This window comes from Natator depressus, chromosome 1 (genome assembly GCF_965152275.1).
Source record: "Natator depressus isolate rNatDep1 chromosome 1, rNatDep2.hap1, whole genome shotgun sequence".
NCBI lineage: Eukaryota > Metazoa > Chordata > Testudines > Cheloniidae > Natator > Natator depressus.
This window is the reverse complement of record NC_134234.1, coordinates 213,152,806-213,282,779: the sequence shown is the minus strand read 5'-3', so window position 1 is coordinate 213,282,779 and position 129,974 is coordinate 213,152,806. Positions and strand designations below refer to the sequence as shown.

Genomic DNA, 129,974 nt, shown 5'->3' with positions numbered 1-129,974 from the left:
TTCTGACCATCATACAACACAATTCTCATAACTTCAAATGCATTAATGATATGCATATTTAGATGGAACAGTGGCTTTGAGCAGATCATAATCTTTCCCACGATACCTCATATGGCATGCTCAGCATAAAATATCACAATTTATATACAAATGATGAATATGGGGGTTACAGGGCATTTCCCTGGTGTGTAGAGTGTCACACACACATCCTCTCCCCCGCCCCTTCTAATTACAACCCTGTGTGGATACAATTTTATACCTGCAGATGCGGATATACACAAATATAAATCAGTATCCACAGAACCCGCAGGGCTCTTCTGAGAACTGCAGTGGCGAAAGGAGCAAAACATGGAGCCGCTACTCTCAGGAGCCAGTGCCCCACACCGGCAGCTCCTCCAGTGCCACTGTACTGCCCCCAGCCCTGTCCTCTGGTGGGGCTGTACAGACCCCAGACAGGAGATGCAGTCATGCAGACAGCTGCATGGAAGGGACAGGGGTGGGGCTGGGGGCAGTACAGCCATGCCGGAGGTAGTAGTTGCCCTAGACGTGCAGAATCTGAGGTCAATGCCAATCCCTGCCAACCAAACCACCCACATGTTAGGGAAAACATGGTTGAGGGACCCTGAAATCACTATGGGTGGTGGATCACATGCTCTATTGTTTGCAGTACGAGCACTTGTAATGAAAACTTCCCCCATTTCCCCTAGGTGACCCTATGTGATATCAGTCTCCTGAGGGTAACAGGGGTGGCAAGGGAGTGGATGCTGTAAGCGTCTGGGTACAGACCTGGTCCTTATGCTGCTATGCTGTGTACCACAATGATACCAGGAGAGTTAATACTGGAGTGGCATGGGAAAGTGTCCTACCGTGGTGGAAGAAATAAGGCAGCCCTCCTCAGAAACCTTCTGGAAAGGATTGCAGAGTGCCTCCATGAAAGTTTCCTAGAAGTCTCCATGGAGGATTCCTGGGCATCCCTGTGCACATAAACAGTCTTTTCCAGGGGGCCACCCTCTGCGTAGCTGGAGCAGCCATTGGAAAGCAGATACTCACTACACTTCACTTTTTCTTTACATTAAACATAAAATATAAGAGCATGTAACCCCTACAGTTTGATTGGAATTGCATACTTATCAGAGGTGCCTTCCCCAGCATCATGCTCAGCCACCATGCTGTCCTGCAAACAGCTGGACTCTGGGATTAAAAATAGCTCCTGGCTCTTGGGGAGAATGGACCCACAGCTCGCTTGTCTGCCATTCTCCTCCTCTTCCTCGTCTAGAATGTTCTCCTCATTGTTGCCTGAGGTAGCCCGAGACTCAGACTCCTGGGATGTATCCATGCTGTGTTTGGGGGTAGTGGTGGGGTCGCCGCCAAGAATCACATGCAGCTCATTGTAGAGCAGCATGTTTGTGATGCAGAACCAGAATGACTGTTTGCCTTCCTTGTCTTCTGGTATGCCTGTCGAAGTTCTTTGATTTTCACGTGGCACTGCTGCGTATCCCTGCTGTAGCCCTTCTCTCCCATGCCCCATGTGATCTTTTCATAAATGTCTAGTTTATTGTGCTGCATTGGAGCTGTGCCTGCACAGACTCTTCTCCTCACAGACCAATAAGTCCCACCATCTCCTGTGTACTACAGACTGGAGCACATTTGAGGCGTTGAGTCACCATGATCACCTGGGCTGGCGAGCTCTCCATGCTGATCAAATAGGAAAAGGGAATTCAAAGTTTCTGGGGCTTTAACAGGGGAGGGGCTGTTTCCTGGGTACCTGGATTCTGTGCAGTGGAGTTGATAATGATGTCCAGAGAAGTCACAGTGGAGCATTGTGGGACACCTCCTGGAGGCCAATTCAGTCAACTTACATAAGACTGCATCTTCACTGCCTCTCTGTCAACTCATCAACACTGAATTAAGTCTCTCGCAGGGGCAGAGTAATTAAGTCAACATTACAGGCGAGTTAGGTCAGTGGAAGGGACCTGGTAGTGTAGACACATAAATTATTAGGTCAATGTAAGGTGGCTTTGTGATGTTACTCACATAACCTGTAACCGTATAGATCACTGTTGCAACCACTGTTATATATTTGCAGCAAATATTGTACAAAAGTTGTCATGTAAAGTGTCTGTGGAAAGGTTATGATGTGCTGATTATGATTATGCTATCTGTATAGGTGTATCATTTTTGTAGTTGAAGTTATGAATATTGGCTATGTACTTGTATATCAATGTGTTTTTATTCTAAGTAGCCTCACTGAAGCATTTGGTCAGCTTCTTGAGAAGGGACTATTCTCAGTAAGTGCCCAGTCAAGAAACACTTAACTGACAATGAACTTTGGTAGACGCCAATCCACATCTGAGCTTTCCTGGGAACATTCAAACTAACATGTAAACAATAGCGTCGGCCTGCAAAGAACTGAGTCATGCATGGACATGTGACTTGCCCATGTGACTCCAAACTCCATCTTGCCGCTGGGATTTTCCACAGTAAGAACAAAGGGGGGTCCTTCCACAGGGCAAAGAATATAAAAGGCCCTGGAAACCCCTCCAATCCTGCTTCTTACTTCTGGAGGAACTTTGCTACAAACTGAAGCTCTGAACAAAGGACTGAATGACCCATCTCAGCTGTGGATGTACTCCAGAGACTTGATTTGAGCCTGCAGTTTATTCCATCACTGCTACAAGCCTGAACCAAGAACTTTGCCATTACTGTATGTAACTGATTCCATTTAATCAATTTTAACTCTCATCTGTATTTCTTTCTTTTATGAATAAACCTTTAGATTTTAGATTCTAAAGGATTGGCAACAGTGTGATTTGTGGGTAAGATCTAACTTGTACATTGACCTGGGTCTGGGGCTCGGTCCTTTGGGATTGAGAAAACCTTTTTTCTTTTACAGGGGCATTAGTTTTCATAACCATTCGTCCCATAAGAAGTGGCTGCTGGTGGTGATACTGGGGAACTGGAGTGTCTGAGGGAATTGCTTGTGTGACTTGTAGTTAGCCAGTGGGGTAAAACCAAAGTCCTCCCTGTCTGGCTGCTTTGGTTTGCCTTAGAAGTGGAGAAACCCCAGCCTTGGGCTGTAACTGCCCTGCTCTAAGCAATTTGTCCAGAATTGACACTCTCAGTCGTGTCCCGCCGGAGGCAGCATCGTTACAGTGTGTGATGTTTGCTTTGCAGCTGGCAGTGGCTGAACATGCAGAATTGCTGATGGCAGTACTACTAAATCCTGGGGTACATGCAGGGATGCCAAATTCCGGGGTAACGGTCCAACCTGTTCCTAAAAACCTGCAATGACAGAGATTCCATCTCCCTTAATAACCTATTCCAGTACTTTATTATCCTTATAGTTAGAAAGTTTCCCCTAAGGTCTAACCTCAATCTCACTTGCTGCAGATTGTGCCCATTGCTTCTTGTCCTACCTTCAGTGGACATGGAGAAAAATTGATCACCATACTCTTTATAACAAGGGTGGGCAAACTATGGCCCGCAGGCCGCATCCAGCCCATCAGACCTTTTAATCCAGCCCTCAAGCTCCATTGCCCTGCTCCAGCGCTCCAGCTGGGGAGCGGGGCAGGGGCTTGCCCTGCTCTGCCCACCCGGCACTCCTGCATGTTCAGGACCTGCATGACAGGCGTGAGGGCCTGCATATTACTCCAGCTGCACAACCCAAATGCGCCTCACATGCCATCAGAGCCTGGAACGTGCAAGCCCATGTGCCTGCTACTTGTTGTCTTAGGTGACTATGATGTTTTAGTTGTGTTAATTTTCCGTTGTTAATTTTGTGAGCGTTCATGGCCTCCCATACAATTTCCATACCCAGATGTGGCCCTCAGGCCAAAAAGTTTGCCCACCCCTGCTTTCTAACAGCCCTTAACATATTTGAAGATGGTTATCAGGTCTCCCCTCAACCTTTTTTTCCTCAAGAATAAACATGCCCAGTTTCTTTAACCTTTCCTCACAGGTCAGGTTTTCTAAACCTTTTATCATTTTTTGTTGCTCTCCTCTGGAACCTCTCCAAATTGTCCACATGTTTCTTAAAACGTGGCACCCAAAACGGGACACAGCGCTTCAGCTATGGCCTCACCTGTGGCAAGTAGGGCAGAACTGTTAGCTTCCATGCCTTACCACACATGACACTCCAGGATGGTATTAGCCTTTTTTTCCAACTTCACCACATTGTTGACTCATATTTCAATTCAGCAGTACTACCATCTAGCCAATTATTCCCTATTTAGTACCTGTGTATTTAAATTTTCCTTACTAAGTGTAGGACTGTGCACTTGTCTTAGTTGAATTTCATCTTGTTGACTTCAGACCACTACTCCAATTTATCAAGGTCATTTTGAATTCTAACACTGTTCTCCAAAGTGCTTGCAACCCCTCCTAGCTTGGTGTCATCTGCAAATTTTATAAGCATACTCTCCACTCCATATCCAATTCATTAATGAAAATGACAAACTTTTATAGTACCCCGCTAGATACACCCTCCCAGTTTAACAGCAAACCATTGATAACTACACTTTGTGTATGGTCTTTCAATCTGTTGTGTACCCTTTGTGACAAAGTGGAGATTTTCTGTACTATTTTTATGAATCCTAGGCATGCCTCAGTTTCCTTCTGTTCATGTCATTGCTAGCCAGAGGGTAAAAAGGGTTATCACTCCTCCTGGAACAGTGCAATAGACAGGAGGTTTGGGTGTTTCACCTTACTGGGGGGAATGAATACAGTCACTGAAGAACTGGCTCAAACTAGTCCAAATCAACAGAGAGTCCAGCAAGACAAAGAGATGCTCCAACAACTGAACAATCAACACCTAACAGCAGAAAACTCCAGCAGCTAGGATTTGGGAACTGAGCTGGAGAAGGTGTCAGGTGACTGGAAGAAAGGGACTCAGGAGCCAGACCTGGGGAGACAAAAGGGTAAACAGAGAGAGACAGAGATGGAGTTCATCACAGCGTGGCTGGCCCATCAGGGCACTAGTTGGACCAAGGTGGACTATGGATTAACTTTGGCTTCTCTGTGTTAATCGAAGGTCTTTAAAATTCTGTGTGCTAGATGACTAATAAATGATTACCTTGTTTTGAAAAGGCTGCCTGCGTCGCTGTAAATACTCACTGAGAGCACTGAACACTCTGAAGGGGCACAGTACAAGCCTTCCAGAGGAGTTTGGCTTGGCTGGATTCACTGCAGGGACCCACAGAGGCAGGGAACACTGGTGCTGAAGGCCCAGTCTTGGAGGCCAGGGGCCTGCCCTGTGGAACTGTGTGGTTCCTAAAGTGGTCACTCCCAGGAGCCTGGTGACAGGCTGGGGCATAGACCAGACCCTGTAACTCCGTGACACCGTCTTCATTGTAATTTCATCTTGACCATATTTCATTAGTTTGCTAACATTGTGGTTGGTTTCACACGATTTGTTCTTGACAAATCCATGTCGGCTATTACTTATCACCATATTGTCCTCTAGGTGCTTACAAATTGGTTGTTTAATAATTTGTTTCACCATCTTTCCAGGTATTGAAATTAGGCTGACTGGTCTGTAATTCCCTGGATCTTCTTTGTTCCCCTTTATAAAGTTAGGTACTATGTTTGCCCTTCTCCACTTCTCTGTGACCTCATGCATCCTCCATGAGTTCTTGAAGATAATTGCTAATGGTTCCAAGATTGCTTCAACTAGTTCCTTAAGTACCCTAAGGTGAATTTGTCAAGCTTTGCTGACTTGAATACATCTAAATATTCTGTTCTTTCCTTCTTCTGGTGTGTGTTCCTTTCCCCTTTTTGTTAATATTAATTGTGCTAAGCACCAGGCCACAATTAACTTCTTCAGTGAAGACTGAAGCAAAAATGGACATTAAATACTTCAGCCTTCTTGGTGTCATCCATTAATATCTCTCCTTTGTGGAGCTACACTTCCCCTTGTCTTTCTCTTGCTCCTAATGTATTAATGAAACCTCTTTTATTGCCCTTTTGTCCCTTACTAGGTGTAACTCATTTTTGCCTTAGCCTTTATGATTTTTTCCCTACATGCTTGTGGTTATTTGTTTTTTGTTGGGTTTTTTTTATTCACCTTTAGCAATTGTGATAAACTCAGGACAGACAGCTGCAAGGAGGGGGTAGAAAACAGTCCCAGAAGGTTAAAAGGCCCTCCCCCCATCAACTGGGATCAGCTGATTCCAACTAAGGGCTGCCTGAGACCTTTTTAAACCCTCCCCTGTTGAGAGAGAGAGAGAGAGAGAGAGAGAGGGAGTGGGAGTGGGAGTGGGAGTGGGAGTGGGAGTGGGAGTGGGAGTCAAGCTGCCAGTAGGTTAGCAGCAGCAAGACAGTGAGCCTCACCAGGAGGGGAGGCTGCATTCCTGCCCATAAGGGAGAAAAACAAGCCCAAAAGACTAGCGGAGAGAAGGAATGGACTGACCCTGTGCAGCCAAGAGGGACTGTTTTACCCAAGCCGTCTCGCCAAGGCTAAAAACAGCTGAGGCTGGTGAGACCAAGAAGGTGCCTTGCCACACAATGTGTTCATGTTTCCACTTTTTGTAGGATTCCTTTTTGATTTTCAGGTCATTAAAGAGCTTTTGATGCAGCCATCTTGGCCTCTTTTTCATTGGGATAGTTTGCAGTTTTGCCGTTGGTATTGTCTGTTTAAAAAACTTTCAGATCTCCTCAACTCCTTTTTTCCCTTACATTTTCTTCTCAGGGGGCCTTATCTACCTGATCACTGAATCTGTTTTTTGAAGCCCATTGACTGCTGCTCTCACTCCTTCTGTTCCTTAGAATCATGAAAGTTATCATTTAATAATCACTTTCACCCATGTTGCACCCCCCTTCACATTGGCAATCAATTCCTCTCTGTAAATCAGAATCAAGTGTAAAATGGCCACCTATCTTCCAAGTTAATTTCTCCACATTCCAAAACAAGAAGTTATCCCCAACAGATTGCAAGAACTTATTAGACATTGTGTTTTTTCTGTATTACTTTTCCAACGCATGTCTGCGTAGCTAAAGTCTCCCATTAGTACCAAGTCTTGTGTTTTGGATATTTTTTCCATTTTTCTCTAGAAATGCCTCCTCCTGATTTGGTGGTCTGTAGAGCCCTACTTGTTAAAAAAAAATAAAATAATATGCACTTAAATATGTGTTATCTATGGTATTCTGAAAAGAAGAATAAAAATATATACAGACAGATCAGTTTTCAACTTCGCATATGGCAGCTCACTGGTGCAACATTTATTCACAGAAAATCAATAGAAAAAAAATCTAAGTCAATAAATATATAAATAAACTAATAATGCTAAAAATCACAAGAATAACAATAAACATGCAAACTTTAGGAAAAATACTGGTTAAATAATACTAATTGCTAATTACTTTAAAATCAGAGAGTGTACTGTATTATATTTTAAAATTAGCCATTTGCACACACAAAAGAAATGAAACCACACACACACACTATTTAAAGCAAAATAAACAACTGACCAAATCTAAGTAAGTACCCCTTTTTTCCCTAGTCGATCAAGCCCGTATTTGCATTCCAGTCAAATCAAAACCCAATAAAATACATACAATCTGAAAATTCAAAGTATTTTTAAAGCTGTTTTTTGGGGAAAAAGACCACAAACAAATCCCAGTGTTTATATTCCACAATTCACTATTCAAATGAACAGATCTGACCTGAGAGCAGGAGAGACATATTGGTGTGGTGCAGGCTGCATGTGACACAGGTGCTGCTGCTCTGCTCAAGGGGTGAGCATTGGAGGAGCTCCCGTCACCCCCATCTCTGCTGGAACTCAGTAGTCACCCTACAAGACAGTAATGTCAGGGCGGGGGAGGGAAGGAGGAGAAAGGGAGGGTTAGAAGTAAAGTTCTTGAGAGAAGACAAACTGAGCTCCCTCTCACCCATGTCCAGCAGGTTCCCAGCACTGCCATAGTGTCATAAATATAAAGGGAAGGGTAAACCCCTTTAAAATCCCTCCTGGCCAGAGGAAAAATCCTCTCACCTGTAAAGGGTTAAGAAGCTAAAGGTAACCTCGCTGGCACCTGACCAAAATGACCAATGAGGAGACAAGATACTTTCAAAAGCTGGGAGGAGGGAGAGAAACAAAGGGTCTGTGTCTGTCTGTATGCTGCTTTTGCCGGGGATAGAACAGGAATGGAGTCTTAGAACTTAGTAAGTAATCTAGCTAGGTATGTGTTAGATTATGATTTCTTTAAATGGCTGAGAAAAGAACTGTGCTGAATAGAATGACTATCCCTGTCTGTGTGTCTTTTTTGTAACTTAAGGTTTTGCCTAGAGGGATTCTCTATGTTTTGAATCTAATTACCCTGTAAGGTATCTACCATCCTGATTTTACAGAGGTGATTCCTTTACTTCTATTAAAAGTCTTCTTGTAAGAAAACTGAATGCTTTTTCATTGTTCTAAGATCCAAGGGTTTGGGTCTGTGGTCGCCTATGCAAATTGGTGAGGATTTTTACCAAACCTTCCCCAGGAAGTGGGGTGCAAAGGTTGGGAGGATTTTGGGGGGAAAGATGTGTCCAAACTACGTTTCCCAGTAAACCCAGTTAGAGTTTGGTGGTGGCAGTGGAGATCCAGGGTCAAAGGACAAAATTAATTTGAACCTTGGGGAAGTTTTAACCTAAGCTGGTGAAAGTAAGTTTAGGAGGTTTTCATGCAGGTCCCCACATCTGTACCCTAGAGTTCAGAGTGGGGGAGGAACCTTGACAGGGTGGCAGAGTGGTGGGATTAACCTGAAATCATTTTGAGATCAATTTGAGATTTTTTGAACTAGAAATACAGATTTTAAAAAGGAACTTTTTTTTCTTTGGGGCTGCTGGAAAGGAGGTCCAACTGAAAGCAGCTAGTTTTTTCTCTGCTTTGGGGCCAGAGCAGAGAGAAAAGGGGATTATCTTTGTGAATTGCAGGTTTTCTTTGCCTGGAGGCAGGGTACTTAACTACTGCAGGGAAATTCACAGTCTTGGTAAACCAGAAGTTTTTTTTTTTTCCCCTAAAAGTAAACGGGGGTGGGGGTGTTCTACCCATTTGCCTGGAGACAAAAGTGGCAGGGGTTTTTTGGTTTTTTTTAGGATTTTGATTTTTTTTACAAGGAGCACAGGTATGAAAGGAATTTTTTTTTTCCTTTGGGCTGCTGGTAAGCAGGTTTCCAAGTAGTTGGAGGTTTTTTGCTTTGATTTGGGGCCAGAGCAGAGACAAAGGGAATTGTCTTTTTTCTGTAGACTGACAATCACTATCAGAGAATAGGTATCCGATTCCAGCACAGAAAATTTTACAGCCAAGTTTTGTTTGTTTATTTCTAAACCTCGGGTGTAAAGTTAGTTAAAAACAGAGAGGTTAGGATGACAGAATCCACAGCTCAACAAAAGCTGGAATTAGCCAGATTTCAGGCTGAGGAAAAACAAAAGGAACATGAAAGACAGATAGAACTCATGCGGCTGGAGAAGGAGGTACAGGAGGCTGCCCACAGGAAGGAAATGGAGGCAAGGGCCAAAGAACTGGAGGAGAAGGAAAAAGAGAGGAAGCATGTGGAGGAGATGGAGAAGATAAAAGCTCAGCAGAATATACCAACAAACCCTAGCAATCCTTCTCCAGGTACCACTTCCCATCCCAGAAAGTTCCCCACCTACAAGGCAGGCGATGATACTGAGGCCTTCTTAGAAAACTTCGAAAGGGCCTGCCTTGGGTACAGCATCTCTACCAACCAATACATGGTAGAGCTGAGGCCGCAGCTCAGTAGACCCTTAGCTGAGGTGGCGGCTGAAATGCCTAAAGAACACATGAACCAGTATGAACTGTTTAAATCCAAGGCGAGAGTCAGAATGGGGATAACACCTGAGCATTCTCGTCGGAGGTTCAGAGCCCTAAGGTGGAAGCCAGATGTGTCATTTACCCGACATGCCTACCACATTGTGAAACACTGGGATGCCCCCTGGATATCAGGAGCAAGTGTTGAATCTCCAGTAAATTTGCCCTTCCTAATGCAAATGGAACAATTCTTAGAGGGTGTTCCTGAGGAAATAGAAAGATACATCCTAGATGGGAAGCCCAAAACTGTAATCGAGGCAGGAGAGATTGGAGCCAGATGGGTAGAGGTGGCAGAGAAGAAGAAAACTGGTCGCAGGTGGAGCAGAGACCAGAAGGGACAACCCCAGACCACACCCTATTACCGGGGGCCGCCCAAGGCCCCACCTACCTCCCAAAGAACCCTCCAGACACCTTATCGTCCCACCATCCCGTTCTCCAGCAACCCGCCTTGCCCCAGTGACCCGTCAGCTGGACAATATTTTAAATGTAACGAGCTGGGGTATGTAAAGGCCAACTGCCCCAAGAACCCCAACAGATTACAGTTCTTTGCACTGGAATCACACCAGGGATCCACAGGCCCAGATACCTCCCAGATACCCTTGGAGCGGAGGGAAATTGTGAGTGTGGGCGGGAAGAAGGTCACCATGTGGAGGGACACCGGAGCACAAGTGTCAGCTATCCATGCTTCCTTAGTGGACCCCAATTTAATCAACCCAGAGATCCAAGTGACGATTCAACCCTTCAAGTTCAACTCTTTCAATTTGCCTACAGCCAAGTTGCCTGTCCAGTACCAGGGCTGGTCAGGAACGTGGACTTTTGCAGTCTATGATGATTATCCCATCCCCATGCTGTTGGGGGAAGACTTGGCCAATCATGTGAAGCAGGCCAAGAGGGTGGGAATGGTCACCCACAGCCAGGCTAAACAAGCCGTGAGGCCTAGCTCTGTTCCGGAAACTTCTATCAGGACCCGGTCAGAGGTGATGCACCCGGACCCCAGGCCAATGTCTGCAACAACAGTAGTGGATCCAGTCCCAGAGACCCAGACGGAACCAGTCCCAGAACCAGCGGAACAACCAACATCAGACCCATTGCCAGCACTGAATCTAGTACTTGCAACCTCAACACCAGAGGGCCCCACCAAACCTGAACCGGCAACAGCCCATAATCCAACAGAAGAGGCTCAGCCAGAGCTTGAACCCCAACACAGTGTCCTAGCACTGCCATGGTGTCATAAATATAAAGGGAAGGGTAAACCCCTTTAAAATCCCTCCTGGCCAGAGGAAAAATCTTCTCACCTGTAAAGGGTTAAGAAGCTAAAGGTAAACTCGCTGGCACCTGACCAAAATGACCAATGAGGAGACAAGATACTTTCAAAAGCTGGGAGGAGGGAGAAAAACAAAGGGTCTGTGTCTGTCTGTGTGATGCTTTTGCCGGAGACAGAAGAGGAATGGAGTCTTAGAACTTTTAATAAGTAATCTAGGTAGGTATATGTTAGATTATGATTTCTTTAAATGGCTGAGAAAAGAACTGTGCTGAATAGAATGACTATTCCTGTCTGTGTGTCTTTTTTGTAACTTAAGGTTTTGCCTAGAGGGATTCTCTGTTTTGACTCTTATTACCCTGTAAGGTATCTACCATCCTGATTTTACAGAGGTGATTCCTTTACTTCTATTAAAAGTCTTCTTGTAAGAAAACTGAATGCTTTTTCATTGTTCTAAGATCCGAGGGTTTGGGTCTGTGGTCACCTATGCAAATTGGTGAGGATTTTTACCAAACCTTCCCCAGGAAGTGGGGTGCAAGGGTTGGGAGGATTTTGGGGGGAAAGATGTGTCCAAACTACGTTTTTTCAGGAACCCCGATAAAGTTTGGTGGTGGCAGTGGAAGTCCAAGGGCAAAGGGTAAAATAGTTTGTACCTTGGGGAAGTTTTAACCTAAGCTGGTAAAAGTAAGCTTCGGAGGTTTTCATGCAGGTCCCCACATCTGTACTCTAGAGTTCAGAGTGGGGAAGGAATCTTGACATGAGTATTGGCTATGTACTTGCATCTCAATGTGTTTGATTATAAGTAGCACTAGTGAAGCATTTGGTCAGTTTCTTGAGAAAGGAATTTTCAGATTAAGTGCCCAATCAAGAATCACTTAACTCACAGTGGACCTTGGGAGACTCCAATCCACGTATGAGAAGCCTTCCTGGGAACGTTCAAGGTAGAATGTGAGCAATGGCTGCTCTACCTGTAAAGTATTGAGTCATGTATGGACATGTGACTTGCCCATGTGATTCCAAACTCCACCTTGCTGCTGTGATTTTCCACAGTAAGAACAAAGGGGTCCTTCCACACAGCAGAAGATATAAAAGGCCCTGGAAAGCCCTCCATTTTGTCTTCAATCCTGCTTCTTACCTCTGGAGGAACTTTCTTACAAACTGAAGCTCTGAACAATGGCCTGAATGACCCATCCAAATCTGTGGATGGACTCCAGAGACTTGATTTGTGCCTGCAGTTTATTCCGTCACTACTACAAGCCTGAACCAACAACTTTGCCTTTGCTGTATGTAATTGATTCCTTTAGCAATTTTCACTCTCATCTATATTTCTTTCTTTTTATGAATAAACCTTTAGATTTTAGATGCTAAAGGATTGGCAACAGCATGATTTGTGGGTAAGATCTGACTTGTCTATTGACCTGGATCTGGAGCTTGGTCCTTTGGTGTCCTTTGAGAGAACCTTTTTTCTTTTACTGGGTATTGCTTTTCATAACCATTCATCCCCATAAGGAGTGGTGCTGGTGGTGATACAAGGGGACTGGAATATCTGAGAGAATTGCTTGTATGACTTCTGATTAGCCAGTGGGGTAAAACCAAAGTCCTCTCTGTATGGCTGGTTTGGTGTGCTTTAATAGTAAAGGACATCCAGCCTTGGGCTGTGACTGCACTTCTCCAGGCAATTTGTCTTGAATTGATACTCTCAGTAGTGTCCCGCCAGAGGCCACATCATTACAGGGGTGCTCCGGGATTACAGCTGGGAAGTCTCTGAAGCTCAGGATGCGCTTCCTCAGTGAGGGGAAGTATGTAACCCACACACTTTCTGCTGCCTCAGTTCTGGGGACATGTTCTCTTTCTCCCCCGGCACCTTCCAACGGAGGGAAGAAAGGGACACGTGAGATGGAGTCTCTCCCTGGCTTACAGATAACCCATCCTGCAGTAACACAAGTGTGGACTCAGGGGAATGCTGTGCTGCAGTGTATGTGCCCAGCAAGATATCACTCGTGAAGGGAAGCAACACTGCTCTTGGCAGCGGAATCTGGGCAATAAGGAAGAGGAGTTGGAAATTCTCCATGGGGAGGGGAAATGGGGAAACCAGGTGGGACGATGCGTATGACTGGAATGTTAGTGTCGCTGGTTACAACTCATTGAGGTAGGGGAGAGAGGGTAAAAAAAAGTGGTGGGCAGGGTGGCACTTTACATTAGACCAGCGGTTCTCAAACTGTGGGTCAGGACGCCAAAGTGGGTTGCAACCCCATTCTAATGGGGTCATCAGGGCTGGCTTAGACTTGCTGGGGCCTGGGGCCAAAGCTGAAACCCGAGCTCTACTGCCTGAGGCCGAAGTCCAAGCCTGGGGGCTTCAGCCCTGGGCAGTCAGGCTCAGGTTGCAGGCCCCTTGTCTGGGGCTGAAGCCCTTGGGCTTCGATTTTGGCCTCCCCACGCAGGGTGGCAGGACTCGGGCTTTGCCTTTCCCCTCGCATCCGGAGCGGTGGGGTTCGGGAGGGCTCAGGCTTCAGTCCCCCGTCCTGGGGTCGTCTAGTAATTTTTGTTGTCAGAAGGGGGTCGGAGTGCAATGAAGTTTGAGAACCCCTGCATTAGAAACATCATTACCTGTTTTAAGTTCTTGGTTCGAGAATCCCAGGACCTCGAATGGATAGGGATCAATCTGCTAACTAACACAGTCCAGCAGATGAACCAGTGCGGGGCTGGCACAGTTCACTGAATCCAAACCAGAGAGCAGGAAATGTTTCTCCTTTTGCACCTGTCTGTGACTTGTGGGAAGAAACTAGGTTAGCACGGGGGACTTCCTATTGGGAGGCAGACGGGGGAGGTCTCACATAGCCAGGAGTAAATCATCCTTGGAGATTTTGAAAAATTATAGATACTTTTCTAATACAAAGTTTTGTACCCGACTCTATTGTGGGCCTGATCACTGGACTGGATGTCCGTGGTGCTCTGGGGCCAGTAATCATGACTTGACTGTATTCAGTAAGGACCAGTCAGGAGGTTTTGGAACAGATTGATAAATTAAACAGTAATAAGTCACCAGAACCAGATGGTATTCACCCAAGAGTTCCGAAGAAACTCAAATGTGAAATTGCAGGACCACTAAATAACTGTGGTATGTAACCTATGCTTTAAATCAGCTTCTAGACCAGATGATTGGAGGATAGCTAATATGACACCAATGTTTAAAAAAAGGCTCCAGAGATGCTCCCGGCAATTATAGGGCACTAAGGCTAGCTTCAGAACTAGGCAAATTGGGTGAAATTATAGACACATAGATAAACACAATTTGTTGGGGAAGAGTGAACGTGGTCCTCTCTGGATAGATCCTCTCTGGGATAGATAACTGGTTCAAAGGCAAGAAAGAAAGGGTCTGACTAAGTGGTCAATTTTCAGGATGGTGAGAGGTAAATAGTGGTGTCCCCCTGGGGTCTGTACTGAGATCCGTACTGTTCAACGTAGTCCTAAGTGATCCGGAAAAGGGGGTAAACAGTGAGGTGGCAACATTTGCAGATGATACAAACCAACTCAAGTTAGTTAAGTCCAAAAGAGAGTGCAAAGTGTGACAAAGGGATCTCACCAAATTGAGTGACTGGGCAACAAAATGGCAGATGAAATTCAATGTTGATAAATGCAAAGTAATGCACATTGAAAAACATGATCCCAACTCTACATCTGAAATGATGGGGTCTAAATTAGCTATTACAGCTTAAGAAAGAGATCTTGGAGTCATTGTGGATAGGTCTCTGAAAACATCCACTCAATGTGCAGCGGCAGTCAAAAAAGCAAACAAAATGTTGGGAAATCATTAGGAAAGGGAGAGATAATAAGATAGAAATGTAATATTGCCTCTCTAGAAATCCATGGTGTGCCCACATCTTGAATACTGGAGCTGGTCTCGCCATCTCAAAAAGATATATTGGAATTGGAAAAGGTACAGAAAAGGGCAACCAAAACGATTAGGAGTATGGAACAGCTTCTGTATGAGGTGAGATTAATAAGACAGGGGGGCGTTTTCAGCTTGCAAAAGAGATGACTAAGAAGGGATCGGAGAGAGGTCTATAAAATGATGACACGTATGGAGAAAGTAAATAAGGAAGTGTTATTTACTCCTTCTCCTAACACAAGAACTAGGGGTGACCAAAAGAAATGAATAGGCAGCAGTTTTAAAACAAACAAAAGGAAGCATTTCTTCACACAACAACAGAGTCAACCTGGGGAAACTCTTTGCCAGAGGATGTAGTGAAGGCCAAGATTATAACATGGTTCAACAAAGAACTAGATAACTTCATGGAGGATAGGTCCATCATTGGCTATTGGCCACGATGGGCAGGAATACAAAACCATGCTCTTGAAGTGTCCCTAGCCTCTGTTTGCCAGAAGCTAGGAACATTTAGGTGTGTGGTTTACATACTTCCTCTCGCTGAGGAAGCGCATCCTGAGCTTCAGAGACTTCCCAGTTGTAATCCCGGGCCACTGAGGCAGCATGGGATTGCTGGCATTGCAGCATGCTCTCCAGGAACCCTCAAGCCTTCTGTCAGGGTTCCCTCCCCACTCTGAACTCTAGGGTACAGATGTGGGGACCCGCATGAAAGCCCCCTAAGCTTATTTCTACCAGCTTAGGTTAAAAACTTCCCCAAGGCACAAATCCTTTGTCCTTAGATGGTACGCTGCCACCATCAAGTGATTTAACAAAGAATCAGGGAAAGGACCACTTGGAGTTCCTCTTCCCCCAAAATATCCCCCCAAGCCCTTACACCCGCTTTCCTGGGGAGGCTTGAGAATAATATCCTAACCAATTGGTTACAAAGTGATCACAGACCCAAACCCCTGGGTCTTAGGACAATGGAAAAATCAGTCAGGTTCTTAAAAGAAGGATTTTATTTAAAAAGAAAAAAGTAAAAATCACCTCTGTAAAATCAGGATGGAAAATAACTTTACCGGGTAGCAAAAGATTCAAAAACACAGCAGAACTTCCTCTAGGCTTACTTTCAATGTTATAAAAAACAGTAATAAACCTCCCTCCAGCAAAGGAAGAATTCACAAGCAAAAACAAAAGATAATCTAATATGCCTTGCCTGACTTTTACTTACAATTCTTGTAATAAGAGAGACTTTTAAGATGGTTTACAGGAGAAGGAGTTTCTGACCTGATGCTTCTCTGCTTTCCAAGAGAACACACACAGTCTTCCTCCTCCCTGCCAAGATTTGAAAGTATCTTCTTTCCCCATTGGTCCTTTTCATCAGATGCCAACCAGGTTATTTGAGCTTCTTAACCCCTTACAGGTAAGGATGAATTCTAGGCTACCCTTAGCTGTATGGTTATGACACCTTCCCTATCAGCTCTGCAGCATAAGAACAGAAGAGTCTGGTTTGGAGCAAGGGAAAGGCCCGTTTTCCACAGAATCCTTCCCTCAGGCCTGGAGCATTTACAGCAGAAATCCCTGTGGGAATTAATGTTGCTCTAAAGAGAGTTGCCAAGGAGTATGCAGCTTCTTGACAACACCACGCAAAGTGATCTGTTTGTCGAGATGCATAAAGCCCTGCACCGATATCTCTGAAAGGATTCCCCCGAGCACTTAGGGGAGGCAGGACCTTATTCCTTACCTCTGGTGACAGGGTTGTGTGAGAGCTTGTAGAGAGCCAGAGGCAGCTTTCTAGAGGGTTAATTCAGAAATTCCCTATGGGACCTAGGGGCTGCAGCGTACGGCAGGGAAGAGCCAGGTGGTTGTTGGAGTGACTCTAGGAGGAATGCAACGGGATGGCTCTCTGATCACCTCTTCACTCTGCTTCTTCCCACCCCACCTTTGGGGTAAGTCCATCACTTCCTCCTTAGCGCATGTGGGCTGGAAACCAGATATTGCAGTAGAGAGGTTGCCCACTGAGCCCATGCACAGACAGATCCATTGCGGCTCACATCCTCCTGCTTGTCACAGCCCAGAGGAAAGCATGACACTGAGCCTGGACTCTGTGACTGCATTAGTCACCAACAGGTGAGGTTGGCAGGAGAGGGCACATATCAGGTCTACAAATAACTTTTCCTGGACTGCTGAGGTCGGGGGAGAGAGGCCAGATTCCATCTGGCTCTTTAGGACTCCAAGGAAGCTCTGGGATCTGGAGAGAGGTCTCTGGAGCCTCAGGATGTGCAGGTTTGGAGACATGTGGCTCCTACCTAGTCCAAAGTAACCTGCCATTCTCCCCCACAAGAGCCATATTAACAGACAACACTGCAAGTGACCCCCATGCCTCTCTATTTCCTTGGCCATGTGTATCATTCCCTTTTTCTGGTGCCTAGTCCAGAAAAAAGACAAGAGCTTACTACTGCTACCACCTGGGTTGAGATCAGCTGGTAGAAGCAGGCAATAGCTACAGAATCTGGGACTTCAAGCCCCTAGAGTGACCTCTTACCTTTATAGACCTGGCCTTTCATCATACACAGCTATTTTAAAGTTTAGTGTGATAGTAAAGAGACCCATTTTCAACCCTTCACCACACAAGACAAAGCCGAAGTATTTGTCATTAACTATTTATTTCTACTCTCCTGGCTCCCAAACTGCTTCTCCTCCCTACTGCCGCCAGCCACCTTCGAGTTCTTCCTCTTCTTTCCCCGCCTCTGCTCACTTGATTTCAGCAGCTCAGCGGATGGTCCAGCTTTGCTCTTTCACTTCCATTCTTCTTCATTTCTTTGGGTGCCTGCATTTGCCATTGAGCAGCCTGATGGAAATACCTGAGTCCTCTGTCTAGACATGCAGGCACAGCAGCTAAAGCCAAAGCCCCAGTGGGAGATTAGCCTGGAGTGTCTGGAGTGGAGGCTTGGCCCATGGGGACCTAGACACTGCAGCTGCTGCCACCTACATGTTGAATCCTTGAACCCATCGCCAAAGGGCTCTTCCACATTCTGCAAATTGGCCTCAATGGCTGACTCTCGAGGAGAACAAAAACGCTTTGTTCGAACAGGAGACTCTCTTCAATGCAGCATTCTTTCCACGGCTCGCACAGGGCCACAGTGAAACACCTGTGAGTCTTGAGGAGGCTCTCAAGGAATTCCTTGCTCAGTCACTTGGCACCCACTAGCAATGGTCTCTGACAGTGGCATTGCAAAGGGGAGCTCAGCAGATGGTCCCTTCTATGGCTTCCTGACTGGGAGGGAGGTTGGTCTTGTCATCTAAGGCCTAGCTGTCAGTCAGGGCTCCTGGGTTCTCTGGCTTTGGAAGTGGGTGGAGTCTAATGGTTGGAGCTGGACTGGTATCAGTACCACACTTCCTTCCTGCCTCTGTCAGTGACATTGTGTGTGACCTTGCAGCCAGTTGCTTTCTATCCCTGTGCCCCAGCTAACAGGAATAATACTGATCCACCTCAGAGAGGCTGGCAGGGGTCACCACTGTCATGACTCAAGTTGGAGTGAGTTGTGCTCTTGGTAGTGAAGGGCCCAGATTCAGTCCCCATGGATGCCCAGGGTGTCTGTATGTGGCCATGGTTTGACTCACCTAGCATTACAGGCTGTTTAGCCGGTCCTGGCCATGTGTGGTGTGTCTGCTCCTGGCTCTTTCTAGAACACAGCTCCATCACGCACAAGAACATGGCCCACCAAGGACAATCTATCAGCTCCCATCTGGTGTTCAGCTCCAAGATGGATGGTGAGCCCTAGTCAGATCATAGAAAGAGAGGATGGTGTTCTTTGGTGGAAACTGCTGGAGCTTCAGCCTCTGCTCCCACCCCCAAACACACACTAAGGGCTTCAAAAGTGGTCCCTGACCCCAGGCAAACAAAGTAGCTGAGCTGAGACCAGGGTGGGTGGAATTACTGCTGGGATTGATCCTAAGAGAAGAGCAGATTCCTCCTCTGCTCTCGGGAGATTCCCATCGGAAAAGTAGTGGGGGTGGGGGCAATACAAGCACTACACCTCAGCCCTTGAATAGCAGTCAAATAGGACTTTGGGAGCCAAGGTACTGGTGTGTCTTGCTGGAGAGCAGAAAAGGGCATTGGGGAAATTGTACAAAAGTCAACGTCACGGCTGGGTCAAGGGCATCCACACCTACTGGTCAAAGCCAGAGTCCACACTCACTTGACAGGAGTCGTGAGTCCGCTGGGTCAGGATACTGGAAGATCAGAAGCAAAAGACAAACTTGCGATCACAACCACAAATCAGATGCCAAGAAATCAAGCCAGGGGAGAGACAGCAGAAACAGGCAGCACACGGTCCAGAACAGGGAGCAGCTCTGGTGTTCAGACAGCTTCCTGTTCCTGCTGCTGTCTTAAGCAGGGCCAGAGGGCCAATTAGCTGCTCTCTGACTCCTCCAATAGGACCTCAGGAGTGGAGCCTCAAACTGAGGCGGAACTTCGTGGGTCCTAGGTAAGCAATTTTCAGCAGGCTTCCAGGTGGAGGGTTGGAGTGTGGCTGCTTCCGTGAACCCTGCAGACCCGCGTTGAAGACCTGTGGGTCGTGACAGTGGGTGATCTCTGCCTGCTCAAACCTCCTGCAGAAAACAGTTTCCAGGATTCAGGACACATCCTCTGAGAATAACATGAGGATATCATGATGAGAAATAAGTCCCTGTACCAGGGCTGGGATCCGGGGACAGGGAAAGCTCCCAATCACGATATGTAGCAGGAGCCCCCCATTTGTTGCAAGAGCCCCCAGTGGCAGGACAAGTGAGCGGTTCTTACCTCCAGGAGATGCATAGAATCTTCCATCTGAGCCTCAATGAGACCCATCTTGCTTGGTTTGACAGGATGAGGTGACCTGTCCCCACTGCTCCCTGAGCTGGGCTGGCTGCAGGATATATCTGTGTGCGAGGCTAGGACAGAGCCTGAAAGACAGATGTGACAATCAGGGTTCTGTCACCCCAGGGGGAGAACAGAGGGTCTGAACCCCAGAGAATAAGCAATTGAATCAACCGATTCAATGCAGAATTATTGCGCCGTACAGGTACACCATAAGGTCCTCTCATGGATTGGTAACTGGTTAAACACTGCTCTGCACTGACTGCCCTGACCACGGCTGGCCCAATGGCTCTCAGGTAGCAGGACACAATGGAAACTTGGATCATCCAGTCTCTCATTTCCAGGCCTCCCCGGAGCTAAGGTAAAATTCCTGCTGCCCTTGCCCATTCTGCTCATCTCCAGGATGTGCTGGAGTTTGTCTGTGCTGGGGGTTGCTCTCAGCAAGCTCTTCAGCATGGCATCCATGTCTCTGGGCAGACCTTCTTCAGAGCCTGTCAGTGGAGGGAGACCATGGATCAGGGTGATGGAACCTAGGGCTACACCTGCCAGGATGACAGCTGGCTCTGCAGTCCTTGCCCAGAGCAGCTCTCTATAGAGGGCCTGGTGTACAGCAGGCTAGGGAACAGCCAAGCTGCTAGGGATGGGAGCTGGGCTTCCTGGCAGAGTCCAGGAACCAAAGCACAGCATCTGCAAGGAAGGGATTCCCCACAGAGGGGTACCATCATCTCCCATGGAGGGGGAATCTCACCCTGACACTTGATTAATCCTATGGCCTGTTCCTATCTCTGCCCACTGCACCCCCAACTTAGCAGCTCCAGCTACTGAAGAGAGCAAGAACCAGCGGCCTTCCCGCTCCTGGGACAGAGGAGTAGGTTGATGATCTTCCTGGATGTGAGTGTTGGCCTTCCCCGTGCCCATGGTCTATACTCCATTCAGGGCAGCGCGCGGGAACTGTGATTCCTGTGCTGGATCTAGGGACGACTTCCGTTTGCTGGCAGGAGACTGTATATGAGACCTTGCAGTGGCGGGGCAACCCAGGCACTAACATGGGCATGGAAGTTTGAGGAACAGGGTAGAGGCCTGTGTGGGGCAAGGAGGGCAGAGATTGGGGAAACAAGAGCAGAGGATCAAACATGTTCTTAAGGTGGGTCAGGATGATCCCCATTTCAAAGATAGAGAAAGTGAGGCACCAGGTGGGAGAGTGACCTGGCCAGGATCATGTTACCACTCAGTGGCAGGGCTGTGCTGCAACCTGTTCCCTGGTCTCATCACTGGACCCTGCTGCCCCTTCTGTATGATTACTCCAGCCATCCTCTCCCATAGGCCATCCCCACCACTCTCCAATACTAGGCTGCTTCCATAATGGAAATCTCCAGGCTCCACCTAGTGGCTCCAGGAGGCAGCCACCCCCACTCCCATGCCCTGGCAGAGTGTCCTTACCTCCCCCACCCTGGCCGTGTTCTTGTAGCCCAGGAGCCTGCTGTCCTGGTGCCAGTCCCAGACCCACAGGTCTTCGGCCTCATGGATGGTCAGGCCTGGGAAAGAGAGAGAGACACACACACATTTGTCATTCTGGTTGCAGTGCTTGTGTCCTTCCAATCCCATTGGTGGCTGCACAGTGGGCAGAGTCCTCGCTGTGTGCCTGGCCCAACACAATTGCAGGGGGTGGTGTAGAACACTGAAAGAGGTAGAGAGAGACTCATCCTCCAGCCGGGGTCAGTCTGAGAGAAATTGGCTGGGGTCCCAGTCTCACTCTTCTATCGGGTGCCATTTCCCAGCTGAGTTCCTTACCCCTCTGGTGTAGCAGCAGCTGGTAGAGCCAGTAAACCCCCGCCCTGGCCTGCCGGCTGATGTCCATGGATGGCTCACCGGTGAACAGAGCCCAGCTGAGCCCCATGGTGACCCATCCTGGGGAATTCAGCTGAGTTCTAATGGAAGGGAGAGGAAGAGGGGATTCCATCAGCATTTTCCTGTCAGCTCCGAGTCCCCCTGGGCCAGGACTCTCCTTCCTTTTGGCCCCTCTGAAGGAGATGCTAGAGCATAGGAGCTAGAGCTAGACCCTTATTTTTCTCTCTCTCCAAGGGAGCCTGGAGCAGAGGGATGTGAGCAGGGCCCTCCATGAGGATTTGCTTCTCCGACTGCTCCAGGATGACAGGAAGGCATGAATCTGGAGCAGGGTCTCCTTAAAAGCCCAGAGTCATCACTTAACCAGGACAAGAACTTGACTCAAGCCAAGCTCATTTCCTGCTCATCATACCTGCTCCAGGCCACCTACACCTGGAGCCAGGAACCTGGGGTCAGAGGCCACTTACGTCGAACTCAGGGATGGTGATGGTGGATCTGAGCAGGGCCATGCTGCTCCTAATGGCCCTGGCTCTCTCTTGCGACACCCTGGACACGATCCAGTAGTTAATGTTCTGTGGGGAAAGGAGGAAGCTCAGGATCAATGAGCAGCTGCATGGGTTGTGCTAATGAGCCCTTCCCCATCACCAGGGGCCGAAGACATTGTGTGTGGGGTGGAATATCTAATTAATTGATTGCAGAGCTTTAGAAGGGAATTGTTGCCCCAGGACAATGCTTGTATCCTGCAGGTCACAACTTGTCACTGTCTCTCTACATTGGGACAATGCTCGGTGTTGATTCTGGTCCCATCCTCCCTGAACTCCTGATTCCTGAACAGCTCACCAGGAAAGAGACAGACCCCTCACCCCTCCCTGGCTCTCAAGTCCTTGGTTGGGTAAAGGGACTGAGTGTGAGCACAATCCCCCCAGGAATCTCAGGGCCCGTCGGACACAAGGGCTGACTCTCTGGGGTCCCCCGGTTTCTCTAGGAACGAGCCTGTGACTCTTGTCTGAGGACCGTCTTCTGGATCTCACAGGAAGGGTTCAGACTCTCACTCCCCAAGCCAGCCAGGGGCCCTGTGATTAGTGCTCAACAGAACCAGGCAAAGCTCTGGCTTGAAGTCCCAGCTCCTTCCTCTGTCCTTCCAGGAGAAAGGGCCTGACACTGCATTGCACTGACTGCCCTGACCAAGGACGCCCCAGCTAGGAGGACAGACTGGAAAATGGATCTCAGTGTTTAGGTAAAATTGCCCCCACCCCTCTCATCAGACTCACCTCCAAGATGTAGTGGAGCCTGTTGGTGCCTGGGGACTCTGCCAGCAGATTCCCCAGCATGGCATCCACGATGTCTGGCAAGACCCTATGCAGATCCTGCAAAGCAAGGGAGAGTCAGGGGTCAGAGTTAGGGAAACTGGGGCTACACCTGCCACAGGATAGGAAAAGGGGTCTCTGGGAAGCAGTGGTGAGACCCCCAAACACATATCCTGGCATCTCTCATTCACCTGCCACTGCAGGCAATTAGCAAGGAGTCGTGGCAGGATGACAACTAGCTCTTCAAGCCATGACTGTAGCATGATCTACCTGGACTTGGGTGGCGTCCTTCTCCGTGCCCAGGGTGAACACAGCATGAAGGGTAGCTTGAAGGAGGTAGGTCTCCAGCTCTGGCTCCAGGGCAGGTGTCATGGTGCTGGCAAGAGAGAGAGGAGCCGATATTAGACTGTGCAGTGCAGGGGTGGGACTGGCACGAACACGGACGTGAAACTGCAGGGAAAAAGGCAGAGGCTGGTGAGAATGGAAACTGAGGCACCGAGGCAGGGAATGATAAGGCCAAGGTTTCCCAGACAGACAGTGGCAGGGCAGGAATAGCGCCTGGACCCTGGACCCTGCTGCCCCTCCTGTATCTGATCCTGGGAGTCAGCCTCTTCCCAAAGCCATTGCACTGTTACTGGAGTGAAAGGAACAGCACAGCAAGGAGAGAGTGAACCTTCCCACCACTTCTGCCAGAGGAGTCACCCTTGGGAGGTGACCTGGGAATGGGAGTGGCAGTGACTCCCAGCCCTGGGCTTGAGCAGCGCTGGGGTTAGGGGAACCGGGCAAGAGGGTCTCGGTACCTGAGGTTGCCCACAGCAATCAGGGAGTTGGCCAGGATGGCGCTGGGTGGAGAGTCATCAGGAAGCTCCTCAGTGAGCTTCTGTGAAACCCAAAGGAGACAAAGGAGTGTGTGAGATTTGGGCCTCATTGACAATTCCCAATGAGGAGATTACACAGCCAGCACCCCACACAGCCAGCAGGATCCTCCCACCTGCCTCCTGCTCCTCCGATTCCTGCCCACTATTTCTCCCGTCTCTTCTCCCCAATCTTCAGCCCCAGCAATCCCTGCCCTCAGCTGCCCCTCCAGCACCAGGCATCCCCCAACCATCAACCCAGAGAGACCCCTGCCGCTCCCATGTCTCTGTCCACCCTCCAGCTGCCGGGTACAGTGTCTCACTCACCACAATCCTCTCCACCACAGCTGCCTTGCAGCAGTGTGGCTCCAGTGTGTCCTGCCCTCTCTGCTGTGCAGCGAGACAAGCGGGGTGGATGGCGTGCAGGAATGTGAGCTGCTGGGCCTCATCCTGCACCCACCAGGAGTGGGGTTAGGGGAGAGAGAGCCAGTTAGTCAGGGACCTCCCTGCCCCAGCCACACCAGCTGCAGGACTTAGGCCTGCATGGGGGATAGTGGGGACCTGCCCATTGTCCAAATCGCCCATGACTCTTACATAAGCAGGGTCAGGAACTGGGACAGTGTCTGTGGTGGGAGGAGACCCCGGCTGGTGTGTGACAAACACCCCCATCTTGGGGGTCCCAGATCATGGAGGAGAAAGGTCCCTATTGGGGTGGTGGCTCATGAGGGCCAAGACCCTCTGCAGGGGGTTGGGATGCTGGGAAGGAGCAGGTCAATCTTGGTTCCAGCACAGCTGGGGAACATTTGTACCTTTTCTCGGCCCCGGAGCTGCTCTCGAATGCTTTTGAGAGCAGCCTCCTCTATGACCACATCCACCCATTCCTCCTCCTCCTCCTCGTCCTCCTCGTCCTCTGAGACCCTGGCGGTCCCTGCACCAGGGAGAGAAGGGGACAGGGTCACTCCTGCTGCCACTCAGGGGAAGGACAGGGGCATGCTGGGGCAATGTGCCCCCTTCCCACCTCAGGGACCTAAGGCAGATCGGGCCCCACACTCCCCCCTCTCAATGATGCCTTCAGCCCCCAACTCAGTCAGGAGTCTGTAGCAAAAAGACTCCCCCACACACTGTCCTGGGCTCCCTAGGAGGTGCCTCCCACTACCCCCGTCTGCCCAATGGAGCACAAAGGACCAGAGTGGCAGCATCTTGTGTCAGTGGGGTTCATGTGGCTCAGGCCAGACACCTGGGCTGGGGACCTGCCCCCCATAGCAATGGTCGAGGGCCTGGGCCCAGAGTGTTCACAGCCCCCTCTTCACCCCTCCCTGAGCCCAGCCTGGCTCCTCACCTGGAACAAAGCAGAAGAGTCCATCTGCCTGGCTGCTGCTCGAGTCCCAGGTGCTGCTGCTGTCCTATGGGGAGTGGGCCGAGCTGCTGGTGCTGGGACAGGGATCTTCCACCTCCTGTCCTGGGAAGGCTGGAAGGTCCTCAGTGACCGGGCAGGGCAATGCCTCATGCTGGAACTCAGGGCTGGGCTCCTGGGGCCGCTGCTGCCCACACAACAAGCCCCAGAGCCACCCTGCCTGGTTCCACTCCTGGGCTGGGTCCTGCCTGCCCAGCTGCATCCTGGCACAGCTCCATTTTGGCCTGGCCACAGCCTCTCCCACCTCAGTGCCTGCACCGGAAGCAGGTTTCCTCTGCCAGAAGGCTGGGCACTTCCACCTCCTGGCCTGGCAGGGAGCTCCTTCCCTGCCAGCGGGGATGGAGGGGCCGCTCTGCTCCTGGGGAAGATGGCAGCTGTTTCCCTCTGGCTCTGGGGACACCTGCAGAGCCTTCTTCCTGAACATCCTCAGGAGCTTGGCCATCCTGGAACTGAGCGGGAAGTAGGCGTGAGTCTGGGGTCAAGGCAGCCTCTCACTAATCAGCCTTTTTGGTCCCTCCCCATCCCTGCCCCAGCCAGAGCAGCTCCCCCCCCACCCCCACAGGAGAGCAGGGAGTACAAGCTACACACACTGACAGGAGTTCATTGCATGATCTGCTCCCAACTTTCCCCCTTGTGATCCCTGGTGCTGCAATAACCAGGGAATCTCCTCCTCTCAAGCACTGGGATCAGTCACAAAGACCTTCGGTCACTTTGGACAAGCAGTTCCCTCCTGCCATCACAGGCCACACGCCCCTCTTCCCCCCGCCAGCCCCCACCCAGGCTGGAGAAGGAACTGAACCCAGGAGTCCAGACTTCTCCTGGGAAACCATTCCCCACTTCAAAGTCCCTAGGCATAGCAAGGTGAGGGCCCCCTCGTTTCCCATTGATTTCCATGCTCAGCAGCTCACAGGGTCTGGCCCAGCTCAGAGACTCTCAGCCTGGGGAACAGTCTCCCACAAGGGAAGGGCTGGGAGCCCCATTGCTGGGACCTTTCCAAACACACCAGAGACGGCTCTGGAGAAGCCCCTCCCTGGTCTGAGAGCCAGGGGCTCCTGGGGGCTGTTTGCAAATCCAATTTCCTTTGGATGAGGTTCTCTCCCCCTCTTTCTGCCTCTCCCCAGACAGACAGGGAATGCCACAGAGGAACCCTAATGCCACTCATTTGCTCTAGATGATGAAGAGATGGATGGAGGATGTTCAGTGTCGTCCCTCGCCCTTCTCCTCAATCACCAAGCCCAAGCCAGGCTGGAGAGGGTGGTGGTGACCTGAGGAGTTACCCTGCCCAGGCAGCAGGCAGGGGGCTGACACTGGGCTATCGACTGGCTGTGAAAACAAGTGTGTCTTATTGCCAAGGGACAGAGAAACTCAGCCTGCAGCAGGGGATGCAGAACATCGCGCTAGTGCGGGGCTGACAGCGCCTCCAGGATCCTGACATCCCAGCACTTTACACACCTTCCTGGAGCCACCCAGCCCCCCTGGGCTGTAGGGACTGCGACCCCAACCCGACTGTTGAGGAACAGGCCTGGGGAGGGGAAGCTACTGGCTCAGGGTCACCCCAAGTGTCAGAGCCATGGATAGGACCCAGCAGTCTTTATTTCCAGGCCCCTTCGCTAACCACTTCTGCACACTGCCTCCCGCAGCTGTCAATTACAACCAGGCCCTCATGTATGCTCCCCCTGCCTTTGAGGGAGTGTGCTCTGCTGTAATGACTGGACCAGGGGATTGGGAGTTAGGACTCCTGAGTTCCATTGCTGGGTGTTTTCCTTTTCCTGTGGGACTTTGGGCAAGTTGCTCCCCCCTCTATGGCTCTGTCCCCAGCAGTCAAATGGGGATTTAATACTTTCCACTCTTGGAAAGTGCTGGGAGAATCCCCCAGCAAAAGCTGCTCTGACAGGGCTTAGCAGCATCTGACCATTAAAGGTCGGAGCACACTGCCTGGGGGAGGAGTGTTTGGCTCTGGGGTTTCACTTCAGCCCAGTCTATAGAGAGTGGCCCAGCCATGGAGTTTGGCCCAAGAAGACCAATTCTCCAATTTGCTAAGGGCTTTTTGAATTCCAGTCCTGTCTTCCAAATTGCTTGGTGTCATTTGCAAATTTTAGAAGCATACTCTCCACTCCATTTTCCAAATCATTAATGAAAATATTGAATAGTACCGGACCCTGGACTGATCCCTGCTGGACCCACTAGGTACACCCTCTCCATTGGACAGCCAAACATGGAGAAGGGCTCTTGGAGTATATGCTTTCAACCAGCTCTGCACCCACATTACACTAATTGCATCTAGACCAGTGGTTCTCAAAGCCGGTTCGCCGCTTGTTCAGGGAAAGCCCCTGGTGGGCCGGACCGGTTGGTTTACCTGCCATGTCCACAGGTTCGGCCGATCGCGGCTCCCACTAGCCGCAGTTTGCCGCTCCAGGCCAATGGGGGCTGAAGGAAGGGTGGCCAGCATGTCCCTTGGCCCGCGCCAATTCCCGCAGCTCCCATTGGCCTGGAGCGGCGAACCGCGGCCAGTGGGAGCCGCGATCGGCCGAACCTGCGGACGCAAAAGGTAAACAAACAGGTCTGGCCTGCCAGGGGCTTTCCCTGAACAAGGGGCAGACCGGCTTTGAGAACCACTGTTCTAGACCACATTTCCCTAGTTTGCTTGTGAGAATTTTCTATGGGACTGTGTCAAAAGCCTTAGTAAAACCAAGATAGATCACATCTACTGTTTACCCACCTCCACTAGGCCCATCACCCTGCTAAAGAAGGAAATAGGATTGGTCTGGAATGATTTGTTCTTGACAAATACATGCTCACTAGTCCTAAGAACCAAATTATCCAGTAGGTGCTGACAAACTGATTGTTTAATAATGTATTCCAGGATCTTTCCAGCTATGGAAGTGAGGCTAGCTAGTCTGTAAGTCCCAAGGTTCTCTTTGTTCCCCGTTTAAAGATAGGTCCTGTCTTGTTCATGGATGGGAAGATGTTCTTTTTCAGGGATCTTAGATGAGAACTGGGGCACAGCACCTGGTTTGTTAAGGCCACAAAACTGGAGGCAGGAACCTCTTCTTTCCTGCTGGCAAAGAATCCCAGGTGCCTAAAAGACAGGGACTCACATCCCTGAATGGGCTTTAAAAAAGGCAATGGTTAAAAAAATTGGCCCCAACCATTTCTTGTTTCCGCAGACTAGACATTTTAGCAAACTTTAGAATTCCTTGGTGCTAAACATCGTGAAAATCCCCTTTCTCCTTCACAGAGGGCTTTAACGCCCCTTATCTCCCTCTGGCTCACGACTGCCCAGAGTTCGAGAATTGTCCCTGTTATCATTGGACAGATGGGGAGGAGCTTGAGGTACAGGAAAGGGAATTGACCTACCCAAGAGCCTACACAGCAAGGTGGTTTCAGAGCCAGAAAGAGAAGCCACCAGTCCTGACTCCTGTTCTAATGGACAACAAACCCCCCAGAGTCAGGGATAGAGCCCAGGAATCAAGATGGTGGGGAAATTTCATTGAAACCATTTCTGTCAAAAAATCCCATTCAGACTAAACCAGTTTGTTTCTTCAAATCATAACAAGTGGGATGAGAGTTCTTCGCAAAAATATTTTGTTGAAAACAAAAGCATCTCCTCTTTGTCACCGTGTGTTAAATTGTCTCGTCACACACAAAGAGGAGACACTTAGATCTCAAAAATTAGAGAAGAAATTACAAATAAAATAGACTATTTCAGCTATTCTATTAGGTCATAATCTGATCTGAGTAAACGTGATAAGACACCTCATATTCTGCACTACTCCTAGTGACACTCTCCAATGGAGGCCCATCCTCCACCCACCGTGAGGTAGGTAGGAGTGGACTGTTATTATCCCTACTTGAAAGAGGGAGAAGCTAAGACTGAGAAAGGAGAATTGACTTGTCTTAGGTCACACAGCCAGTTAGTGGCAGAGTTGGGAATAGGACCCAAGAGCCCTGATTTTCAAACTAACCATCGGATCTTGAATTTCATACATTGAATGACACGAATAAAGTGCTTTCAAATGAGCTCCAGACCAACAATAGTGCACAGTAATTATTCAGCAAGTATTTGAGGAGAACTGGAATGTTAGAGAGAATCATGAACTGCTCAGAGACAATGAGTGCAGAGAAGCAGCAAAATTCATCAAACATATGACTGGTTATTACTTACTTACTTGGTCTTAAAAGAGAACAACAAGGACCTGAGTCTCCTCCCTGTCAATAACCCCCTGCTCAGCCAATCAGGGTAGAGGCTGAGGATGGGAGGCTGAGGGTTTTTACCAGAGAGCCCAAAGGAGGGCCCAGGTCACTGGTGGAGATCACTGCCAGAGCACTATTTCAGCCCCCCATTTTTGGGTGGACCTCCCAGGATGGGAACTGCAGAGCACTCCCCCACCACACACACACAGACACACACACACACATGAAAAGACAAAAGAAGCAAGAGAAGAAGAGAAAGGAGGAAGGGATGGAGGAAAAGGTGAAAGAAAAAGGACAAACTCTAATGTCCCCAGTGATTCTAAGGGACAAAATTCTAGGTGCGGAATAAAATTCTGCCTCCTTAAGCTTGTGTTTTCCATGCCTAGAATTCAACTGTCACCAGATGGATCAGACTGAAGAGGTTTCAACCCTGAGGAGTCTCTTACCTTCTAAATAGGGACGTCTGTTTTCTAGTAAAATCAATAAAAGGAAAGGAGAAAACTCAAAAGAGGTTCCTCCTTGCGCTCACGTACGTGAACCCTAATACTCTCTCAGTCCTCAAAGAGAGACCTCGAGAAGGAGACTTGCTGAAGCAAAGCCACAGGGGTCTCCAAGGTTTCCCTGGCCCCTCGCCCCTGTCCTGCCTGGCTGATGTCAGCATCTCTCTGTGAGGTCATCACTGCCCCACCACATTTGACCAATAGGCTGGGGTCCTGCAAAAGGCCTGTGTGATGTCACTGTCACACCCCTCCCTTGCCGTGCTAATGTCCTGCCCCTGACCAGACGCTTTGGAAGTTTGAGCTACACCCTGTGGATCACCCCACTCGGGTGTTCATTCTAAGAACAGGGCCAGATTAACTTTTTGTGGGCCTGGCGCCAAACATATTTGTGGGCCCCCCTGGGGAATGAACAGGCCAGGGGCAAGAGCACAGTGGGCAGGGTGGATTTGATTTAAATCACGAGTCAGGAAGACTCAATTTAATCATGGTTTTCCACATAGAAGTGCATTCTTATTGTTTGTTATAACCTTAATACATATTCTTCATAACTCAGAGATAGATGTAGGTTTCATTTTTTGAAGGTAAACACTATACATTTTTAAACCGTGATTTATTTTGAAAACTTTTCAGATTAATTTTACACCTATATTAGAAAATGAATGAGTGTTTGGTTATTTCATTTACGAAAGGTAACTGAAGCAGATATTTGTGAAGTTATTGGGAGGTGAACTATCTCCAATTCAACAGGTGAATCATTAATATTTGGAGGATTTTCTTGCCAGGCTGTATTAGGAGGAGAACATCACGAGACAGATATTTAAATTGTTTTATTTAACTAAAACAACAACATTAAGTAAGTATTCTGGATATTTTTCTTCAACAAGAAACAGAATAGTTTAACAAAAAAGCATATGTCCCTCACTTCTCACCTTTATTTCCAGACTTCTTTTCCTTGTCCAGATGTATTCCATCCTCAACAATCTTCTATTCATTGAACTTTTTGAAACTTTGCACTTTTAGAGAGAGGTTAGGGATTGACTCTGTGTACACAAATTTGCAGAGGGACAATAGGGTTGAGGTCTGTTATTTCTCATCTCTATTTATTACTTATTTATTTAACACATTTTTGCTGTTAACAAGCATATTACCTCTGGAGACACAAATCCACAGTTTGAGAAGTGCAAAACTCAGCATCTCTGATGGTATCTTCTAGACTGAGCACTGAGTCCCATTGCGTAGACAGAAAAATTAACCTAAATAATCTATTCAGAAACCTGTGGAACCCCATAAAATTGGGTCCCTAATCCATGAACTATTAGAACTCATTTACAAAACTTTTCTTAAACATTACATGAATATATTGTCTCATACAATAGAATTAAAATTTATAATCCCAAGTCCATGATGAAATATAATGTACTGTAATTAAAACTATCTTTAGATATCTTTTCCTCAAAAATCCAATTAAAATAAAAAAAATATGATTATTTGATTTTTTTTAAAAGAAGTCATTGATTTTTATCCACCCTGACAGTTGGGCTGTGTGGGGGGAGGATTGGTCTCCAGCTGGAGGGAGGCAGGGGCCGGGGCAAGATGAGCACAGCGGGGCATGGCGGGAGGATTAGTCCCTGTTGACTGGACCAAGGCAGGGTCTGAGGACAAAAGCACTGCAGGGCGGGAGCTAGGATTGGTCCTTGGAGCAAGAGAGGGGCTGGGGGTAAACTGCAAGGGCATCAGGGCAAACAGGATCCCCCCAACCCCTGCCCACATAGAGTGGGTACCTACCTTTGGCCCTGGTTCTAGCCCATTCTCTTTGTCTCGCTCTGCACCAAGCTGAGGGTGGGGGTGCACTGAGCAAAGGGCTGGGTGTGAAGGAGCAGGCTGGGGGTTGGGGTGCAGGGTCTGAACAGGAGCTAGAATGAGGGAGGGGGCTCAGGATTGGGTCAGGAGGTTGGGGTGTGGAGCGCTTACCTGGGGCAGCTCCCATTTGGTGGGAGGGGTGCAGGTGGGTATGTGGGGGGAGGATGCAGGAGCTCCCGTTTGGTGCTCAGGGTGGGGGTGGAGATGTGTGGGGGGTGCAGGAGTCAGGACTGGGGACTGGGTGTGTGTGAGGGGAGTGCAGGAGTCAGGACATGGGGTGTGTGAGGCGGGTGCAGGAGTCAGGGCAGGGGGTTGGGTGTGTGTGAGGGGGTACAGGAGTCAGGGCAGGGAGCTGGGGGGGGTGGGCTGGGGTCATGGGGGTGCTCCTAGCCCCCTGCCCTGAGCAGCTCATGGCTCCGATTCCACCCCCTTCCCCAAGGCCCCGCCTGTGCCTCTTCTCTGCTTCCTCCCTGGCTCTGGCAAAGAGCTGATCGGCGGCAGGGAGAGGGACGGAAGTAGCAAGCTGGGGGAAGAGGCTGGGGAGTGGGGAGCTTGGTTGCTGGCAGAGCCTGCCATGCAGGAGAGAGCAGGGGGCGGAGAAGAGCGGCTGGCCGGGGCCCCTTCGGAGCATGGGCCCGGTGCCCTGGCACCAGTGGTGCCATTGCTAAATTCGCTACTGAACTGAGCGATCTAGGTACTCGTATGGCCCCGTCATTGTAATATTTCAGCCTCTCCCAGACATTCATCAATTTACCTCACATCATCCCTGTGAGTTACATAAGTGTCATTGTCCCCAGTGTACAGGTGGCGAGCTGAGGCACAGAGAGGTTAATAATTTAGCCACAGATGATGCTTTGGGATAACCCAGGCCAGTAAGGGGTTCAGACAACATCTGCCTTGCAACGCTGGCTGCCTTAAATGCGATGTTGCTGTGGCTTACTACTGGCTGAGACCATTAATGCCTTGCTATGGAAGAGCACAGAGCCGTCCTCACTCAAATGATCCGTTGTTAGGCCCATGCCCAAGAAGCCATGACGTGAAGCTCTCATTGCCCTGCTTTTACTCTCCATGTTCTGGGTAATTTCATTGAGCAAATTGTGGAGAAGCTACTCTGATGTCACCTGAGGTCTCCTGCTGTACCTGAGTTATTTTAGTCAGGAGAAATCCTGGGCATGGGATGGAAACTGCTCTGATTTCATGAGTTGATGGTCTCCTAACCGTGCTGGCTCTCTTAGCTCTGCCGTCAACTTCTGACATTCTTGACTCTGGTTTTGTGGCTTTACCTGCATGTCATGGCTGGGGTGCAGGGTACTGACCTAAAATGACTCCATTCCTTCCTTCCTCAGAGATCCCTGAGGGTCAAGGAAGACAGCGCGAGGAGAAACGTTAAAGTTTTCAATTTTGTTATTTTTGTCAAAAATTTGAATTGCAACATAACAAAAAGGGGGGGAAATGTCCAACAAAGGTTCATCACACTCTGCCCCTGTTCTTCTCCCAGCTCTGGTGCTGGGTAACTGCACATCGACCCTGCAGGAGATCTTTTGTGCCCTTCTGCTAGGCTCTGTTCTGTAACCGCTCATGTCCAGAGTCTGTTCGGCCTCTGGGGAATAGCATGATGCAGGAGATGTCTTGGACCGTGGCACTATCAGGATGTTTCTTTTCCATCTCACATGAATGCCGCAGTCCCATACTCTAGCATTTGTTGTGGTCTTAGCTGAGAGCCAGCTGGCTGAAAATGGTGATACTGGTAGCTCAGGGAAATGCCTGAAAAATGTGAGGTGATGCTGTTATCTCCCATCATTGAAGTGGTTTCCCAATCTGTCAGTGAGGTTTTCAATGTGTGTGACTTCTAAGTCCCCAACTGCTCCTCAACCCCAGCTAGCGTCAGTGCCCAGTGCCCGATGCCCGGTTCCTTTTGTGTTTTGATACACGAGTTGAATGATTTGTCAGTGAAATGGACTCATTACAGGTATCCGTGGCTGTGTGATCTTCTCACTGCATGACCTCCATGTGCTTTACATTGGCATACTGCAGCCCTTCTTTTCACTCACTTAATTCTCTTGGTCAGAGGCAGTAGACCCCACCAGGTCTCTGTTGTTTGTTTTGGCTTCTTCTTTACAGCAGTGTGCAATTCCAGGCCTTACCCTATGATCCCCTCTGTTGTCTGGGTCCTGGATAAATACAGGACTCTCCCTCTCTCCCTTTGTGACTGCTGAGATGCTCCTGCCACACATCTCCCAATAACCGGATCATAAATACTACAAGCTACACAAGATCCTGAGAGGAGGTACGCTAAGGGCTGCATTAGGGAGGCTGTGTTGGTGAGTATCTGAGTGTCTGTTGTGGGGACAGTTTGACAGTTTGACCGTGTGCTTGACTGGTGGTTTGAAAAGTGTGAATTGGGAGTGCTTTGTTCCAGGTGAGCTTTGAGTGGGCCTGACTGTTATAAAAAGCCAGTCAGCTGCGAACCAGCTGAGCAGCAAACAGCAGAGAGGCTAACAGAGGGAGTTTGCCCGGGATCTGCCTGAGAGGAGGGCCCACTGAGGCGTACATCTTGCCGGCTTCTCTGAATAGTCACTACAACTCCTGAGGAAGCTCGCAGAAGGAAGGTAATATGGATGGGGAGTGTTCAGCTGTTGTGACCTGCACTGGATCTGCCATGTTTGTCTTTCTTCCACAGGACAGAAGTGACTTTTGTCTGTACAAAGTGCAAGCTGGTCTCCATACTGGAAGAGAAGGTTCAAGGTCTGGAGAAACAAGTATCGACCCTGCGTTGCATAAGAGAAACTGAAGATTTCCTGGACAGACGTCAGGATATGCTTCTACGGACACAATGTTCTGGAGATTCAGAACAGGCTGCGCAGCGGGGACAGGAGGACGGTGAAGAAATTTGGCAGCAGGCGACTTCCAGAAGAAGAAAGGGGAGCTTCCATGTACCAGCAACGAAGATACAGGTAAGCAACCCTTTTCATGTTCTCTCCACAGTTACTAATGCGGAGAATGGACTAGATGATACATCTGAGGGAAGGGAACAGAAGGAGACTATGACGTTTGAAAGGAATGAGATGCACTGTCCTAGGGATGGGGGTTCCACGACCTCTGCTCCCAAGAGAAGGAGGCGGGTGGTGGTGGTCGGGGACTCTCTCCTCAGGGAGACTGAGTCATCTATCTGCCGCCCTGACCGGGAAAACCGAGAAGTCTGCTGCTTGCCAGGAGCTAGGATTCACGATGTGACTGAGGGATTGCCGAGACTCATCAAGCCCTCAGATTGCTACCCCTTCCTGCTTCTCCATGTGGGCATCAATGATACTGCCAAGAATGACCTTGACTGGAACACTGCAGACTACGTGGCTCTGGGAAGAAGGATAAAGGAGTTTGAGGCGCAAGTGGTGTTCTTGTCCATCCTCCCCGTGGAAGGAAAAGGCCTGGGTAGACACCGTCGAATTGTGGAACTTAACGAATGGCTACACAGGTGGTGTCGGAGAGAAGGCTTTGGATTCTTTGACCATGGGATGGTGTTCCAAGAAGGAGGAGTGCTAGGCAGAGACGGGCTCCACCTAACTAAGAGAGGGAAGAGCATCTTCGCAAGCAGGCTGGCTAACCTAGTGAGGAGGGCTTTAAACTAGGTTCACCGGGGGAAGGAGACCAAAGCCCTGAGGTAGTGGGGAAGTGGGATACCGGGAGGAAGCACAAGCAGGAGAGTGTGAGAGGGGAGGGCTCCTGCCTTATACTAAGAAAGCAGGACAAACAGCAAGTTATCTCAAGTGCCTATACACAAATGTAAGAAGCCTGGGAAAGAAGCAGGGAGAACTGGAAGTCCTGGCACAGTCAAGGAATTATGATGTGACTGGAATAACAGAGACTTGGTGGGATAACTCACATGACTGGAGTACTGTCATGGATGGATATAAACTATTCAGGAAGGACAGGCAGGGCAGAAAAGGTGGGGGAGTTGCACTGTATGTAAGAGAGCAGTATGACTGCTCAGAGCTCTGGTATGAAACTGCAGAAAAACCTGTGTGTCTCTGGATTAAGTTTAGAAGTGTGAGCAACAAGGGTGATGTCGTGGTGGGAGTCTGCTATAGACCACAGGACCAGAGGGATGAGGTGGACGAGGCTTTCTTCCGGCAACTAACTTACTAGATCCCAGGCCCTGGTTCTCATGGGAGACTTCAATCACCCTGATATCTGCTGGGAGAGCAATACAGCGGTGCACAGACAATCCAGGAAGTTTTTGGAAAGTGTAGGGGACAATTTCCTGGTGCAAGTGCTGGAGGAACCAACGAGGGGCAGAACTCTTCTTGACCTGCTGTTCACAAACCGGGAAGAATTAGTAGGGGAAGCAAAAGTGGATGGGAACCTGGGAGGCAGTGACCATGAGACGGTCGAGTTCAGGATCCTGACACAGGGAAGAAAGGAGAGCAGCAGAATACGGACCCTGGACTTCAGAAAAGCAGACTTTGACTCCCTCAGGGAACTGATGGGCAGGATCCCCTGGGAGAATAACATGAGGGGGAAAGGAGTCCAGGAGAGCTGGCTGTATTTTAAAGAAACATTATTGAGATTACAGGGACAAACCATCCCGATGTGTAGAAAGAATAGTAAATATGGCAGGCAACCAGCTTGGCTTAAGAGTGAAATCCTTGCTGATCTTAAACACAAAAAAGAAGCTTACAAGAAGTGGAAGATTGGACAAATGACCAGGGAAAAGTATAAAAATATTGCTTGGGCATGCAGGAGTGAAATCAGGAAGACCAAATCACACTTGCAGTTGCAGCTAGCAAGAGATGTTAAGAGTAACAAGAAGGGTTTCTTCAGGTATGTTAGCAACAAGAAGAAAGTCAAGGAAAGTGTGGGCCTCTTACTGACTGAGGGAGGCAACCTAGTGACAGAGGATGTGGAAGAAGCTAATGTACTCAATGCTTTTTTTGCCTGTGTCTTCACGAACAAGGTCAGCTCCCAGACTACTGCACTGGGCATCACAGCATGGGGAGGAGGAGACCAGCCCTCTGTGGAGAAAGAAGTGGTTCAGGACTATTTAGAAAAGCTGGATGAGCACAAGTCCATGGGGCCAGATGCGCTGCATCTGAGTGTGTGAAACGAGTTGGCGGATGTGATTGCAGACCTATTCGCCATTATCTTTGAAAACTCATGGCGATCGGGGGAGGTCCTGGATGACTGGAAGAAGACTAATGTAGTGCCCATCTTTAAAAAAAGGAAGAAGGAGGATCCTGAGAACTACAGGCCAGTCAGCCTCACCTCAGTCCCTGGAAAAATCATGGAGCAGGTCCTCAAAGAATCAATTCTGAAGCACTTAGAGGAGAGGAAAGTGATCAGGAACAGTCAGCATGGATTCACCAAGGGCAAGTCATGCCTGAATAATCTAATTGCCTTCTATGACGAGATAACTGGCTCTGTGGATGAGGGGAAAGCAGTGGACGTGTTGTTCCTTGACTTTAGCAAAGCTTTTGACACGGTCTCCCACAGTATTCTTGCCAGCAAGTTAAAGAAGTATGGGCTGGATAAATGGACTGTAAGGTGGATAGAAAGTTGGCTAGACTGTCGGGCTCAATGGGTAGTGAACAATGGCTCCATGTCTAGTTTGAAGCCGGTATTAAGTGGAGTGCCCCAAGGGTCAGTCCTTGGGCCGGTTTTGTTCAATATCTTCATTGATGATCTGGAGGATGGTGTGGATTGCACCCTCAGCAAGTTTGCAGATGACACTAAACTGGGAGGAGAGGTAGATACGCTGGAGGATAGGGATAGGATACAGAGGGACCTAGACAAATTAGAGGATTGGGCCAAAAGAAATCTGATGAGGTTCAACAAGGAGAAGTGCAGAGTCCTGCACTTAGGAAGGAAGAATCCCATGCACCGCTACAGACTAGGGACCAAATGGCTCGGCAGCAGTTCTGCAGAAAAGGACCTAGGGGTTACAGTGGACGAGAAGCTGGATATGAGTCAACAGTGTGCCCTTGTTGCCAAGAAGGCCAATGGCATTTTGGGATGTATAAATAGGGGTATTGTCAGCAGATCGAGGGACGTGATCATTCCCCTCTATTCGACATCTGTGAGGTCTCATCTGGAGAGGGGAGGGATAGCTCAGTGGTTTGAGCATTAGCCTGCTAAACCCAGGGTTGTGAGTTCAGTCCTTGAGAAGGCCATTCAGGGATCTGGGGCAAAAATCGGGGATTGGTGCTGCTTTGAGCAGCGGGTTGGACTAGATGACCGCCTGAGGTCCCTTCCAACCCTGATATTCTGTGAACTGTGTCCAGTTTTGGGCCCCACACTACAAGAAGGATGTGGAAAAATTGGAAAAAGTCCAGCGGAGGGCAACAAAAATGATTAGGGGACTGGAACACATGACTTATGAGGAGAGGCTGAGGGAACTGGGGATGTTTAGTCTACGGAAGAGAAGAATGAGGGGGGATTTGATAGCTGCTTTCAACTACCTGAAAGGGGGTTCCAAAGAGGTTGGATCTAGACTGTTCTCAGTGGTAGCAGATGACAGAACAAGGAGTAATGGTCTCAAGTTGCAGTGGGGGAGGTTTAGGTTGGATATTAGGAAAACCTTTTTCACTAGGAGGGTGGTGAAACACTGGAATGCGTTACCTAGGGAGGTGGTGGCATCTCCTTCCATAGTTTTTAAGGTCAGGCTTGAGAAAGCCCTGGCTGGGATGATTTTAGTTGGGGATTGGTCCTGCTTTGAGCAGGGGATTGGACTAGATGACCTCCTGAGGTCCCTTCCAACCCTGATATTCTATGACACCTGTTCTGAAGGGGACGGCCTTGGAGCACCTGTCACAGAGCTGCCAGCTCTGGCAAAATGCCCCTGGTGATGGGATTTTGATGAGGTGAGGCCCAGTCTCCAGATAACATGAAAAGCTCCAAACACCTAGTGAATTTGAGCCTTTGATTGACAGTCTGCCCCACTTATCCACCTCCTGGGGCAGAAAAAACAATCAGAGCTGTTGCAAGGAGAGCTCACCCCCTCTCCCATTAATGTTGCCAGCACCTTCTTCCATTATCAGTCAGTTCTTCAACTCTCTGACCTATGTTCTGTTTTTTCAGGGTCAGTGGCTGCACTGTGCTGTACTGGCCCTTGCACGGTGAGCCGCTGACAAGGATTGAAGTTAAGGCAGAGCTGGTGTAGCTACCGCATGGTTCCTGGTCTTTGCCTCTCTCTGGACAGATGAGAGAGAACTTCCTGTGCTGAGTCAGAGTTCTCGCCGCTCACCAAGATGGCTTCTGGCTGGGGAAACACCTTGTTGTTCATTGCCAAGGAGCTCACACTGTGGCAGTTTGGTCTTCATGAGGTAGGGGCCGCAAAGTGCCAGAGATGTCTGCATTTGAGCTGTTTTCTACAAGGCCACCTTTCTGTTTGGTACCACAATTGCTGCAATGGGCTGATTTCAAATTCCATTATAAATGGCTCTGTTAGGCCTGTTCTAACACACACCTGCACATGGCTCCTTCAGGCTGGATTTTACCTTTGATTGCTCTCCCGCCCCCAGCTGCTTTTCCACTGAATGTCGGCTATGTTGTTTTCCTGGTTAACTTGCTGTCGTCTCCTGGAAAGCTTGTGTTCTACGGCCAATGTGCTGCTCTTCGCTGTAGAGAAGAGACGGGTTTCAGCTGCACGGACTATAAAGGAGATTCTGTATTCAGACAGATGGAAATGGCCAGGACCCTGCGATTCTCTCTGCTCCCAGACTGATTCATGCAGCCTGTGCTGACTAGAGTTACCACACAGGGCAGTCCTAGCACTGGCCTGGGCAGAGAGTCCTGGAGTGGGTTGCTACCTACACTACGGTATGCGAGATGGTCACTCAGAACCTAGTCAGTCAGTGTTAAGAACAAGCTCTAACACGGTGAACAGGAAGCCCTCTGAGACTCTGCTGCCACTGATGGTCACCTCTGAAGAAGGAAGCTCCATGACACACTCCTCCCATTAATATACCACTGCCATTCAGGAAGCCCTGAGCAGTCTGGATTCCACAAAGGGAGCAGGGGTTGGTCCCTTCTCCTTTGGATACAGCTGACCCCAGTGGTAACATCCCAGCTCTGTGGTTTTAGTGGCCTAGCTACAATTGGACACACACAGATCTGTGGGGTTCAATTTTAGAGGTTTCTTTTTTTCCACATTTGTTTTCATAATTATTTTGTCAAATGAGCAGCATTCTAGGCTCTAGAGTTATTTAACTAATCAGACAGAATCATTTTTCACACAGTTCTGCCCTGCACCAAGGAGGGACGTTACATGATGATCCGAGACTGAAGGAAAGATGACATCAGAAGCGGACTCGTCACTCATATATGGTAACAGCTGGAGTTTTAGAATTGTATTGGATGTTTTAGCTGCATAAAAATTTAGATAAACTCTCTGATAATGTCTAAAAAGGTGAATATTGTTTCTATTGGTTCCTTCTGGCAGCTGATGCCAGCATCTGAATCTACATATTTCCCTGCCACTGCTTTGTTGTCACTTGTCAGACACAGAGGAGCCCTGGCAGAGTGTTTCCGTGCTGGCTGTGCAGTGTCAGGAGGGGACGGCAGGTCTGTCTGGCAATGAAGGGACATCTCTCCGCTCAGCTGTTTTGGCTTCTCCTCTTTCTTCAGGACACCATGGGTAAGTGCCTGCTTTATTTCACTGGATGAGCTGGGCAGAGGAGAAGTAGGAAGAAAGTTGTAATCCACTAGAAACAGTGTTTTATTCCAGAAGTCAGTGAAGCAAATGGAAAGCAGGCAGTTGGGGTTAAAGTAAATTTGTGTTTCTGATTATCTCCCATTGGTTATTCTGAGAGAGGAGGTTTATATATTTGCAATAATCATAGATTTGACCCTGTCACAATCTGTGTGCTTTATAAAATACCTCAGTCTTGTATCACTGTGAGCCCAGAGTTGCTTTTAGTGAACTAATGACTTCAGTGCTTAGAAATTCCTGTCAATTAATCAGAAGAAAAGCAGAGTGGACTTCTATATTATGACCTCCAGCCTCATCGCCCGTCCAGCTCTGTGCCTGTGTATGGAACCTGTGAATAATTCCAGATATACACTCCATGCCATTTAAAATAACACTGCTGTCCTGTGTTTGTCAAATGTGCCAGGCCAACTTCAGCAGGGTTTGAATGATGCACTTGTCAGGACACTGAACTGTTCAGTAGCAGCCTGTTTCTGTGAGTTGCTGCAGTCTGAGACGCTGCTGTTCTGTAGCTGCAGTGTGAACAGGTGAAGCTGAAGATGAAAGTCAGATTTTAGAAACCTCAAATATTTAGCTAGAGACAAACTGCGGTACCACAGCTGCTATGTAGAGATCACAGATAGCTCTGCAACCTCTCTGTGCCTTGGAGGGTAGGTGCTGAGGATTCCAGAGCAAGGACATTTTCTGAAGTGCGGGTTTGTAGCTGAATTTCCCAAGAAAGTTACACAGAAGTAGCTGGAGTTTGATCTCATGATAAAACTGACCTTTACCAGAGTGAAAACGCAGAGAATTCCACTGGGATTCAAAAAACAAAAAAAACAAAAAAAATTGCAGCCGAAGAGAAATGGTTTTGTGAAATTGTTGCCCCATGACTAACAGCCTTTGCTGGTTTGGGGCCACAAAGAGCAAGAGGCAGGTGTAACATGATGGTGGCTGCTGAAACCAGAGAGCAAACGTGCTGCAGTGGATATGCCCTACTGGGAACGGCCCTTAGAGGAAATCATAACAATAAACCCTCAGTCACATCTGTGGCGAGGACACCATGGAATACATGAGTGCACAGCCTGTGCCCCCTGTGTAACTTACGGATGGTTCTATGGTGAAAACCCTGCACTGGGAATCCGGCGATTAGGGTCTGTTCTTGTCTCTGCCACAGATTGAGTGTGTGACCTTGGGGCATCTCATTTCATTTCTCACTGCCTCAGGTTCCCTTTCTGTAAAATGGGAACAATACCTACCTGTGTGATTGAGGGTGGAGAGAGAACGTGGAGATAAAATTCACCAGACAGCAAAAACCTTTAAATAAATTAAAATTATCAAAGTCAACTCTTTTGTTCCAAGCCGAACACATGGGTTCCTACAGAGCGGGGAAGGGTCAGAAGAGACACCAGGTTTCTTAATCTGACTCAGTGTTGCAGAATGAATCCCTTCAACAAGGGGTCACCAGTACACAAATTTGAGAACCACTGAACAAGAGGGATGTGGAGGTGGGTCCAGAGCTCCTGGACTTCCCATAATAGTCACTGTGCTCTGGGGAAGGGGTTTGTTTTCACCATGAGATTGTATGGAACAGTGCCCCCCTCCCCACAGCTCCCCATCAATATACAGCTGTAATTGCAGCTAGCGGGAGCTCTCTGCTCTGAGGGTTCTGATGTCCCCTGCCCCCCCAGGACGGAGTTACAGCCCCTGTTACTGGAGAGGGAATGTGCTTTATAAAAACTGGATATAAAATAGTCATCACAGATGAATCTGCACTTATACTTTGTAACCAGCAGGTAAATGCAGATGGGGAAAAACATTTTCTCTAATTCCTTCTGAGAAAACATTTAAAAATTTGAAGCAGATAGAATGGGAGAGGTCTGGGAGGAACAGTGACTCAGACAGAGGAGGAAGGCAAGTAGCATTTAGTGGCAGGTGGGTTACAAAAGGACGAAAAGCTGGATATGAGTCAACAGTGTGCCGTTGTTGCCAAGAAGGCCAATGGCATTTTGGGATGTATATGTAGGGGCATTGCCAGCAGATCGAGGGACATGATCGTTCCCCTCTATTCGACATTGGTGAGGCCTCATCTGGAGTACTGTGTCCAGTTTTGGGCCCCACACTACAAGAAGGATGTGGAAAAATTGGAAAGAGTCCAGCGGGGGGCAACAAAAATGATTAGGGGACTGGAACACATGACTTATGAGGAGAGGCTGAGGGAACTGGGCTTGTTTAGTCTGCGGAAGTGAAGAATGAGGGGGGATTTGATAGCTGCTTTCAGCTACCTGAAAGGGGGTTCCAAAGAGGATGGATCTAGACTGTTCTCAGTGGTAGCAGATGACAGAACAAGGAGTAATGGTCTAAAGTTGCAGTGGGGGAGGTTTAGGTTGGATATTAGGAAAAAGTTTTTCACTAGGAGGGTGGTGAAACACTGAAATGCGTTACCAAAGGAGGTGGTGGAATCTCCTTCCTTAGATATTTTTAAGGTCAGGCTTGACAAAAGCCCTGTCTGGGATGATTTAGTTGGGGATTGGTCCTGCTTTGAGCAGGGGGTTGGACTAGATGACCTCCTGAGGTCCCTTCCAACCCTGATATTCTATGATTCTATGAACCCTCACACACAAGAACCCCAAAACAGAGAGAGACAAAGCAGGGTGCTCCACAAGGCAGAGAGGTACAACTTACCCCACCTTGGTTTAGGTAGGCTCTCTGGAGTCTGACTGCTGAAGGCCCAGATTGCCACTTCCTTACAAAGCGCTCCATCCCTAGCCTGCAAACAGGACTAGGAAGTCCCTTCCTCTTAAAGTGGCAGCAGGTTGTCATTTTAACAGTTTTCAATACACCACACTCCTTTCCAGGCAGGAGAGTTTGTTGGAGATGGTTGAAGGAGCTGGTGTCAGGGAGAGGCTGGGTGGGGGAACATGTTTTCAAGTGAGTGGTGGGGGAGAAGGGTCGAAGGAATGAGGAGATTGGGTGGTGAGGGAGGGTGGTGAATCACACAGCAGTGACGGTGCTCAGCATTCACCAGCCCAGAGAGCTCAGAGAGGAGGAGATACCTCATGCTGCCTCCCCAGTGACAAGCCTGACTGGGGGATCAGGAAGTAAAGCCCAGGACCCTTGTGTGATAATCTCCAAGCCAGAGGGGATGGGCTCTGTGCTGTCTGCAACTCTGCTCTGTGTCTCTTTGAAGGTGCTGATGAGCTGAGGCTGGTGAATGGAAGCAGCCCCTGTGCCGGGAGAGTGGAGGTTAAACACCAGGATCAGTGGGGGACGGTGTGTGATAATGACTGGGACATGGAAGATGCTGAGGTGGTTTGTAAGCAGTTGGGATGTGGATCTGCTGTCAGTGCCCTTGGTAATGCTCATTTTGGAGAAGGATCTGGACCAACTTGGCTGATTCTAGCTGATTGTGATGGTGACGAGTCAGCTCTCTGGGACTGCAGTCATAGAGGATGGGGTGCATTCCAGTGCCGTCATTCTTTTGATTCTGGAGTGATCTGCTCAGGTAAGAACTCTGCCAACCTGCCCCTGTAGGAAACTCCCTATGAGGGAGAAGGGACTGGACCCAAAGTGTGTGACATTCCTGGAGACTCAGAGATGGAGGGTGCCCTGAACTGAGGTCTGTGTGGAGCTGACCAGTCTCTCCCTGAGCTCCCCTTGGTAGACTGGGGATGAGCAGGCTGTGCCATCCTCTGGGCAGGTCAGGCAGCTGTCATGGAGTAAGGGTGGGGTGGGGTGAAGCCCCATTAGCAGGTCTGTGCCGGTAGGTGCCTGTGTATAGAAGCCCAGTGTCTCCCCAGAGGAGCAGCAGATGTGACCCTGCCTGTGGCTGCGGGAGCTGGGATGGGATCTGGTGGGGCGAGTGCTGTAGAGTTTTCCCCAGAGTTCCCTGAGGCAGCAGGAGAGGAGCCCTGAGCCTGACCATGGCAAGTGGGAGGGGCCAAACCAGCTGGGGGAAGGTGCAGGGGGCAAAAACTGACTCCACTGCTCCACACAGCTCCCTCCTTCCCCGAATCCCCCCAGGGTCAGGCAGGGAACTCCCACATGACGTGTAGCTCTTTGTTCTGCAGCCCACCTGGCTGCCTTCCCATGCAGGGTGAGCTAGAATTACCCCCAGGATAATGTCGTGGAGACGGCATCTGGATCCCTCTGCACTTGGCAAATAAATGTGTATGTATAACCTGGCTTCATCAAAGCTTGTGCTGTTAAAATGGCTGTGTTTGCACACAGGTCTAAAGAGAGTGACTGTTAAAAACAGCCCTGACACGTGTAATACTAAGCCCTGGTCTACACTACAGAGTTAGGTTGATGTAAGACAGTTTACATTGACCTAATTCCATAAGCGTTTACACTAAAATGTAGCTCCTGCCAATGTAACTTGCCCACTACCCCGACATAACTCCAGCTCCATGAGAGGTGTAGCACTTAGGTCGATGTAGCTAGGTCTACGCACTGTCAGTGTGGACACTGCATTGCTTATATTGACTGTTGCTGCCTTTCTGAAGCCATCCCACAATGCTCCACACTGATAGTTAAACTGATGCAAGCATGGGCGGGGGGTATGGCAGGCCACGGGAGGCTGAACCTCCCCAAACAGCCAGGCATGGCTCCACCCACGCTCCACCCTGAACCCCCTCCTGCTTCCTGCCGCTTCCCAATGTCCTCAGCCAGGGAGATTGCTCCTCTTCCCCGAGGGGCCTGGGGCTAGCGTGTACCAGCCTGGGGCTCAGGACTCCGGCCAGTTGGGGCCCCCGGTGCTCTGGGGCTGGGGCCCTTGGGAGGGTTGGTCAGGGCGGCCCGGGGCTGGAGCAGGGGGGCCAGCAACCACGGTCAGGGGCTCAAGGTTCCCGCAGAGGAGGGGGGGCAGAAGGGGTGGAGGAGGGGTGGGGCTTCAGGCAGAAGGGGCAGGGCCAGGGGCTAGGCTCCCTGAACGGGCGGCTCAAACGCCGCCCATGGGTGGAAGCACTCCTGGTGAGGATGCGCACCACCAACACAAGGAGTGTAGTGTGGACACACAAAAGCGATTTAGTTACTGTGGCGGCTATATATTCACATAACTTTGGTCAACTACATTTTGTACTGTAGACTTGCCCTCAGTGTAGGACATTGGTCGCTGCAGCTGGCTGAACAGCGACAACACCTCTTTGTTCTGATTAGCTCAGTTTGCATCTCTCTGCAAATCCCTGATCACTGCTAATGGTGAGGTCACGTCTGATCACTGGGGTCAGTGCTTTGTGTGTCTCCCCCTCACACCCTGCCACTCACTTACCATCCTGAATTCCACTCAGTGCATCCGATGAAGTGAGCTGTAGTGCACGAAAGCTTATGCTCAAATACATTTGTTAGTCTCTAAGGTGCCACAAGTCCTCCTTTTCTTTTTACCATCCTCAGTGACAGGATCCCCAGAAACTGTGGGGGAGGTCACCCCTCCCCTGTGCCCTCTTGGCCCTGTGTCAGAACACAGGGGCCACAGTCACCATAAGCCTCCCCCACCCACCTTCCCTCAGAAATACGCCGGGCACAGTGGGGGCCTCCTCAACAGGGCCTAAAGTGGAGTAACCCTCAGCACATGGAGATGCACTGGCTCCCCTCTCAGTCTCTGTGCCAGGCTCAGCACAGGTGCATGGATCTACTGGGGCTGAGGTGAAGGGTCTCTCTCTGGGTTTCATTCTGGGTTTCCCGTGTGCAGTGAGCTCTGCAGCTGCAGTGTTTCAGCTGAGGTGTAACTGCCTGAGCTGCACCATCCTAATTTCCACTGTTTCTATACCAGAAATGCACAAGTGCAGAGAGGAGCTCCTTTGCATAATGGCAGGAGCCAAAAGTGGGAGCCTGGCAGCCACACCCCCATTCCCTGCTGGGCCTGTTCTTGTCTCTGCAGCCGCAGCTCTGGGCTTGTAAACCCTGAGCTTCTGGGCCTATTGGTGCTGCTTGGAGGATTTGGGGAGGATCCAGAGGGTACAAAGGAACTCGACCGGCTATCAGGGAATTAGGCACCAGCATTTACAAGGGAGATGCTGAACAAACATGAAATGGAAACCGACTTGTCTGAGAAATCCTCATTCTATCCCTCCTGCTCCAGTGTACCTCCTGTAACTCATCTTGGTACGGAAGCGACCAATGAGACACATGAACTGAGTGTCCCTTCAGTTATTATTGACAATTATTTACCTCAGGAATTATTATTGACAATTATTTACCTGAGGTTACAGAAATAGACATTGACACTAAAGGAAAAGATTCCTTGGCATTTTAAGTTCCCTGCATGAATGCTCAGTGTGTGTCCTTCATTTTGGGTCTGTATCACACATTGGCACCACATCTGGCCCTTGGTAGATTGAGAGCTCTGCTCCCCAGACACAACTGCTGTAAAGTTGTCCTGAGTCTGTGCTAGGGCAATGCTCACATGTACTGGCCTGCACAGTGACCCTCCCCACCCCTGACAAACACTGGCTGGATGTTGGTAGACCCCACTTTACCAGTCAGTAATCAGCTCAGGTGCTCTGCTACTTCCCTCTCTCCCACTTTTCCTGTCTGCACAGCCCCTCCGTGGCTTTCACACCCTGCATCCACACAAAACCTATCTGGCCAATTTTCTGTATTGCACCAAGGGAAATGCATCACAATTCCCTTCATCTACACACCAGGCAGCAACCCTGTACACACCAGGAGTACAGGAGGCAAGCAGAGAGGCCAACACACAGCATGGCATTGTTAGATATTGTTATTGAATGGGATCCCTTGTCCACCAGCTTTGCACTTCTCTTTAGAGCAGCCTCGTGGCTTCTCCAGTTTACACCATCCATTTACATCCAGGCTCTCATCTGGAAATAAGCACAGTATGGATTTTGCTAACAGCTCCCTTTTGGAGCATGCCTCTCGTCTCACAGAGCCAGCTGGTCTAGCTTCAACTACACCTAGTTTTCACAGGCAACAATCAGCTTAGAGGCGGCAAGTGGATGCAGTTGACTAGTGGTGATGTGTAAGGCCCACTTTACACCACTGTTATACCAGTGCAGCTTCCTACACAAAGCACTATGGAGGACAGAGACCTCTGTGTGCACATAGCCCTGCAGTCACTGCTAGAGTTGAACATTTCTCACACTATTTATTGTCACTGGTGCTCTCAGGGACAGGAGGCTGTTGTTCATTCATTGCAATGAAGGCCAGACTCTCCTTACTGCCTGTGGACAGACAGCTTTGCATGTCAGTGACTGTGGAATTAAATTAAAATTCACTAACAAAAATCCTCATTAATGCACCTGGTGGGAGATGAAGGCAGTCTGTGTTTTTAATGATGGGTTTACTTAGGTTCATGGGACTCTGTATGCTACTACCTCAGGGAGAGGCACTGTTTCTGGGAGTCAGGGGGCAGACTCAGTGTGTGTAAGGCAACCAAGAGGGAGAGCGGAGAGACACTATTTAGAGTGATAGGTGCCGTGTCAGGTCGGGGAGGATAGCAGTTGTGTCTGGGTGGCCACCAGCTCCCTGCTAGGAGGGGGGGCCATGTCTGAGCGAAAGGAATGGGGCAGAATCAAGTGACTGACAAGAGAAAGCCTGGGAACAGGAGTGAGTCTGACCAACAGGAAGTGCGATGCCCAGCACTGGAGAGAGGAGAAGCCAATTTGGAGCAGTCTGGAACCAGCTATGGAAAGGTCAGGACTGGCTGTGTGGTGAGGCCCAGGTCTTCATGCAGGGTCCCCCTGAGAACTGGCCCCTGGGCAGCAACATCCCTCAGCTTGGGCCTTTCCCTCTTCAAGGTCACTCCCTGGTTAAAGAGTTTTGTTGGGAATATTCCCCACCAAGCCAGGCTGAATTAGTGCTTCAGCTACCTAGGGAAAATCCACCACCACCTGGCAAACTTTGCTCTGACTGAGAGTCCACGCTGCCTGCCTACTGCGAGTTTGTCTGAGCACTAGGGTAGGAGACTCAAGTTAGGATTTTTAGTAATGTTATTGCAATGTGCACCTTGAGCCCTGCACCCCTTTGTGATGAGGGGAAATCCCGGGAGCAGAAGCAGCCTGACTCCTGCATGAAGAGGATGCCTGAGAGCAGCGATCATCAGCCCCCGTGCAGTGACTGAGGAGTTTAGATTCATGGGAAGCTAATGGGTACTATCAGCATGGGCACCAGTGACCCTGAGAGCAGTGTTTTACCGTGTTGTGCTATATTTACTTCCTGTTTAGTATAACTACTGTGTTGAATATACTATATGTGTCTGCTTTATTTCTTGAGAGTAACTATCTGGCAAGTAAGTGGGGGTTACCCTCTGGTTAGAATTTTCCTTCCAACTGCCCTGGGACCCTGCTAGGAAGGAGCGAAGAGAGTGGATGCACTGCCAAATAAATTCATATGGGAAGAAAATAAGGAAGTTGCATCCTGCTGAGCTGGAGACGAGATTCAAAAGAACCCAGGCCTGTCCATCAAATCCTGTGAGGAGATTGATGCTAAAGAAGGTAATTGGATGGATAAGGGGTGCTACATAAGGGTGAATGGGTTGTAAAAGGATTTTCACAGGGTAGCTGGTCCCTGTGGGTAGGCTAAGTCAGCAACCCTGGACCAGAGTAGGTGAGTCCAATCTGGCAATTTAAAGAGGGTCGGGCTACACCTGGGGCTGTAAAGGGCTGCTCGTGGTCAGTTTGGGAAGATGGACAGAGACAGGCTGCGTCCTGGGCAGGGGAAGGCACACCAGAGTGGAGTTAGCTCCTGTGGTGTATCCCTGCAACAAGGGGCCAGGGGCTTAGGTAAGCAGCTGGGGCCAAGAAGGGAGCAGAGCTGACCGAAACTGGGAAACTGCCAGGAGCAGCAGTGCCAGAGACCCCTGGATGGGGGTGTCCCTGAGACCAAGGAATGAGAAAAAAAGTTTGGTTTTTTTTCCTGTTGATTTGCTAATTTCTCTTAAGAAAATAAACCTTCTTGCAAAAGACTGGGTGTGGCAGTGCATTCTTTGAAGTTGGGGGAGAAGCATGACTGGGTGACAAGGCTGTAAAGGGATTGTCAAATTTAGCAGGTGTGTGGTTCTTTCTGGGGAATACACTGAGTATTTGAGTGTCGGACAGCTGTAGGGTTGTGAGTATAGGCTGTTCAGTACAGTTCACCTAAAAACAAGTTGTATCTTAACAGAGAGAAGGCATTTGACTCAGTGCTACTCTTGTCATGTGCCCTATTCTCTGAGTGATATTTTCAAAGGCAAAGTGTGCATGTTTGTGCTATGGCTGTGTTGGATCACAGCTCAAAGAGGGCAGAGTTAATGTTGCATGGGTGTGCACCTTAACTTTGTGTTTTCAGAGGTTTGAGTTTCCTCAACTCAGCATTCTGGAAGAGCACAAGATACCTCTGGGCAACCTTACCCCTGCACAAATGAAGGTTTCTATCAGTGAATTTTCTAGTTTTTTTGAACAAAAAGAGAAGTGTTTGTTGTCAGAGTTAGTAGTCATTTAGACAGTTGTAGTTCTCACCTATGTTTGCAGTTGATAGAAACTGTAACTAGGTAATTGTAAAAAGACCTAACTTTTATATAGCCCTTTTCATCAGTAGATCACAAACAGCTTTATCTCAGTATCCCCATTATACAGCTGGGGAAACTGAAACAGAGAAGTGAAGTGAAGTGATTTGGTCAAGGACACTTAGAAGTCCAGAGGCAGAGCTAGGAATAGTCGCAGTCCAGGGGTCTCTATACTAGGCCATATGGTTGCTTGGTGATTCCTCAGAGCTCCTACCAGCCTTTGTACCTTTTGTCACAATGGAATGGGAATAATAGTTGTGCTTTGAAAAGTTTGTAATGGGTATTTGCTAAGAGGGTCAGTCAGAAAAATTCCATCCATCTGTCCCAAAATCTTGACAGTCTTGTATTACATGGTTGTTACAGTAACTTTAAGTGTGTGAGAGGAGACTGATATTTTTCTCTCCTTCTCCACCCCCTGTCCGACCAGTTTCTGTAAAATTAACCCTCCTCAACATTTCTAGCTCCCCCTCCCCTTCCTACCCCAGTAAGCCATTAGCTGGCACTCAAGAAGCCATTAATATGGAAGAAGTTGTTCCTTGCTGTCTCCGGCCCTGTGCTTCTGCATAAACATATCACAGCAGCAGATCACTGGAGGGCAGCACCCTACCATGGTTATGGCACCTGAGCTGCACACTGATCTGGGGCCCGTCATTCCCCTGACCCACCCCACCTGGGACTCCTTCCCCAGCTAGGCTCCAGGCCAATCTAGTCCACCCCCATCCAAACTGCCTCCCGCTGCACCCACCTAATGGTGACCTGTACCTTTACTAACCATTTCCTAAATTTTAGAGGAGGAAAATTTAAAGTGGAACAGTTTCAACAGGAGACATTGAAAGCATTCCAGCCTGGAATAGTTCACGGCCTGGTGATTACCACGCTCACCTGTGTATCAGGGATAGAATTCCTGAATTTAAGCCCCTGCTCCTGAGTAGGGTTTCAAACCAATGTCTCCCATATCCCAGACAAGTGCCCTAATCACTGGACTAAAGGTTATAATGGAGAGCACACACAATTTCTGTATGACCCACAATGGGCTCTTCTGATTTTCTGACAAGTTCCAAACAGTTTCAAGGCTGAATCAAATATTTTTTCTGATTTTTTTGGTTTGCTGTCTGAACCAAGACAACAATTACTGACCTGGCTGTAGCTTGGACTGGTGACATCAGAGGGATGGAGGCTGTGGTGAGGATCGGTGTGGAGGTGGAGAGGCTGAGTGGGTGTGACACTCATAGCGTTCCAATTCCAGGAGGCAAGGGCCTCTCTGGTATCAGGTAATGAGTTTCAGATGGCCTGGCCAGTTCAGTGTCCCCCAATTTACTGAGGTCATAATCTGTGTCTGAGAGGTGGCATGTACAATATTGGAAAACTAATAAGTCACTGATCATTGATATTCTTACACATTGTATGTATGAAGTGTGTTCAAGTGTTGTGAGTACAGGCTGGAATAATGACTAAAGTGTGTTTAAACCAGGCATGTCACAGGGAGTTGGCAAACAGGTCTGCCAAAGGAATGTGTTTGCTTCTCTGACTAGCCTGGTCATCAGGTAGAGATGAAAAAGGTCTACTTGCATATTAGGAAAACAAAACTATCAAGCTCCAAGTTGGGGAGGAGACATCATGTCATCTACATGCAGGGGGCGAGAGAAGCTTGATCTGAGTTTTACTTAAAGAGTACACTGCAACTGTTTACTGGGCTATAAAAACAGGGGAGCTGAACCTCAAGCAATAAGCAATTGAATCAACTGATTGTATACAATATTATGTACAATATTACTATATTATGAAAGTGTATTGAGTAAGATCTTCCGTGAAAGCCTATGCCACACATAATATCATCATGGAACCTATGTATTATAACTATATTAAGAATTATGGCTTCTCATTGATATTGTGGTTTAAAGTGTGTGTCCAACTAAAGGGTTTCTCCCAGGCAGGAGGGAAGGCAACTATCTACCTGTCCCCACTGAAATTAAGCAAAGGGTCCCCCAAAACAAGAGAAGCTCTATTTGCATAGAAATCAGGAGGGGGATAGGAAGTCCAGAGAAAAGGAAGAACAGTGTAAGGTCATCCTGCCTCTTGAAACAAGATCATTGAACTGTGGAAGATATATGCAAGAACAGAAACCATCTTTGCCATCCATCACTAGGCAAGCACAAGACAACAGTTGCAATTTGACCCAGGTAAAAACTGAATAATGGTTAGTCTGCTGAGAGCACAATCTGTCATGCTGACCATGTAGTCCCCTGTCAGTATCCCTCCGTTGTTTTTTGTCTTCTACCTAGATTGTAAGTTCTTTGGGGCAGAGACTGGCTTTCTCTTCTGTGTTTGTACAGCACCTAGCACAATGGAGTCCTGGACCATGAGTAGGGCTCCCAGGTGCTATGATACTACTACTAATGTGCCTGGTGTGATAAGTGCCTGTTGGATTTTACACAACATCTGTGAGACCCAGGTTGAAATCCTGGAGGATGGAAGGGGTAGGAACTAGATAAATCTTCTCAAAATTATGGGCAGCCAGAGAGGGGTCCCCTGCAAAATGGTCCAAGTGGTTAAGGGAAGAGAGTGGGGGTGCCTTGTGCTTCTGCTAGGATGCCACAGGAAGTTGTGGCTAATGAACACTCTGTGAGAAAGCAAGGGAGTTTTGCTTTGATTACATTCTGAATTAATAGCATGGGGTGGGAGGTACTATGCCATTTATGGGCTGAGATTGACCGGATTAAGTTTTTCAGACAAAATGGTAGCCAACAGAGGAGAGCAGCACAAATGATTAACTGTCGAGAAAACATCAACTATGAGGAAAGATGGGGAAAAAATGGGTTGGTTTAGTCTGGAGAAGAGAAGGCTGATGGAGGGACATCCTATGATTCTTCGAGTACATAAAAGGCTGCTATAAATAGGAGGGCACTAAATTGTTCTCCTTAACCACTGAGGACAGGACTAGAAGTAAAAGGATTAAATTGCAACAAGAAAGATTTAAATTAGACATTGGGGAAAACTTCCTAACCGTCAGACTTGTTAAGCAGCGGAACCGATTGCCTACGGAGGTAGTGGAATCTCTGTCATTGGACGTTTTTAAGAAAGGGTCAGACAAACATCTGTCAGGGTGGTCTAGATAATACTTATGCAAGGTCTACACTGCAGACCTTACAGCGGCACAGCTGTAAGGTATCCTGTATAGCCGCTCTATGCTGATGGGAGAGGTCTCTCCTGCCGGCATAATTAAAGAGCCCTAATGAGCAGCAGTAGCTGTATCAGTGGGAGAGCGTCTCTCGCCAACACAGCTCTGTCCGTACCGGCGCTTTTGTCAGTGAAACTTTTGTCAGTTGGGGGGGTGGGGGTTTTTCCTACACCCCTGTCTGACAGAAGTTTCACTGACAAAAATGCCAATAAAGACATAGGTTTAGTCCTGCCTTGGTGCAGGGGACTGGATTAGATGACCTATCAAGGTCCATTCCAGTCCTACACTTCTATCATTCTATGGAAATGAATTTATTGAGTTTATCAAAAAAAGGAACTGTCTCTCTTAGGGGCGTGAATTTTTCACAGCCATGACCCATGTAGCTAGGGTGACCTACGTTTTAGGAGTAGACCAGGCCACAGGAATGTGATGCAAACTGCAAACCTTGCGTATTGAGGGAGAGCCCCACCAAGGAGTATTCACCCCTGACAGTGATGCATCAGAAAGCATTTTCCATCTCCTGTTGGGTTGAATGCAGTGGGAAGGAACTGTGCTAAGGTTGTTTGGAATTGTGCTCCCAGTATGGTGCATTCTCCACAGTTTGCAGGACATTGGAGTGTTGGGGCAGAGTGCTTGGCTTTTGCAGCAAAAGGTGCTTTATCATGGTTGTTTGCCTTTGCATTGTCTGCATTGTGTCCCCCCCCCCCCGCCAAGGGCTGTATGCTCCATTCTGATCTTGTGCACGCTCCAGGAAACCTTTCCAGCTGCTTTCAAGGCCCTCTATTGGGATTAACTGTATGCTCCATGGAACAGATCATCTACAGCTTTTTCTTATGTTTCCTGAGATTTGACAGCTTCTCTGCACACAACAACTCCCCTCTTCACACAGTTACACGTGCACAGGGAAATAAGAAAAAGCAGTCATTTATGGTCCCATTCTTCATAGTCTCCATGCCAACAATGATAAAATATGCTTGTTCCCATAAGATGGGAATAGCATTCCAACCTTCTCTTCCAGCTCCATGGTTTCCTTTGAGATGGTAAGATATTTCCCCGTTTATTTCCCATTCTACAGACCTTTTGTACTTTGAGTGGTGCACCCACGTGTGTGGGAGGAGGGGACAGGCTTTGTGTAGGGGAGTTTTTAAAATTTGTATGGTTTTGAGCAGTTGGGGGCTGGATGGATGACTCTTTGCTTTTCTAGGGTGGGTAGAGGAGTGGTAGGAGCAGGTTAGTGACTGCATGTGCCCTTCTACAGGCTTTACTGACTACAGCTGAGAAAATCATTGATTTTTCAGTTTAGTGGCCAAACCAAAAAAGTCTGAAAGAAGAACTGATTCATTTATAGCCCTAACTGAATGGTTGTTTTTTTCTTGCAGAAACAAAACAAAAAATATTCTTTCTGGTCTAATGAAAGATTTGAAATATGATTTTGAAAAGACATTAAAAAAGGAACAAGTGTTGGGTGGGAAGGGGAGAAATTTCAGTTATTCATTCAGCTGTACTCAGGACGGCTTGCAGAGATGCAGGTGCATTTACTAACCTGCTGGAGCTCGTTCGCTGACTCGGTACCAGATTCAGAGCCACCTCACTTTCATTTTCTCTGACAGTGCCCTGTAGACGTCTGCATTCTGGTGACTCTTATCCAGAGGGAACTGGACATGCTTGTGTCCAGACTGGCCAATCAAGTCCTGGGCCTCTACATGGGTCCGTGTGGAAGCAGGGGGGCCCTGGTTGCTATGAGAATGTGAACTCACCTAGTAACGAAAAGAGGCGCTCCTGGCTGCCTGCCAGCATTTAACCAGAGAGGGTACATCTGGTCAAGATGACCCCAGAGCTGTGGAGCACAAACAGGCACAAAGCAGGTTGATGCAGGTATGGAGCAATGCAGCATGGGGCACTAGCTGGAGGACTGTCATTAGCATTAGGAATTATTTCACAGGAATCTTACAATGAACAAACTGATTGTGAAGTGGAGCTATTCCTTCTCCAACAAGAGATTAGTTACGGCAACCTAAGATGCCAAATAAATTGCTCTGAGAACAGGGTTCATGTGGACACAAGGTATTTAAGGTGAACGAATTACAGCTAATGTGAGGTAACATCCCCTGTAGACAAGCCATAAGGGTAATTGAGAAGGGCTTCACACTGGAACCGGTGTTCCAGGTGTCAGGCTCTGTTGGCGTGAGGCCGACACACAAGATCCTAATTCCAAGCACTTGGAACATCTCCGCTTTTTGGCATCTTGCACAACATTCACCTGCTTCCTTCCCACTAGTATTGTATCTAGTCTATTCTAGACCATCACTTCTCCTTTGTGTCTATCCCACTCTCTGCTCCTTCTGCTGCTGGGGAATTATTTCTCCTCTCTGCCCTTTGCTTTTCCCTTCTGAACTCTCAGCCACTATTTTTGTATTTTCAGATCATATGAATGGTGAAGCTCCTCCTTTCCTTGTTCTCACCCCTGTGAAGACACTTGCTATTCCTTGCTCCTTATTCTCCTTTACTCCCCAGTCTCACAGATTGAGCCTCTTTGAAGCCTCCAGGCTTTCTTTCTTTGAACTTTTGCCAGTTTTTCAATATCCTTCCTGTCATGAAGGAACAGAAAGTACATCCTCAGCTGGAATATTGTATAAGACCATGTAAACACTCATCAGTCCCATCCAGTCCCACCTGGAGAGACAGTCACACACTCTGCTTTGTGTCATTCTGTTCACACCTGAGAATTATATTGTTGGCTACCTCTTGGCTTTGACCTCTTATTCAAACTCTCTCTCCTCACTGGAGCACAGGAACTGGCATATGGAGTAAAGGGCTCCCACTTATTTAACAATGTCTTTGCTGTTGAGAGAAGAAGGTTCCCTTCATTTCATCCCCAGGAAGGCCTGGGGAAGGTTATGGGATGTCAAAATAACCAACACTGATTGATGGATGCATTGACTCTCTAGGTCTCATCGAGGTCCGTCTGATTGGAGGGGACACTGCCTGCTCAGGACGTGTTGAAGTCAAACATGGAAAAATGTGGGAGACAGTCTGTGATTCACACTTGGATTTCAACACCGCTTCTGTTATCTGCAATGAATTAGGGTGTGGACAGGCTGTAGCCACCTTGGGAGCAGCTCACTTCGGAGAAGGACATGATCTGATCTGGAAGGAAGAGTTTCAGTGTGTGGGGAATGAGTCTCTCCTTCAGAAATGTCCCAGGATGTACCATCCTAACGACACATGCTCCCACACTGATGCTGTCAGCATATTGTGTTCAGGTAAGAATTCAGACTGTTGACTTTAACATACAACTAACATGGGCCCTACAGCTGGGCTACTAGAGCTCTTTTCTCTCACATCCATATATTCCTCCTGTGAAGCCACATCCCAGAAAACTTTACACGTTTCCAAGTTGCTCCAAAGGATTCTTGTCTGCTACAAAGGGTGGCTTCACTGTCCCACCACCCAGGGGGAGCCAAGAAGAGATGGTGGGAAATCCCATCCTCTCTCATAGTCCTCACTCTATTTCAAGTGTCTCCACTAAATGGGGACAGTTCTATTTACCTTTCTCCTGCTATAAGGATAGGGTCCCAGCAGAGCTCTGATTTCCCTTATCCTCCACTAGGGATGCATGTTCTCTACTGCTGAGCACTCTCCTCCCTACTCAGATACATCTGTAAGGGGAAGGGGCAGGGTCTAGTGGTCAGAGCACAGAACCAGAACCCAGGAGACATGGGTTTTCTTTCCAGTTCTGTATTCAGTAATACCTTGTACCTCAGTTTCCCCATTTGTGAAACAAGTGTTAATTTCCTACTTCAGATTGTGTCTGTGAGGCTTAACTTCATTTGTGTTTGTAAAGGCTTTCAGGCACTTGAATACATAGTGCTATGTAGGGCGTAGGTGTTATTTTAAAACTTTCTTGATGGAATTGGACCAGTTGTGGCCACTTTTAGGTTATTGCCCTGCGATGGGGATTGGCTTTGTGCCACCCATTCATACAGATATGATTATTAGAGACTAGCTGAAAGCCCGTGCTATTGCTTGGGTGAAACTTGTAAAGTCTTGTGAAGCAATAGTGACTGCTGCAAGAAAATATTAAGCAAAAAACAGAAATATTGTAGCAAGGCAGGGCACTCACCGGTGCAGCACTTCCTGCTGGTCTGTCCAGGAATTAGCTCCTTCAGCTCAGGAGTGCCCTCTTTGGGCCGGTGTCTTGCCCTCTGTTACCTGCCCTGTTGTCTCCACCACCTCTGACCCCCTGTCCCTCACAGACCCTGGTACCCCTTACCTTGGGGTGCTGCCACACTCTGGGTCTCCCCTCCTATACCCACCTGTCAAGGTTCCCTCCCCACTCTGAACTCTAGGATACAGTATGGGGACCCACATGAAAGACCCCCCCTAAGCTTATCTCTACCAGCCTAGGTTAAAAAATTCCCCAAGGCACAAATTCATCCTTGTCCTTAGAACTGTATCTCTGCCACCACCAAGCGAGTTAGACAAAGATTTAGGAAAAGGACCACTTGGAGTTCCTGTTTCCCCAAAATAGCCCCCCAAGCCCTTTCACCGCCTTTTCTGGGGAGGCTTGAGAGTAAACAAGGTGAGCTAAAACCACTGTTTTTTAGGACACTAAAAACCAATCAGGTTCTTAAAAGCAGAACTTTACAATAAAGAAAAAGTAAAAGAAGCAGCTCTGTAAAATCAGGATAGAAGGTAATTTTACAGAGTAATCAGATTCAAAACACAGGATTCCCCTCTAAGCAAAACTTTAAAATGACAAAAAAACCTAAACAAACCAGGAATAAACCTCCCTCTTAACCGAGGGAAAATTCACAAGCTAAAACAAAAGATCATCAAATGCATTTCCTTCCTATTACTTACAATTTGTAATCTTAGATACTTAGTTCAGGTATGGCTTTAGGAGATGTATTTTCCCTACCCTGGTTCCTCTCTGTCCCGGAGAGAAAAAAAAACAAGAACAAGAAGAAACACTTCCCCCACAGATTTGAAAGTATCTTCTCCCCTTATTGGTCCTTTTGGTCAGGTGCCAACCAGGTTATCTGAGCTTCTAAACCTTTACAGGTAAAGGAGGGAATTTTATGCTACCCTTAGCTGTATGTTTATGACACCACCTTCTCTCAGTGGCTACTGCCAGTCATCATCTAGCCCCTTCTCTCAGGGGCAAACTGCAGTCTGTTATGCCACTCATCACTGGCAAGGGTTGGACCTGCTGCCTTTCTAGCCCCACCTGCCTCCTTGCAGCCCTAGTACCTCCCCTGGCTTTTAGCAAGGCCTCAGCCTGGGGACTCACCAGGCCAGAGCTCCTCAGCTCTGCCTGCCTTTCCCCAGCCCTGTTCTGCCTCAGATACCCTGCTTATTCTCCCAGGCAGCCTGGTCTTTTGCTCCTAAGCTGGCACAAGAGTCTCTCTCCTACTCGCTCAGCCTGCCCTTTTATCAGGGCCAGCTGTGCCCTAATTGGGTGCAACCCACACCTGTGGCTGACTACCCAACCAGCCTCTATTGGCTGCTTTTAACCCCTTTCTGACCAGAGCCTGGTGATGGCCCCGCTACAAATATGAATGCAAAACATGTACATTGTCAAATTGCAATGTATGCACATGTGACAGCTTTGGCTCATATCATCTATCTCAGATATACCCACCTCCCTCCCTCTTCTTTTTTAAATAACTTAGGACAGTTAATGTTTTCACAGAATTTTGAATCACACATTTCATTAATGTTGAAAGCATGCAGCCATTTTCATTCTGAGGCAGACACTAATTGAAAGACAAATTCTCAACAATTTTGAGTGCCTGACAGCTCTCTCTGATTTGAAAATGAAACTAACATATGACCAAGGTGTCTTTCACCAAGCTGAGTCTATCACTGTACCAATACTGTATTTATTGCTAAAGTAAGTTTTCACCCTGGTCTGTCTTTGGGCTTTTTAATTGCCCTTGATTCCCCTGCCAATGTGTGTGTGATAATTTCAGGTTGAAAAGTCAACCTTGTAATGCACACACAAAACACCCCTCTCCCTGGCTGCTCAGCTGGAGACTGCACTTGCCCTCCTCTCACCCCTGAGTCGGGGAACTGCCCTTCATTCCCTCTTCACCCATAGCAACATTTTCCTGCCTCCTGCTGCCCTGGGGCTTGGGGGACCTCTGCGATTTACGAAATTGGCATCCCGTCTCGCTCCTCAGCACGGACTACAAGGTCGTAGCGAAAGCCATCTCGCTGCGGCTAGGATCCGTGCTGGCGGACGTGATCCACCCAGACCAGATATACACCGTCCCGGGCTGCACCATCTTCGACAACCTGTATCTGGTTCGGGACCTCTTGGAACTCGGGTGTAGGGACGGTCTGTCGTTCGCCCTCCTGTCCCTGGATCAGGAGAAGGTGTTCGACAGGGTGAATCATGGGTATCTCCTGAGCACTCTGCGAGCGTTTGGCTTCGGACTCCAGTTTGTGGGTTTTCTCCAGGTGCTGTACGCCTCTGCAGAGTGTCTGGTCAGGCTCAACTGGACCCTGACCGAACCGGGAGTACGGCAGGGGTGCCCCCTCTCGGGCCAGCTGTATGCTCTGGCGATCGAGCCCTTCCTCTGTCTCCTCCGCAGGAGGTTGATGGGGTTGGCGCTGTGGGAGCCGGAGCTGCGGCTGGTCCTGTCGCCATACGCCGACGATATGCTCCTCGTGGTCCAGGACCCAGGCGACTTGGCGCGGGTGGAGGCTTGCCAAGCCGTTTACTCGGCAGCCTCCTCAGCCCGGGTCAACTGGGTCAAGAGCTCTGGCTTGGTGGTAGGGGATTGGCGGCAGGTGAGCTCCCTCCCACCCGCGCTTCAGGCCATACAGTGGAGCGCGGGTCCGCTGCTCTATCTGGGCGTTTACCTTTCCGCCACGCATCCGTCTCTGCCAGAGAACTGGCACGGTTTAGAGGGCAGGGTGGTAAAGCGGCTCCGGAGATGGACAGGACTACTCCGGTGTCTCTCCCTTCAAGGGAGGGCATTGGTGCTTAATCAACTAGTCCTGTCCATGCTCTGGTACCAGCTCAACACCCTCGTCCTGGCCCCGGATTTCCTGGCCAACCTCTGGACATTGATTCTGGAGTTCTTCTGGTCAGGACTGCACTGGATCTCTGCAGGGGTTCTCCCTCTACCCCTGGAGGAGGGAGGGCAGGGCCTGAAGTGTCTGCGCACTCAGGTCCATGTCTTCCACCTCCAGATCCTGCAGAGGCTCCCTTATGGTGCAGGTAGTCCGGCGTGGAGCGTACTGGTGCACGCCTTCCTGCGCCGCTTCCGAGGGCTCTGATATGACCGGCAGCTCCTTTATATCCATCCGAGAGATCTTCCGTGAGACATCTCTGGGCTGCCGGTCTTCTACCTGTTTACAGTGACCAGGTCCATGGCGGCCTCCATGGGGGAAGATCTCCTCGCGGAGCCCCTGCTACACAACCCCCAGCTCCGTGTGCAGGTGGTGGAGTCCCCCTCGGTGCGCCAGAGCTTGATCCTGGCAGAAGTTACCAGAGTCGGAGACCTCCTGGACTATGACCGGGGAGACTGGCTGGATCCCCTGACGCTTGCTCAGCGCATGGGGCTCTCCAGACCTCGTACTCCCCTGTGCGTACTTCAGGAGGTGAAGGCCGCTTTGCCGCCTGCTGCTCGGGTCTACCTCGACCGGGTCCTAAGGGAGGGCGTGCCCCACCCACCCTCCACCCCAGGTCCTCCGGACCTTTTCATCGGGCCCCTGCCCCATGGACCCAACCGACCCCCCCCCCACCCCTTCACCGTGCACTGGCTACACGAGCTGCAGCCGGTCCGTTTCCAGACCGCGCCAAGGAAACATCTATACACCCTCGTGCTCCATACCCTTCACATCCTCACCCTTGCGTCCCGCCCTGACACAAAGTGGCGGGACCTCCTGCCACCTCTAGAGGGTGAGGAGCCCCGGTGGGCCGCTCTATATTCCACCTTGGTCCTGAGGCCCGCCGGGGATATTAGTTGGCGGCTCCTTCACGGGGCCATGAGCACAGGCATGTACTTGGTGCGGTTCACCCCAATCCCGGACACCTGCCCCTTTTGCGGTGTGAGGGAAACCCTGGCGCACGTCTACCTGGAGTGCGCCAGGCTGCAGCCCCTATTCCAGCTCCTCATGAATATTTTGTTGAGATTTTGGTTGCACTTTTCCCCTCACCTCCTTATCTATGCACTCCCTGTCCATGGCCCCACTAAGCCGTGGGACCTCCTGGTCAGCCTCCTCCTGGCCCTGGCTAAAGTGGCCATCTATAAAACCAGGGTGAGGACGTTGGTCGATGGAGTCTCCTGTGACTGTGGGGCCTATTTACGATCCTCCGTCCGTTCACACCTCCGGGCAGAGTTCCTCTGGGTGGCGTCCACTGACTTCCTTGATGCCTTTGAGGAGCAGTGGGCACTGTCCGGGGTTCTCTGCTCGGAGTCCCCGTCCGGTTCCCTTTGTTTGACCCTTTGACCGCACTCCTGTCCCTGTTGTTCATTAGTTGTCCCCGGTAATTATTTGGTTTTCCAGGTCCTGTGGACCCCTCTCCCCCTGCTTAGGCTGGGGGGGATCATTTAGCAGTGGGTGGGGGAAATATGGCTGCCTTGGGGCTTCACCAACTGGGACCCAGCTACATCACTTCCCTGACTCCCCACTCCCCTGCCTACTGGGGCAAGTGGGCTTGTCTTCCTCCTGGTTCCCAGCAGGAACAGTTTCCCAACTTTGCCCTCCCCTGCCTCTTGCTGCCCCGGGACCCTCTTTCTGCTCTAGGGACATACATGAAGGCAGGGCTCAGTGGAAGGGCAGGTCTGTGTCCTCAGCCCTGAAGCTCTCGCACAGAGCTTGGTCCAGCCCAGAAAACTGGAGTATTAGAGGAGCTTCTTGTGTCATCACAGCAGCTCCTCTGATGCTTTTGTAGGCAGCAAAATCCCATTACTCCCAATCAGCTTGTGAGATCTGGAAACACGGCAAGACTGCCTTCCCCTGGCTGCTTGGAGGGGACTCCCCACCTCCACCACCAACCCGAGGCTGGGGATCTGCCACCTAATCCCCTTCATCTCTCACTCCCATTGCTGTCTTCTGCAGCCCCCTCAGCTTCCCTGCACTTCACATCCCCCTATGTCCCTTTCAACCTCCCTTCCACCTCCAGCTGCCCTCTGCCCCCCACATCCCTCTCCCCGCAGCCTTCCTCCTGCCCCACATCCTTCTCCGTGCCATTCCGTTGAAACCCCTAAATCTGCCTCCTGCCCCCACCCCCAGGTGTCCTGCTCCCTGCACTCTCCCCACCCTCCTTTCACAGAGTCTCTGTTGCCCCTGGGCCCTGTCCATTTCTCTAAGCCACAGAAGAGCAGCCATGTTTCCTGTGGGCTTCAGTCTAATTGAAAACAGTGGTAGGTGGTAGCCAACTTTACTCAGGGCAGCCTCACTCCTACGTGCCAACAGACTGTAGGCAGATGGCAGCATCTCACTGGCTTCAGCCCCACTGTCAGCGACAGGAGATGGCGCCATATGGAATAAGGGAAACTCCGAGACTTGGAAGTGGCTTAAAACTTAAAAGTTGGATGGTAAGTGACCGTGAATCCCAGTGATGACTGAACCTGGTGATATTCTGAACGAGTGGAGCTCTCGGCCATGCCAGTAGCTGGCCCCAGCATTTCATGCTGACTCAGCACACATCCTGGGCTTGAGAGGGACTCACAGACAGAGTGACATTCCTGGGATCTTCTTATATGGGTAACAAAGGTCGCCTTCTTGTCAGGGCCAGGGTCTTGTCAGGACACAAACCTAAATGGACGAGCTAAAAGAAGGGCGGGGCCACCAGCGAGGTGCCTTGCCCAACATCACCGCTAACGGCAGAGCCTGGACAGGATCTGCACTGCCCACTAGCCTGCCTGTGGAACACACCACTGGCCGAAAGCCCAGTCCACGGCAGCCAGCTGGATAGCCTGTCACTGTGTCAATGAGGACCCCTGGCTGGCTGGCCATAATCATGCTGCGAGGTTGGGTATTGGGGTGGGCTGGGGGAAATGGAAAACAGAGAGGTCTTTTTCCTGAAAGTTGAAGTCCTGGAGACAGTAAGCCAGGATTGGAGAGGGGCTGCCTTTCTGTATAGGGTGGGGTTGCTACCGCCAAGGCACAGAAAAACTGGCCCATCTGTGGGCAGGCCCAGATTCCAGGGGAGGTGTCACTGGTCTGTGAACAGGGTGAGGTCCCAGAAGAGGAGAGGCTGGTCTGTGATCAGAGCCAAGCCCCAAGGCTGGGGGCAAACATGGGAAGGGGCTTAGTGCTCAGAAAGTTATGGGAGGTTTGGTGGGATTTGGGGTTGGGAGTGCGGCACTGCTCTCCCATTGACTGGCGTCTGCCTTGGCACACTGCACACATGCAGATCAGGATGAGTGTGCCAGCCAGGAGGCCATTGTGTGTTTCCAGCTCTGACACGCTTAGCTGGAGTTCTGAGATCGCTGCATGCCCAAGTGCATTTGTGCACAGCTTAGAAATTCTGGCAACACCAACCCCTCCCCTGCCCCCAGCCAATAACACCTTTGGACCAGCAACTGGCAAGGCCATGGGAAAACTAGCCAGGTGACTCAAAAACCAGCCAGATAGTATAAGGATGGTGGCGGGGAGAGAGGGAGACCTCAGCCCTACGGTGCTCATTCCTACACATTTCTTTGTGTGAGTTTCTAGTGATAATAAAGCTTTCATCGCCCCATGCCCCTTCCCTCTTTTATCTCTTCAATGGTGTGTTTGATTCACTTTGGGTCTTATCCAGCAGTGGCAGCTAAGGGTGCTCAGCCTCTCACAGAATTCACTCATCGCCTTGTGGGATTGTGCCCTGTACTTGGGGGACCCTCCCCTGCTGAACTCAACATTCTGAAGGCACCCAGGGTATCATTGGGCAACCTTAACTCTGCATTAATGATGTTTTTTTACCATTTAATTCTACTCAAAGTCTGCTCTGAATCCTGAATTCTACCCACAATCTCAGAACAGCTCTACAACTTGGGGCAGGGAGATAGTCACCAGTGTTTGCTTTTTAACTGTCACCAGAAAGCCCCAGATTGAGCACTGTTGAGTTGACTGAGGCAGTTCCCAACTCTTAAAGTTCCTGTTTCAGCGCCACCAGTGGAAGCCCCAAGCAGCTCTTCACCAAGGGATCCCCCTGGAGCTGGCAATAACCACGGAGCGTATCTGCTCTCCAGCTGCAGTCACTGCATTAGGTGTGGCTGTACTGAATGGTGGAGGAATTCTGTACCCAATTAGGCACGGTCCTTCTACAGCCAGTGTAACCTATTAGACTGGTATTCACACTGCCCTTCCTCTTTATATCCATTCTCCTACCCATGGCTGTATCCTTTCTTACTTTGTTTTCTTCCCTCTCAATGCTAAAATCCAGCGTGGAGATTAACTGGACATCTCCCAACCATCTCCCCCAAATTCCTAGTTTAAAGCTCTCTTAATCAGTTGTGCCAGCCTCCATCCTAGAAGTCTATTTCCTTCCCTACTCAGATGAAGTCCATCCCGAGAGAACTGTCCTCTATCCATGAATGCCTCCCAGTGGCCATACATCCCAAAGCCCTCCTTATAGCACCACTGCCTAAGCCATCTGTTGATAGTCATAATCTTGTTACACCTTTGTTGCCCTTCTCTAGGAACAGGCAGAATCCCACTAAAGATCACCTGAGCCTCCATTTCCTTAAGCGTCTTTCCCAGCCTAGCATAGTCTCCCTTAATACTTTCCAGCGAGAATGTAGCCGTATCATTTGTTCCCACATGTAGGATAATTAGGGGATTCTTTCCCGCTCCCTTTAGGATCCTTTTCAACCTCAGGTCTACATCCATTATCTTAGCACCTGGAAGACAGCACACCCTTCTATTCTCTGGATCAGCTCTGCTTACAGGCCTGTCTATTCTTCTCAGTAAAGAGTCCCCGATCACATAGACCTGCCTTTTCCCGGTGACGGTGCTGTTCTCCAGTCTATCCCCTGTTCCCTTTGGCTGCAAGTTTTTTCCATTCCTATTCTCCCTTGCAATCCTCTGCAATCTATCCCATATCCTCCTGGAGCTCATAGTTGGTGTAGTCTCCATTGACTCTTCCCCGTTTCCTATAGGACTAGCCGCTCTTCTCTTCTTCCTTGCCCTTCCACCTTCAGTGACTACCTGCTGAGCCCCTTCTTCATTTTCCAACTCCACAAACCTATTCCTGAGCTCTATTTCTCCTTCACTAGCCCGTCTTTTCCTCTGCCTGGTTCTTTTAGCCCTGATCTACACTAGGACTTTAGGTCGAATTTAGCAGCGTTAAATCAATGTAAACCTGCACCCGTCCAAATGATGAAGCCCTTTTTTTTTACTTAAAGGGCTCTTAAAATCGATTTCCTTACTTCATCCCTGACAAGTGGATTAGCGCTTAAATCGGCCTTGTCGGGTCGAATTTGGGGTACTGTGGACACAATTCGACGGTATTGGCCTCCGGTAGCTATCCCAGAGTGCTCCATTGTGACTGCTCTGGACAGCACTCTCAACTCAGATGCACGATTGTCTGCCGTTGCTCTGACGCAGGGAGGGGCGACTGATGACATGGCTTACAGGGTTGGCTTACAGGGAATTAAAATCAACAAAGGGGGTGGCTTTACATCAAGGAGTATTTCAGGCAGGACTTCACAGAGGGTTCCAATAAGAAATGGTGCACCTAAGTTATTGTTCTTATTGGAACAAGCAGGTTGGTCTGGTCCCTGATTGATACATGGCTAGATTTACCTTGCTGCACCTTCTCTGTGAGTGACTGCAGTGTGACCTAGAGGAATGAGTCCCCTAGACAGAGGGCGGGGGGGGGGGGTTGCAAATGAGTACAAAACAAATCTGGTCTATTTCTTGTTTTGATCCACTCCATCTATCTTTTACATCTTTGGCTGGCAGCAGACGGTGCAGAAGGACTGCAAGCCATCCACATCTCATGGCTGCTCGGCAGAAGATGGTACAATAGGACTGCTAGCCATCCTCATCTCTTGCCTGCCCGGCAGAACATGGTACAAGAGGACTGCTAGCAATCCGTATCACCTGCCTGCTTACCATAAGATAGTTCAATAGGACTGACTGCAGGACTAAAGAGAATGACCTGATCAAGTCACTCCAAATTTAGTCCCTGCACCCACGTCTGCCCAGGCGCTCCTGATCGACCTCACACAGGCGACCAGGAGCACCTCGGACATGATGATGACGGCTACCAGTCATATTGCACCATCTGCTGCCACAAGGCAAGGGATTGCTGCTGCTGTGTAGCAATGCAGTACCACATCTGCCAGCACCCAGGAGACATACGGTGACGGTTACCTGAGCGGGCTCCATGCTTGCGGTGGTATGGCGTCTGCACAGGTAACTCAGGAAAAAAGGCGCGAAACGATTGTCTGCCCTTTCTTTCACGGAGGGAGGGAGGGAAGGGGGGCCTGACAATATGTACCCAGAACCACCGGCGACAATGTTTTAGCCCCATCAGGCATTGGGATCTCAACCCAGAATTCCAATGGGCAGCGGAGACTGCGGGAACTGTGGGATAGCTACCCACAGTGCAACGCTCCGGAAGTTGATGCTAGCCTCGGTACTGTGGAAGCAGTCCGCCGAGTTAATGCACTTAATGCACTTAGAGCATTTTCTGTGGGGACACACACACTCGAATATATAAAAACGATTTCTAAAAAACCGACTTCTATAAATTCGACCTAATTTCGTAGTGTAGACATACCCTTAGTCACATGCTTCCACTGACCACTTTCCTCACCCAGCAGTCTCCCCTCAGAATTCCTCAGTCCTAATTCCATCTGCAAGTCTGAGCTTTTCCCTTCAGATACCTCATGTTTTTGCTCCATAATCTGCTCAAACCCCTTTCTAAACTCAACCAGACTTTCCACCTGCATCTCCAAACCTCGGATCTTTTCCTCCATCAGCTTTATCAGACGGCATTTCATGCCTACAAAACTCTTACCAGGTGCCCCCTCCAGAATCATGTACATGCCGCAGCTTCCACATCCAGTCATCTTCATTGTGTCTTCCACGACATGGGTCACTCCCACTGCTGCCTCTGTATCTGTCATCGCCTTCTCATCTAAATCCTGTTAATCTGGGAAACACAAACCAAACCAAAACACCACCCCCCACAGCAAAAACAAACCCCGAACAAGCACCACAAGACAAACTCCCCTTTCAAACTCCCCTGTTTACCCCTCTGTTTGCTGGCTCCTGTGCCGCTGCAGCTGTCTGTGTATCATGGCTGACGGTTCCACCAGTGCTTCAGCTGGATCCTTAAGTATCTTTGTGTGACAATCAGGGTCCAGACACCCCAAGGGGAGAACAAGGGGCCTGAAACCCAAAGAATAAGCAGTTGAAACAACTGCTTGTATACAGTATTATTGTACTATAACAGTGTACTGGGTAAAAAGAAAAGGAGGACTTGTGGCACCTTAGACTAACAAATTTATTTGAGCATAAGCTTTCGTGAGCTACAGCTCACTTGGGTAAGATATCATATAAAAACTGGAGACATGCTGGTTATGGATATCATTGTGTGAGGTATATACAGATGGCGAGTAGAGTTATGTATGTGTGATGGAAAGATGTTCCTAAAATATGTTTTGGGGACAGACTTGAGAAACAAGTTTGTCCTAGACAAAGGGATGTTGTTTTACCTGTTTGCCTGTGTCTCCAATGTAAACTGAGCAAGGTGAGGCCAGAGATAGTGGAAATTATGTTACATATGAGCCAAGAGGATGATGGGAAATCACTAGGAAGAGTCAAATAGCAAAGGAGAAGAAATTTATCTGGGGAGGCACTTTAGACAAACACATTTCAAAAGGTTACTAGAGTATACAAAGAAGGGGAGAAAACTCGTTAGTTACCCATCCTTTAGTGGGCAAAGAGGACAGCACCCTCCAATTCTGTGAATGTTGGATCCTCCTGCCGGAAGGCTTGGAGATGCTGGCAGTTTGATGTGAGAAAGCTGTTGAGGCAAAGATCATAGTTTGCTAAAGTAAAGTCTTAGACACTAGAAAGTGTTGTATTTTGTTTTCTTTGTAAGCATTTTCTGCTTCTGTTATCTCTGCTTAGTATCAATTAAATCTATGTTCTTTATTAATAAACTTATTCGTGGTTTTACCATAAATCAGCTCTATGCTGTGTGTTAAGGTAAAGAGTGTGTCCTCAGCTGGGCTTGTTACCCAGGGGTTTTAGAACCCAAATCAGTGGTAATTTAACTGGTTTTCTTCAAGAAAAAAATTAATGTGGCCAAAGCTCCTCTGTCTGATAAATGATTGATACAAACCAGGGTGCTTTACCTAAAACTACTTTATTAGGTTTCAAGCGCGTGCACACTATGTATGCTATAGCAGTAGGATGCAGAGCATTCCAAATATTTACAGTTACCTAAAAAGTCTGAAATGGTCTCAAGAAATTAACAGCCAGTCTACCGGGGGCCCCCTCCTTCCATCGGACTATTGGGGAACTTAGGTGTAAAATCCTTGCCAAAAGGAAAGCTTCCCCAGACTGCTCCAAAGCACACTTTCTAAATAATTTTTTTGTAAATTTTCTTTGGATAAAGCACACAGCTCATAATAGCCTCTAATGGGCTAATAATTTCCCCAGCAACAGCCAATAACAACTCATTATTTTTATTAGAAAAATATTTCTAGTTATAACAATGATAAAGCTTACATTTTAGAGGCACCTAAAACCAAGGTCAGTTGCCCAAACGTTTTTTTCTATTTTTACAGTACGTTTATTTTTTATTTTATTCTCCCATTTTGATTAGAAAAACTGCAAGCATGGAGCTATTCGGCCTTGCCTCTCAGGGTCATAAAACTATTGTTAGCTGTGTGATGTTTGGATTTCAGCTGGCAGTGGTTGAACATACAAAATGACTGACTCCAGTGCTGTCCAATTGTGGGGTTGTCAAGGTTCCTTCCCCACTCTGAACTCCAGGGTACAGATGTGGGGACCTGCATGAAAACCTCCGAAGCTTATTTTTACCAGCTTAGGTTAAAACTTCCCCAAGGTACAAACTATTTTCCTTTTTCCCTTGGACTTTATTGCTGCCACCACCAAGCGTCTAATAGATATATAACCGGGAAAGAACCCGCTTGGAAACATCTTTCCCCCCAAAATCCTCCCGAAACCCTACGCCCCCTTTCCTGGGGAAGGCTTGATAAAAATCCTCACCAATTTACATCGGTGACCACAGACCCAAACTCTTGGATCTTAAGAACAATGAAAAAAGCAATCAGGTTCTTAAAAGAAGGATTTTAATAGAAGAAAAAGTAAAAGAATCACCTCTGTAAAATCAGGAGGGTAAATACCTTACAGGGTAATTAGATTCAAAACATAGAGAATCCCTCTAGGCAAAACCTTAAGTGACAAAAAGACACAAAAACAGGAATATCCATTCCATTCAGCACAGCTTATTTTCTCAGCCATTTAAACAAACAGAATCTAACGCATATCTAGCTAGGTTACTTACTAAGTTCTTAGATTCCATTCCTTTCTGTTCCCGGCAAATGCATCACACACACAGGCAGAGAGAGCCTTTGTTTCTCCCTCCCTTCAGCTTTTGAAAGTATCTTGTCTCCTCAATGGTCATTTTCGTCAGGTGCCAGCGAGGTTATCCTAGCTTCTTAACCCTTTACAGGTGAAAGGGTTTTTCCTTTGGCCAGGAGGGATTTTAAAGGTGTTTACCCTTCCCTTTATATTTATGAGAGGGGTGCATGCAGGAATGTCAAATACAGGGCTACAGGCTAACAGGCTAGTGTGTGTGTACTGTATCTTTGGGGACAGTAGACTTAATTTCTGTGAGATTTGCATTCCTTCCCCCTCATTGTTAATATTAAATGTGTTGAATATCTGCTCACCATTAACCTATTTAGTAAAGATTAAAACAAAATAGAAATTAAACACTTCAGCCTTCTTGATATCATCCTTTATTAGCTCTTCTTTTAACTAAGTAGAGGACCTGTACTTTACTTCATCTTTCTCTTACCCCCTAATGTATTTAGAGAACTTCTTATTAGTATTATCTTTTTCTGTCCCTTGTTGGGTGTAACTCGTATTGTGCTTTAGCCTCTCTGATTTAGTCCCGACATGCTGGTGCTGTGGTTTTGTGCTCATCCTTAGCAAGTGCTTCACATTTCCACTTTCTGTACGATTCCTTTTTGATTTTCAGTCCTTAAAGAGCTCCTGTGGAGCCATAATGTTCTCTTACGATTTTTTCTGTTTTTCCTTCACATCAGGATACTTTGCAGTTGTGTCTTTAATATTGAGAAACTGTCAGGTCTCCTGACCTCCTTTTTTCCCTAAGATTTTCTTCCCATGGGAACTTACCTATCAGTTCACTATGTTTGTTAAAGTCTGGAGTTTTTGAAGTCCTTTTTCCTTATTCTGCTTCTTTCACTCCTTCCTTTCCTTAGAATCATGACAACTATCGTTTCATGGTCACTTTCACCCAAGTTGCCTTCCACCTTCAGATTCACTAACAATTCCTCCCTCTGGGTCAGAATCTAGTCTCAAATGTCGGTCCTCCTGGTTACTTCCTCTACTTTTATGGAACAAAAAGTTTTCCCCAACACATTCCAAGAACTGATTGAACATTTAGTGTTTTGCCTTATTACTTTTCCAACAGATGTCTGGGTAGATAAACTCCCCTGTTACTGTCAGGTCTTGTGTTTTGAATATTTATGTTTGTTGTAGAAATGCCTCATCCATTCCTTCTCCTGATTGGGTGGTCTATAGTAGGCCCCTACCATTACATCACCACTATTTTTCCTGGATTTTATCTTTGCCCAGAGACTTTCAGCTGGTCTGCCTCTCACCACCTTCTAGGGCTCAGAACCTCAGACTTGCCCAAGGTCAGGCAGCAAGCCAGTGGCAAAGCTGGGGATAGTCCCAGTCCAGTGGTTTTTCCACTCGGCCACAAGGTTGCTATGTGATTCCTCAGTGCTCCTCCCTGTCCTGTACGTTTTGTTAGAATGGAATGGGGATAATGGTGGTTGTATAGTTGCTCCCGGGGCCTGCAAAGGGGTAGGGCTCCCGTAGATTGCAGCACACACACGGAAGGGGAGAATTCATGGCTGATGTGCCTTACTTCAACCTCCCAACTTTTTCTGCTACCCTTCCTAGTGTGCAACCCCTCCTGTGTTCTCCCTTCCTCTTCTCCCAATCCTCACACTCTCTCCCTTCCCTGAGCCCACCCCGCAACTTCTTCTCTCCCCTACCACCGATTCCCATTTGTCTCCCTCCCCATAATAAACACATCCCTGGCTGAAAACCCAAACATTTCCCCCTGTTACCACCTACTCTTGCACCCCTGATCACCCCTCCCCTTCCCAGTCAGCATTCACATTTGGAAGTTGTTTTCTTTTCAAAAGCAATTTCAGCACATTCTGAATATGTTGCTGCACTCAGATTATATTTACACCAAACAAAATCCCCCATGAGAGAGACCAATTGGAGCAATAAACCTGCTTTTTTAACATCACGTTTCTTTTCTGGGCTGGAGTTGCACTCACAGTGCCAGGGGTGGGGGTGCCTAGCTGTAAAAGCCACAGTTTACCCTCAAAGCCACCCACATCTCATGCTGGATTGTCAGGTTTCCAGATAGCTATCCTCTCTCACTGCACATGCTCAGTGTAGTCCATTAGATGTGTGTGTAGGCGCACAAGCCTTGGCAAGCACCTAACTGGAGAAGCAGGCTCGTTTTGAAATAACATCTTAATTTGATTTCCCCCAAAGGCTGGTGGATGCCATATCCTCTGTTGGGGGTAACCCTCAAGTGTCTGAGACCCTGGTGCAATGATCTGAGCCTTGGGTTGATCTCTACCAGTGTGCAAAAATAAAATGCCAGAATCTGTCAACTTTAATATAAGCTGTTTTTTTAACTTCCTGGGAGCTGTATCTCGGAAACCCCTTGGTGAAATGGCCACACATTTTATTACTAATACAACCCTGTGCTCCTATGTGAAATACTGTATTTCAATCCAATCCAATCAATCAGGCAGATATTAGAGCACTTAGAAAAAATTAGCTTTGAAGGAAAGCTGGTCTCAACCTTAACTGTTGCAGAGCTGTCACTGAGCTAGAATATCACCACTGTGTATTTTATTCCCAGTCAGACCCCTGAGTGCAACTGTTCTGATTCAGTAAGCTTCCAGTAACCTAGGACTCAGCACCCTTGAGAACCCCAGTTTCTTCAAATGGCATTTGTGTGATAACTTAGGGGCAGCTGCTCCAGACTCCTGACCAGCACTCTGGAACCACCAAAGCAGAGACTGGCCTCAGCCAAAGACAATCTGTCCCAGGCATGACCCTGACCCCAGAGGCGTAAATGCCGGGGCAGAGTTTGGTGGGTGCTGTGTGACTTCCCACAAAGGGCAGATATGAGCAATAACGCCTGCACTGAAAGAACCTGATAATCACATCTGAACATCCTCATTTACAAAGTGCCCAGTAAAGTGGGAAGTAATTATTAGTTAATTATCCCAGGTCACTGGGGCTCCTTTGTCACATCTTTGGATACAATTGTTCAAGAGAAATGTCCTTCTGATCTCCCTTCTCCTTCTTCTCAGGGTATGCCGGGTACAGGCTGGCAAACGGCAGCACAGGGTGTTCGGGGAGAGTGGAGCTTCTCCACGGAGGCGCCTGGGGAACCCTCTGTGACTCCCAGTGGGATTTACAGGCTGCCCACAGCCTGTGCCAGCAGTTTGACTGTGGATTCGCCCTGTCGATTCCAGCAGGGCAGCTCTTTGGCACAGGAGACGGGCTTGTCTGGAACGGCAAGTTTGGCTGTGAGAGGAATGAATCCCGCCTGAGGGACTGTCTTGTAACTGCGCTGGGCACAACTGAGTGTCCCCCTGGGAGTGAAGCCAGCGTGGTGTGTTCAGGTGAGCAGCTGCAATGGGAAAGAAAAGGATTGGGGATTGGGGAACATCCTCAGCCAGATCTTCACAGTGTGTCAATCAGCCAAGCTCCATTGGGCTCAGTGAGGCTATGCTGATTTACACCAGGTGGGGACTGGCCCATAAATTGGAGCCCTGTCCCTGCACCAGCCAAGTCTGTTGGAACTGATCCCTCAGTGAAATGCTTGTGGTGCCTTGAGTATGGAATGTACCAAGGAAGCCAAATTCTTGCCCCTTGTCCTGCCTTCGAACTAACAGATGTGGATCGAGTATCAGTACGTGAATGTGAAGGTGTAGAATAGTCCCACAGCCCCCACAGGGTAACTGCTAGCATTGAACAAGAGCAACAATCCCTTCCTGTTCCCCACTCCCCTCCCTGCCATTGCCATTAACACTGATCACTGAGCCACCTCGACACTCACTTTCCCTTGTGCTCAGGGTGCCTGGGCGGCAGGTTAGTGAACGGCACCGAGTGCTCCGGGAGAGTGGAGATCCAACATGGAGACACATGGGGAAGCCTCTGTGCCTCCCACTGGGATTTGCAAGATGCCAACGTCCTCTGCCATCAGCTGAACTGTGGATACGCTGAGTCGATCCTGGGAGGAGCCCATTTTGGGGAAGGGAGCGGAACCGTATGGAGCGACACTTTTCATTGTGAAGGGACTGAACCCTGTCTGTGGGATTGTTCTCGCATGGCCCTGGGCAACGCAGCCTGCTCCCCCAGAGACACGGCCAGTGTTATTTGCTCAGGTAAGTTTAATATAGACGTGTATATGTTAGTTATAGTGCAATGTACTGCCCAGATTAGGATCATCATGAGTAGTCCCATTGACTACAGTACTCAAGGTAAGTAGGGGTATCGGAGTGTTGCTCTCTTTGTTTAAGTTCCCCAGATCAGAGACACCTCTGGGTGCAATGAGGGGTGGCAAGGTGGATCCTAGCACTAGGCTAGAGTGAACCGGAGAGAATGGCTCTGTGCTATAAACCTGGGGTTTGTGATTCACAGATTCCCTCAGTCCCAGCAGGGCTGACTCAGCCCTTCATCAGGTTGAGGTTGGTGTTGCAGAAGCAACCTATACGCAGAGATCTCATCCATGCTGTGGGGCCATTACAATCCCATTTCACTCTCTGGAAAAGTAAGTGTTTCCCCCGGTGTTCCTGGCCAAAATGCTTCCCCCGTTGCCCATCCTGGGTTGTGTGCTGGTGGGCTGCAGCCCTCACCTACAGAGCTTGCTCAGTGGGTGTGTATGTTTGTAGATCATTAATTCCCCACAGCACTTCATAGAAATAGTCATTTCTTTGCCAAAGATCCCGGTTTTCAGGAAAGCGTTCAAATGGCTCCAGAGCTTGGCTTCTGAGCCATCTGGGAACTTTCACAAAGATCCTGCTCTTAGTGAGAGCAGCTGGCGCTTTGATGAAGATCCTCCTCTACAATGCAACACAAATACTGCAGGGATCCTTTTTCCTGCAGGCTTCTCCAAAGATCTTCATCGGCTTCCCCATGCCACACCAGAGAACTGCCATAGCTGACTGATGGCACGTCATCTGATGGCTATCCATAGTGGCTAGGCCCAGATTTTTACAGCTGTTTCGCTGTTGCTCCATTCAGCATGGCAATGCCTAACTGGTTTAAGAGCCTACGTTTCATTTTCAGTAAGGATTTAGGCACTTCGCAGCCTTCATCAATGAGATCAATAGGAGTCACATCCCTGAGTGACATAACTATGCCAACCTCACCCCCAGTGTAGACAACAACAGAAGAATTCTTCCATTGATCTAGCTACCACCACTTGGAAAGATGGATTACCCACAGCAATAGTAAAACCCCTTCTGTCACTGAAGGAAGCATCCACACTACAGCGGCATAGCTGCAGTGAAGTTCTGTGTCACTGTAGCGCCCATAGTGTAGACATGGCCTTAGTAAACCAAACATTTAATGCACACAGAAAACATTGTAATAACTATGAATAAGCACTCCCAGCTATCTCCATGACACCACTGATTTCCTGAGAAAACTACAGTGCATTGGTGATCTTCCAGAAAACACCATCCTAGCCACCATGGATGTAGAGGCTGTTTACACAAACATCCCACACATAGATGGAATACAAGCTGTCAGGAACAGTATCCCTGATGATGCCACAGCACAACTGGTTGCTGAGCTCTGTAACTTTACCCTCATGCACAATTATTTCAAATTTGGTGACAATATACACCTCCAGACCAGTGGCACCGCTATGGGCACCCGCATGGCCCCACAATATGCCAACGTTTTTATGGCTGACCTGGAACAACACTTCCTCAGCTCTCATCCACTCATGCCCCTCCTCTACCTACATTACATTGATGACATCTTCATCCTCTGGACCCATGGGAAGGAAACTCTGGAAGAATTCCACCATGATTTCAACAGCTTCCACCCCACCATCAAACTCAGCCTGGACCAATCTACACGGGAGGTCCACTTCCTAGACACCATGGTGCAAATAAGTGATGGTCACATTAACACCACGCTATACCGAAAACCCACTGACCGTTATGCATACCTTCATGCCTCCAGCTTCCATCCCGAACACACCACATGATCCATTGTCTACAGCCAAGTGCTGAGGTACAACCGCATTTGCTCCAACCCCTCAGACAGAGACCAACACCTACAAAATCTTCACCAAGCATTCTCAAAACTACGATACCCACACGAGGAAATAAGGAAACAGATCAACAGAGCCAGACGTGTACCCAGAAGCCTCCTGCTGCAAGACAAGCCCAAGAAAGAAACCAACAGAATTCCACTGGCCATCACATACAGTCCTCAGCAAAAATCTCTCCAACGCATCATCAGTGATCTACAACCCATCCTGGACAACAATCCCTCACTTTCACAGGCCTTGGGAGGCAGGCCAGGCCTCACCCACAGACAACCTGCCAACCTGAAGCATATTCTCACCAGCAACTACACACTGCACCATAGTAACTCTAACTCAGGAACCAATCCGTGCAACAAACCTCAGTGCCAACTCTGCCCACACATCTACACCAGCGACACCGTCACAGGACCGAACCAGATCAGCCACACCAACACCGGTTCATTCACCTGCACATCCACCAATGTCATCAAGTTGCAGTGGGGGAGGTTTAGGTTGGATATTAGAAAAAAACTTTTTCACTGGGAGGGTGGTGAAACACTGGAATGCGTTACCTAGGGAGGTGGTGGACTCTCCTTCCTTAGAAGTTTTTAAGGCCAGGCTTGACAAAGCCCTGGCTGGGATGATTTAGTTGGGGATTGCTCCTGCTTTGAGCAGGGGGTTGGACTAGATGACCTCCTGAGGTCCCTTCCAACCCTGATATTCTATGATTCTATGATAATATATGCCATCATGTGCCAGCAATGCCCCTCTGCTATGTACATCGGCCAAAATGGACAGTCCCTATGTAAAAGGATAAATGGACACAAATCAGATATTAGGAACGGCAATGTACAAAACCCTGTAGGAGAACACTTCAACCTCGCTGGACACACAGTAGCAGATCTAAAGGTAGCCATCCTGCAGCAAAAAAACTTCAGGCCCAGACTTCAAAGAGAAACTGCTGAGCTTAGTGCATTTGCAAGTTTGACACCATCAGCTCGGGATTAAACAAAGACTGTGAATGGCTAGACAAGGACAAAAGCAGTTTCTCCTCCCTTGGTGTTCACACCTCAGCTGCTAGAAGAGGGCCTCATCCTCCCTGATTGAACTAACCTCGTTAACCCTAGCCTGATTCTTGCTTGCATATTTATGCCTCCCTCTGGAAATTTCCACTACATGCATCCGACAAAGTGGGTATTCACCCATGAAAGCTTATGCTCCAAAACGTCTGTTAGTCTATAAGGTGCCACAGGACTCTTTGCCACTTAAACAAAAGCTATAAGAAAGTAAATCTATGTGTTCTCCTTATACAGACCTTCCTCCATTTGTTTCTGTTACAACTTAACGTGTTCTATACTTCAGCACAAACATCCAAACACATTCCCCACTGATCTTCTCTTAGAGATGATTTCGCAGGCTTTGCAGTGTGGTTGTAACATGTAGTGGGTCTTCAGAGCTTGAGAAATGGCAGCACCTCAGCCGTTTCAAACACTTCAGAACTCGGTGAGCAACGAAACAGTCTGGGGATCTTAGCAGCTGGCAGCGCTCCAGCCCTAGGCTTGGGTTAAGAGTTGACTGGGTCTCTCAGTTGCTGGTGAAACAGAAATCTGTAGCCTGTATTCAATGTGGTACCAGGATTGGAAGCAGCCTCTACAATATCTGTTCCCTGGATCTCTGTAAGGCTCTCACTCCATAGAGCACTGTCTTCTCCCCATAAACCCAGCTAAATCAGGCAAGAATTCACAAATCCTCACCTCACCAAGTGCTGCCCCGTTCTCTCTCTTTAACTGAGACAGAATCCCAGTTTAGAGCAGTCAGCTGATAGCTAAATGTAAATTCCATAGTCTCTGTGGTCTCCACAGCAACAAATACTGCCCCAGCTCTCCCTCTACGTCCGTAGACCACACCATGGTGCACCAAACATTATCCCAATGGAGGGCTTCCTTAGAAAATAAAGCTGGCATAGCACTGCTCTGTATCCACGGTGGTACAGGGGTTGGGATCAGCCCTCACAGCAGATACATCTCTTAGCCACTGAGTCCACAGGGCTGTCTTCGACACGGTATACATTAAAAAGCTGGGTTGACCCAGCTAAATCACTCAGGGATAAGAAAAATCCTCACCCCTGAGTGAGACATGAAGCCAACCTACCCCCCCCCACCCCCTGCAGTGTAGACAGCACTAGGTAAACAGAAGAATTCTTCTGTCAAGCTCCCTACCACCTCTCAGGGAAGTGGATGAACTATAGGAATGGGAGAACCCCTCCGGTCGGCAGAGGTAGGGTCTACACTAAAGGGCTACAGAGGTGCAGCTGCAGCTGTGCCATTGTAGCCTTTCAAGCGTATAAAAGCCCTTCAGCTCCTGTATTTATAACCTTCCCCGCCCCCCCGACCCTGCACTCTAGCTCTGTCCTCTGAGGGTGACTAGGGTGTGGGGTTGCCCATAACGTAACAGAGGCCCAGAATATCCAGATAAAATCTATGTCCCCTCCCCATGGCATCTTTCGCTTCCTGTCAGAGAAATAAAGTCAAATGGTGCAGAACAAGGAATGTGGGTCACACTGACACAGAGATTCTGTGCGGGAAGTAAGGGGAGATTACACTGGGCCTAATTCTTACTAACCCTAAGGGCTCATTTACACCTGCTCAGAGTATAGGAGTCTTAATGTGAGAATCAGACCATACACAACTTTAATAAAAAACAGAGTAGTTAAATACCTTTCTTAAGTGTAATACTAATCTCATCTTTAAATATGGAGTCACTACTGTCCTCTGTATGTATATTCTTATAACTCTTTATATATTTAGGAAGATTTGACAGGTTTACAGATCACATTTTGGGAGCACTTTGGCTCCTTTGAAATGTAAGGTGCCGCATACACTTTATAAATCTCCAATGACCTAATCACCAGAAAGGGTCTTCGCTTCTCCCACGAGGAACTTCAACATCTTTATGTGCTCACAGTGAACAAAGTTTTAAAATGAAAAATATATATGTTTAGAAAAAAATGGGATCTTCTTCCCCATTGCCCAGAGGTCACTCTCTTCTCCAGCATCATCTCCAGCCAAGCCAATAGCTAGACTTTGTGAGAAAGGAAACTCAAGTGTCCACAGTTGCAGACCTGGCCTGGAAAATCCTTGCTGAGTGCAGAAAAGCCTTTATTGTGTTAGCTCCTTATGGGTTTGGAGCTGACGCCGTGATCGCAGGCCACCAATGTACACTGAACAGGGACAAACAGGGCAGGGTTTTCTTTAAAGGAGCCATGTGTCCTGGAAGTCTGGATCTGGGAATTGCAGCAGGGAAGTGGGGCGCTTGGTAAGCTCATTGCAGGCCAATCCCTTGATTCCTGTTGTAAATCACAGCTACCTCACAGCGCTGATGTTATCAATGTGCGGGGTGAGCACTGAGCACTTTTGCACAGACCATTTTGGAAACCAGGGGCCTGATCTGCCAGGTGTTCCTGAGCACTCTCCAGTCACATTGACTCCTTAGGGAGGTGAGAGCGCTCCACATCGTGCAAGATCTGATCTCAGAGCTGGGGAATTCTTTCCTTCCGTCACCTCCTACATTTCTGAGTAGACAGACAAATGAAACCCTTGAAAGAGGCTGTTCCCTGTATCATGCACAGCGGTGAGAGTTACCTTCCACTCAGCACAGAAACCTGTGTTTCACATCACACCTGTGTATTATTTCTAATGCAGTATCAGCAGGGAGTGTTATTCAGCATATTTTTTGTCTCTGTGAGCCCAGGTCGTTCTGAGGCGCTCAGACTGTTGAATGGAGAGAGCCGATGCAGTGGGAGAGTTGAGATTTCCCTCCGTGGTGTGTGGGGCAGAGTCCTGGATGACCAATGGGACATGGACGATGCCAACGTGGTGTGCAGGCAGCTCCAGTGCGGAGTCGCTGAGAAAGCTTATTACCCCCCTATGTCTGAGCGAGGAAGGGGCCCCGTGGGGCTTAAAAGTGTCCGATGTGGAGGAAATGAGACTCGTCTGACTCTCTGTGACATCTCCCCGCCTGAGACAACCCAGGCAGGAATTGCTGAGGACGTTGGTGTCATTTGCTCAGGTGACTTAGTGTGAAAATCTTATAAATATCCTGTCCTTGTTCAATGGGAACATGACCCACCCCAGGGCCTGCCTCCACCCCACCTTGTGCTGTGATCTCAGCAGTCCTTGAAATGATGTGGATCTGATGTTCAAACTGGGACCGATTTATAGTAAAAATAGATTATATACAGAACAAAGCATAGCCATGGTATAGGGTTAATGCACGATAGCAACCTCTCTCTCTGTCTCTCTCTCATATTTTTATGGATTAGAGCTGTTCAAAAAAAATTCATCAAAACTTTTTTCCTTTGAAAAATCTTCACAATAAGATTGCAAATTCTCTCAAATAGTTTGTTTTCATTAAAAATGTTCAGATTTCTGTTGAAAAACTTGGGCTGTCAATTAACCACAGTTAACTCACGCATTTAACTAAAAAAATTAATCGAGATTAAAAAAAATCATGATTAATCGCAGTTTTAATTGCACTGTTAAACAACAGAATACCAATTTAAATGTATTGTTTTATTTCTGAATGCAGTTATTTTTTGTACATAAATCTACATTTGTAAGTTCAGCTTCCATGGTAAAGAGATTGCACTACAGTACTTGTATTAGCTGAATTGAAAAATACTATTTCTTTCATTTTTTACACTTCAAATATTTGGAATAAAAAAATATAAAGTGAGCACTGTACACTTTCTATTGTGTTTTGTAATTGAAATCAATATATTTGAAACTGTAGAAAACATCCAAAATATTTAAATAAATGGTATTCTATTATTAACAGCACAATTAATCATGATTAATTTTTTTTAATCGCTTGACAGATCTATGAAAATCCCAAATTTATTTGTGGAACATGAAAAATATTCACGGTTATTCATATTTTGTGGGGAAAAGGATGAATTTCCAAGCAGCTCTAGTGTATCTAGTGGCTTCTTTATGTTAAAGTCTTAAAAAAACATGCTGTCTTGAATCAGAAAACAATAGTAAGAAAAGGAAGTCATATGCAACCTGTTTTGACCAAGGCTGCCATGGATAGTAAATCTGGGGTAGATCCCCCAAGGGCCTTGGGCGTTGCAAGGCCTGATTCCTAGGTGCCTTGCCAGCGAATGGGATCCTCAGCCATGAGTCACATGCCCAGCTCCCCGTACAATGCATGGGGAGAGTTAGGCACGAGAAGCCAGAAAGCTGAACAGGGAACCACCTACATTTGCCAGCAGTGAAATGCCAAGGAAGGGAGTAGGGCCTAGATACACAAAGTTATTTTGTTGCCAACCTGCCATTGATCAACGCCTCAGCCCCCTGACACACAGGTAGAGGTAGGCACCTATCTCTGCTCGGGGACCTCAGCCATGAACCCACTCCTGGAGCTAGGCACGTAAGCCAGGTCAGCTCTCTCATCTCCCCATTTTACACAGGACCCAGTGGTTAAAGCACTCAACTGGGCAGTGGGAAATCCACATTCAATCCCTGCTCTGCCTGATTTGGAGCAGGGACGTGAATGCAGGTGAGTGCCCTAGTCACTCTAGACTGTGCTGGGGTGGGTCTCTCCTGCTGGAAATGTTCCACTTTGTACAAATAATCAGTCACTGAATCCGAAAAAAAGCTAGAGATTGATTCCAACTGGTGGCCAGGGCACTCACCTGGGATATGGGAGAGTCAAGTCCCTGCTACAATAAATATGTAGTGATTTATATATTATGTATTTATAAAGAGGCAGTTAGGTAGCTACGTACCTTTGTGAATCTAACCCTCTGTCACTTAGGAAATACATCAAAGTTGATTTTATAATGTGACCTTGTGAAGTCCTAATCCTATAACTGCAATTTTCCTTCATTTAAAGGTTAAAAAAAAAAACGAAAAAAACATCTGTGATGGGATTTTTTCATTGTTCTTGGTTGTACATGACTATTGTACAAGATAATTCTATTGTTCTTTTTGCTGGTATATATTTACATTCAGGTCCAACAGTAAAAGTAAACAAGTAACAGATATTTTAACTATGTCCCTATATCATGCACTGTATGTTACTGCACTGATATTTTTCATCCCCATTCCAACTGCAGGGTAACTACAGCACATTAAGGGCCCATTTCTTTTCCCATTGTGTCAGTGGGAGCTTCACAGTTGATTTCAGCAGGGTAGAATTAGGCCCTAAGTGTCTTGGACTTTATTGTACACACACAGATCCAATTTGCCTGTCTTTCCCTTTATTTGTAAAATAAAGTGGTACCAAGTCTACTTTTCTCTAATGTTCTGGTACCTGCTGTCATGCTGTCTGGAGTGGCTCACCACTGTAAGTGACTAACTCAGGCAGGCTCAAAAAACAAGGGCAGATACCCCAAACTGGTGGTGTGTTCTAGAATTAGATTTCACCTGCAGAGTCCTGCACTTAGGACGGAAGAATACAATGCACTGCTACAGACTAGGGACCGAATGGCTCGGCAGCAATTCTGCAGAAAAGGACCTAGGGGTTACAGTGGACAAGAAGCTGGCTATGAGTCAGCAGTGTGCCCTTGTTGCCAAGAAGGCCAATGGCATTTAGGGATGTATAAGTAGGGGCATTGCCAGCAGATCGAGGGACGTGATCGTTCCCCTCTATTCAACACTGGTGAGGCCTCATCTGGAGTAGTGTGTCCAGTTTTGGGCCCCACACTACAAGAAGGATGTGGAAAAATTGGAAAAAGTCCAGCGGAGGGCAACAAAAATGATTAGGGGACTGGAACACATGAGTTATGAGGAGAGGCTGAGGGAACTGGGGATGTTTAGTCTACAGAAGAGAAGAATGAGGGGGGATTTGATAGCTGCTTTCAACTACCTGAAAGGGGGTTCCAAAGAGGATGGCTCTAGACTGTTCTCAGTGGTAGCAGATGACAGAACAAGGAGTAATGGTCTCAAGTTGCAGTGGGGGAGATTTAGGTTGGATATTAGGAAAAACTTTTTCACTAGGAGGGTGGTGAAACACTGGAATGCGTTACCTAGGGAGGTGGTGGAATCTCCTTCCTTGGAAGTTTTTAAGGTCAGGCTTGACAAAGCCCTGGCTGGGATGATTTAATTGGGGATTGGTCCTGCTTTGAGCAGGGGGTTGGACTAGATGACCTTCTGGGGTCCCTTCCAACCCTGATATTCTATGATTCTATGATTCACCAAGTTACTCACAAACGTGAACTCCTGGATCACTATACAAGTCTCACTGTGGAGTCACAGACCGCCTAACCTGCCACCCAGACAAACTGGAAGTTGTGATAAAATGTCACTTAATCCTAACATCACACCACACCAAGTTTCTCCCAGTCCCAAGGGACCAGTCAGTCACCCAGAACTTCCTCCAAAGAGAACGCTGGCAGCCAGTTCTATAGTAAATAACTAAAGGTTTATTAGCTAAGAAGAAAGAACGAGGGTTATTGAGAGGCTATAGCAGGTAAAATATAACAACAAGGAAATCAGTTTGTAACTCCAAATGGTGGCAGTGATGTAATAAACTGTCAGTTTCCCCAAAGTCTTTCACAGGGTGTCATGAGGTACTCCACTCACTGCCGGTCTGGCATCTCCTCCTGGTCACTCTGGGGATTAGCTCTCGAGGCCAACGCCCATCCACAGTTTGCATACCATCACTCTCACTCTGGTCTGCAGCGCCTCTTGCTCCAGGACCCGCAGCATCCTCTTTGTGACTTAGCTCTCCAGCTAGGTCACTCAGTGTTCCCCCTGATGGGATTCAGTCCATCAACAGTCCTAGGCTGTCTTCCCATTCACTGGCCTGGTGCCACTCTCTCAGTGGCTAGTAGGGGAACCCAGGCCTGCCCTCTTTTCTGGGATCCAGTCCAGGGACAGCTCAGCAGTTCTGGGCTTCCTCCCTCTGCCCACACTGCTCCTTCCCTGGACTGATTTAGTTGGGGTTGGTCCTGCTTTGAGCAGGGCATTGGACTAGATGGCCTCCAACCCTAATCTTCTATGATTGTATGACTGCTTCCTATACTCTGGTTCCCCTCCTCACTCTGGGTGTGCCAGCCCCAAGAATCCTCCTCCCAGGGAATAACTACAGACTATCTCCCTGCAGCCCCCAAACACTCCTCCCTCTTCCCAGGGCATGACTGCTGTCTGCCTTACTGCAGTCTTTCCCAACAGCCCCAAGCCGGAGCCACCTTCCTGGCTTTATAGGTCCCACCTGTTCCTGAATAGGTGAGACTCTCTCTAACCAGTTGATTCCGGCCTAAACCTCCACCGTTTGCGGCGTAATTAGCAGATTGGGCCCACCTGGCCCAACCCAGCTCTTACAGGGCTAGTGTGGGGAGCTCACCCCATCACACAGGGCTACCCAGAATAACTCTGGGGATCTCTGTCTTCTCATTCAGTTATTCTTCTCTGTTAGAATCCAAACAGTCCAGAGATACAGGATCTTTCTTTGAATCCATATTTATATCTTCTTCTCACATAAGAACATAAGAAAACAAGCTGACAATCTACCCAGGTGGGCTTTTCCTTTGATGACAGGGAGTGAGAAATGCACTTAGATTTTTGACCTCAGACCTTATTCATAATGGCTATTTCCTTTGAAATTAGCATTTTCTGTTAAAGTCCTTAAATCCTCCACATTTCACAAAATTTATTTGATGTGTTATTTAGCTACATGTGTATTTCCCATGTAAATGTTTGGCATTACATTATGACAGGAATAGACACGCGGAAACAATACCCATAACGTTCCATTAGTTTTCATAAAGTTTAAACATCTGAATACACACGCATACATCTAACCATTACTTTAATCTACACAAGTGAACTGATCTAAATACACTCTAGCATGACCTGGTCAGCCAGTGTCACCCCCTCCCCATTCTGTAACAACTGAAAAGAATATTTGGTTTTGGGTAAATTAATTGCCTAATAATTCCTTGAACACCTTGATGCTTATCATTTAAGAGTTGTTTGAGAATATTCAAGATTTTGAGTAAGGGCTGTTTCCGCTAACCCTTAGTCTCACAAATAGCTCTGACCCATATGATGAGTCCCTTAAGGATTACTCCGATGAGTAAGGAATTCAGACTTAGGCCCTTACACTCACATACTGTTTATCAATAGTGCTCTGTAAAAAGTATTCCTCATTTTCTTACTCAGCTTTTCTCCGTTTCTGTGTTTCTTGTTAAAGACAGATTTTAAAAAGCATTTCAATATCTCAGCCATTGTAGCATCATCATTGATTTGCATGGAAGCTATTTAATAATCATCATATTGCATATTAACAGCTGGGATCTATCCCTGCAGGAAGCGGGCGGATCAGACTGGTGAATGGGGCAGGTCGCTGTGCCGGGAGAGTGGAGATTTATTACAATGGCAGCTGGGGGACAGTCTGTGATGATTCCTGGGATCTGTCAGACTCCAATGTCGCTTGCAAACAACTGGGATGTGGACGCGCCATCAATGCAACTGTCTCTGCTCATTACGGGGAAGGATCCGGGCAGATCTGGCTGGATGATGTGAACTGCTCTGGAAATGAATCCGATCTCTGGGCGTGTCCTTCCAGGGGCTGGGGCCAGCACAACTGCAGACACAAAGAGGACGCGGGAGTTCTCTGCTCAGGTCTGGTCCGGGAATGCTCACGTGAGCCTGGTTACCAGGGGATTTAATGGAGGGGGCAGACATTTGAGGAGAGAGCTGAGAACGATAGAGCCTCTCCCTCACTGTCTTTTCTGTAGAGTGCCCATACAGCGCGTTTTGGCTGGGACACTCTCTTTTTTAAGCCTGCCCTGGCCGTCCCAACTGTTTTGGCAAAACTGGGCATTTCTCTCGTTTCCTCTTGCCAACGGATCACGAGTTGGGAAGAGCAAATTGGACACATGCACAGTTTTGCCAAAAAAGTGGGATGCGCCCCCTAGCGGAGTGCGGAGGAACATGTGGGGGGAGGAGGGGCAGTGGCAACGCTAGCCCAACGCGGGAGGACAGCAGGGGTCTTGGGCCGCTGTGCGCGCAGGATGGAAGAATGGGGCCTCACGCTGACCCCGCACGCGTGGGTGGCAGGGGGCTCAGGCTGGCCCACGTGCTGAGGGGATAGGGGAACCTCAGGCTGTCCCTGTGTAGGTGGGAGGGAGGGTAGACTCAGGCTGGCCCCCCCTGTGTGGGGGAGAGGAAGGGAGGTTTTGGGGTTGGGCCCCCTGTGGGGAGTTCCGTTTTCCCTTTGAGAAAATATGGTCACTCTACTCTTCTACCTACCGACTGGGGTCATGATTAGAAAGTCACCATTTCCCATCAGTTCCCACCCAGGAGTATTGGAGATATCGCAGCATTTCTCTAGTGTTGGCAGGGCAGTCACTGCTGTTTTGCAGGTGTCTGTGTGTGTAACTGCTGGGAACTGGTGACTTTTCAGCGGTGACCATTATATTTCTAATAGTCTCATGGTGTCCAGGAGAGTCTCTCATTCTTAGAGTGATTCTCTCTGCACTTGCTCCTGCAGAATGATGTGGCTATACTTTTGGGTTGAGCAATCGCTGGGATTTCACTCTTCACCCCAGTTCATTTCAGAATCAGACAATTTAAATTCCCTTTTTGTGCACTTCCTTCTAGAATTCACGGATTTGAGGCTGGTGAGCGACAGTGATTGTGCTGGGCGGCTGGAGGTTTTCTACAATGGGACGTGGGGCAGTGTTTGCTCCAATCAGATGTCTGGAGTCACCCCAGTAATTGTGTGCAAACAGCTGAACTGTGGGGACAGAGGGCAGGTTGCAAGAGACTTTGCATATGGAGCAGGTTCTGGTCCCACATGGCTGGACCATGTTGCATGCAGTGAGCAACACAGGTCCCTTTGGCAGTGCCCATCAGGCATATGGAAACAGCAGTCCTGTGATAACCGAGCAGAAGAGACCCATATTTCTTGCAGTGGTAATTCTGAAACTCTCTGTGCACACACCCACTCCATCATTTACTCATTGAAAGAGTGTGATAGAAATTTTGAATGTATTTACTTTTCAGTAGAGACAGTTTTACATTCACAGTAGTGACAGACATATTTTCATTGTCAATTCTCAATATAGCACCTGGAAAACAAACATGGGAGTTATTCATACAAGCTGTGTGTTACACGGTGCAATCACCTAGTGAGAGCCTACAAATGCCCATAGGCACGGGAACTTGGGGTGCAAGGGGTTAATCAGTTTGCGTGGGGTCCCGGCTGCTGGCCCCGCACTCCACTGCTGGTCCCAGACACGGTCCCGCTACTAGCCCCGAAAGGTGTGGTCCCAGCCTGAGTCACCTTACCCCGATCCACAGCCCAGTCCTGGCCTCAGCTCAGGGGAGAGGGAGCACAGACAGGGTAAGAAGGGGCAAGGTAAAATTTTGGGGACCAGACTTTCAGCACCCCAACTGTAAAAATTGTTCCAGCACCACTGCAAATGCCTCCCATTAGCAAGCATCATTTGGGAATCTCTGTGGCTGTACTTTTGGGATGAACAATCAGAGATGGGCCCAAGGTCAGTGACCAGGACGTGAGTGGTCATGCTGAGTGGTTGGAGCAGGAGTCATATCCAGTGGTTAGAGCAGGAGCTGGTAGCCAGAAATTGGAGCCAAGGGTCAGAGCCAGAGGCCAGAGCCGAAGGCAGAAATCGGAGCTCAGGGTCAGGACCAGGTTACCTGGAGCAAGGCAAGGGGTAAGTCTGGGGTCAAGGCAACAGCAAGACTGTGAACAAGACAGGAAAATGAGGTATCTTAGCTGTGGGAAATGCTCTGAGCAGTTGCTGAATGCTGGTGTGGCTGCTGGACTCAAGAGCTGGACTGCTGACCAATCAGGCAGTATGACCAGTCAGGCAGCCTAATACAGTCCAGCTGCGCTCGTTAAGTAGCCTGGAGACTAGCTCTGCTGCAGCCCCTGCTTCCTGACACCCAGGCTGTGAAATCTGGGTCAGGATCAGAATTCCCAAAAAGTGGGTCTGTGCGTGTAGGTGAGAGAGTCTGTTTCAGATCTAAAGTCTCATTTAGTCCTTGTAACCGGGGCGCAGACTCACCAGTGGCGCCTGCTGCTGGTTGTCCTTGGGATTTAGCTTTCCAGCCGCCGGAGCGCCCTCTTCAGGCCGGTGTCTCGCCTTGCTGCTGGCTCCCGTGTCCCCTCCAGGACCCTGGTGCCCCTTTCACTGGGTGCTGCCCCCTGGCGGTATCCCACAGTTCTGGGTCTCCCCCTCCCAGGGGAGCCCCCCCACCCACTATCCCTACCTCACCTCAGTCGTAGGCTCCTGCTACTCACCAGCTAGCCCTGCACCCCGGGGCAGACTGCAGTATGAGCCAACCGGCAAGGTTGGGTTTGGACCTGCTGCCTCTGCCCACCCGTGGCTGCCCCAGTAACCCCCGTACCTAATAGACCTTACCAGGCCTGCAGCTTTCCTAGGCTGGAGCTCCTCGGCTCCCTTGGCCTTTCCCCAGTCCTGCTCCAAACTAGGTCCTCTATTCAGATCTCTACAGCCAGGTCCCTCCATCAGAGCTAGAGAGAGTAGTCTCTCTTGGCTTCTGGCTCACAGCCTTTATAGAGCCATCTGGGCCCTGATTGCGGTGTGGCCCCCAGCTGCTGCCACTTCCCCCAGTCAGCTGGGGTTTTACTTCCTTCCCTAGCCCCAGCCCTCTGCAGGGCTTTTCCAACCCCTTCAGGGCCGGAGCGGGTGCCCACTTCCCATAACCCAATAGGTACAGTCCTCAATTCTAATACCACCATTTCTTGTCTCTGGATCCTCACAATAATGTGGGTGTGTTTCAGCTGACAGATCTGCTTACCTTCAAACCGGGTCAAGAGCAGCTGTACACAGGGTGGATGGAACAGACTCAGATACCCACAAACGCGCACACACCAGCAGTGAGCTGAATAAAGATTTCAACATCCAGAGAATCCACTGAGGAACGAATCCATTAGCTATGAAACAAAATAGATTTTAGATTTAAGTTTATAAAATTGCTGAAATTTAGGGGTTTAATATACAGATAAGCCCTACTCTCTCCTACATCATACACTCTTCTCGGTCTGTTCACTTAATGATTTTCTCTGCATAGGAGAAAAAGAGAAACCACCTCAGACCCTGTTTACCGAATGCCCGAACTCTACAAGCTGCACAGGTATTTCTGCTTCTCACTGTCTCACTCTTGGTCCCGAAGGACTTTCCCAGCTGTCCCAGTAACATGTGAGGTTTCTGCATTTCCAGATCAGGAGAAGTTACGTGTCGTGGGAGGAGAGGACAGATGCTCGGGGAGAGTGGAGGTTTGGTACCGTGGCTTCTGGGGAACAGTTTGTGATGACTCCTGGGACATGGCGGATGCTAACGTTGTGTGTAAACAACTGGGCTGTGGATCCGCTGTACCAGTCCCAGGCGAGGCTGTATTCGGTGAGGGGACTGGTCCCATCTGGATAGAAACGTTGAATTGCAGAGGGACAGAGTCATCTCTCTGGGACTGTCCTGCCAAGCCCTGGGGTGAGAGCAACTGTGGTCACAAGGAAGATGTTGCAGTGAATTGCTCAGGTGAGTGACAGGAGATGTTTCTGCTACATGCAGTAATTTTCTGGAAGGCGGATGGGTCCAATTACCCGCCCGCCCTTGGTCACAGGCCAGGCCCTCCCATCTCCTGTGTGCAGAAGCATCATGGATGCTGTGGGGTGGAAGCTTTGTGGGACCATGTTGGCTCAGACATCAGCCCACATAACCCCTGCGTCCATCACAGACCCCCAGTGTGCTGGTTTGTTACTAGTCAGCATAGGGGGACGTGGGCCCTAAATCACTAACATACAGACCCTGTGCTGCTCTGAGGGAGTTTGTAGAAGTGATGTCTGGAGATCTGAGGGGGACGCTACCCAATGACAAACACATCACCTCCCCCTCGCTCCAGACTCCAACTCTCCTCCCTTTCCCTTTGCAGGTGTGACAGAGACGACAGCATCACTGAGTAAAACAGGTAAAACATCCCCCGCTCCCATCAAGACTTAAAATTTACCTGGTGCAGGGTCACAGAGGATGAGCTGCAAGCTGTAGCCTAAGGACAGGAGCTCCTTGCCATGAGTAAGCAGGGGAATGGTCCCGCTGTTGTGGGGAACTTTCCTGGCTTATACACCACCCCAGTGAAATGGGCTAGCGAAGGATCTGAGTCCTCGCTCCCCCTTCCTTTACCCAGAGGCCTGCCTGACGTCAAGGGCTCCCCTTCCACGCTCCTGTCTGGCAGAGTCCTCGTAACCCCGACAAGGCTGGGCCCAGGATTCCTGGGGGGTCGACCCCCAACCCTGCTGCGGTCACTTAGGGCAGGGGCTAAGGTGTCCCCACTCCCAGGTGCTCTCTCTGCACTGGATGCTTCCCTGATCCACTGATCGTTACATGCAGTTCAAAGGAAATACAGTGTATTAAACAGCAATTGATTTAAAAAAATAAGGAAAAAGTGGGAAAGGTTAAAGGAAAACACGTCACCCTGCTCTGTGGCACGGGGACGTCACAACCAGCGTCTCTGGACTGTAAGGGAAGTTCAGTCTGTTCCTCACACGTCCCAGGCCTCCTGCCCAGGCCCTGGCTGTGCTGCAGGGATACTGCGGGTCGGACGCTTGCTCTGGGGGTGGTCACAGGCCTTCAGGCTGAACGTGGCAGGACCCTTCTTCCCAGCATCGCCCCCGCCCAGTCGGGGTTACGATCCCCCTCCATGTCTGGCCTGCCAGGCCTCTTGGCTGGGGGCGTCTCCCTGCTCTGGGCCCGCTGCCCAGGGTCCCCCTCGCTCTCCTCAGCTCCTCACCGTGCCTGGCTTCAGACTGCTCCAGCCCCAGCCCCAGCCCCAGCTCCTGCTCCTGCTCCTGCTCCTGCTCCTGCCCCACTCTGCCTCAGCGCTGCTGCTGCTCTGCCTCCAGCTCCCTGGGCTGCTTTTCCGGCCCCTCCGGATCTGGTTGCTGCAGCTTTGCTCCCAGCACAGGTCTCCTGTGACTCTGCTCCCAGCACTGACCTGCTCCCCCGGGCTGCTGCTCTGGTTCTCTCTGGATCTGGCGCGGCTCTGCTCCGCAGCTCAGCTCAGGCCCCTGCTCTCTCCGTAGCTCGTAGCTCGGCCCCACTCTGTCTGACCCAGGCAATCCAGCTCACAGGCAGGACAGGACCCACCTTGTCCTCCTGACTCCCTGATTAGCCTGCCCGCCCTGTCAATCAGGCTGACTTGGGGCATTGGCCTCTCCCCATTGTTCCTGGGGACTGTCAGTCTCAGGGTCCTGCTTTCCTATCAACCCTTCCCCTTCCTTCTGGTCCTGGGAGCTAGCCAACCGAAACACCCCCACCGAGTTTTAGTAAGGGGCCAACAGTCCCCTTACACATGGCCTGTGAAATCTAGGGGTGAATGACACCTGGGTGGGAGCTGCAGGCTATGCTGAGCCAGAGGATTCCTGCCTGCTGGCTCCAGCTGACAGGGCAGGGCCCATGATTTAAACAGCAGCCTGTAAGCTGCCTCCATGGCAAACAGACTGTGTCCCAGCCCGTTACCCTGCTGTCCTGGGCCCTGCAATGAGTGACTGGGGAGATCCCTGGGGCCCCCGGACTCCCACAGGATAATCTCTCCCTCTTCCATGTTCATTTCCATCCAGCTCCCCCGCGCCGCCCTCTGACCGACAATGGAAGAGTCACGGTGCCCGTGGTCATCTGCATTATCCTGGGAGCCCTGCTCTGCCTGGTCTTAATCATTCTGGGGGCGCAGGTGCGAAGTGCCAAGGCAGAGCGCAGAGGTGGGTCCTGCTTGGTGTCACTGTGTGAAATGCCTCTGAAATAGCAGGTGGAGCTGTGCCTAAGGGGGGTGGGGCGTTGGCAGTGTAGTGGAAGGTTAAATTGTATTATACTGTTCAGCCACGAAGTGGTGTTGCATGTAACAACTTACATTCGCTAACCTCAGCCATGCCTGGCTGAGTATTAAGGGATCTTATTGTGAATACATCTGTTGAATATCTCTCCAGAAAGGAAGCTCTGTAGCCAGTCCATGTCTGGTACAGAAGCCTGACCTGCTTATAGCAGCCTTGCCACCTACCATGTCCAAGGTGTATGTGACATGGTGTCCGAAGTTAAGCAGTGCCAGAGGAGAAGAAAAACAGAAGGAAGAGAGCAACAGAAGTTGCAGACAGAAGGAGGAGCAATGAAGGATGGAGACAGGAAAAAAAAGCAACACAGGTTGCAGGATTTCATCAACATCTCCCTCTTCGTTGACCAGAGAACTTCAGCTTTGACAAACCTTCACAACTGACAGACTAGAAGCAGCATTTTGCAAGATTTCAGATTGCTACAAAACTCCATAAGGAAACTGAAGCTCTACAGGTATGGTGTTCACTTTGTGCTATTTGGAAGCAAGCAGAGCATTTCTTTCAACCTTTGATTTTCCTGAAGACAGGCACAAAGATGACTATGAAAGGGTTCTGGCTTTGTTTGATGCGTACTTTATACACTGGAACCTCAAAGTTACAGAACTGACCAGTGAACCACACACCTCATTTGGAACTGGAAGTACACAACCAGGCAGCACCAGACACCAAAAAAAGAAAGAAAGAAAAAAAAAGGAAATACAGTACAGTAGTGTCTTAAATGTAAACGACTAAAAACATTAAAGGGAAAGGTTAAAAAAAGATTTGACAAGGTAAAGAAACTGTTTCTGTGTTTGTTTCATTTAAACTAAGATGGTTAAAAGCAGCATTTTTCTTCTGCATAGTAAAGTGTCAAAGCTGTATTAAGTCAATGTGCAGTTGTAAACTTTTGAAAGAACAACCATAACATTTTGTTCCGAGTTATGAATGTTTCAGAGTTGTGAACAACCTCTATTCAAACGTGTTTGTAATTCTGAGGTTCTACTGTACCCTCAGAGAAATGTGGTTTATGAAAGGGCATGTTTTCACCAGAGAATTGAAGGACTAGGGGAAAATGTTGAATAGTTTATAAGAGCTCTGCATGCCTTGGCTGAAAACTGTGATTCAGGAACAGCAAACATGAAAACATCAGAGAGAGGCTGGTTATTGGGTTAACAGATAAAAATCCTTCACAGGAGCTACAATTCAAAACAGACTTCACCCTACACACTGCTGTTCAAATGGATTAGAAGCTGTTAACAAACACAGCCTGAATGAAACAAGTTAATACCATAAAACTGGTGAGGTAAAGAGGGAGAACTCCCTGGCTAAGAGGAACAAATTCCACTCAAACATTCAGGATATATTAAATGCACGAAACATGGACTTTTTGCAGTTGTTTGCCACATGAACGCAGTCAGGGAATTGATTCATATTCCAGACAGACAATCAAGAGCTATTGTTTCTTGGATCTATCCTGTGTGAAGATACAGAGCCTGCCTGGAGAGTGAAACTGATCATTCAGAGAAACACTATGGACTTTAAAATGGACTTAGGAGCAGATGTAACAGTCATCTCAGAAGGGCCTAACAATCACCTTCAACCCCTCCCAGAGATGAAGTTACCTGCCACAGCTCTGACTAACACTGGAGGCATTCTGAATTGCATGGGACAGTTCACCACAGAAATCTCTTTCAAAGAGAAAAACTTCTCATTCAGAGTGCATGTGATCAAAGACCAACAGCGTTCTCCACCTCAGTGTGGCAGCCATGATGGGCCTCATGAGAAAAGCGGAAGAACTAGAAAGATGGATATTTGAAAGGAGACCCAGTACAAATAAACTCAAGATAAAATGCTGGAGCATGCAGTGTACCTCAGAAAGAACAATCAACAGAGCAAACTCTACAGATGGCAGATGCAGAACAAGAGGAAGAAAACTCAGAGATTCCAAACAGGCCTCAGGCAGTCATTGCTACTGATGGAAAGCCAGATGACCAAGTTGTTACGTGTTTGGGTTGGGTAATTAGAAAACTAGTACCACTGAGCGATGTTAGGGCTTTTTCCCTCGCCCCTCTCTTGGTTCTTATCATGCAATCAGAAAGCAGAAGACCATAGTCCAAGTGCAGGCAATGCAATGTTTAGTGGGGTTAATCAGGCAAGCATATCCATAGCTCTGTATGCCACAGAGTTTTCCCTGTCCTTTTTCCCACCTTCTTTTTCTTAGCAGGTTTAATTATATCCCTTGGTCCCACCCCTTACAATTTATGGTTATGTTCCGTTTTGGAGGATCGTAGTATGGGGACTTTGGTACCACCTCTTTTGTACCCTACGGGTGGGGTAAGGAGTAAGGTTATATTTCAGCCAGGGTCACCTTTTCTCTGGCTTTTTAGTGTTTCTTATGTTTGCCCACCCTCCCGCCCGCCCCTCCCGTCTGGTTGCTTGACCTTGCCTTGAGATAAGGGTTGAGGCAGTCTTCAAGTATACGCTTGTATATTAAACTCCCACCATTCCCAGCAACACTTTAACTCTTTTCCTTATTTCTTTTCATTGTGCTATAAACCCCATCTGGAAGCAACACACAGTGTTTTCATTCTTTGTTCATACATATTCGTAAGGAGGATATAAAAGTATCAAAAGTCAAACCCAAAATTTTATCCTAGGCTAAGAGACAGACCTATATACTAACAAGAGACACTTAATAGACTGATCTGTGCTCAACTATAAAGATAGCATGATAAAGTAAATGTTGTAAATGGTAGGAATGTAGAACGCAAAGGGGGAGACGTGATGGAAGGTTAAACTGTATTATACTATTCAGCCACTAAGTGACACTGTGTGTAACATACCTTGTTTAAACTAACTTCAGCCATACCTGTCGGAGTATTAAGGTATCTTATGGTGAACACATCTGGTGTGTACCTCTCTTGCACGGAAGCTCTGTAGCCAGTGCATGTCTGGTACAGAAGTCTGGCCTGCTAGTAGCAGCCCTGTAACCTGCACAAGGTGTACATGTCAGGGAGAGCTTTGTGCGGGATCCAGGGACCATCTTAAGTCCTGTCATATCTAATATCTTCAGCTATGATCTGGCCATGGAAATGAACAGCACAGCAGTGACACTTGCAGATGACACTACATTGGGAGGAGTTGAAACTAGTGGGGACGACAGAGAAATAATACAAAGGGGAAATGCAGTGGTCCCTTGCTCTCAAGTGGAGAGGGAGGCCGCACCCTCTCACTGTGTCAGGCAGCAGCACTCAGGCTCGGGTCCCACTTGCTGGGCCGATCTGTAAGAAGTCTAGAGTTGGCAGCCTCCTGTCAGAGCTGCCGCCAATCAAGAGTCTAGAGCCCTGGCATTCTAGGCGGGGTGGAGTATAAACAGTCTTTAGTCCACAGCATCCTGGCTGGGACAGCCAGCAGTTCATGGTTGATAAGGGAAGCTCTGGCCCTCTGGGCAGCGCAGAGTGGGAAGCAGGCTTTGCCTAAGCCTCTTGGCTAAGGCAGGCAGCAAAGACACAGTCTGGGGCTCTGGCTCTTTGGGTGGGGAAGAGCAGGGAGCACCAAACAGGCTAGGGATTCAGGCCCTCAGGCAGGGCAGAGCACCAAACAGACAGTTTTGATGACCTGGCTCTGGCCGACAGCAGACCTCTTGGCCTAACGTGGGGAGGCTGCCACCCCAGGGATGGGATTGGCAGCAGGGGATGAGGGGACCTTGGCGCACCCTACTCCACTGCGTCCCAGCCCGGGGCCCTAACACTGGCGGACTGTTCCGCCACTGGGTTAGCAGGGATCCAGCTAAAACATGTTGACTCGGGTTTTGACAGTGTAATGGGACCAAAGTCCAGTTTCCTTGGTCTACTTCCTACCAGCGTCTGGGTGAGGGGTTCCATAGTGCCCGGGTCCTTGGTCTCGTCGGGGTACTTGGCCGATGGCAGTGCTGGCAATTTCTCTCCAGGGTCGGTCTCCTTTGGGGACAGGATGCTGCCTGGTGCAGGTCCAGCTCCAGAATTCTGCAGCAGGCTGGAGACTTCTGTCTCCTTCCCTAGCTCCCACTCCAATGAGATGCAAGGCCCTCCCTTTATACTTCCTGTCCTGCCCTGGTAATTCCGGCGACGGGGGCAGGGCAGGTTTGGCTCTGCCCACCGGAGGTAATGTAGTGGTCCCTCACTCTAAAGTGGGGAGGGAGGCCACTCCGCCTCACTGGAGAAAATAATACAAAGAGATTTCAAGTATTCTTAGAAAAATAACATGTTGAGATTCCATTTAGAAAAGTACCAGAAAATCCATGTGAGGGAAAGATCCGGAATAGAGAGATACAGCAGGAGGGAGGGTACGAGGAAGGAGAAATGCTGCAAAAGAGCTTGGGTGATAATGGCCAAAGAGATCAGACAGTTCTACTAGGGATTTAGGGCATATCTACACTGCAGTGAGAGGTGTGATTGCAGCACATGTAGAAATACCCAAGCCAGCTTTTACCTAGCTCGGTGGAAGCTCGCTGGCATAACAACAGCAGTGTAGTTGCGTCAGCGTGGCTGTGACGTGGGCTAGCCACTGGAGCGTGCACCCAGGCTCCCAGGCGAGGCTGTACACGGCAGGTTAGCCTGTGCTGCTGTGTGTGCTGACACAGCCATGTGGCTAGCTCGATCAAAGCCAGCTCAGATGTGTTTATGCGTGCTGCAATCACTCCTCCAGATTGCCGTGTAGATTTACCCTTATATAAGAACATAAAAACAGCCATCGTGGGTCAGACCAAAAGTCCATCTAGCCCAGTATCCTGTCTTCCGACAGTGGCCAATGCCAGGCGCTTCAGAGGGAATGAACAGAACAGGTAATCATCAAGTGATCCATCCACTGTCGCCCATTCCCAGCTTCTGGCAAACAGAGGCTAAGGACACCATCCCTGCCCGTCCTGGCTAATAGCCATTGCTGGACCTATCCTCCATGAATTTATCTAGTTCTTTTTTGAACCCTGTTATACTCTTGTCCTTCACAACATCCTCTGGGAAAGAGTTCTACAGGCATTGACTGTGTGTTGTGTGAAGAAATACTTCCTTTTGTTTGTTTTAACCCTGCTGCCTATTAATTTCATTTGGTGACCCCGAGTTCTTGTGTTATGAGAAGGAGTAAATAACACTTCCTTATTTACTTTCTCCACACCAGTCACGATTTTATAGTTTCATATCACCCCTTAATCATCTCTTTTCCAAGCTGAAAAGTCCCAGTTTTATTAATCTCTCCTCATATGGCAGCTGTTCCATACCCCTAACCATTTTTGTTGCCCTTTTCTGAACCTTTTCCAATTTCAATATATTTTTTTTGAGATGGGGTGACCACATCTACACGCAGTACTCAAGATGTAGGCGTACCATGGATTTAGATCCAGGCAACATGATATTTTCTGTCTTATTATTTATCCCTTTCCAAATGATTAACAAAATTCTGTTAGCTTTTTTGACTGCCACTGCACATTGAGTGGGTGTTTTCAGAGAACTATCCACAATGACTCCAAGATCTTTCTTGAGTGGTAACAGCCAATTTAGACCCCATCATTTTATATCTATAGTTGGGATTATGTTTTCCAACGTGCATTACTTTGCGTTTATCAACATTGAATTTCTTCTGCCACTGTGTTGCCCAGTCACGCAGTTTTGTGAGACCCCAGTGTATTTTTCGCAGTCTGCTTTGGACTTAACTATCTTGACTAGTTTTGTATCATCGGCAAATTTTGCCACCTCCCTGTTTACCCCTTTTTCCAGAGCATTTATGAATATGTTGATCAGCACTGGTCCCAGTACAGACCCCTGGGAGTCACGACTATTTACCTCTCTCTGTTCTGAAAACTGACCCTTTATTTCTTCCCCTTTTTTCCCTATCTTTTACTCAGTCACTGATCCATGAGAGGACCTTCCCCCTTATCCCATGACAGATTATTTTTCTTAAGAGCCTTTGGTGAGGGACCTTGTCAAAGGCTTTCTGAAAATCTAAGTACACTATATCCACTGGATCCCCCTCGTCCACATGCTTGTTGACCCCCTCAGAGAATCCAAAAGGATTGGTGAGGCACGATTTGCCTTGACAACAACCATGTTGACTCTTCCCCAACAAATCATGTTCATCTATGTGTCTGCTCATTCTGTTTTTTACTGTAGTTTAAACGAATTTGCCTGGTTCTGTAGTTTGGGTTACTGGCCTGTAATTGCTGGGATTGCTTCTTGAGCCTTTTTAAAAAAATTGCATCACATTAGCTATCCTCCAGTCTTCTGGTACAGAAATTGATTTAAATGATAGGTTACAGACTACAGTTAGTAGTTCTGCAATTTCACATTTGAGTTCCTTCAGAGCTCTTGGGTGAATACCATCTGGTTCTGGTGACTTATTACTGTTTAAAGAAAAGGAGTACTTGTGGCACCTTAGAGACTAACCAATTTATTTGAGCATAAGCTTTCGTGAGCTACAGCTCACTTCATCAGATGCATACTGTGGAAAGTGTAGAAGATCTTTTTATACACACAAAGCATGAAAAAATACCTCCTCCCACCCCACTCTCCTGCTGGTAATAGCTTATCTAAAGTGATCACTCTCCTTACAATGTGTATGATAATCAAGTTGGGCCATTTCCAGCACAAATCCAGGTTTTCTCACCCCCCACCCCCCACACACAAACATACTCTCCTGCTGGTAATAGCTTATCTAAAGTGACCACTCTCCTTACAATGTGTATGATAATCAAGGTGGGCTATTTCCAGCACAAATCCAGGGTTTAACAAGAACGTCCGGGGGGGGGGGGGGTAGGAAAAAACAAGGGGAAATAGGTTACCTTGCATAATGACTTAGCCACTCCCAGTCTCTATTCAAGCCTAAGTTAATTGTATCCAATTTTCAAATGAATTCCAATTCAACAGTTTCTCGCTGGAGTCTGGATTTGAAGTTTTTTTGTTGTAATATAGCAACTTTCATGTCTGTAATCGCGTGACCAGAGAGATTGAAGTGTTCTCCGACTGGTTTATGAATGTTATAATTCTTGACATCTGATTTGTATCCATTTATTCTTTTACGTAGAGACTGTCCAGTTTGACCAATGTACATGGCAGAGGGGCATTGCTGGCACATGATGGCATATATCACATTGGTGGATGTGCAGGTGAACGAGCCTCTGATAGTGTGGCTGATGTTATTAGGCCCTGTGATGGTGTTCCCTGAATAGAAATGTGGGCACAGTTGGCAACGGGCTTTGTTGCAAGGATAGGTTCCTGGGTTAGTGGTTCTGTTGTGTGGTATGTGGTTGCTGGTGAGTATTTGCTTCAGGTTGGGGGGCTGTCTGTAGGCAAGGACTGGCCTGTCTCCCAAGATTTGTGAGAGTGTTGGGTCATCCTTCAGGATAGGTTGTAGATCCTTAATAATGCGTTGGAGGGGTTTTAGTTGGGGGCTGAAGGTGACGGCTAGTGGCGTTCTGTTATTTTCTTTGTTAGGCCTGTCCTGTAGTAGGTGACTTCTGGGAACTCTTCTGGCTCTATCAATCTGTTTCTTCACTTCCGCAGGTGGGTATTGTAGTTGTAAGAATGCTTGATAGAGCTCTTGTAGGTGTTTGTCTCTGTCTGAGGGGTTGGAGGAAATGCGGTTGTATCGCAGAGCTTGGATGTAGATGATGGATCGTGTGGTGTGGTCAGGGTGAAAGCTGGAGGCATGTAGGTAGGAATAGCGGTCAGTAGGTTTCCGGTATAGGGTGGTGTTTATGTGACCATTGTTTATTAGCACTGTAGTGTCCAGGAAGTGGATCACTTGTGTGGATTGGATCAGGCTGAGGTTGATGGTGGGATGGAAATTGTTGAAATCATGGTGGAATTCCTCAAGGGGTTCTTTTCCATGGGTCCAGATGATGAAGATGTCATCAGTATAGCACAAGTAGAGTAGGGGCGTTAGGGGACGAGAGCTGAGGAAGCGTTGTTCTAAATCAGCTATAAAAATGTTGGCATACTGTGGGGCCATGCGGGTACCCATAGCAGTGCCGCTGATCTGAAGGTATACATTGTCCCCAAATGTAAAATAGTTATGGGTAAGGACAAAGTCACAAAGTTCAGCCACCAGGTTAGCCGTGACATTATCGGGGATAGTGTTCTTGACGGCTTGTAGTCCATCTTTGTGTGGAATGTTGGTGTAGAGGGCTTCTACATCCATAGTGGCCAGGATGGTATTATCAGGAAGATCACCGATGGATTGTAGTTTCCTCAGGAAGTCAGTGGTTTCTCGAAGGTAGCTGGGAGTGCTGGTAGCGTAGGGCCTGAGGAGGGAGTCTACATAGCCAGACAATCCTGCTGTCAGGGTGCCAATGCCTGAGATGATGGGGCGCCCAGGATTTCCAGGTTTATGGATCTTGGGTAGTAGATAGAATATCCCAGGTCGGGGTTCCAGGGGTGTGTCTGTGCGGATTTGATCTTGTGCTTTTTCAGGGAGTTTCTTGAGCAAATGCTGTAGTTTCTTTTGGTAACTCTCAGTGGGATCAGAGGGTAATGGCTTGTAGAAAGTGATGTTGGAGAGCTGCCGAGCAGCCTCTTGTTCATATTCCGACCTATTCATGATGACAACAGCACCTCCTTTGTCAGCCTTTTTGATTATGATGTCCAAGTTGTTTCTGAGGCTGTGGATGGCATTGTGTTCCGCACGGCTGAGGTTATGGGGCAAGTGATGCTGCTTTTCCACAATTTCAGCCCGTGCACGTCAGCGGAAGCACTCTATGTAGAAGTCCAGTCTGCTGTTTCGACCTTCAGGAGGAGTCCACCTAGAATCCTTCTTTTTGTAGTGTTGGTAGGGAGGTCTCTGTGGATTAGTATGTTGTTCAGAGGTATGTTGGAAATATTCCTTGAGTCGGAGATGTCGAAAATAGGATTCTAGGTCACCACAGAACTGTATCATGTTTGTGGGGGTGGAGGGGCAGAAGGAGAGGCCCCGAGATAGGACAGCTGCTTCTGCTGGGCTGAGAGTATAGTTGGATAGGTTAACAATATTGCTGGGTGGGTTGAGGGAACCATTGCTGTGGCCCCTTGTGGCATGTAGTAGTTTAGAAAGTTTAGTGTCCTTTTTCTTTTGTAGAGAAGCAAAGTGTGTGTTGTAAATGGCTTGTCTAGTTTTAGTAAAGTCCAGCCACGAGGAAGTTTGTGTGGAAGGTTGGTTTTTTATGAGAGTATCCATTTTTGAGAGCTCATTCTTAATCTTTCCCTGTTTGCTGTAGAGGATGTTGATCAGGTGATTCCGCAGTTTCTTTGAGAGCGTGTGGTACAAGCTGTCAGCATAGTCTGTGTGGTATGTAGATTGTAATAGATTTTTTACCTTCAGTCCTTTTGGTACGATGTCCATCTGTTTGCATTTGGAAAGGAAGATGATGTCTGTCTGTATCTGTACAAGTTTTCTCATGCAGTTGATAGATTTCCACTCCATATGGCTAAATGCAGTGCCTTGCATAATGACAGGTTTCAGAGTAACAGCCGTGTTAGTCTGTATTCGCAAAAAGAAAAGGAGTACTTGTGGCACCTTAGAGACTAACCAATTTATTTGAAAATAAGCTTTCGTGAGCTACAGCTCACTTCATCAGATGCATGCTGTGGAAAGTGTAGAAGATCTTTTTATACACACAAAGCATGAAAAAATACCTCCTCCCACCCCACTCTCCTGCTGGTAATAGCTTATCTAAAGTGATCACTCTCCTTACAATGTGTATGATAATCAAGTTGGACCATTTCCAGCACAAATCCAGGTTTTCTCACCACCCCCCCCACACACATACACAAACACACTCTCCTGCTGGTAATGGCCCAACCTGATTATCATACACATTGTAAGGAGAGTGATCACTTTAGATAAGCTATTACCAGCAGGAGAGTGGGGTGGGAGGAGGTATTTTTTCATGCTTTGTGTGTATAAAAAGATCTTCTACACTTTCCACAGTATGCATCTGATGAAGTGAGCTGTAGCTCACGAAAGCTTATTTTCAAATAAATTGGTTAGTCTCTAAGGTGCCACAAGTACTCCTTTTCTTTTTGCGAATACAGACTAACACGGCTGTTACTCTGAAACCTGTTATTACTGTATAGTTCATCAATTTGTTCCAGAACTTCCTCTCATGACACCTCAATCTGGGACAGTTCCTCAAATTCGTCACCTAAAAAGATAGGTAGATAGTACTTTCCATTTTTAAAGCACTGCACAAATATTAGCTAATTATTCCCCACACAATCTCTAGGCAATACATATACAAGTACTATTTTGCCCTTAGGTGTGAGCACCAGGATAGGAGAGGAATGATTTTGGGTTGTAGTAGGAGTAATAGGATACATTTATGAAGGGACCATTAAGGTTGAATATCAAGATAAACTTAATGACAGGGAAATAGCCAATAGAACAAACATGACAGGGACATGGTCCCTGTCACCTGGGATGCTGAAATCTAAACTGGAGAGAGCAGTGGGAATGTGCTGTAGGAACCAGTCCTGCACTGGAGTCGGGGGCAGGGGCTGGATGATCTCATAGGGTTTCCCATCCCTAGCTTCTCTGACCCTGTGCAAACCCTGCCCTTTGTTTTCAGGCTCCAGAAGACCCTTGGACCCTTTCTCTGAGGCCGTGTACGAGGAGATCGATTATAACCTGATGAGAAAGAAGCAGGAAATGTTTGATCGCTCAGGTCTGTGTGTGTCATTCCTAACAGGGAGAAAATCTAAAGCTCTGACTTAGAGCTAAATCTCTGCAGCCTTCAAGCCTGTGAGTCCTGGATGGCTGTAGATTCTGGGTCTGTGAAGAGACCAGCCAGTTACTGGACTGAGATGAATGAGTTTCCTCCCTAGCAGACTCTGCTAGCCCCATTCTGAAGACAGTCGGGCCCATCAGTACATCCTGCAGCCGTAGGGGGTAATTAGTTATGGGTCAGGAAAGTGACTGTTCTCGTCATTTTGACTGAATGTCAATCAGGGGGGAAGATGCAGCTCTCAGTTTACCACATTGTGGGGCACTCTGAGCATGGTCAGTGCTTCTCCCTGAGGCTACTTCTGAGATGCACATTCTCCTCTCTGCTAATGGTGGGGGTTGGTCACAGACTCTGATCATGGGAGGGGTGTGGCCTTATCTGTCAAAAAGGCGGGGGAGGGGGAGTATCTTCCAGAACAAAATGGGAGTCATGTCCGTGGCTGAGGAGATCTGGACCAGCAGCCTCAGCCATAATTTTTTGCTGGATCAGGCCATGAAGCAGCAACATTCAGGAGGAGAAGATACACATTCCTCTCTAAAGAGATTCTTACACCCTGAGTGTGACTCAAAACAGGCTCCCCAGTTCATGAGAAGGATTTGAATGAAACCCACAGGAGGGGATGCCATGGTAAAAGGCTCACTCAGTTCCTGCCTCACCTCATGAGGTCAATATGGCTGTTCCCAGCATCTTCCCAGTCTGAATTATCCACCCCAAAGCCACATTTACTACAAAAAAACTGATATTTAGCTTAGAAAGTCTGTGTCAGCCTCTCACCACTCAGTCACTGTGAATTCAGCATCTTCTCTTGAAGAAGCAATATAGTGAGACCATAAATCTTGCTCCAGGACCCAGATGCATTGCCCATCAGCCAGTTTCACTGCTCTCACTGTGATAACATCCCATTTACCCTTTCTCCAGTTTCCTATTCAGATGACTCAATGACAAAGCTGCAGTATTACACCAGGGACAGCGAGGGGGAAAATGGTCCTGGATCAGAACAAGGTAACAAGGATGGGGGTGGACACAGAGACACACAAAAGATTTCTGTCCAGCTCTTGATGGAAATGTGAACAAATTCTGACCCTTTCTGTGTGTGGTTGACTGTGCTCTCTCCCAGGGGAGGAGCTGTAGGGAACCGGGCAGAGAAATATTCACACTGTAAAAAAGAATCTGCCTTCCACAGCTGACACGTGTCACTGTACAACCCCTGATCTATGCCCCATGACCTTAGCCCCCTGCCTCCTCGACAGGAGCATATAGCCGAATTCACGATCCAGCCCATATAATGTAAGGACTTTAAACCATGTCTTTATAGAGTTCAGTTGAATTCACAATGATCAGCTCTGGTGTGGCAGCTACTATCTCCCAGCAGCCTGTGATGAGATGTTAGATGGGGGGGGGGATCTGAGTTACTACAGAGAATTCTTTCCTGGGTATCTGACTGGTGAATCTTGTCCATATGCTCAGGGTTCAGCTGATCGCCATATTTGGGGTTGGGAAGGAATTTTCCTCCAGGGCAGATTGGAAGAGGCCCTGGAGGTTTTTCGCCTTCCTCTGTAGCATGGGGCACTGGTCACTTGCTGGAGGATTCTGTGCTCCTTGAAGTCTTTAAACCATGATTTGAGGACTTCAGTAGCTCAGACATAGGTGAGAGGTTTATTGCAGGAGTGGGTGGGTGAGATTCTGTGGCCTGCATTGTGAAGGAGGTCGGACTAGATGATCATAATGGTCCCTTCTGACCTTTATATCAATGAATCTATGAAGCAGGTCCAGGGTTAGCTCAATACCAGCATAGATCCTGATCTCATTGAAGGGCATGACAAAGTTGGTATTGGATGCTGTGGGGCAGGGCTGGACCTTAGTTATTTTTGAGGAAATAAAGGTGGCACAATTATTGTTTGACAGAATGTCCATGACTCTCCCTTTTCCCCTGGGTCACCCTGTGACTTCCCCTGCAGACTCTATGATGAAAAGCCCAAACTTGAAAACAACAGGCCTTTAATGGGGAACTAAAACCTGCTGGGGAAATGGGTGTGTTCAGGGGAAGCTGACCATGACGTTTGCTGTTCCAGAGGGAGCTTCCCCAGGGGGGTCTCAGTTGGATTACAAAAATGTGGAGGAGCCTGCCTTGAGGAACGTCCTCCAGACTCCAGACAGCCGAGGTGAGCAATGATGAATCTGCCTCCTGGAAGCCACATTACCCCTTGGCTACTGCTGCTCCGCCCCCTTCATTCCCTAGTCTGCCCTTTGATCCTGAGCTCAGGGCTGGGAAGAATTAACCCAAACTAGCCTGGCTGGACCCAGGGAAGGGCTGTCAGGGTTCCCTCCCCACTCTGAACTCACGGGTACAGATATGGGGACCTGCATGAAAGACCCCCGAAGCTTATTTTTACCCGCTTAGGTTAAAAGCTTTCCCAAGGCACCAATTCCATCTTGTCCTTGAACAGTATGCTGCCACCACCAAGTGATTTAGACAAAGACCAGGGAAAGGACCACTTGGAGTTCCTTTTTCCCAAAATATCCCTCCAAGCCCTTACACCCCCTTTCCTGGGGAGGCTTGAGAATAAACAAGATGAGCACAAACCAGCCTTGGATTTTTAAGACCCCAAAACCCCAATCAGATTCTTAAAAAAAACCCCAGAACTTTATTAGAAGAACAAAAAAACATAAGAGAACAACTCTGTAAGATCAGAGTGGAAGATAATCTTACAGGCAGTCAGATTCAAAACATAGAGAATCCCTCTTGGCAAAACCTTAAGTTACAAAAAGACACAAAAACAGGAATACACATTTCCTCCAGCACAGCGAATTTCACAAGCCAAAACAAAGAAAACCCAACACATTTTCTCTCTAGATTGCTTACTAACTTTACAGGAGTTGGAGGGCTTGCATCCTTGATCTGTTCCCGGCAAAGGTATCACACAGACAGACAAAAGCCTTTCCCCCACTCCAGATTTGAAAGTATCTTGTCCCCTCAGAGGTCATTTTCGGTCAGGTGCCAGCCAGGTTACCTGAGCTTCTTAACCCTTTACAGGTAAAAGGACTTTGCCTCTGTCCGGGAGGGATTTTATAGCACTGAATACAGAAAGGTGATTACCCTTCCCTTTAAATTTATGACAAGGGAATTCCACAATTAACAGCTCCCCTCATTGTTGCCTTTAGGAGCCACGTCTTTGTTATTTTTATGTTTCCTGTTTGCTTCCTCTCCAATGGCCTCCTTTGATTATCCCTGTGCAATCTGGCAGGATAATATCAAACAGCTAAACTGAGGTGTATGTGGCATTCATAAGAAATAATATACATAAGTCCGTGCTTTGCCACACCTGGCATGTACCTTATTTCTCTATTCAGTGGAAAGCCTCTTCTCATTACCATTAATTCCCATCATTATTTCAGAGGTCCCTGCCCTGCCTGGAGATGACCCAGGGGACGGTTATGATGATGCCAGAGAAATTTCTGACCCTGAAGATGACCCTGGTTCTGGACCGAGTGCCCAGGAAGTCACGCTGGCCCATGGGGAAAGTGTCAGGAACAGGGATTCACGGACAGGTGAGTGGAGTGTACACAACTCACCTGGAAGAGCTTTTACGGGCCACTAGAGGTCACTGTGACTGCATTGAAATACAGTTATTGGTAAACTCCCAGCTGTGTCCCCTCCCTGACCTCTGCTAAACAGAGTTAAATGGATTGAAATCAAGAAAGAGAGAAGGTTTCCTAGGTAAGGTCCCTGATCCTACAAATACTAGATCCCATCTGTCAGTCTACTCACATGAATACTCTCTCTGACTTCAGTGGGACTGTCCAAATCATCAAAGTTACATGGGTCCATTGGCAGGATCAGGGCCAAAGTGCCCTTCCCCAAACCAGGTGTCAGTGCCCTGGATGCTAATGGGAAGAGCAGGTCCCTGGGGTGGGGTTAGTTAGCAGCCTGGCTTTGAAATCACTCTCTTCAATCTGTAAATGTCCCCATTAGCACAGGATCAGAGCTGGGACCCAGGACTGAGCTCCCACTTTGCATCTCAGGGGAGACTGGGTTGGGATGAAATGTGCATTTCTTTGGTCTTGATGGGAATAACGTGTGAATGAGCATTGTGTGGGTGGGTGAGATCTGTGATGTCCAGGCAAGTCCCATGGGCTAGGGTCCCCACCCTGCTCCAGCCAACAGATGTTTGCTGGCGTGTGGTCCCTTAGGGACTATATCAGCTGTCAGGAGTTACAGCAGCTCCCAGTGGCCTATCAGGGAGTCGTCACCAGCTCACTGTCATCCCCACATTTCTCCTGCACCAGGGAGGTCTCAAAAGAGAGAGAATCCTCCCCCACATGTTTTCTTTGAAGAACAGAGAGAGAGATAATGGTTTAAACATGTCAGAGCCCCACTAAGAGGAACTGTGGGTGGGGGCTGATTCACGGCCCATGCTGTATGTTGTCCATCCATTATGTGAGTGCACATGCGTGGAGAATGAATACGTTGACTGTAATGTGACTTGCTTGCTATTTTCAGGCTGGAGTCTGCACTCGCTAAGAAGTGAAGGGGCCTCTGGGGCTGAGAGGGAAGCCCTGTCCCCACCTCCTCATGACCCAGGTTATGATGACGTTGATGATGGCGTCTCTGTTACAGCAATATAAGAATGGCTGGGTTGAGATCAAATATCCTGTGAGGATGTAAATGCTGTATGGTTAGACTCTTCCTGTCCCAAATGCTCATTGACCCATCGGAGTATTGGAGACAATCCTTACCTGGGAACTGCTTCAATTAGCTTTTTGATTTCAGTTTTGCTTAGATGCAAAAAATAAGTCTGACTGAGACAGGGGCTGTGATTTCCCCTCTAATTTCCCATTGATCAGACAGTCTGGAACTTCCCTGCTTTTTTGTCCCTAACACTTCTTCATTGTGAATTTTTGCTTTTTCTTATTAAACCCTTTTTGAAGATCTGTTCCTGGGCTGATGTTTCTCTCATGAGGTGTGTTGGGTGGCTCCATGTGGACCAGCAGGGAGAGAGATGGAGACTGATGTGACGGGTTCGGTCACAGAGACCCGCTTGGTACTGTCACCCGATGTGCTGAGACTACCTCTGAGCCCATTTTCCCTGCCAGTTTGGGACTCCAGAACCCTGCCTTGTTGAGCCAGATATGCTAGCCTGCTACAATACAGACTCAGGTCTGGTCTACGCCCCCAAAGCTGCAGACTTTAACCAAAAACTGCTCAGCAGGTCTCCTATCTCCAGCACCCAGACACCCAGCTTCCAATGGGATCCAAACCCCAAATAAATCCATGTTACTCTGTATAAAGCTTATACAGGGTAAACTCATAAATTGTTCACCCTCTATATCATTAATAGAGAGATATGCACAGTTGTTTGTTCCTCCAGGTATTAATCACTTACTCTGGGTTCAATAATAAAGAAAAGGGATTTTATTAAGAACAAAAGTAGGATTTCAGTGGTTTTAAGTAATGACAGACAGGACAAAGTAAGTTACCAAGCACGATAAAGCAAAAACACACAAGTCCAAGCCTAATACATTAGGAAACTGATTACAGATAAAATCTCACCCTCACAGATATACTAATAAGCTTCTTTCACAAACTAGACGCCGTCCTAGTCTGGGCCCAATCCTTTCCCCTGGTACAGACTTGTTAGTTCCAGCAGACATCTTAGGTGGAAAGCAGGGGTGTTCTCATGACTGGCAGCCTCCTTTGTTTTGTTCCAGCCCCTTTTATAGCTTTGGCACAAGGCTGGAATCTTTTGTCTCTCGGGGTCCCCACCCCTCCTTCTAAATGGAAAAATACCAGATTTAAGATGGATTCGAGTGTCAGGTGACATGCTCACATGTCCTGTGAGACCCCAGCCTCCATTCTTCCTTGGCTGGCTCCCAGGAACACTTGCAGGTAAATAAACCTTTTACAACCAATTGTCCTTGTCAGTGGGAGCCATCAAGATTCTAAGCCATCATTAATGGCCCACACTTTGCCTAGTTACAATAGGACTGAGAGTTATACTTCATATTTCTAGTTTCAGATACAATGATGATACATGCATACAAATTGGATGAATATATTTTATATAGCTTTGTAATGATACTTTACCAGAGACCTTTTGCATAACACATATTCCAGTTACATTATATTTAAACTCATAAGCATATTTCCATAAAACATTATGGAGTGCAACTTCACAACTGAATCACCAAAAAGTAGTAATGCTAAAATATCACTTCTCAGATATCGCAGGCTCCAGGATGGGGCACTGCACTGAAAGTGAATGCTCTATCAGGTTTGTGGTAACAGTGAGAAAGCCAGCAACAAAATATTCCTAACTCCAGAGAGGGCCCTAACCCCCAATCCAGACTCCAGACTTTCCTCTGAAATCCAGGAGGATAAATGAGAGGTTATTTACAGGTATCTTAATGAGCACACACACACATGATTAAATAGTGACAAGAGGCCCCTAATCTCTTCTCTGCCCTACAAATTCTGATACTATGCCCTTCACTGTGTCATCAGAGCATCGTATAGAGATGCATGAAGTGACATGATTTTCTTTCATCCCATGTGGGTTGTTCTCCATCCTTCCCCCTAGGGAAAAAGTGCATGTGGATTCTTATGGAGGTTTATTTTATGACATGCTACGAGCTTATGCTACTGAAGGCAGATTTCAGAAGCTCACTTTCAAGTGGAACAGAAAGAGGGTTCAGGTGATTTTGTGATCCTGTGGGAGTTGGGTCCAGAGTCTCAGATCAACCACCAGGAAAACTGTCTCCTGAACAAATGAGCTTCCCCTGGCTGGCGACAGCTCCACCGTGCCTGAGGGACAGTGCTGATCAATGCAGTCCTGGAATGGGAAGGAATCTTTCATTTGTCAAAGGCCCAAATGCTAAAGGCTCAGATCCTCAGAGGCATTTAAACCCCCTAATGTCCATTGATTTCAATGGAGCTTAAATACCTCTACAGATCTGGGCCTAAGTGGCTTGAAGATAAGGACTGAGACTTTCCATGAAACATGATTTTCTAAGAGAAGGTTGAAATGCTTTGTTTCGATAAGGTTAGATTTGCTCACCTTTGTTTAAAGAAGGCATCTTTGTACCATTTTGACTCTTATGTTGCATGGTGCATTGTGGGTGGGGCACATGGTGGCAGTGTGTGATGGTATCCACGTGGTGGTGGTGTGTTATGTGATTTGTACAGAGTGTGTGGTGGTTGGGTGTTGCATGTGATGGTGTGTATATTATGGGGGGGAGTGATGCGTTGGAGTTGTATGTTGTATATGTGCTGGGTGGGGTGTGAATGATGTGTGGTAAAGGATTGTGTTGGGCATGTGGATGTGACTGTGGATGTGATGTGTGGGTGCTATGGTACAATTTAAAAGTCAAAAAGATAAAGTCAAAATGAAACTTTTTAATAATTTCCTCTCAGAAATGTTCAGGAAATCTATACTTCCTACAGAATGTTATGATTTTGTGGAATCAGCATTTTCTGATGGAAAAATATTCCAATAGGAAAATATGCAACTATCTGTCCTGGTTCTCTTTCGAAAAGATACGCTTTAGGTCAACCAAAACTATGGGCTTGATGTAGGAATCCCTGTGTGAAATCTGTGTTATTCAGGAGGTCAGATGAGATGATCATAATGGTCCCTTCTAAGCTGTGAAAGTCAAATATGAATCTCTGATGTGAGATAACATAGCCAGATCCACCCACTTCCAACAATCCAGGGAACCGTACAACACCCTTCCACCAAAATAGTCAGACAACTGTAGCAGTGTCACTCATGAAAGAGCAAGCAAATGGCAGAAGTCTGCAGGAGATTAAAACAGCCCTACTGGGTGTTGGTTACAGTATGATCATGTCCACTCCCTGAGGGTAACAGAAAGGGGATGTACTGGAAGCAAAAATATACAGAGGTAAATAAGCACCCTGGCTGAGTTCTACAATATCTAGCAACTGACCCAGGACCGGATTAACTTTTTGTGGGCCCGGCACCAAACATATTTGTGGGCCCCCTTGGGGAATGAAGAGGCCAGGGGCAAGAGCACAGTGGGGAGGGTGGATTTGATTTAAATCACTAGTCAGCAAGACTCAATTTAATCATGGTTTTCTACATAAAAGTGCATTCTTGTTGGTCGTTATAACCTTAGTACATATTCTTCACAACTCAGAGATAGATGTAGGTTTCATTTTTAGAAGGTACACACTATACATTTTTAAACTGTGATTTATTTTGAAAACTTTTCAGATTAGTTTTACAGCTATATTACAAAATGAATGAGTGTTTGGTTATTTCATTTCCCAAAGGTAACTGAAGCAGATATTTATGAAGTTATTGGGAGGTGAACTATCTCCAATTCAACAGGTTAATCATTAATATTTGGAGGATTTTCTTGCCAGGCTGTATTAGGAGGAGAACATCACCAGACAGATATTTAAATTGTTTCATTTAACTAAAACAACAACGTTGTTAAGTAATCTGGATATTTTTCTTCAGCAAGAAACATAATAGTTTAACAAAAAGGCAGATGTCCCTCACTTCTCATCTTTATCTTCAGACTTCTTTTCCTTGTCCAGATCTATTCCGCCCCCAACAATCTTCTATTCATTGAACTTTTTGAAACTTTTCACTTTTAAAGAGAGGTAAGGGGTTGACCCTGTGTACACAAATTTGCAGAAAGACAATAGAGTTGAGGTCTGTTATTTCTCACCTCTATATATTATTTATTTATTTATTTAAAACATTTTTGCTGTTAACAAGCATGTTACCTCTGGAGACACAAATCCACAGTTTGAGAAGTGCAAAACTAAGCATCTCTGATGGTATCTTCTAGGCTGAGCACTGAGTCCCATTGAGTAGATAGAAAAATTAACCTAAATAATCTATACAGAAGCCTGTGGAACCCCATAAGATTGGGTCCCTAATCCATGAACTATTAGAACTCATTTAGAAAACTTCTTAAACATTACATGAATATATTGTCTCATACTATAGAATTATGGGGGTGAGGGGAGATAGCTCAGTGGTTTGAGCATTAGCCTGCTAAACCCAGGGTTGTGAGTTCAGTCCTTGAGAAGGCCATTCAGGGATCTCAGGCAAAAATTGGGGATTGGTGCTGCTTTGAGCAGCGGGTTGGACTAGATGACCTCCTGAGGTCCTTTCCAACCCTGATAGTCTATGATTCTATTAATTAAAATTTATAATCCCTATTCCATGATGAGATGTAATGTACCTTAATTAAAACTATCTTTAGATATTTTTCCCTCAAAAATCCACTTTAAATTTAAAAAATCTGATTATTTGATTTTTTTTTAAAGTCATTGATTTTTATCCACCCTGAGAGTTGGGCATGGTGTGTCGGGGGGAAGGATTGGTCCCCAGATGGAGCAAGGCAGGGGCCAGGGCAAGATGAGCACAGCGGGGCATGTGGGGAGGATTAGTCCCTGTTGACTGGAGGAAAGCAGGGGCTGAGGGTAAAAGCACAGTGGGACGGGAGCTAGGGTTGGTCCTTGGAGCTAGAGAGGGGCCAGGGGTAAACTGCACAGAGTGGGTACCTACCTTCACCCTGGTTCTAGCCCATTCTCTTCATCTCGCTCTGCACCAAGCTGAGGGTGGGGGTGCACTGAGCACAGGGGTGGGGGTGCAGGATCTGGGAGATAGCGTATAGGAGAAGGCTGGGGGTTGGGGTGCAGGTTCTGAACAGGAACTAGAATAAGGGAGGGGGCTCAGGGTTGGGGCAGGAGGTTGGGGTGTGGAGCGCTTACCTGGGGCAGCTTCCATTTGGGGAGAGGGGTGCAGGTGGGTATGTGGGGGGGAGGGTGCAGGATCTCCAGGTTGGTGCTCAGGGTGGGGGTGGGGATGTGTGGGGGGTGCAGGAGTCAGGGCAGAGTATCTGTGGGGGGGGGTGCAGGAGACAGGGCAGGGGGTTGGGGGGGCTGGGTAGGTGTGTGGGGTGCAGAAGTCAGGGCTGGATGTGTGTGGGGTGCAGGAGTCAGAGTAGAGGGTTTGTTAGGGGGGTTCAGGAGTCAGGGCTGGCGGGGTTTGAGGGGGGTGCAGGAGTCAGGGAAGGAGGCTGGGGAGGTGTGAGTAGGGTGTAGGAGTCAGGGCAAGGGGGCTGAAGGTGTGTGAGGGGGGTGCAGGAGTCAGGACAGCAGTCAGGGGGCTGGGAGGGTGGACTGGGGTCATGGGGTTGCTCCCATCCCCCTGCCCTGAGCGGCTCAAGGCAGGGGGCTTGTCAGAAATATAAAGGGAAGGGTAAACACCTTTAAAATCCCCCCTGGCCAGAGGAAAAATCCTCTCACCTGTAAAGGGTTAAGAAGCTAGGATAATCTCACTGGCACCTGACCAAAATAGGAGGAGGGAGAAAAACAAAGGGTCTGTGTCCGTCTGTGTGATGCTTTTGCCAGGGACAGAACAGGAATGGAGTCTTAGAACTTAGTAAGTAATCGAGCTCGGTATGTGTTAGATTATGATTTCTTTAAATGGCTAAGAAAATAAGCTGTGCTGAATAGAATGAATATTCCTGTCTGTGTGTCTTTTTGTAACTTAAGGTTTTGCCTCGAGGGATTCTCTATGTTTTGAATCTAATTACCCTGTAAGGTAATTAGATTTTACAGAGGTGATTCTTTTTACTGTTTCTTCAATTAAAATGTTTCTTTTCAAGAACTGAATGCTTTTTTCATTGTTCTAAGGTCCAAGGGTTTGGGTCTGTGGTCACCTATGCAAATTGGTGAGGATTTTTACCAAACCTTCCCCAGGAAGTGGGGTGCAAGGGTTGGGAGGATTTTGGGGGGAAAGACGTTTCCAAACAACGTTTTCCCAATAAACCCAGATAAACGTTTGATGGTGGCAGTGGAAGTCCAAGGGCAAAGGGTAAAATAGTTTGTACCTTGGGGAAGTTTTAACCTAAGCTGGTAAAAGTAAGCTTGGGGGGTTTTCATGCAGGTCCCCACATCTGTACCCTAGAGTTCAGAGTGGGGAAATAACCTTGACAGGGCTGGAGGGGGTATGTCCCAATTCCACCCCCTTCTCCAAGGCCCCGCCCCTGCCTCTTCTCCGCTTCGCCCGCTCCCTGCCTTTGGCAAACAGCTGATCGGCGGTAGGGAGAGGGACAGAAGTAGCAAGCTGGGGGAAGAGGCGGAGGAGTGGGGAGCTTGGTTGCTGGCAGAGCCTGCCATGCAGCAGCAGGACAGAACCCCGGGAGCCGGCAACACCAAGCTTCCACCCCTTCAGGAGAGAGCGGGGGTGGAGAAGCGCAGCTGGCCGGGGCCCCTTCGGAGCATGGGCCCAGCGCCCTGGCGCCCATGGCGCCGTGGTAAATTTGCTACTGTCTAGGAAGCAAGCCGGCTAGACAGTGAAACATCAGACGCTGCTCCCAATGCTGCACTCAGTTTTTCAGAAATTAGTCGACTTTATGGCCAGAAGAGACCATTAGAGCATCTAATCTGACCCCCTGCATATCACAGGACTCCTGGATGACACAATAGCTACTTTTTAGGCAAACACATTCCAGAAAGGCATCTAGTCTTCATTAAATGACATCAAGAGATGGAGAATCCACCACTTTCCTTGGTAGCTTGTTCCTGTGGTGAATCGGCCCCGCTGTTGAATATTTGTGCCTTATTTGTAATATGAATTTCTCTCTCTTCACTTTCCAGCCATTGGGCCTTGTTGCGCCTTTCTCTGCTAGATTAATGAGCCCTTTAATACCCAATAGTTTCTCTCCATGAAGGCACTTCAACACTTCAATGAAGTCACCTTTCAATCCTCTTTTGATCAGCTGAACAGGCTGAGCTCTTTCAGTAGCTGACTCGGAGGCATTTTTCTCCAGCCCTCAGAACATTTGGTGGCTCTTTGCTGCACCAGCTCCAATTTCACAACATCTTTTTCAAATGAGGACACCAAAATCAGATGCAGTTTTCCAATATCAGTCCCACTGATGCAGTGTCACCTCCTGTGATGTTACTGACAGAATCTGTAACTGTGTAGATCACTGTTGCAACCACTGTTATATATTTGCAGCCAATATTGTATAAAGGTTGTCGTGTAAGCAGTCTATGGAGAGGTTATGATTGGCTGATGAAAATTATGCTCTCTGTGTCTGTGTATCATTTTTGTAGTTGAAGTTATGAATATTGGTTCTATACTGTCTGTATTTCAAACTTGTGCTATGCTTCCGGGGAACACCCCAGACAAGTTGGTGTCAGCTCTGCCAAGCCTGCTTGATGGCCCATTAAGGACCATCGGCTATACAATCGATCCATTGAGAGAAGGCAGATACACCTTCTGACTCAGCAAGGTATGCAGGGACCTGCCTATGGACAGAACTCTAAGGTTTTTCTGTGCCACATGCTGGATAGAGTGTCCTTGGGACAAAGAAAGCAAAGACCACATGGCAAGAGACTAAAAGGCTGATGCCTCCCCTCCATCTTGTCTTCAATCCTGCTTCATACCTCCGGAAGGACTTTGCTACAAACTGAAGCTCTGACTGAATGACCCATCCCAGCTGTGGATGTACTCCACAGACTTGATTTGAACCTGCAGTTTATTCTATCACTGCTACAAGCCTGAACCAAGAACTTTGCCATTACTGTATGCAATTGATTCCATTTAACCAATTCTAGCTCTCATCTATATCTTTTTCCCTTCATGAATAAACCGTTAGATTTTGGATTCTAAAGTATGGCAACAGAGTGATTTGTGGGTAAGATCTGATTTGTCTATTGACCTGTGTCTGGGGCTTGGTCCTTTGAGAGAACCTTTTTTCTTTTACTGGGGAATTGCTTTTCATAACCATTCATCCACATAAGGAGTGGCGCTGGCGGTGATACTGGGAAACTGCAGTGTCCAAGGGAATTGCTTGTGTGACTTGTGGTTAGGCAGTGGGGTAAAACTGAAGTATTCTCTGTTTGGCCGGTTTGGTTTGCCTCAGAGGTGGAAAAAACCCAGCTTTGGGCTCTAACTGGCCTGCTTGAAGCAATTTGTCCTGAATTGGAACTCCCAGTTGGGTCCCGGCAGAACCAGCATTGTTACCTCCCTAGCCTACTCACGGCTCTGCCCCTACGTCAAATGATGGCTTTAGCCCTGTTCACCACAGCATCACACTGGGAGCTCATTTTGAGTGGCTTCTTCACTCTGGCCCCTAAATCCTTTTCAGAGTCACTGCTTTCCTGGATACACGTCCCCATTCTGTCGGTGCGGCCGGCATGCCTTGTTACTAGCTATAGGACCTTGCATTTGGCTCTGGCACTAACATGGGCATGGAAGTTTGAGGAACAGGGCAGAGGCCTGTGTGGGGCAAGGAGGGCAGGGATTGGGGAAAAAAGAGCAGAGGATCAAACACATTCTTAAGGTGGTCAGGATGATCCCCATTTCAAAGATAGAGAAAGTGAGGCATCAGGTGGGAGAGTGACCTGGCCAGGATCCTGTTACCACTCAATGGCAGGGCTGCACTACAACCTGTTCCCTGCTCTCATCACTGGACCCTGCTGCCCCTTCTGTATGACTACTCCAGCCATCCTCTCCCATAGGCCATCCCCACCACTCTCCAATACTAGGCTGCTTCCATAATGGAAGCAGGCTTGTAACAGAGTTCACTCACCGATAGGTGCCCCTTCCTGGCAAGGCCTGGTGTCACAGCTTTCTTGCTGGGCTAGCACCCCCGCCGATAGTCGCTAGGGCACTCTGGCAGTTTGTTGCCTGGGAACTCAGCCCTTCAGCCAGGTGACCGTCTTTTCGTCCACTCCTTCCTGGGTCGCGCTCATCCCAAACTAAAAGTCCAAAAATGTCTTTAACAGAAGGGGGGGAGGGATAGCTCAGTGGTTTGAGCTTTGGCCTGCTAAACCCAGGGCTGTGAGTTCAATCCTTGAGGGGGCTATTTAGGGATATGGGGCAAAAATTGGGGATTGGTCCTGCTTTGAGCAGGGGGTTGGACTAGGTGACCTCCTGAGGTCCCTTCCAACCCTGATATTCTATGATTCTAAACAAGGTCCTCTGTCCCTTTGGGGGCTCTTCCTCAGCCTGACTTTGGCTCGGCCTGCCCTTGCTGGCCTTGGAAGCCCTTTCTCTGGCCTTGTACGTCCCCTTCCTCAGAGACCATGGGAGAAGCAGTCCTACCCTGGATTCTAGGTTCTGCCCCGAGGCCCTGTACCAAACAGCTAGGCCTGCTCCTGTACCTTTGCTGCGGTTTTCCCTGGCTTTCCCTCAGGTGGAGCTCACTCTGTAATCCATTTGGCCAAGCTCCAGGCTTTATAGCCCACAGGCCAAGCCCCCCCATCAGACACCCTCCTCCTTAGAAACTGGCCCACAGGAGGGACGAGTTCTGTTCTTGTCCAAGCTTCATCTCGTTGCTGTCACCGGCTGCGCGCGTGTACAGCCTGCGGGCACAGTATCTCCAGCTCCGCTGCCAGCTGGCTCACCAGAATGAAGAGACAATTCTTCTCGTCTGCAGTATCCCAACGCTCTTCCTGCAGCCACTCATTCTCATTAACAGCTGTTTGCAGAGCCTGTTCTGAAGCCTTTAGCATCTTCTGAAGCCTTTTTGCTCCTGCCGCTACATACGCCAAAACTTTTCCGTCAGGGTCTGAGAGCCCACTATGTACTGCTCCCCTCTTGGGTTTCTCCCTACTTCAGTCTGCTTCATCTCTGGGCCAACCATTTTGTCCTTCACCTCCCTGCAGCACCCCACGGGCTGTGTTGGTGGAGGGTCTGCAAGGTCCATGGCCATCCCTGCCACCTCCACGTTGCCTGCCTCATGTGGGTTTGTGTCAGAGGACACCTTCTCCTCTCTTTCTAACTTCCTGGGGCCCTAGTCCCTTGTTTTGCCACTCAGCAATTTCCTAAGCAGGCCATGTCTTTTGCTAGGGCCTGCTTCTCTGCTCCCAAAACAAAGGACTCTTGTCCACACCTTGGCATTTGGCCAAGCTTGTCCACTTTCTCATGCCCTGCTCTCCTGGGCTAACCTCCTCAGCACAGCCCAGGCACGCTCTCCGTGTCTGCTCTGTTAGTCCATGGGCATAGCAGTCCCTGGGCTGATTTCCCTTCGTAGGATCTCACACAGGTATTGCTGCTGCTGCTGCTGCTCCGTCTGTAGCTCCGCCTGCATTTCCTTCTGCTTCTGTTGGTTTTCTAGGAACTGCTGGAGAAACCTCTGGACCCGCTTTGGCTGCTTAACCAGTTTCTGGAACTGAAGTGGGAAATCCAGTGACCGGCTCAGTCCCTTGATACACCCGCTTGGGAGGACAGACCTCCCTTCAGCAACCAAGACTTCCATCAGCCCTCAAGGATCACAGGGGGAATTCAATCCTCTTGACTCTGCCAATCATAAACCAATCTACTCATCGTTACGTCTCCCCCTCCCCCCCCGGCAGCCAGGTGTCGCATCACAGCCCTCTCGCTGGGCTGGCGTCCCCCATGCACGGTCGCTCCAGCACCATGGCAGTTTCTCTGCCTGGTAACTCAGCCCTCCGGCCAGGTCACCACCTTCAGTCCACCCTTCTGGGGCCCAGCTTGTCTCACACTAGAAGTCCAAAGAGGTCTTTCCACAGAAAGAAGTCCTTCTGCCATTGCTGGGGCTCTTGCTCAGCCTGCAACCCCCTTGCTGAGCTTGGTAACCCTCTACGGGTGTGTGTACACCCCCCTCTTTGGGGCCAGAAGGGGAACCTAGTCCCACCCTGACATTGGTAGCAGCCCAGGACCCTGTACCCAACAGCTAGGTCTGCTCCTTTCTCTTTTTCTGCAGGTTTCCCTGGGCACTTCCTACCTCTCTTTTCAAATTCCCCTCTAGACTTTCCTTGATGCTGTGAACTTCCTACCTCGTTCTCATTCCTGTGGATACCCAAGCTGGGCTGTGTCACCACTGAAGTCTGGCTCTTTAGCAGGAGGTCCATGGTGCCTCTCAGTTGGGCTCATTCTGTAATCAGCTTGGCTCGGCCCCAGGCTGTGCAGCCCAGGGGAAAGCACCCTGTTACAGGCCTGCTCTGCCCACTCCTACTCTTACTGGCCTGGGGTCCTTGTTCCCCATTTCATATCTGGTTTCCAGAGGGGCCGAGTACACACAGGCCCCACTGCCTGGAACTGGAGATTGCTTGTTCTGGTGACTCTGACATTCAGGCCCTTCATCATTCAGAGGGTGACAGGTGTGGTGAGGGGGCTGGAGAAACCTCACTGCTGAGCGGAAGGAAGGCAAAGGGTTGGGATTCTGGGAGATGATGGGTTCATTTGCCTTGCTGCGGGAAGTGGAGCTGGAGACCGGAGACGCCACGTGAACGAGACTACCTGATGCTCTCTTCATGCCTGAGAGGCTGGAGCCTCCTGCCAGAAACGCTCTCAGGAGTCCAGGTTTGAGGACCTCTCTGGGGAGCTCCTTCCTAGGAACAAAACCAGGGTGGTACGATGATGGAGATGTCTGTCCCAGAGCTAGGGAGCCAGGGATGGGGGAAGCTCCCAGCCAGGCTATGCATCAGGGATCCCATTTCTCCCCCAAGAGACCCACATGAACCAAGGAGTAAATGGCTCTTACCTCCAAGACGTAACTGTCCCCATCTTGGGATCAGGCTTTAAGTATTCGGCATAAGTGCACTGTCGCGTGCCCTGCTCTCCTGGGCTAACCTCCTCAGCACAGCCCGGGCATGCTCTTTTTGTCAATGGGCAGAGCACACCCTGAGTCGATTTCCCTTTGCAGGATCTCTGACAGGTGTTGCTGCTGCTCCATGAAGATTGCCAGCTGCCTCTGTAGCTCTTCTCCACTTCCTACTGCTTCTGTTGGTTTTCTAGGAGCTTCTGGAGAAACCCCTAGACCTGCTTTGGCTGCTTAACCAGTTCCTGGAACTGAAGTGGAAAATCCAGTTACCAGCTTGGTCCCTCAATAGGCCCGCTTGGGAGGACAGACCTTCCTTCAGCAACCAAGACTTCCATCAGCCCTCAAGGATCACAGGGGGAATTCAATCCTGCTGACTATGCAAATCAAACAAATCTGTTCATCATTCCATGCTCCCTGGTGATCAGGCACAGAATCACATCCCTCTCGCTGGCCTAGCATCCCCCATTGATAGTCCCTCGAGCACCACGGCAGTTTCTCAGCCTCTGAGCAGGTTACCACCTATAGTCCACCCTTCCAGGGCTCAGCTTGCCTGACACTAAAACTCCAAAGAGGTCTTTCCACAGAAAGAAGTCCTTCTGCCCTCGGTGGGGCTCTTGCTCAGCCTGGAGCCCCCTTGCTGTGTTTGGTAACCCTCTCTGGGTGCATGTACACCCCCTTCTTTGACACTGGTAGTAGCCCAGGGCCCTGTACCCAACAGCTAGGTCTGCTCTTTTCTCTTTGCTGAAGTTTTCCCTGGATACTTCTACTTCTCTTCTCAAGTTCCCCTCTGGACTTTTCTTGCTGCTCTGAGCTTCCTACCTTATTCTCATTCCAGTTCATAGCCCACCTGGGTTTATCACCGCTGAAGTCTGGCTCTATAGCTGGCAGTACATGGTCCCCCTCAGGTAGGGCTCATTCTGTAATCAGTTTGGCTAGGCCTCAGGCTCTGCAGCCCAGGGGAAATCACCTTGTTACAAGCCTTCTCTGCCGAGTCCTGCTGTTATTGAGCTGGGGTCCTTGCTCCCCATTTCAGAGCTGGTTTCCAGAGGGGCTGAGTACACACAGGATCCACCAGCTACAGCTCGATTTTTTCTTGTGCTGGTGACTGACATTCAGGCCCTTCATCTTTCAGAGGCTATAAGGTGTGGTGAGAGGGCTGGAGAAACCCCACTGCTGATCGGAAGGAGGTCAAAGTGTCCGGACTCTGGGAGCTGAAGGGTTCATTTGTTCTGCTTGGGAAAGTGGAACTGGGGAGCAGAGATGCCATGTGAACAAGACTGCATGATGCTCTCTTCATGCCTGAGGTTCTGGAGCCTCCTGCCAGAAATGCTCTCAGGAGTCCAGGTTCAAGGACATCTCTGGGGAGCCTCTTGCTAGGGAACAAACAAGCGTGGAACATTGATGGAAACATCTCTGTCCTGAGGCTGGGATCAAGGGATGGGGGAAGCTCTCAGCCAGACAATGTATCAGGGATCACATTTCTCCCCCAAGAGACCCCCATGTCCCGAGGATTAAATATCTCTTACCTCCAGGCAGGGCCAGTGCAACCATGAGGCAAACTAGGTGGCCACCTAGGTCGCCAGGTGATTGGGAGCGGCCAAAAGCATGCTCCAGGGAGGCGGTGGAGCGGAGGTGAGCTGGGGCAGGGGGACGCGGGGAGGGCCGCCTGCAGCAAGTAGCAGGGCGGAGGGCAGTGCACAGGGAAGCCACTCCCCACCCCAGGTCACCTCTGCTCCGCCTCATCCCCTGAGCATGCCACCCCACTCTGCTTCTCTCCCTCCCAGGCTTGAGGCGCCAATCAGCTGATTGGCGCTGCAAGCCTGGGAGGTGGGAGAAGTGGAGGGGCAGCGGCGTGCTTGGAGAGGAGGCAGAGCAGAGGTGAGCTGAAGTGGGGAGCTGCCGCACTGCTCCCCGGGCCGGGGGGTGGGAGGGGACTGCTGCGGGGCTTCCGGGGGGTGGGGGGGTGGGCGCAAGGTGGAAGTTTCGCCTAGGGCTTGAAACATCCTTGCACTGTTCCTGCCTCCAGGGAGGAGCAGGGTCTTCCATCTAAGCCTCTTTGAGAGCCAGCGTTGCTTGCTTTGATGGGACAAGGTGACCTGTCCCCACTGCTCCCTGATGTGGCTCAGCTCCAGGATGTGCCCATCTGGGAGGCTGTGCCAGATCCCAGGGCCTGGAAGACAGCTGGGAAGGAGGCTCTGATTCATTTCACACCCAGAGACCCCACAGAAGGGCCAAGGGAAGAATAAAGGACAGGAGGTGAAGCTAGCCCTGAGCCTCTGTCCCACCCCCACCTCCTCAAAAGTGGAGCTTTCCGAGCTTCAGTGGGGCTGGGGCTGGGCCTGTGACCTTTCTGTACAATATGGGGCAGGGAGAGCTCTGCCTGGGAGCAGGGGGAATGGGATGGGAATAGACCAAGGAAAGGGGGGAGGGGAATGGGTGTGAGGGAAAGAGCTCCTGTCCCAGATGTAGGAATTTGAGAAGGGAGAGAGTGCCAGGGGGCTCCTCCATTTCCCCTTCCACTAGCTCCCCACTTACAGTGATCCAGAGCAGTACCTGCAGCAGGGAGCAGGAGTTCCTGGTGGCCTCAGAGGCACAGCCGGATGATGTGGAGCTGGCACATAATATTGGCCGTGACATCCTCCTGCTGCAAGGGAACAAGACTCAGATGCCCCTGAGGAATCAGAGGGGATTAAGGGCACCTGGAACCAGCAGCATTTCCACCCAGCACCTGCCCACCTCTGAGGGATGGATTCACCCTCCTGACCACCAGAATGGAGTCTTGTTGTCCTTTCCAGTGACCTCCAGTGGCAACCCCCTCCTTGTAGGGTGAGCTCCTGCCACCTCCCCCTCAGTGCCCCTGACAGCTGTTCCACCTCCAATCCACAGCCCAAGTTCTCAGAACCGTCTCCTCCACCCCCACCCAGGCAGGGCAGGGAGGGGGCTCAAGCAGGGGGGCAGAACAGAATCTGGCAGCAGTGAAGTGGGATGTGGGGAGGTTGAGACCTTTCCCCAAGTCATCCTGGCCATTCATGCTGAAGCCACATTGTGGCAGTCCTGGTGAATGGGGCAGATCAGCAGCCCCTGCTGACTGAATCCTCCCGTTCTCTCTAGAGCGGGTCCAACCCTGCCAGCAGCAGGACAAGCTCCCCCCACCCATGTGCCTCAGAACTGCCTGGGAAGTCACCATGACCCTTCAGTCCTTGGCCTCCCAGGCTGCCAGTGATGGGAGCAACTCTTGGTGGTGGCTCGGGTGACAGGAGAGGCTGGCCGAGGGCACTTAGGGGACTCTGCTGTTCTTCCCAAAAGCGATAACACTGTGTCCTAAGAACATAAGTCTGTGATGAGGCAATGCTTGTCATTAATTAGCCTTGCTAAAGAGATGGCTTGGAGCTGCTCCGGGGACAAGCTGGCTCCCTCCTGCTCATGCAAGTGAATTCATCTCCCTTCCCAGTAGCACCTGCTCTCACCCTCATTCCCCGTCAGGCTCCTTGCTGCCAGGCCAGCGAATGGCTGTAGGATGGGAATGAGGCCTGGGCCCTGCCCCAATCTCCTGAGTCTAATGCAGCTGCTTACCTTGTCCCCCATCAGCTGCTGGCCTTTCCCTAGGAGGGAGTAGGTGAGGAGCAGCCCTGCCTGGCTGACATGCAGCAGGGGGTTGTGGATGGCCAGCACTGCCATCCGGAGGAAGAATCTTCTCTGCTCCTCCGAGAAGAACTTCCCGAAGACCTAAAACCAACCATATGTGAGGCTTCAGCAGATTGCCCAGAGCCAGGCTCCAAATCTTGGACTAGAATGGCATCTCCACCTAGTGACTCCAGGAGGCAGCCACACCCAGTCCCATGCCCTGGCAGAGTGTCCTTACCTCCCCCACCCTGGCATTTTCTTGTAGCCCAGGAGTCTGCTGTCCTGGTGCCAGTCCCAGACCCACAGGTCTTCGGCCTCATGGATGGTCAGGCCTGGGAAAGAGAGAGAGACACACACATTTGTCATTCTGGTTGCAGTGCTTGTGTCCTTCCAATCCCATTGGTGGCTGCACAGTGGGCAGAGTCCTCGCTGTGTGCCTGGCCCAACACAATTGCAGGGGGTGGTGTAGAACACCGAAAGAAGTTGAGAGAGACTCAACCTCCAGCCGGGGTCAGTCTGAGAGAAATTGGCTGGGGTCCCAGTCTCACTCTTCTATTGGGTGCCATTTCCCAGCTGAGTTCCTTACCCCTCTGGTGTAGCAGCAGCTGGTAGAGCCGGTAAACCCCCTCCCTGGCCTGCCGGCTGATGTCCTTGGATGGGTCACCGACGAACAGAGCCCAGCTGAGCCACATGGTGACCCATCCTGGGGAATTCGGCTGAGTTCTAATGGAAAGGAGAGGAAGAGGGGATTCCATCAGCATTTTCCTGTCAGCTCCGAGTCCCCCCAGGCCAGGACTCTCCTTCCCTTTAGCCCTCTGCAGGAGATGCTAGAGCATAGGAGCTAGAGCTAGACCCTTATTTTTCTCTCCCTACAAGGGAGCCTGGAGCACAGGGATATGGGCAGGGCCCTCCATGAGGATTTGCTTCCCCAGCTGCTCCAGGATGACAGGAAGGCATGAATCTGGAGCAGGGTTTCCTTAAAAGCCCAGAGTCATCACTTAACCAGGACAAGAACTTGACTCAAGCCAAGCTCATTTCCTGCTCACCATACCTGCTCCAGCCCACCTACATCTGGAGCCAGGAACCTGGGGTCAGAGGCCACTTACGTCGAACTCAGGGAGGGTGATGGTGGATCTGAGCAGGGCCGTGCTGCTCCTAATGGTCCTGGCTCTCTCTCGCGACACCCTGGACACGATCCAGTAGTTAATGTGCCGTGGGGAAAGGAGGAAGCTCAGGATCAATGAGCAGCTGCATGGGTTGTGCTAATGAGCCCCTCCCCATCCCCAGGGGGCGAAGACATTGTGTGTGGGGTGGAATATCTAATTCATTGATCACAGAGCTTTAGAAGGGGATTGTTGCCCCCAGGACGATGCTTCTATCCTGCAGGTCACAACTTGTCACTGTCTCTTTACATTGGGACAATGCTCCGTGTCGAGGCTGGTCCCATCCTCCCTGAACTCCTGATTCCTGAACAGCTCACCAGGAAAGAGACAGACCCCTCCCCCCTCCCTGGCTCTCAAGTCCTTGGTTGGGTAAAGGGACTGAGTGTGAGCACAATCCCCCCAGGAATCTCAGGGCCCGTCGGACACAAGGGCTGATTCTCTGGGGTCCCCCGGTTTCTCTAGGAACGAGCCTGTGACTCTTGTCTGAGGACCGTCTTCTGGATCTCACAGGAAGGGTTCAGACTCTCACTGCCCAAGACAGCCAGGGGCCCTGTGATTAGTGCTCAACAGAACCAGGCAAAGCTCTGGCTTGAAGTCCCAGCTCGTTCCTCTCTCCTTCCAGGAGAAAGGGCCTGACACTGCATTGCACTGACTGCCCTGACCAAGGACGTCCCACTGCGGGCTCAGCTAGGAGGACAGACTGGAAAATGGATCTCAGCGTTTAGGTAAAATTGCCCCCACCCCTCTCATCCGACTCACCTCCAAGATGTAGTGGAGCCTGTTGGTGCCTGGGGACTCTGCCAGCAGATGGCATCCACAATGTCTGGCAAGACCCTATGCAGATCCTGCAAAGCAAGGGAGAGTCAGGGGTCAGAGTTAGGGAAACTGGGGCTACACCTGCCACAGGATAGGAAGAGGGGTCTCTGGGAAGCAGTGGTAAGACCCCCCCAAACACATATCTTGGCCTCTCTCATTCACCTGCCTCTGCAGGCAATTAGCAAGGATTCGTGGCAGGATGACAAGTAGCTCTTCAATCCATGACTTTAGCATGATCTACTTGGACTTGGGTGGCATCCTCCTCCATGCCCAGGGTGAACAGGGCATGATGGGTAGCTCGAAGGAGGTAGGTCTCCAGCTCCGGCTCCAGGGCAGGTGTCATGGTGCTGGCAAGAGAGAGAGGAGCCGGTATTAGACTGTGCAGTGCAGGGGTGGGACTGGCACAAACACAGACATGAAACTGCAGGGAAAAAGGCAGAGGCTGGTGATAATGGAAACTGAGGCACCGAGGCAGGGAATGATAAGGCCAAGGTTTCCCAGACAGACAGTGGCAGGGCAGGAATAGCGCCTGGACCCTGCTGCCCCTCCTGTATCTGATCCTGGGAGTCAGCCTCTTCCACAAGCCATTGCACTGTTACTGGAGTGAAAGGAACAGCACAGCAAGGAGAGAGTGAACCTTCCCGCCACCTCTGTCAGAGGAGTCACCCTTGGGAGGTGACCTGGGAATGGGAGTGGCAGTGACTCTCAGCCCTGGGCCTGAGCAGTGCTGGGGTTAGGGGAACCGGGCAAGAGGGTCTCGGTACCTGAGGTTGCCCACAGCAATCAGGGAGTTGGCCAGGATGGCGCTGGGTGGAGAGTCATCAGGAAGCTCCTCAGTGAGCTCCTGTGAAACCCAAAGGAGACGAAGAAGTGTGTGAGATTCGGGGCTCTACTGACAATTCCCACTAAGGAGATTACACAGCCAGCACCCTACACAGCCAGCAGGATCCCCCCATCTGCCTCCTGCTCCTCCGATTCCTGCCCACTATTTCTCCCGTCTCTTCTCCCCAATCTTCAGCCCCAGCAATCCCTGCCCTCAGCTGCCACTCCAGCACCAGGCATCCCCCAACCATCGACCCGGAGAGACCCCTGCCCCTCCCATGTCTCTGTCCACCCTCCAGCTGCCGGGCACAGTGTCTCGCTCACCACAATCCTCTCCACCACAGCTGCCTTGCAGCAGTGCGGCTCCAGTGTGTCCTGTTCTCTCTGCTGTGCAGCGAGACACGCGGGGTGGATGGCGTGCAGGAACGTGAGCTGCTGGGCCTCATCCTGCACCCACCAGGAGTGGGGTTAGGGGAGAGAGAGCCAGTTAGTCAGGGACCTCCCTGCCCCAGCCACAGCAGCTGCAGGACTTAGGCCTGAATGGGGGATAGTGGGGACCTGCCCATTGTCCAAATCGCCCACGACTCTTACATAAGCAGGGTCAGGAACTGGGACGGGAGGAGACCCCGGCTGTGTGTGACAAACACCCCCATCTTGGGGGTCCCAGATCATGGAGGAGAAAGGTCCCTATTAGGGGTGGTGGCTCATGAGGGCCAAGACCCTCTGCAGGGGGTTGGAATGCTGGGAAGGAGCAGGACAATCTTGGTTCCAGCACAGCTGGGGAACATTTGTACCTCTTCTCGGCCCTGGAGCTGCTCTCGAATGCTTTTGAGAGCAGCCTCCTCTATGACCACGTCCACCCACTCCTCCTCCTCCTCCTCATTCTCTGAGTCCTCTGAGACCCTGGCGGTCCCTGCACCAGGGAGAGAAGGGGACAGGGTCACTCCTGCTGCCACTCAGGGGAAGGACAGGGCCATGCTGGGGCAATGTGCCCCCTTCCCACCTCAGGGACCTAAGGCAGATCGGACCCCACACTCCCTGCTCACAGTGATGCCTTCAGCCCCCAACTCAGTCAGGAGTCCATAGCAAAAAGACTCCCACACACATAGTCCTGGGCTCCCTGGGAGGTGCCTCCCACTTCCCCCGTCCGCCCAAGGGAACACAAAGGACCAAAGTGGCAGCATCTTGTGTCAGTGGGGTTCACGTGGCTCAGGCCAGACACCTGGGCTGGGGACCTGCCCCCCATCGCATTGGTCGAGGGCCTGGGCCCAGAGTGTTCACAGCTCCCTCTTCACCCCTCCCTGAGCCCAGCCTGGCTCCTCACCTGGAACAAAGCAGAAGCGTCCATTGGCCTGTCTGCTGCTCGAGTCCCAGGCGCTGCTGCTGCTGTCCTATGGGGAGTGGGCTAAGCTGCTGGTTCTGGGACAGGGATCTTCCACCTCCTGCCCTGGGAAGGCTGGAAGGTCTACAGTGACCGGGCAGGGCGATGCCTCATGCTGGAACTCAGGGCTGCGCTCCTGGGGCCGCTGCTGCCCACACAACAAGCCCCAGAGCCACCCTGCCTGGTTCCACTCCTGGGCTGGGTCCTGCCTGCCCAGCCGCATCCTGGCCCAGCTCCATTTTGGCCTGGCCACAGCCTCTCCCACCTCAGTGCCTGCACTGGAAGCAGGTTTCCTCTGCCAGAAGGCTGGGCACTTCCACCTCCTGGCCCGACCGGGAGCTCCTTCCCTGCCAGCGGGGACGGAGGGGCCGCTCTGCTCCTGGGGAAGATGGCAGCTGCTTCTCTCTGGCTCTGGGACCACCTGCAGAGCCTTCTTCCTGAACATCCTCAGGAGCCTGGCCATCCTGGAACTGAGCGGGAAGTATGCGTGAGTCTGGGGTCAAGGCAGCCTCTCACTAACCAGCCTTTTTGGTCCCTCCCCATCCCTGCCCCAGCCAGAGTAGCACCCCCCCACCCCGCCCCCACAGGAGAGCAGGGAGTGCAAGCTACACACACTGGCAGGAGTTCATTGCATGATCTGCTCCCAACTTTCCCCCTCATGATCCCTGGTGCTGCAATAACCAGGGAATCTCCTCCTCTCAAGCACTGGGATCAGCCACAAAGACCTTCAGTCACTTTGGACAAGCAGCTTCCTCCTGCCATCACAGGCCACACTCCCCTTTCACACCCTGCCCCACCACCCCCCTGCCAGCCCCCACCCAGGCTGGAGAAGGAACTGAACCCAGGAGTCCAGACTTCTCCTGGGAAACCATTCCCCACTTCAAAGTCCCTAGGCATAGCAAGGTCAGGGCCCCCTCGTTTCCCATTGATTTCCATGCTCAGCAGCTCACAGGGTCTGGCCCAGCTCAGAGACTCTCAGCCTGGGGAACAGTCTCCCAAAAGAGAAGGGCTGGGAGCCTCATTGCTGGGACCTTTCCAAACACACTGGAGAGGGCTCTGGAAAAGCTCCTCCCTGGTCTGAGAGCCAGGGGCTCCTGGGGGCTGTTTGCAAATCCAATCTCCTTTGGGTGAGATTCTCTCCCCCTCTTTCTGCCTCTTCCCAGACAGACAGGGAATGCCAGAGGAACCTTAATGCCACTCACTTGCTCTAGGTGATGGAGAGATGGATGGAGGATGTTCAGTGTTGTCACTCGCCCTTCTCCTCACTCTCCAAGCCCAAGGCAGGCTGGAGAGGGTGGTGGTGACCTGAGGAGTTACCCTGCCCAGGCAGCAGGCAGGGGGATGACACTGGGCTATCGACTGGCTGTGAAAACAAGTGTGTCTTATTGCCAAGGATCAGAAAAACTCGGTCTGCAGCAGGGGATGCAGAACACCGCGCTAGTGCGGGGCTGACAGCGCCTCCAGGATCCTGACATCCCAGCACTTTACACACCTTCCTGGAGCCTCCCAGCCCCCCTGGCCTGTAGGGACTGCGACCCCAACCTGACTGATGAGAAACAGGCCTGGGGAGGGGAAGTTACTGGCTCAGGGTCACACCAAGTGTCAGAGCCATGGATGGGACCCAGCAGTCCTTATTTCCAGGCCCCTTCACTAACCACTTCTGCACACTGCCTCCCGCAGCTGGCAATTACAACCAGGCCCTCATGTCTGCTCCCCCTGCCTTTGAGGGAGTGTGCTCTGCTGTAGTGACTGGACCAGGGGATTGGTAGTCAAGACTCCTGAGTTCCATTGCTGAGTGTTTTCCTTTTCCTGTGGGACTTTGGGCAAGTTGCTCCCCCCTCTATGGCTCTGTCCCCAGCAGTCAAATGGGGATTTAATACTTTCCACTCTTGGAAAGTGCTGGGAGAATCCCCCAGCAAAAGTTGCTCTGACAGTGCTAAGCAGCATCTGACCATTAAAGGTCGGAGCGCACTGCCCGGGGGAGGAGTGTTTGGCTCTGGGGTTTCACTTCAGCCCAGTCTATAGAGAAGGGCCCAGTCATGGAGTTTGGCTCAAGAGGAACAATTCTCCAATTTGCTAAGGGCTTTTTGTATTCCAGTCCTGTGCTCCAAAGTGCTTGGTGTCATTTGCAAATTTTAGAAGCATACTCTCCACTCCCTTTTCAAAATCATTAATGAAAATATTGAATAGTACCGGACCTTGGACTGATCCCTGCCAGACCCACTAGGTACACCCTTTCCATTGGACAGCCAAACATGGAGAAGGGCTCTTGGAGTATATGCTTTCAACCAGCTCTGCACCCACATTACACTAATTGCATCTAGACCAGTGGTTCTCAAAGCCGGTTTGCCGCTTCTTCAGGGAAAGCCCCTGGTAGGCCGGACCGGTTGGTTTACCTGCCATGTCCACAGGTTCGGCCGATCGCGGCTCCCACTAGCCGCGGTTTGCCGCTCCAGGCCAATGGGGGCTGAAGGAAGGGCGGCCAGCATGTCCCTTGGCCCACGCCAATTCCCGCAGCCCCCATTGGCCTGGAGCTGCGAACCGCGGCCAGTGGGAGCCGCGATTGGCCAAACCTGAGGACGCAAAAGGTAAACAAGCCTGTCTGGCCCACCAGGGACTTTCCCTGAACAAGTGGCTGACCGGCTTTGAGAACCAGTGATCTAGACCACATTTCCCTAGTTTGCTTGTGAGAATGTTCTATGGGACTGTGTCAAAAGCCTTAGCAACACCAAGATAGATCACATCTACTGTTTACCCACCTCCACTAGGCCCGTCACCCTGCTAAAGAAGGAAATAGGATTGGTTTGGAATGATTTGTTCTTGACAAATACATGCTCACTAGTCCTAAGAACCAAATTATCCAGTAGGTGCTGACAAACTGATTGTTTAATAATGTATTCCGGGATTTTTCCAGCTATGGAAGTGAGGCTAGCTAGTCTGTAAGTCCCAGGGTTCTCTTTGTTCCCCATTTAAAGATAGGTCCTGTCTTGTTCATGGATGGGAAGATGTTCTTTTTCAGGGATCTCAGATGAGAACTGGGGCACAGCACCTGGTTTATTTTGGCCACAAAACTGGAGGCAGGAACCTCTTCTCTCCTGCTGACAAAGAATCCCAGGTACCTAAAAGACAGGGTCTCACATCCCTGAATGGGCTTTAAAAAAGGCAATGGTTAAAAAATTTGGCCCCAACCATTTCTTGTTTCTGCAGACTAGACATTTTAGCAAACTTTAGAATTCCTTGGTGCTAAACATCGTGCAAATCCCCTTTCTCCTTCACAGAGGGCTTTAATGCCCCTTATCTCCCTCTGGCTCATGACTGCCCAGAGTTTGAGAATTGTCCCTGTTC

The 129,974-nt window shown here is 49.0% G+C and overlaps 1 protein-coding gene and 1 long non-coding RNA gene across 5 annotated transcripts; one reads left to right on the top strand and one right to left on the bottom strand.

Moving 5' to 3' along the window:
- Window positions 1-40,257: 40,257 nt before the first annotated feature.
- LOC141975056 (antigen WC1.1-like) lies at window positions 40,258-106,965 on the top strand. The gene is made up of 17 exons (XM_074935223.1): window positions 40,258-40,396; window positions 43,638-43,952; window positions 56,076-56,390; window positions 72,720-73,034; window positions 73,488-73,799; window positions 79,427-79,744; window positions 85,177-85,305; window positions 86,287-86,601; window positions 88,750-88,812; window positions 88,899-89,213; window positions 89,608-89,643; window positions 91,292-91,429; window positions 102,105-102,200; window positions 103,179-103,262; window positions 104,333-104,422; window positions 105,657-105,809; window positions 106,762-106,965. Exons 1-17 carry the CDS (start codon window positions 40,336-40,338, stop codon window positions 106,884-106,886), a joined length of 3,180 nt encoding a protein of 1,059 aa, XP_074791324.1. The 5' UTR covers window positions 40,258-40,335; the 3' UTR covers window positions 106,887-106,965.
- On the bottom strand, window positions 83,260-90,805 carry LOC141975110 (uncharacterized). Of its 4 annotated transcripts, XR_012635861.1 has the most exons (6): window positions 90,667-90,805; window positions 88,477-88,612; window positions 87,720-87,859; window positions 87,157-87,348; window positions 86,685-86,756; window positions 83,260-85,332 (listed from the first exon to the last, which is right to left on the bottom strand). It is a non-coding gene; the product is annotated as an uncharacterized LOC141975110 (long non-coding RNA). The 4 variants fall into 4 exon arrangements; XR_012635860.1 differs by lacking the exons at window positions 86,685-86,756; window positions 87,157-87,348; XR_012635859.1 differs by lacking the exons at window positions 87,157-87,348; window positions 87,720-87,859 and having other exon boundaries at window positions 83,260-85,267.
- Window positions 106,966-129,974: the final 23,009 nt, after the last annotated feature.

Bases quoted from the DNA above. Each gene is read 5' to 3' on its own strand.
- LOC141975056 (XM_074935223.1), top strand. From the start codon at position 40,336: ATGAAGGGACATCTCTCCGCTCAGCTGTTTTGGCTTCTCCTCTTTCTT. The intron at 85,306-86,286 runs GTCTGGTCCGGG...ACTTCCTTCTAG, and splicing joins CGCGGGAGTTCTCTGCTCAG to AATTCACGGATTTGAGGCTG. The intron at 89,214-89,607 runs GTGAGTGACAGG...TTCCCTTTGCAG, and splicing joins TGTTGCAGTGAATTGCTCAG to GTGTGACAGAGACGACAGCA.